Below are 129,138 nucleotides of genomic sequence, written 5' to 3'. Positions count from 1 at the left end.
TCTGTGTGTGTTACCTGTGCTGTACCTGTTCTATGGCAAGGCTGGGTGAGTTACCTGTTCTGTGTGTGTTACCTGTGCTGTACCTGTTGTATGGTGAGGCTGTGTGTGTTACCTGTGCTGTACCTGTTCTATTGTGAGGCTGTGTGTGTGTGTGTAATACCTGTGCTGTATTTGTTCTGTGTGTGTTACCTGTGCTGTACCTGTTCTATGGCAAGGCTGGGTGAGTTACCTGTTCTGTGTGTGTTACCTGTGCTGTACCTGTTGTATGGTGAGGCTGTGTGTGTTACCTGTGCTGTACCTGTTCTATTGTGAGGCTGTGTGTGTGTGTGTAATACCTGTGCTGTATTTGTTCTGTGTGTGTTACCTGTGCTGTACCTGTTCTATTGTGAGGCTGTGTGTGTGTAATACCTGTGCTGTATTTGTTCTGTGTGTGTTACCTGTGCTGTACCTGTTCTATTGTGAGTCTGTGTTATCTGTGCTGTACCTGTTCTATTGTGAGGCTGTGTGTGTGTGTGTAATACCTGTGCTGTATTTGTTCTGTGTGTGTTACCTGTGCTGTACCTGTTGTATGGTGAGGCTGTGTGTGTTACCTGTGCTGTACCTGTTCTATTGTGAGGCTGTGTGTGTGTGTGTAATACCTGTGCTGTATTTGTTCTGTGTGTGTTACCTGTGCTGTACCTGTTCTATTGTGAGTCTGTGTTATCTGTGCTGTACCTGTTCTATTGTGAGGCTGTCTGTGTGTGTGTGTGTGTAATACCTGTGCTGTATTTGTTCTGTGTGTGTTACCTGTGCTGTACCTGTTCTGTTGTGTGGCTGTGTGTGTGTGTGTAATACCTGTGCTGTATTTGTTCTGTGTGTGTTACCTGTGCTGTACCTGTTCTATGGCAAGGCTGGGTGAGTTACCTGTTCTGTGTGTGTTACCTGTGCTGTACCTGTTGTATGGTGAGGCTGTGTGTGTTACCTGTGCTGTACCTGTTCTATTGTGAGGCTGTGTGTGTGTGTAATACCTGTGCTGTATTTGTTCTGTGTGTGTTACCTGTGCTGTACCTGTTCTATGGCAAGGCTGGGTGAGTTACCTGTTCTGTGTGTGTTACCTGTGCTGTACCTGTTCTATTGTGAGTCTGTGTTATCTGTGCTGTACCTGTTCTATTGTGAGGCTGTGTGTGTGTAATACCTGTGCTGTATTTGTTCTGTGTGTGTTACCTGTGCTGTACCTGTTCTATTGTGAGGCTGTGTGTTTGTGTAATACCCTGTGCTGTATTTGTTCTGTGTGTGTTACCTGTGCCGTACCTGTTCTGCAGTGAGGCTGTGTATGTTATCTGCGCTGTACGTGTGTGTGTGTGTATGTGTGTGTGTGTGTGTGTGTGTGTGTGAAGCTCCACGTCTTCTCTCTGTACTAAGCCTGTCAGGCTTTTGGCAGCTTGCTGTTCCGCTGTAAGGGACGATCACTGTATGCTGCAATTTTATCTTAATTCATTTCTGCTTTTATTGTAAGACACTCTCTGAATTGCTTGGGTGAGATGGGCAGGAAATGAAACTGATGATGGCTGTGCCAGCAAGCAGCCTCCCAGCCTCAGAGGGACACCCTGCTCTCCTCTCTCCTCCCCTCCCTCAGAGGAGGGGGGAAGGGGAGGGGCTAAGGCAGAAAATACTAGAAAAAAGGATTACACCACAGGCCACTTCTCTGTCTCCTTCCACTGCAAAGAGTTCCTGCATCTGCCTGAGTCACTGTGGCCTGCCCTGAGCTGAGCATGCTCCAAGAGAGAGGCGGGGGAGCGCCCGCCAGCTTGAGGGGCACTGCGTGTTGAAACTGTCAGTGCAATTCTGTCACTCATGCTGCCCCTTCCTCAGTCTGTGACACTGTGAGGGACACAAATACACTGTCTCACCACAAACCATACACAGCACAGACAGGAATATTGCAAATAGCTTCACACACACGGCCCCATCACAAAATAGGTAACAGCACAAACAGTATTTGTGCAAGATTCACAAACACACAGACACTGCCCCACCACAGAATAGAAAACAGCAGGGACAGGAGTGGTGCATGCATTACACACACACACACACACACACACACACACATACAGCATGGACTGGAGTGGTGCATGCTTCACACATACACATACACACACACATACACACACACACACTGCCCCCATCACAAAATAGGTAACAGCACAAACAGGATTTGTGCAAGATTCACAAACACACAGACACTGCCCCACCACAGAATAGAAAACAGCATGGATACAGCAGGGACAGGAGTGGTGCATGCATTACACACACTTACACACACACACACACACACACACACACACACTGCCCCCATCACAGAATAGATACAGCATGGACTAGAGTGGTGCATGCTTTACACACACACACACAGACACCACACACACACACATACACACACACACCTCCATCACAGAATAGATACAGCATGGGCAGGAGTGGTGCAAGCTTCACAAACACACACACACACACACACACCTCCATCACAGAATAGATAAGGCATGGGCAGGAGTGGTGCAAGCTTCACACACACACACACACACCCCTCCATCACAGAATAGATAAGGCATGGACAGGAGTGGTGCAAGCTTCACACACACACACACACACACACACACAACACACACTGCCCCCATCACAGAATAGATACAGCATGGGCAGGAGTGGTGCAAGCTTCACACACACACACACACACACACACACACACACACACTGCACCATCACAGAATAGATACAGCATGGGCAGGAGTGGTGCAAGCTTCACACACACACACACACACACACACACACACACACACACACACACACACACACACTGCCCCATCACAGAATAGATACAGCATGGGCAGGAGTGGTGCATGCTTCACACATACACATGCACACACACACACTGCCCCCATCACAGAATAGATACAGCATGGGCAGGAGTGGTGCAAGCTTCACACACACACACACACACACACACTGCACCATCACAGAATAGATACAGCATGGGCAGGAGTTGTGCAAGCTTCACACACACACACACACACACACACACTGCCCCATCACAGAATAGATACAGCATGGGCAGGAGTGGTGCATGCTTCACACATACACATGCACACACACACACTGCCCCCATCACAGAATAGATACAGCATGTGCAGGAGTGGTGCATGCTTCACACATACACACACACACACACACTGCCCCCATCACAGAATAGATACAGCATGGGCAGGAGTGGTGCATGCTTCACACATACACACACACACCTCCATCACAGAATAGATAAGGCATGGGCAGGAGTGGTGCAAGCTTCACACACACACACACACACACACACTGCCCCCATCACAGATGAGATACAGCATGGGCAGGAGTGGTGCAAGCTTCACACACACACACACACACACACACACACACACTGCCCCCATCACAGAATAGATACAGCATGGGCAGGAGTGGTGCAAGCTTCACACACACACACACACACACACACACACACACACACACTGCACCATCACAGAATAGATACAGCATGGGCAGTAGTGGTGCATGCTTCACACACACACACACACACACACACACACACACACACACTCCTCCATCACAGAATAGATACAGCATGGGCAGTAGTGGTGCATGCTTCACACACACACACACACACACACTCCTCCATCACAAAATAGATACAGCATGGGCAGTAGTGGTGCAAGCTTCACACACACACACACACACACACACACACTGCCCCATCACAGAATAGACGGACCCAGAAAGCAAAGAGGAAGACGGTCTAAGAAAGCCATGAGGAATCAAAACAAAGAATAGCCGAAAAGTCCTTCAAAAATATGTTTATTGATTGCCCGACTCTAGGCCTGAGTTTTCGCCCAACAAGGGGCTGCTTCAGGGGCTATAAAATAAATAAATAATGAAAATTAATAATTTACATTAAAAATTATTTAAAAATATAATTAAAAACACAGACGCAACCACAACTTGACCTAAGCAATTAAGCTTACAAAGAAACAATAATCATAAAGTGCAATTTAAAAAATGGATATATATACACATTATGAATGAAAAACAAAGGAGGAAAACAAAAAAAGAAAGAACACACAAAAAAAATGATCATATCAATTAGAGAAACAAATTGTGTCTTACAAACTCCTCATACATTAAAAAAATTAATTGTAAGGAAGAACAAGATATAAATATCAAAGAAGCATACCTTATTTTGGACTAAATTGGCATATTCATAGATGTGCTCTGTCCACGGAGGTTCATAAGCGGACTTCAACATAAAAATTAAGTGATATTAATATAAAACCTAATATTAATACTAATAAAAAATTAATATAATGAGAAGGTGCCAAAAAATGATAATAAATACCTTACGAACAATTAATGAGTCTTCATATCCACAACCTCCGAGTGACTGCCCAAGTAGTCTATATTTGTCCACCATTAAAATTTCTCAATTTTAATTAGAGTAACTCTAGACTTCAACAGGAGAAGATGTTCATGCAAGATACATCTGGTTTACTGATTAAATGACCCCATAAAGAAATAATAAAAAATCACATTAAATATGAAACTAAACACATTTTTTTATCTGAACGTGAGCTGTCTTTCTTTAAAACGAATCGTAATTATGCAAATTATATTAAAAATTATATGATAAAGGCTTAATATAAAAAACTTTAAACTTAACCTATTCAAATGGAGTAACTGGGACACACCGTCAATCTAACAAACATGATTCGAAGTGAATGTAAATAAACAATACGCTGCCAACACTCATAAAATAATATACTACCTCTTGTGCTATGTGTGAATACTTTATGTGCATATGAATGTGTACTATGATTTATTACATATTACGCCAACATAAAGTAAATATAAGATCCAATTTAATTCCGATACTGCCCAAAGATATTTCTAACATTATAAATATTATATTATTGTATAAATCATAAATATAAGTTTCTTTTCATATCGTGCACTGTAAAAGGAACTTATATAATTTAAAGTAAAGATTATTAATTTTAAACCGCGAAGTCAAAGGCACAATTCATCTTTAGCCACACGCTGTTAAGGTAATCTTTACTCATGTTAACTAGAATAAAGTTAATAAGTTAAACCTGCGATATCAAAAAATTGTGTTGTTAATAATAACAAAAAAATTTTTAACAGCAATATCAATCTTAATACCGTGTCGGTAAATAGATTTGATTATTCATTGCGCTATTGGCGCTGTCATTAAGATCTTAAAAAATGGTAAACTTGTTATTAAAAAACAAAACAATTTTTCAAAAAACGTATATATTAGCAACTTTACTAGTCTGAGTGCCGTACCGAAAAGTAATCATATTTAGCCAGTCCATGGTCTGTGCCTTCATTAAAATGCTTTAAAAGTGAACTTATAACCGGAGGGACTACGCTTCACCGCTGTCAGTGCTGTGCCGAAACCACAATACAATAAGTGGGTGCACTGTCAGTGCCGTTATTAAAATACTGCAAAAATAAGCTTACCAGAGTTTGCCAAACTATGTTAATCAATGGTACTCTCCATGTGATTAAGGTACACGAATGTGTGCAAACTAATGGAATGAAAAAATAGTAAAACTGGGCAAACTCTTTTAAGCTTTTGTTTGGCGCCAAAATGGGATGTCATTCAACTTCGAGTAGGCGGGGCAAAAGTACGATAGGGTCAAAAATAATTATTAATTTGAATGATATTCAAAAGGTGGAATCAAATAGCACACGCATGCAGGCATGCGATAAAAAAAAAAAAAAAAAAAAGATGTCTTTTTATATGAAATTGACGATCACATAATAATGGGCGGGGTTTAACTTCCATGTTTGTAAACCAGACCTGTCAATCTATTCTCCGTTAGGGAGCAACACAGCACATCAAAAAATAAAGAGTATAAAAATGATATGAAAATAAATAATGAAAGATTACATATATAAAAACATCTTATCAAGTAAAACATAGTATTAGCTATAATCTCTCATTATATTAAACTTTTGATTTTTAGTATTGTATGTAAAAAGATATGAATTAATAATAATAATAATAATAATAAAATCCAATAAAATTGCAAATAAAGTATACATTCTATTATGACCTCCATGGTGAGAGCAGTTAGAAACCATGAAAAATGATGAAAAAAAAATATTAAAAAACCAGAAAAATCAATATCTAAATTTAATCCACACGATGTCATAGTTTTAAAGTCATAAATAAATTTCTGTTCTTGTTGTAATAGCACTTTGTCAAAATCACCTCCTCTCCAATGCATTGAGGGTTGAGACAGAATACAAAATTTATAATCGTTAAATTTGTGATTTTCTTTAATTGAGTGGTCAACCAGGGGTTTCGATTCGATTCTTCTATTAATATTACTTCTGTGCTCTATGATTCTTTTCCTAAATTCCCTTATTGTCTTTCCGATATACATCTTATTGCAAGGACATAAAGCTGCATAGATTACCCCTTTGCTCTTACAATTCGTGAATTGTCTTAAGTGATATTTTCTGTTAATACCGGGAATATCAAGACTATTTGTTTTCATATTAACGTTGCACACAGAACACTTATCGCAAGGTCTATGCCCTGGGGGTCTGATATCGACTGCTGATTTCTGGGGTAAAGCTGAGGGTGATACGTAATCTTTAATATTTTTGGACCTTTTATTAGCTATTAATAGTTCTTTATCTTTAAAACCATCCATTAGTTGTATCATAGGCCAATGACGTTTTAAAATTTTAATTATTTTATGTGACATATATGTATATGTATATGTATATATGTATATGTCAACGGGCAAGTGATCTTTTCAATCTGTTTTTTAGCCTTTGGTTGAAGGAGGTCGTGTCTTTTTTGTTTAAATGCTCTATTGCAGGGGTCGGGAACCCATGGCTCGCGAGCCAGATATGGCTCTTTTGAGGGCTGTATCTGGCTCGCAGACAAGTGTCGCCACACTTTCCCGCTGACCCAGCTGCTCCCCGGTCCTCCTCCGCCCGGGCTTAAAATGCTGTCAGCCCGGGCGGAACGCGGCAGGACAGCTGGAGTCAGCGGGCACCGGCGTGCTCTCTTCGCCCCCCCCCCCCTCGCGGCCCGGAAGAGGAAGTGAAGAGTATCGGGTGCCTGCGCGGCAAGAAGAGGCCACGCTAGTGCGCTCGGCATCGGCTCAAAGAAAAGAAGACTGCAGCGCGGCTCGGAGGAAAATGAAGAGGTTCAGCCGCGGCCGATGGGACTCCGCCTCCGCGAGGGCTGAAAATGAAGAGGTTAGCGTTGGGAGGAGGCTGCTGCTGCCGCGAGTTCCCGGGGTGGGGGGGGAGAGAGAGTGAATGAGCGAGCATGTTTGCTCGCTCATTCACTCTCCCCCCCACCCCCGCTCGCTCATTCACTCTCTCTCCCCCCCACCCCGGGAACTCGCGGCAGCAGCAGCCTCCTCCCAACGCTAACCTCTTCATTTTCAGCCCTCGCGGAGGCGGAGTCCCATCGGCCGCGGCTGAACCTCTTCATTTTCCTCCGAGCCGCGCTGCAGTCTTCTTTTCTTCGGGCCGATGCCGAGCGCACTAGCGTGGCCTCTTCTTGCCGCGCACGCACCCGATACTCTTCACTTCCTCTTCCGGGCCGGGGGGGTGGGGGGGCTGTGTGTGTGTGTGTGTGAGTGAGTGAGAGATTGCATGTATGTGAATGATTGAGAGCCTGTACATGTGAAAGAGAGTATGTCTGTGATTGAGAGCCTGCCTGTGAGAGAGAGAGCATGAATGTAAGTTTACCATTGGGAACCTGTATGTGTAAGTTTGTGATTGAAAACCTGTTTGTGTGAAAGAGTATGTGTGTATGATTGAGATCCTTTGTGTGTGAGAGAAATCATGTGTATGTATGATTAAGAGCCTGTGTGTATAAGTAAAAGAGATATCATGTGTGTCTGTGTGTGATTGAGAGCTGGTTTAGGTGATGGAGCATGTGAGTATGTGATTGAGAGCCTGTGTGTAAATGAGAGAAAGAGAGGACATGTTTGTAAGCATGTGAATGAGAGTCTGTGTGTGAGAGAAAAAGACAGCATGTATTTATGTGATTGAAAGCCTGTGTGTGTGTGTAAGTGTGAAAAGATAGACAGCATGTGTGTAAATGTGTAATTAAGAGCCTATATAAGTGAGAGAGAAAAAACATGTGTATATGTGAGTACTGAGAGCATGTGTGTATAGGTGTGTCATTGAGAGCCAGTGTGAGAGAGAGCGCTGGTATGTGACAGAGAGGAGAAAGTTCCAAGCAAACCACCCCGCCTCCTGCTAATTCAGAACAATCTCAGGACACCTGGATATCAAACGTTCCCAGGTATGCAGAGCAAAAAAATTTTTGTATCCTTATTATATTTCATTACTGGGTCTTTGTGTCTGCTATTTTGAAATATTTTGTTGGTGTCTGGAAATGTTTTATATGAGTTTTTAATTATTGGATATTCCACTCATCAGCTGTTTCGAAATATGTTCTTTTTGTTAGTACAGTTTTACTGCTGATGATTTTATATTTCTTGATTTGTTTTATAAGGATGGGTGATGTTTCTTTTTTCCTTTGTTACACTGCATACAGAGACTCTGGCTTGTTGCAGTTTCCAATTCAGTTTTTTCTGCATGCTTCTTGTTATGCGTTTTGGTCTCTTTATTCTATGTTAGGTGAGGGACAGCACGTGATTCAGGTGAGGTTTTCTGCTGGCGGGTAGTTTCTGTGTAGGACTCTATAGCAGCCTGACTTGGTCCGTTTTCCTAATAGGAGATGTATTGGTGTCTTAAGGCCTGGTGTAATATTTTCAGAGACTTATTGTACTTTAAAAGTGTGATCTTACATAAAATGCACACATTTACTTGTATTTAGTTTTAAACATATTGTATGGCTCTCATGGAATTACATTTTAAAATATGTGGCGTTTATGGCTCTCTCAGCCAAAAAGGTTCCTGACCCCTGCTCTATTGAGTCCACTTATTGTTGTTGTTGCCCAGGTAGAGTGTCCATCAAGCTAGGTTGAGAGAACGTTGCCCAAATCTCTTCTTGGAGTGAGTGTCCTCACTCCGACGGCCAGCAAATCTGCACTAGAGACCACTGTTCTTTCCGTAGGTCTCATGTTGAATGTGAAAGTGGCCCCCAACCCCCTACGCTCATACCTAATCCCCACCTCGAGTTACTAGGTGGCCCATAGGGATACAAATACCTGTCTAGGCATAGGCATTATAGGAAGTCTCTCTCTCTCTCTCTCTCTCTCTCTCTCTCTCTCTCTCTCCCCTCTCCCCTCCCCCTCCCTCCCTCCCTCCCTCCCTCCCTCTCTCCCTCTCTCTCCCTCCCCCCCCCCCCCCCCCCATGCTGGAGCCTGAAATAGAAATCACCACACACGATAACAGTTTCTCACTTTACATATGCTCTGCCCCAACTCCGCCCCCCTGAATCATTTGCAAATCGCGTTAACGGCTGTTAGTGCGAATTTATCGCACGCGGTAACTCCCTTTGAAAATGAGGCCCTTAGTTTTCTCAGGGAACTTTGCTAAACGCCATTTGAAACTCCACATCCACCAGCTAACTGCTTTGAGATTATGGAAAATGATGATTTTAATGTATACATTACTTAGCATGTGGTAGAGCTTGGACGTTTGATGTTATTCCCAAGAAGTTGCTGCTGTGTTTTCCATGTACACATGGTGACATCTAGTGGCCATATGTGGTACTGGTTGTATTGTACAGCAGGAAGCACATCGACATATGACGGTAGAATAAGATCATATCCGGTCTGTTTATACTCTCCAATTACTCACCTTTAAAGTCCTAACCAATCACTCAGAGATCCCCTGTGCTTGTACCAAGCTTTCTTGAATTCAGATACTGTCCTCGTCTCCATCATCTCTCGGGGCGGAGGTTCCATGCATCCTCTACTCTCTCTGTAAAGAAATATTTCTAACTCAGCCAGTCACTCTAGGATCCATACTAAGGTCACACAGTTTATTTATATGTCTTCTGTGTGGAACCGTATCAAAGGCCTCGCTGAAATTCAAGCGCACTACATCTACCGCTCTCCCTTGATCCAACTCTCTGGTCACCCAATCAAAGAAATTGATCAGATTCGCCTGACAAGATTTACCTCTGGTAAGACCTTGCTGCCTCGGATCTTGCAATGCAGAATCTGCACCGTCCTCTTTCAGCAGCGATTCCATTAATTTGCTCACCACGGAGGTCAGACTAAGTGGCCTGCAGTTCCCAGCCTCCTCCTTACTTCCACGTTTATGAGCAGGAACCACATCCGCCCCTCTCCAGTCCTCTGGGACTACTCCCGACTCTAAGGAAGCACTGAAAAGGTCCCCAGCGGAGCTGCCAGGACATCTCTAAGCTCCCTCAGCACCCTCGCATGTATCCCCTCCAGCCCCATCGCCTTATCTACTTTAAGTTTAGTTACTGCTCACTAATGCACTGTTCTGAGAACTGACTGAGGTTTACCTCACCTCCAGTCTTATTTGTGTTAGCTTTATGTGGTCCTGCTCCAGGCCCTTCCACAGTGAACACCAAACAGAAATATTTGTTAAGCAATCCTGCTTTTTCCTCCTCAGCCTCTGCATATTCCTCCCCTCACCTCTGAGTCTCACAATGCCACTCTCGCTCTTCCTTCTATTGCTAACATGTCTGAAAACGTCTTGTCTCCCAGTTTTACCACATTTGCTATTTGTTCTATCATTTGCACCTTTTGACGACTCCTTTCCCATCTTCTCTTAGCTTTTCCAGATATTGTCGCCTGTCTTCCTCGTTCTGTGATCTCTTGCAGTTTATGAACGCGAACCTCTTCTCCCTTAACCTTTTCAGCTACTTCTTTAGAAAACCATAGCGGCCTCTTTTTCTTCTTCCTTTTATTTACTTTCCTAACAAACAGTTTAGTTTCCCTTATGAAATCTCCTTTTAGCTTTGCCCACTTCCCTTCTACTTCCCCTAGATTGATTTTCCCATCCAGTTTGCACCTTCAAGCATTGGGATAAAGTCCACGGGTCTGCAAGAGCTTTCCCCCTTCAAACTGCTAGGACTCTCGGCCCATGAGCCGCGGCACTTACCCCCCAACGCCAGCAAGTCTCAGCGCGGCAGGAGGACGCCTAATTCCACCCCCTGCTCCGCCACGCTGCCTGATATCAGCACGGCTCGAACGCCGCTGGCTCCTGCCTCCACCGCCCACCGTCACGCCTTGGCCCAGCTCCCTCGTAGGCACGCGCGCACTCATCACAGACCTCGCGGCACCCCCTGACATCATTCAGCCCCCTCCTATATAAGGGCTCGTCTTTCCCTCAGCAATGGGTCTCCTGCCTAGCAGTTGCGTGTTCCCAGTGTCCCAGCATTGCCTCTTCCAGTCTCCCTCGTCCAGCCTCATCGTCCTTCCTCATCTTGCCCACATCTTCTTCACTGTGTCTTCATCCACCCTTGGCTTGCCTCTTTGGATCTTGACTCTTTGTGCCTGGACCCAACCACGATTGCCGGCTGCCTCTGACTCTGTTAAGTCTGCCGCCAGCCCTGACCCTGGTGAGCTCTTGCACTCTAGCATCAACCCCCACCCCAGGGACCCACCTATGTCCTGCCGGCCGCCAGCACCCAAGGGCTCAGCCTGCAGCGGAGGCAGCTGGTAAAGGTGACGCTCCAGGTTCTCCCAGCGCAGCGCACGTTCGCCAGCTGCCGGAGTAGGGCCTCGTGGGTTCGCCCTCACGGCTGCGTCAACTGTGCCGCAGCGGAAGGGGCTCTCACGCACCCGCTACTCGTCACACAATCACCGAGACCAAGCCAAGAGGCCCGTGTGAGGTTTCACTCTGAAATACTGGAGCAATGCCCACGGGCCCGTGTGGGCTTTCGCCTTCAAACACTGGGACAAAATTCATGGTCCATGTGGGCCTTCACCTCGGAAATGATTCGGTCGAATGCGCTGCTGTAATGCGCTTCTTTCTGAAAAATAAAACCTGAAGGCCGAAATAAAGTGATCGTGCACGGGAAAGGGATTCCCCGAGTCTCTGTGCCCTGACCATACGACTAGCACCGGGGCTCATGCACATCTCTTACCGCTGAGCTCACAGGTCCCAGCACCAGCGAGGAGACCAGCGAGGAGCCTCTGAAAGGGAATCGCCATGCCTGGGACCAGCACCTGCAGAAATGCAGCCGAGGACTCGGTAAAGGTATGAGGACACCAATGAACGCCTCTCAGAAATACGCCTGATACGATTTACGAACGTTGTGTGTGGGGGAGGGAGGGACCGATGGAGAAAAACCCCCCAAAATACAACGGTGTTCATCCAGTTGTTGAATTCTTTCCTTTGCATGTATGTTTATGTATAACAGCAATAAAACTGTTTATGCAAAAAAAAGAAAAGCAGCGCACTGAAGAGGTGACAGCAGAGAAGAAGAAGACTACCTGCCCCGGTCTGGCCACCCGAGGCCCCCGTCCCTGCATTAGGCCACCCATGCCCCTCAGTGCCCCCCGCCTGGAGGCTCTGGACCGGATGCCTCGGTGCTATTTGGCCCGGCCATTTTATTACTCGCTGGCTTCAGTTTGAGGCAGCAGTCAGAGGCTCAGGGTGCCCTCACCCTACGGAGGTTTCTGTCAGAGGGGACACCTCCCAGCGCCCGCCTTCTCACTATAGGTTTCGGAGAGGTAGATTGTTTCAGCCTGGTACCCTTTAGGGGTTAAAGAGCTCTCAGCAGGTGATGGAAGACCCGTGAGTCCACTCTAAACCCCAGCCAGGCAAGCCCCGGTGATGGAGCCCGCTCTAACCCCCAGGCAGGCAAGCCCCGGTGATGGAGCCCGCTCTAACCCCCAGGCAGGCAAGCCCCGGTGATGGAGCCCGCTCTAACCCCCAGGCAGGCAAGCCCCGGTGATGGAGCCCGCTCTAACCCCCAGGCAGGCAAGCCCCGGTGATGGAGCCCGCTCTAAACCCCAGCCAGGCAAGCCCCGGTGATGGAGCCCGCTCTAACCCCCAGGCAGGCAAGCCCCGGTGATGGAGCCCACTCTAACCCCCAGGCAGGCAAGCCCCGGTGATGGAGCCCACTCTAAACCCCAGCCAGGCAAGCCCCGGTGATGGAGCCCGCTCTAACCCCCAGGCAGGCAAGCCCCGGTGATGAAGCCCGCTCTAAACCCCAGCCAGGCAAGCCCTGGTGATGGAGCCCACTCTAACCCCCAGGCAGGCAAGCCCCGGTGATGAAGCCCGCTCTAAACCCCAGCCAGGCAAGCCCCGGTGATGGAGCCTGCTCTAAACCCCAGGCAGGCAAGCCCTGGTGATGGAGCCCACTCTAAACCCCAGCCAGGCAAGCCCCGGTGATGGAGCCCACTCTAAACCCCAGTCAGGCAAGCCCCGGTGATGAAGCCTGCTCTAAACCCCAGCCAGGCAAGCCCCGGTGATGGAGCCTGCTCTAAACCCCAGGCAGGCAAGCCCTGGTGATGGAGCCCACTCTAAACCCCAGCCAGGCAAGCCCCGGTGATGGAGCCTGCTCTAAACCCCAGGCAGGCAAGCCCTGGTGATGGAGCCCACTCTAAACCCCAGCCAGGCAAGCCCCGGTGATGGAGCCCGCTCTAACCCCCAGGCAGGCAAGCCCCGGTGATGAAGCTCGCTCTAAACCCCAGCCAGGCAAGCCCCGGTGATGGAGCCTGCTCTAAACCCCAGGCAGGCAAGCCCTGGTGATGGAGCCCACTCTAAACCCCAGCCAGGCAAGCCCCGGTGATGGAGCCTGCTCTAAACCCCAGGCAGGCAAGCCCCGGTGATGGAGCCTGCTCTAAACCCCACACAGGCAAGCCCCGGTGATGGAGCCCGCTCTAAACCCCAGCCATCTAGCACTATCTATCCACAAAAAGTGGGGGTAACCTATATATCAAATTCATCAAACAACCCGCACATAGAAATTATTTTTTATTTTTTATTTTAAATGTATATATGTTTTTGCTTCTGTTTATTTCACCTCAGTGTCCCACTTTTACCCAATTTTGTATAAAAGCTCTTCAAAAAATATATATTAAAAATATTTAATGAGTGTATAGTGATGCTTCATAAAGTTCAAGAACACCAGACCCTGGTGTCTCGCTCAATTTCTATTGTGTAATCATGAGCACTACCATCCACCACATAACCCTTTAATCAATTTTTGAAAAACATTTTTGTTTTATGTTTTCATTGTTTTCTTAAAATTTGTTTTTTTTATTTTTTAATATATCTTATATATCTTTATATTTTAGAAGACCTAAATTTAAAACTTTGATGTGAAACACTGTATATAGAACAAGGGATTCAGGTCGCCAATCATTCGGGTTCGGAGCATTACTTATCTTGCGTTTATGTTGCACTCAGAGTCCTCAAAAAAGATCCTTTCAGTGGCACCTGCCCCAACAAGGCCCAGTTTCGACTGATCTTCTTCAGGAGAAGCCACTCGAGCTATGTCCAAAACGATTTAGTCATATTTCATTTTCCAAAATCAGTGAAGAGCTCACCTAAGCGCTACTCACTCCGTTCTTTCTTAGATGGTAGTGCTCATGATTACACAATAGAAATTGAGCGAGACACCAGGGTCTGGTGTTCTTGAACTTTATGAAGCATCACTATACACTCATTAAATATTTTTAATATATATTTTTTGAAGAGCTTTTATACAAAATTGGGTAAAAGTGGGACACTGAGGTGAAATAAACAGAAGCAAAAACATATATACATTTAAAATAAAAAATAAAAAATTATTTCTAAACCCCAGGCAGGCAAGCCCCGGTGATGGAGCCCGCTCTAAACCCCAGCCAGGCAAGCCCCGGTGATGGAGCCTGTTCTAAACCCCAGGCAGGCAAGCCCCGGTGATGGAGCCCGCTCTAAACCCCAGCCAGGCAAGCCCCGGTGATGGTGCCCGCTCTAAACCCCAGCCAGGCAAGTCCCGGTGATGGAGCCTGCTCTAAACCCCAGGCAGGCAAGCCCCGGTGATGGAGCCCGCTCTAAACCCCAGCCAGGCAAGCCCCGGTGATGGAGCCCGTTCTAAACCTCAGGCAGGCAAGCCCCGGTGATGGAGCCCGCTCTAAACCCCAGGCAGGCAAGCCCCGGTGATGGAGCCCGCTCTAAACCCCAGGCAGGCAAGCCCCGGTGATGGAGCCCGCTCTAAACCCCAGGCAGGCAAGCCCCGGTGATGGAGCCTGCTGCGGGAGGCAGTGAGGGCAGAAGATGGATCCGCTGTAGACCTTAGCAGGGTGGCGAGGTTTCTGGATCCCCCTCCCCACCGGGAGTTTAGCGCAGGGGACAAGAACCCCAGAAACATCAGAAATTAAAGGATGAGCAGGCGGCTAAACGACAGGAAGGGAGAACAAGGATCCAGACTTCCTCTCAAGGGAGCAGCAGTCCAGGGCGGTAAATCTGAGGACACCTGTGCTAGGATTCCCGCACGGCCGCTGGGAGAGTTTGCACAGTTAAAATCACCATGGCCTCTCCCCAGAGCTCTGAAATAAGGACACCTGCCTACAGAGGACAACCCCCGTGCACCAGCAGATATTAAACTTGCATTTCTGGAGAATGCACTCTGGCTTGCTATTACCCATCACACACTTGTATTTACCACCCAGACCTGGCCTTCCACCTCATGGGAAGCACCAGAATGACTCAGCGCCCTTTTTTCATTGACTGGGCCATAAGCGAGAGCTTCCCCCCATAAAAAGGGTCCCCCTCAGGGACCGGGAATCTGCGGAGGATGCAGCAGCCCCAGAAGATGTAACGTACTGAAGGGAGTTTCCATTCCTAAAAAGGGGATAACATCTGCCTTCCAAAAGACGTAGAAACTGAGCAGGGCTGACACAGCCTTCCTCACCACTGTCACAGCTTTGTGCGTGGCCCCTGACAGAGCCCAGGGCCAGTCCCCGATGCGTGCATTCATCTGATAGCCCAGCGGGTGTTACTCTCCTTCTCATTTATACCCAGTGCTACATCACATTTCTCGCTCTCTGATTGTGATGGGTCGTAGTGTCTGGTGCTTCTACAGATGTAATAAATTCACCTTTTCGACTTTCTTTCTTCTCTGTGCTCAGTGCTTCTGTCAGCAGCAGATGACTAGCGGGCCCCTTGCGAATGACTCCCTAACACCACGGACAACTGAAGAGCAGATCTTCATCACAGCCCCATACACATAAAGCATGAATATAGCACGGACAACTGAAGAGCAGATCTTCATCACAGCCCCATACACATTAAACATAAATACAGCACGGACAACTAAGAGCAGATCTTCATCACAGCCCTATGCAGTCATCACACGGATACACATAAAGCATGAATACAGCACAAACAGCTGAAGAGCAGATCTTCATCACAGCCCCATGCAGATGTCACACTGATACATATAAAGCATGAATACAGCACAGACAGATGAAGAGTGGATTTTCATCAGAGCCTATGTAGGGGTCACACTGACACACGTAAAGCATGAATACAGCACAGACAGATGAGTGGATTTTCATCAGAGCCTATGTAGGGGTCACACTGATACACATAAAGCATGAATACAGCACAGACAGATGAAGAGTGGATTTTCATCAGAGCCTATGTAGGGGTCACACTGATACACGTAAAGCATGAATACAGCAAAGACAGATGAAGAGTGGATTTTCATCAGAGCCTATGTAGGGGTCACACTGATACACGTAAAGCATGAATACAGCACAGACAGATGAAGAGTGGATTTTCATCAGAGCCTATGTAGGGGTCACACTGATACACGTAAAGCATGAATACAGCACAGACAGATGAAGAGTGGATTTTCATCAGAGCCTATGTAGGGGTCACACTGATACACATAAAGCATGAATACAGCACAGATGAAGAGTGGATTTTCATCAGAGCCTATGTAGGGGTCACACTGATACACATAAAGCATGAATACAGCACAGACATATGAAGAGTGGATTTTCATCAGAGCCTATGTAGGGGTCACACTGATACACGTAAAGCATGAATACAGCACAGACAGATGAAGAGTGGATTTTCATCAGAGCCTATGTAGGGGTCACACTGACACACGTAAAGCATGAATACAGCACAGACAGATGAAGAGTGGATTTTCATCAGAGCCTATGTAGGGGTCACACTGATACACGTAAAGCATGAATACAGCACAGACAGATGAAGAGTGGATTTTCATCAGAGCCTATGTAGGGGTCACCCTGATACACGTAAAGCATGAATACAGCACAGACAGATGAAGAGTGGATTTTCATCAGAGCCTATGTAGGGGTCACACTGATACACGTAAAGCATGAATACAGCACAGACAGATGAAGAGTGGATTTTCATCAGAGCCTATGTAGGGGTCACACTGACACACGTAAAGCATGAATACAGGACAGACAGATGAAGAGTGGATTTTCATCAGAGCCTATGTAGGGGTCACACTGACACACGTAAAGCATGAATACAGCACAGACAGATGAAGAGTGGATTTTCATCAGAGCCTATGTAGGGGTCACACTGATACACGTAAAGCATGAATACAGCACAGACAGATGAAGAGTGGATTTTCATCAGAGCCTATGTAGGGGTCACCCTGATACACGTAAAGCATGAATACAGCACAGACAGATGAAGAGTGGATTTTCATCAGAGCCTATGTAGGGGTCACCCTGATACACGTAAAGCATGAATACAGCACAGACATATGAAGAGTGGATTTTCATCAGAGCCTATGTAGGGGTCACACTGATACACGTAAAGCATGAATACAGCAGAGACAGATGAAGAGTGGATTTTCATCAGAGCCTATGTAGGGGTCACACTGATACACGTAAAGCATGAATACAGCAGAGACAGATGAAGAGTGGATTTTCATCAGAGCCTATGTAGGGGTCACACTGACACACGTAAAGCATGAATACAGCACAGACAGATGAAGAGTGGATTTTCATCAGAGCCTATGTAGGGGTCACACTGACACACGTAAAGCATGAATACAGCACAGACAGATGAAGAGTGGATTTTCATCAGAGCCTATGTAGGGGTCACCCTGATACACGTAAAGCATGAATACAGCACAGACAGATGAAGAGTGGATTTTCATCAGAGCCTATGTAGGGGTCACACTGATACACGTAAAGCATGAATACAGCACAGACAGATGAAGAGTGGATTTTCATCAGAGCCTATGTAGGGGTCACACTGATACACGTAAAGCATGAATACAGCACAGACAGATGAAGAGTGGATTTTCATCAGAGCCTATGTAGGGGTCACACTGATACACGTAAAGCATGAATACAGCACAGACAGATGAAGAGTGGATTTTCATCAGAGCCTATGTAGGGGTCACACTGATACACATAAAGCATGAATACAGCACAGACAGATGAAGAGTGGATTTTCATTAGAGCCTATGTAGGGGTCACACTGATACACGTAAAGCATGCAGGGTTTTTTTCCAGATCTTATGTACCATCGCTGAATACCGGCACTTTTTATGCTGCCTGCCTGAATTGCTTCACAGTCCCCTGCAAAATATAATCTAGAGCCACCTCCACGCCCCCTCCCCATGTCCTCTCTTCTGCGCAGGCCTGCAGGTGATTGCCGGCATTACCCGCCATCCCCGTGAGCCTGCATGAGAATGGTGGAAGCCCTCACTGCAGCAGCCGTTCGCCCAGCCCCTGCGGCATGCATGAGGTGCAGGGGCTCTCCCTGCCACCATGAGCTGAAAGGCCTCTATAGCCGCCCCTGAGAATGAATGACAAGCCTGCGCCAGAGAACTGCCGGAGAAAAAGGGCCTGGAGGGAGAGAGGCTGGTGCCCAGGCAGAGGAGAGGGCTGATGCTGGGAGGAGGAGAGCACACCTTGCAGAGGGGGGAGTGACATGCTAGGGTCCAAAACGTCCAACTAAGAAAGGAAGAATGATTTGAATAGATCAGCTTTGGGACTGTGAATGTGCAGCATCTCTGATCTCTTCGAATATTGCTCAGGACAGGAGGAAAATGCCTTTTTATTTATTGAAAAGTTCTTGTATTTCGCTACTTCCAATTGCTTTTTCAGAGCCGATCACAATTAGTACAAAGATAAAATACATAAAATAAACACACACAATCATTAAAGAAAACCTGTATAGCATCTCTTTCTTCAGGGCTGCAGGCAGAGTCTGACTTTTGGGGGGTTCCAGTTCAGATTTTGCCTGCATCTTTCTGTTTCTAGTCTGTGGTCACTTATTCTGTATTTGGTGAGGGTCTGCCCGTGTTATGCCTGTGTGACCGAGGTGAGGGATTCTGCTAGTTTGTAGTTTCTGTGTAGGATCTATAGCACTCTGGCTTGTCTTATGTTCCCAATTAGAGGTGTGTTGGTGTTCTAGGGTCAAGTGTAATAAGTGCAGTGCTGTCATTTTATAGTCTCTGTGGCCAGTTGTATGGGGCAGGATTACCTTAGGGGTGGAGGTCTGGGTGGTTAACCCTTGTTCCCCATCCAAGGAGGGCTCTGAATGTAAGTATCCAACATCTTTTCTTTTTTCCAGAAAGCATGAGTAAAAAATGAACCTTTTAATCAGCCAAAAACTGAGTGTTATGGGATGTAGCCATGATAAAAGAAGTGGGCTTTTATCCCACAAAGGTACGTCACATTTTGGAGCTATGGTTTTTAAAATAATTGTTGCGGGTACAGTACTCCGTGTTGTTGGCAGATATGAAGCATTACTGGAAGTGACCTGCAGAGGGAGACAGAGATCAGGCCGTGCAAGACATCTGCAGCTGGCTGGCTGCATTTCCCTCACGCCTTTCCTTAACCCCCCCACCTCTGGGAATTCACATGAATAGACAGATGTCTGCCTGGCACATGCACCCCAGAGATGTTTGTCTGGCCTGGGTGTTCCTGCTTAGCTTTGATTTATTGTCATTCACTCTTTCTGTGTCTTAGTTTAAACTGTAACTCGACTGGCCGCCTTTTCTGATTGAGAGCCTGGTGAGAATTAGTTGAGGGTTATATTATTGTTTTTGTAAATTAATTATCTTTTAAGTATTTGTATATTGTAATTATGAACTGTACCTGATTCACTATAAGCCCTTTGGATAGCCCTTTAGGACCAAGAAAGCAGGATATAAATGAAAGGAGAAGGTAAGGTAAGAGGTGGCTGGGGCTGAGGGCCTTGCAGTGCTGAGTGGATGAAATTTACAGTACAGTCGGGTGCTGGCCTTCTTATCAAGGGGAGGGAGCCAGCAGTCAGGTTCTCTTCTGGAGGACAAATCTGGAGGTGCTCATCCATCGTAGACCCACTGTTCCATCCCATAGCAATCAGCAAAACTCCAAACTGATTTTTCCTGCCAAGACATTTACAAAAAAGGTGGCAATGCAAATACTGCAACCTGCCCTAGAGCACCAATACACTTCCTATTAGGAAAAACAGAACAAGCTGGACTGCTACAGATCCCTTTACGGAAAGTATATTCTATTTTATAATTTGCTCCTCTCTTTTCTTCCCCTGCCTGTAAGGTGATCTGAACCTGAATATAAATAGAGGGGGGTGGGGGTGGGGCTGCCATCCAAGGCTTCCCCGTGCCAGCTCCCGGCCCCAGTTCTGACTGAGCTGGAAGTACAAAGCCTGCCTGCTCTGGCCAGTCCCCCTTGCAATGTTTGTGCTTGTGCCTGGGTGTGAGTTTTATCTTTGGCGAGAGCACTGGTGCTGCCTGCAGAACCTGAAATTCCGGCTGGCGCTCTCCCTGCACGGCCTGTTCCTAGCACGCCGTGTCCTACGGATGCAACCATCGCGCCGCCTTACAACTTCGCTTTGTTAGTTTGCTGCTTATTGCGGAGAAAGTCTGATGCCCTCGGCGGTGCGCGCGGCTCTGTGCACAGTTTTCTGCATAAACCTAAGTACAGATGTGCACACGGGTTAGCAGGTATTCCATTCATTTACAAACGTTCGATATTCTGTCTTTTCCAAGTTAAGTCTCAAGACAGATCACAATCAAAGGGGTCATTTACTAAGCAGAGAACGTGTGAAAAACAGTGATACTGAGTGTTTCCCCCCAAAAAATATCAGTGTGTAAAGACATTATTAACCTAGATAAAGCCTTATTTTCAGCCATGTGCAAGATATTAAAATGCTGTCTGGTGTTATTTGTGGACAAACTAACTACCTTTAAAAAAACTGGTCTGATCCTGATACAGCTGCAGTATTTTGGCCAAAATCTTAAGATCCAAATTCAGTAGGGATATGGGTCTATAAGAACCACAGTCTGTCTCATTCAGCCCTGTCTTATATATTTGAGAGACCGTCGCATCAGCTATATGACCTAAGGATACATCTTGAACCCCTGCGGCATTGAAGAAACTCAAGAGGATGGGCACCAAATCCGGTAAAAGTATTTTGTGGAGGAAGTGACGTCATCCCTAGTGAATGGCCGCTTGACTCTTCAGCTCCGGGTAGCTGGAGACTAAAAGTGGAATAAAAATTAGCCATCTCCCCTCCAAAATGCTTACATTGTGAAGAAATTTACTTGTAAAGTATATGGCGACCCGACGAAGAACAGTCGACCTGGCTGAGTTCTCATATAGCGGGAACTCGGCGACTCCGAAAATGCTGGCCTCCGGGGATGAAGGTACAATGGCTCCGGGATATGCGCAGCCGGACGAGGCCCCGAAAGAGACGGGCATGGACTCTAGCCCTACGCGTCAGGAGCTCAGAGCATGGCTCCAAGATATCAAAAAAGAAATCATATAGGCCTTCAAGGTTGAAATGCAAGATACTATGGGAGCCTTACTTACAGAGGTAGAGGAGATAGGCGAGCGGGTACATGCATTGGAGCAGACCACGGACGAGCATGCAGCGGCGATGATGCAGCAAGCTAAGGAGATGTCAGCGATAAAACAAACGAGTGAGGACCTGGCTAACAAAATGGAGGACCTAGAAAACAGGCACAGACGCAACAACATTAGAATCCGAGGAGTCCCGGAGGAAGAAGGGACAAGTAACTAAGTTGCTTTGGTCCAGGCCATATGCAAGGCCATACTAAGTTCCAAGGCCCCGCAGCCATATGAACAAAGAATAGCAACAGACCGGGCACATCGATCCCTGGGGAAATCCACTAATAATCAACCTCGGGACATCATGGCCTGCCTACACAGCTTCCCGGTTAAAGAACAGGTTATGAATAAAGCTCGATCCATGGGAAATATACTGTGGCAAGGATCAGCGATTCAAATCTTTAATGAACTCTCGGTGGCCACGCTGCAAAGGCGCAAAGCCATGAAAAGTATTACAGACACTCTGAGAGCGGAGAACGTGAGGTACAAATGGTTGTACCCGTTTGGCTTACTGTTCAATATTAGTGGACACTCCTGTATGGCGAGAACTCTGGAGGTAGCTGAAAAACTTTTTACGGCAACAAGGAATTGAGGTAAAAACACAACCACTGGGAGGACAACCAACAGGGAGCATAGTGGCTCCCCGATGGCAGAGAATTGGCAAGGGTGGGAAACGCCTGAGAAGAGAAGAGGGTAATAGCGCCCCAGCTGAGAATACAGCTACGTGAACCTGCGATCAAGCTTGGCGACTGTCGGGATCAGTACAAGATCCATGGATTCACCTTCTACTCGCTATCTTATTCCTCTTTCACCAATATGCAATGTGGGGCCACTGCTGGTGAGGCCTCCCCTATTGCGAGTATGAAGACTGTTATTCCACTAGGATGTTTGTTTTATGTGAAGGGGGAGAAGTTTCAAGGTTAAAGGATTAGAAATATTTCTTATAAAGCATAAGCTGAGCAGGCTACATGGGATGAAGCCATTCCTCCGCTGTAGTTAGGGTGAGGATGGGTTCCTCACTGGTGAATGTAGGGGAAGGAGGGAGGGGAAGGGGATTTATTTGCTGGGGGCATTGGGGCAAAGGAATGTGGTATGTACATATCCATGGGTGCATAAGGCCAAAGAACGCTGGGATGGAATAGTCATTGGCTGCTTACTTAATATCCCCAATGGCGGATTTGAATATTGTATCCCTTAATGTTAAGGGTCTTAAACGTCAGTTGCTCTTTAATGACGCTAGGGCACACAAGGCATTGGTCTATTTTATACAGGAAACACATTTACTAAGAAAGGATGAACGCCTTCTACGGGATTGGGACTATCCGCAGATCGATTTGGCATTTAATTGTGAGGAGAAAAAGAAAAGCGGAGTTTGCCAAAGATCTGAGAGTGGAAGTCCTAGGTAGTAGATAGGATAGGAGGGGATGATACATAGCCCCGGTGATTAAAATAGATAACGTCCTTGCGACTCTCCTTAACATTTACGCACCTAATCATAACCAGGGCGAATATTTCACCCAGTTGGATCAATCTTTAAGTGACTTTATTCAAGGGCCTCTTTTAATGGGGGGTGATTTTAATACTATTTTGAATCCTCAGCTAGATCATAGTACTCAGTCCAGAGGGTAGCAAAAAGGACATTGAGAACGTTTAAAAATTCTTATGGATCACTGGGGCCTCTATGATATCTGGCGATTACAACATCCCAGGGACAGGGACTTCACTTTTTATTCCCAGGTTCATGGATCCTACATACGCATAGATAAGTGGTTAGGTAGCAAACTCTGGTATGTGGGATGTAAGGATACGCGGATCGGACCCATAACATGGTCAAATCACTCTCCCCTACTAGGTTCCTTCTGTATACAGGTAGACGAACCTGGTGTTAAGTACTGGAGACTGAATAACACCTTGCTTTCTGACTCTCGGGTCTGTGACTCCATCCGGGATGAAATTACAGAATATTTTCTAATTAATGACAACAGAGAGTTACTCCTGGCATACTTTGGGATTGCTTTAAAGCAGTCATTAGAGGGAAGTTGATCACAAAAGTGGCGGCACTCAAAAAAACAGCCCATCAGACCCGTCTAGATTTGATTAGGGAGATCAGCAATTTGGAGAAGCAACATAAGACCAAAGGGGGTGGGTGGATACTACGGGAATTGGACAAAAAGAGGAATGAGCTTTGAACGATTTTAGATGGTGAAATCCTTGATAAGTTGGATAAATCTAGGAGTTCCTACTTTGTTGAAGGCAATAAGCCAGGTAAGTTGTTGGCGAGACAATTAAAACAGCAGATCTCTCAGAGTACCATCTTAAAAGTTAAGGACAAATCGGGCCAATATATTCTGGATAATAAGAATATTAGAACCCGATTTGTGCAATTTTATAAGGAATTATATACCAACGAACATCCAATCTCAGATAGTGCCATTGAAACATATTTAACTGGGGTACAATTGCCGTCCCTAACTGAAGAACAATCGACAGCACTTGATGGGTCCATAACTCAAGGGGAGATTTTTTATGGCTTTTCCGGACTTTTCTATAAAAAGTTTCGGAATCTCCTTATACCTTATCTACAGTTAGTATATAATGATCTTTTACGTAGTCCCACACTGCTGCCTTCCATGGATTTAGCAGGTATCACTATCTTACCTAAACCGGGAAAGGATAAATCGCTCTGTGGATCGTACAGACCAATATCCCTTCTCAATTTAGATTTAAAAATACTGGCGAAAATTTTAGCTAGTAGACTAAATAAAGTGCTGCCGCTACTAATACATCCTGATCAATCGGGGTTTATACCAGGCAGGCAAGCAGGGGACAATCTGCGTAAATCTGATGTGAAAGGCCCGGGCGCAACAGATCCCCTCTGTTCTAATGGAGGTGGACGCAGAGAAAGTGTTCGATAGGGTTCATTGGGGGTTTCTGTTTCGTGTCTTACAAAAGGTAGGATTAGGGGATAATTTCAGGACTTGGCTATCGCCTATGTATTCCTCCCCTAAGAATGGCTCTTATTCTCCTACGTTTGATTTGGGCAGAGGAACCAGACAAGGCTGCCCCCTTTCCCCACTCTTGTTCGCTCTTTTTCTGGAGCCTCTGGCAGCGACCATTAGACAAAATGAGGACATTAAAGGGATTATTATAGGAGACGCCCAATATAAAATCTCGTTATTCGCAGACGATATTCTCTTTTCTATTGCGTATCCCCAACTTACGTTACCCATCCTGGTCCGGAAAATGGATAGATTTAGTTTGATATCGGGCTTTAAAGTTAATATGAGGAAAACCGAAATTTTGAATGTCTTGCTAACAAAGGACCAGGCTTTAAACATTCAGTTTAAATGGACTTTTAAATGGACTTCTCATAGAATAAAGTATTTGGGAATCCTGGTTGGGGAGAGGGGCAGTTATAAAAATGAATGTGCCACCAAGGTGGCTATATTTGTTTCAGATGCTCCCAATAGAAATCCAGACCAAGTTCCTGAAGGCCCTACATACTAAGGTTTTTCATTTTATATGGTGGAGGAGGCCCCCTCGCATTGCACGAGAGGTCCTTTATCACTCCAAAGATAAAGGTGGGCTGGCAGTCCCAAATTTTTTAAAGTACTATCAGGCAGCCCAACTCTGAGTGGAACCAGACTGGTCTGCAGGAAGGAACCGAAAACAGTGGGTGTATATTGAACAAATGGCAGAAAGGGAGACCTCCTTATACCAAAGTCTATGGGGGCTACCAATGAAAGACAGGGAGAGGGTGGTCAGTAACCCATTCACAATGGTAACTTAAAAAATATGGAATAAATGCAGGTTTGTCTTGACGGGTCATGGGCTAATTTCACCATTATTACCTATACGTATTTATAAGGATGGACACTCACTTGCTAATATGGGCGGCTTTTCTCATACATGGCTTAAATGGGGGATATCGTGCTGTGGGTATTTGATAGCTGACTCGAAAATAACTCCATTTGCGGACTTACAACAACAATATGGGTTGCCCAATAGTGAATATTATCACTATCTTCAGATGCATCATTGTTTTCAGGACCCCTCTATCAAGGAAAATGTTTTCCGGGCACGGACAGACTTTGAGGATCTATGCTTTAAATTCACGGAATCTAAAGGGGTCATTTAAAAAATGTATGCCTGGTTGGGACAGCAATTCATCACCCTTGACCGTCTTCAATCTGCATGGGCACAGGATTTGGGCCTTCAATGGACCAATAAACACTGGTCGCGATGCTTCACTAATCTCACCAAAAGTTCTATTTCAGCTAACATTGTTGAAACAAATTACAGACTGTTGTGTCGCTGGTACCTTACACCTCTAAAATTAAATAAAATATACCCAAATCAGGATCCTAAATGTTGGAGGAGCTGCACCCAGGAAGGGTCTTTCTTCCACATTTGGTGGGATTGCCCCAAAGTAGTGCCCTATTGGAGATGGATTACAACTCGCTCCTTCAAATGGTGGATTTAACAATCTCTTTTATACCTGAGGTCTACTTGCTATCTGCATATCCGGCGTCGTGGCCCTCATCTGCATGAATCTTGATTCACCAAGTGGTATGTGTTGCACGTCAGGAATTGGCAGCTCATTGGCGCAAGGACCTACCACCTACAGCATAATCGGTCATCAAAAGACAGTGGACAGTGCATTATTGGTATTATTTGAGGGCTGTACAGACTGACACAGTTTCCCATCATATGAAGATATGGGAACCGTTCTTACGGTGGTATAATGCCTTTTGAGGACTAGTCATTGAATTACGGGCTAACGCCCAAAGAGAGGATGCCCGAGTATCCGCTGACAGGGGAGGTCACAGGACCTTTTGGAGAAGGAACGTCCCAGGATTCACTCCTTGATCATTGGACTTAGTATACTAGACTAGACCATGTACTGATGCCCCAGAGGGAGGGGGGGGGGGGGGGGGGGGGGGAGGGAGGATGGGGGGATCCAAAGGGGGAAAAAATACACACAGGCAATCTATGTATATTATGACAGATTTATTGTTGGTTGGCATTGTAAGCAACTGTTATGGTTTACTATGTTTTGGCTTCTAATGTTATTGCCAATAATAAAAAAAAAAGTTTGTAAAGGTCTATATGGAGCTCATCTGGGCCAGGGCATTTACTGCATATTGAATCTCCATAAACTCTAATGGGGCAATTAGTCTTTCATATTGAATCTCCATAAACTCTAATGGGGCAATTAGTCTTTCAGTTTGTATAGCCTGAAGCTTAGGAAGATTTAGAGAAATCAGGAACTGCTTGATGTCCAAGGTGGATACTAGGGATGTGCATTCATTGGTCAATTTGTTTGATTAATTTTGGCAGTGAGGGCATTTCTCATGAATGGAGAGTACATGTGCACAACGGATAGTGCACATGTATGTAGTTCGGCAACAGATGTACGCGCATACAATTGGTTGTGTGTGTGTACTCCATTCGTGAGATATGTGCGTACCACCGAAACGAATCGACCAACGAATGTACATCCCTAGTAGACACCGCATCTTGTTTAGAGTACAAATCTGTGAAGTATTAAACAAATTATTTCTCTACATCAGCGGGCTCATAAATGATGGCATCCGATTTACCTTTGATTTTCAGGATGTTGGACCTCATGGCCTAGTACCTGACTGCTTTCGCCAAGAGCGTCCCCTATTTATCCCTGCGCTCATAAAATTTGAGCCTTGTGTATCTTAACGACTTTGCTATGGCAGTGATTTTCTTTAATTCCTGTCAGCATTTCTCCAGGAGGGCAAGGGTACGAACTGAACAATCCTTTTTGTGTTGACACTGACATTTTCTTATTTCCCTCAGCAGATAGTAAATCTTTGACTTGCACTCCTTATGCTTAAAATTAGCGACTTAGGAATGCTATAAATGCCTCCCTGTGTAAAACAGCAGCATAATCCTCTTCTGGGCTAAACGGTTCATTAATGTGGGAAAATGTCTGTGTAGAGGCTTTGACTGTTCTCTGATTTTCTTTTCTAGACTGTTTCTTGCAGAAACAGCACCTAACCAAGTCTCTTTCTAGAGTCGCACTCGCCTCACTCCACTGCCTTCTTTTCTTCTACAGTCTGGAAGGAATCCTCATTTCTTGCGCCTTTACGCAGTTAAAGTAATCCCTTGCTCAATTAATCCCACTTATAACCCACCTAGCTTACGTCTTCCCAGGCATGGTCTCCATGTTCTAACTCAGTATCTTACACTTTTGTTTTGTCTGTCTTGACTAGATGGTAAGCTCCAAGGGGCAGGAATTGTCCATTATTGTGGGTCTGTACAGTGCTCCATACAATTAGTATGCATTATGCAAATGATGAATAATAGTAATAATAATGAGAGTGTGCATGAATAGGTGTGCATATATGAGGGGATACATAGTGTGAGAGTGTCTGTAAGGGGGGTGAAGTAGTGGTATCAGCAGGGTAGTGGTGAAGGAGGAGTGGTATCAGGGTGACAGAAGTGGATTTATTAATTTATTTAAATGTTTTTAATATACCGGTATTCGTTGAAACATCATATCGGTTTACATGCAACAGAACATGGAAAGTACATAAAACAGGGGTGAATGGAACTGGGAGGGTAACTTGAAACGCATTAATAGGTAAACACTATATACAAGAAGTTCATATATACAAGGGTCTAGTCATGTTATGTACAAATGAGAAGAGAAGTTCGAGGAAATACAAGGGTACCAAGGAGTTCAGGTTATTTGCTGAGGGACAGAGGCAGGGGGGGGGGGGGGGGCGGTACTATTCCGGGAAGGCTTGTTTGAAAAGCCAGGTCTTGAGTTCTTTTTTTGAATGTTTGTGTGCTAGGCTTAAACCGCAGATCAGTTGGCATTGAGTTCCAGAGTGTGGATCCGGCCAGGGAGAAGGCGCGGTCTTTTGTGGTGCATAGGTCTGAGGATTTGAGGGTCGGGGCTTGGAGAGTTCCCTTGTAGGAGTATCTGGTAGGGCGGCTGGATGTGTGAAGGCGGAAGGAGTTGTTGAACCAGTGAAAGTCGTTGTTGTGGATGGTTTTATGAATAATGGAGAGGCATTTGTAGGTGATACGATAGGGGATAGGGAGCCAGTGAAGCTCTTGAGGACAGGAGTGATGTGGTCAGTTTTGTGGGTGCTTGCGAGGATTCTTGCAGTTGCATTCTGTAGCAACTGTAGGGGTTTAAGGGTAGAGGCAGGGAGACCCAGTAGCAGGGCGTTACAGTAATCAATTTTTGAGAAAATGGAGGATTGGAGGACGGTGCAGAAGTCGTTGAGGTGGAGGAGGGGTTTGAGCTTTTTAAGCACATGGAGCTTGTAATAGCATTCCTTGATGGTAGTATTGAGTTGGTTGTCGAACATGATACCAAGGTTTCGTACGTTTTGCTGGAAGGGGGTTGGGCACGGGTGGGGGTTGTGGCTGGGATGAGATGTGGGGTCATTGCGGGGGGAAATGATGATGAGTTCAGTTTTCACCGTGTTAAGGGCGAGATGTAGATTGGTGAGGAAGGAGTTTATGGAAAGGAGGCAATTTTGCCAGAATTCGAGGGATTTGTACAGGGATTCTTTGATGGGGATGAGTATTTGAACATCATCTGCATAGAGATAATGGATGAGGCCAAGGTCAGAGAGGAGTTGGCAGAGGGGGAGGAGGAATATGTTAAAGAGGGTGGATGAGAGGGACGAGCCCTGGGGGACTCCTTGGGGGAGATCAATGGGTTTAGATTCAGTGTTGGCGAGTTGGACTATGTACTGTCTGTTTTCCAGATAGGAAATGAACCAGAGTAGGGCTGAACCAGAGATCCCAATTTCTGTAAGGCGTTTAATGAGGATACTGTGGTTAATGGTATCAAAGGCGACGGAGATATCTAATAGGGCGAGAATGTATGAGTGACCTTGGTCCAGGCCTTTAAGGAGGGTGTCTGCGAGGGAAATGAGGAGGGTTTCAGTACTAAAGAATTTGCAGAAGCCGAATTGGGCAGGAGATAGGATGTGGTGAGTCTCCAAGTATTCGGTGAGCTGTGTGTTGACAATTTTTTCCATTACTTTCGCCAGAAAGGGGAGGTTGGAGATCGGTCTGTAGTTGGCTGGGTCAGCAGGGTCGAGGTTATGCTTTTTAAGGATAGGTTTCACTATAGCATGTTTCAGGGAATTGGAACTGTGCCATGGGAGAGGGAGCAGTTAATTATCTCAGCCAAGGGTTTGGCAATTGTGCTTGCAATGGGTAGGAGAGCTTTGCTGGGGATCATGTCAGCTGGATGTGAAGAGGAGTGTAATCTCTTTAGTATGGTTTCAATTTTTGAGGGTGTGGTAATGTCAAGTTGGAGTGAGGATAGTGGTGTGTGACAGTAAAAGTGTTGGTTTAACAGTAGTGGTGAAGGAGGAGTGGAGGCTACAGGTAGGTGCAACAGTAGTGGAGATGTGCTGTTGCAGTTGTGATAGTGGTGGAGGAGTACTGGAGAAGTAGATGTGACACTAGTGATGATAGAGTATTGTGGTGATGATAGAGGGGGTGTGTTGGTGATGTGACAATAGTGATGATGGAGTATTGAAGTGGTGGTGATGGAGAGGGTGTGTTGGTGATGTAGATGTGACAGTAGTGATGGTGGAGTATTGTGGTGATGGAGAGGTTGTGTTGGTGATGTAGATGTGACAGTAGTAATGGTGGAGTATTGAAGTGGTGGTGATGGAGAGGGTGTGTTGGTGATGTAGATGTGACAGTAGTGATGGTGGAGTATTGTGGTGATGGAGAGGTTGTGTTGGTGATGTAGGTGTGACAGTAGTAATGGTGGAGTATTGAAGTGGTGGTGATGGAGAGGTTGTGTTGGTGATATAGGTGTGACAGTAGTGATGGTGGAGTATTGTGGTGATGGAGAGGGTGTGTTGGTGATGTAGATGTGACAGTAGTGATGGTGGAGTATTGTAGCGATGGAGAGGGTGTGTTGGTGATGTAGATGTGACAGTAGTAATGGTGGAGTATTGAAGTGGTGGTGATGGAGAGGGTGTGGTGGTGATGTAGGTGTGACAGTAGTGATGGTGGAGTATTGTAGTGATGGAAAGGGTGTGTTGGTGATGTAGGTGTGACATTAGTAATGGTGGAGTATTGAAGTGGTGGTGATGGAGAGGGTGTGGTGGTGATGTAGGTGTGACAGTAGTGATGGTGGAGTATTGAAGTGGTGGTGATGGAGAGGGTGTGGTGGTGATGTAGGTGTGACAGTAGTGATGGTGGAGTATTGTAGTGATGGAGAGGGTGTGTTGGTGATGTAGATGTGACAGTAGTAATGGTGGAGTATTGAAGTGGTGGTGATGGAGAGGGTGTGGTGGTGATGTAGGTGTGACAGTAGTGATGGTGGAGTATTGTAGTGATGGAGAGGGTGTGTTGGTGATGTAGGTGTGACAGTAGTGATGGTGGAGTATTGAAGTGGTAGTGATGGAGAGGGTGTGGTGGTGATGTAAGTGTGACAGTAGTGATGGTGGAGTATTGTAGTGATGGAGAGGGAGTGGTGGTGATGTAGGTGTGACAGTAGTGATGGTGGAGTATTGTAGTGATGGAGAGGATGTGGTGGTGATGTAGATGTGACAATAGTGATGATGGAGTATTGAAGTGGTGGTGATGGAGAGGGTGTGGTGGTGATGTAGATGTGACAGTAGTGATGGTGGAGTATTGTAGTGATGGAGAGGGTGTAGTGGTGATGTAGGTGTGACAGTAGTGATGGTGGAGTATTGTAGTGATGGAGAGGGTGTGTTGGTGATGTAGGTGTGACAGTAGTGATGGTGGAGTATTGAAGTGGTAGTGATGGAGAGGGTGTGGTGGTGATGTAGGTGTGACAGTAGTGATGGTGGAGTATTGTAGTGGTGGTGATGGAGAGGGTGTGGTGGTGATGTAGATGTGACAGTAGTGATGGTGGAGTATTGCAGTGATGGAGAGGGTGTGGTGGTGATGTAGGTGAGACAGTAGTGATGGTGGAGTATTGAAGTGGTGGTGATGGAGAGGTTGTGTTGGTGATGTAGGTGTGACAGTAGTGATGGTGGAGTATTGTAGTGATGGAGAGGGTGTGGTGGTGATGTAGATGTGACAGTAGTGATGGTGGAGTATTGCAGTGATGGAGAGGGTGTGGTGGTGATGTAGGTGAGACAGTAGTGATGGTGGAGTATTGAAGTGGTGGTGATGGAGAGGTTGTGTTGGTGATGTAGGTGTGACAGTAGTGATGGTGGAGTATTGTAGTGATGGAGAGGGTGTGGTGGTGATGTAGATGTGACAGTAGTGATGATGGAGTATTGAAGTGGTGGTGATGGAGAGGTTGTGTTGGTGATGTAGGTGAGACAGTAGTGATGGTGGAGTATTGTAGTGATGGAGAGGGTGTGGTGGTGATGTAGATGTGACAGTAGTGATGATGGAGTATTGTAGTGATGGAGAGGGTGTGTTGGTGATGTAGGTGTGACAGTAGTGATGATGGAGTATTGTAGTGATGGAGAGGGTGTGTTGGTGATGTAGGTGTGACAGTAGTGATGGTGGAGTATTGTAGTGATGGAGAGGGTGTGGTGGTGATGTAGGTGTGACAGTAGTGATGATGGAGTATTGTAGTGATGGAGAGGGTGTGTTGGTGATGTAGGTGTGACAGTAGTGATGGTGGAGTATTGTAGTGATGGAGAGGGTGTGGTGGTGATGTAGATGTGACAGTAGTGATGGTGGAGTATTGCAGTGATGGAGAGGGTGTGGTGGTGATGTAGGTGTGACAGTAGTGATGATGGAGTATTGTAGTGATGGAGAGGGTGTGTTGGTGATGTAGGTGTGACAGTAGTGATGGTGGAGTATTGTAGTGATGGAGAGGGTGTGTTGGTGATGTAGGTGTGACAGTAGTGATGGTGGAGTATTGTAGTGATGGAGAGGGTGTGGTGGTGATGTAGGTGTGACAGTAGTGATGATGGAGTATTGTAGTGATGGAGAGGGTGTGTTGGTGATGTAGGTGTGACAGTAGTGATGGTGGAGTATTGCAGTGATGGAGAGGGTGTGGTGGTGATGTAGGTGTGACAGTAGTGATGATGGAGTATTGCAGTGATGGAGAGGGTGTGGTGGTGATGTAGGTGTGACAGTAGTGATGGTGGAGTATTGTAGTGATGGAGAGGGTGTGGTGGTGATGTAGATGTGACAGTAGTGATGGTGGAGTATTGCAGTGATGGAGAGGGTGTGGTGGTGATGTAGGTGTGACAGTAGTGATGATGGAGTATTGTAGTGATGGAGAGGGTGTGTTGGTGATGTAGGTGTGACAGTAGTGATGGTGGAGTATTGCAGTGATGGAGAGGGTGTGGTGGTGATGTAGGTGTGACAGTAGTGATGATGGAGTATTGTAGTGATGGAGAGGGTGTGTTGGTGATGTAGGTGTGACAGTAGTGATGGTGGAGTATTGCAGTGATGGAGAGGGTGTGGTGGTGATGTAGGTGTGACAGTAGTGATGATGGAGTATTGTAGTGATGGAGAGGGTGTGTTGGTGATGTAGGTGTGACAGTAGTGATGATGGAGTATTGAAGTGGTGGTGATGGAGAGGTTGTGTTGGTGATGTAGGTGTGACAGTAGTGATTCTGGTGGTGTAGTTGTGGTGGAGGAGTAGTGATGGTGATGTAGGTGTGACAGTAGTGAAGGAGTGGTGATGGCAGTGAATGTGATAGGGTTTTGTGGAGTTAAACAAAGCCCTGTCTTTTTTACCTAGACCAGGGCCTCCCAAACCTTTAGCCAATGTGACCCCATTTTAGCATTTGAAAATTCACATGTAGTTCATCTCCAGCAATCCCTCCTCACCATTCCCCTCTCTCAACCTCCGTCCCCCCTCCAGCTGATCCCCTCTTACATCCCCCAGTCCTCTCCCCTTCCCAGCCTCTCGCTCACCCACTCCAGCTTTTTACATCCTCCCCACCTCCAAGCCATTTTGTAACCCCCAATTGATCATCTGTCATCCCCTCCCTCTCTCGTTTCTCACATCCCCCCCCCCCCCAGCTGATTCTCTCACCCCTGGCTCCTCTCTTGCATCCCCCCCCCCCTCACGTTCCACAGCCAATCCCTCTCCCACTGATCCAACCCTCAAACCCTTCCTGTATCTGACCCCTCCCTGCAAACAGCCCCCATCCACCCTTCCCCTTGTCTAGGATCAGCAGCAGCATTTTCCTTGGGGCCTCCTGCCTAAAACAGACTACGTATTACTTGACCGATCCTAGTCGCTAGAAATTAGATTTCAATATGTTAGATTTCAGTAAGTTAAAAATGATGTTTTTCATAATGTTCTATGCAATCTAATGTAATTTAATTAATTTTCAGTAATTTAAATTGTTGTTTATCATGTTCTATGCTATTTAATTTAATTTATTTATTTAATTTTCTCCCAGTTCTCACTGCCTTGTTCTATGTAAGACATTCGTGTTATGTCATCCCAAAGTTAAATGTAAACCAAAGTGATTGATAACATTGTTACCAGAACCTCGGTATATAAAAAAAATGTTAAATAAATAAATAAATAAGTGGGTGACAGCCAGAGGGAAGAGAGGGCAGGCTGATGACAGGGGCATCATTTTTCTCTTAGGTAAGTTCAGTGATGGGAGAGGATAGAGAAGGAGTCACAACCTGCACAGCTCTGTCCTCGCTCTGCCCACTCTTCCCCAGTGGCTGCTCCAGTGCCTGATGTTGATCTGCAACTGGCAGCGGCGTCAGTAATGAAAGTCAGCACAGGATCTGTGAGCCTGCAGTGGCCCCAGTCCCTGCTCACACGTGGCTTCCTGTTAATGTGGAAACTCAAGCGAGGGCAGGACCTGAGCGTGCACGCTAGCGCAAAGATCCCCTGCTGATTTCCACTACTTCTGCTGCTGGTGATGTCTGGAGAGGACTCCCTTTGAGGCATTTATGACCCCGGCTGGAGGTCCCAACCCACAGTTTGGGAAGCTCTGACCTAGACTGTTATCAATCCTAAGTGTCCTGAGTGCAGTTGCCTATGGCTGGATGTGCCAGCACCACCATTTTAGGAAGCTCTGTCTTACTAATGGTGTCCTTGGAGTTCGGGCTCACAGGCAGGGGCATGTGGAGAATTCTGCTCTAAGTGGAGCTTTCTGTCTTCCCTGGAGCCCTCCTGTACCACTCAGAGCAGACACAAGAAGCCTCCTTGAACTCACCCTAGGAAATCCGAAACCTAGCACGAGCCTGCCTGGAAAAACAGGACGACCAAATCCCACAATGCTTTGCACTGTCCAAGGGGCAAAGGCTGTGTGTTCAGAAGCCTTTGGCTATCAGCATATAACGAGTCACAACTCAAAGAGAAAGGCTTCCACGCCCCCTGCCCTCCCAATAAGCACAAGGGCCGAAGGTCTGAGGTCAGTTTATTTCCATTTTAAATACATCATTTTCACAGAGCAACTGGTACCAAACGATCTATGTACAGAGGGAAAGGCACAGTGATTAAGGCACAGTCCTGGACGAGTGCGCATGGCTAAGGGCTGCCACCTCACTCCAGTTTCACCAAACAGGCTGATCTACTCCACGGCATGCACGGATTAATAGCTCTGATTGTCTGGAAAATCACTACTACAAAGCCATGCATGCACCGGGTCAAAACCAGGACTGGATCTGCTTGTTTGATTAAGATGGAAACTCTCTCCTGCGTGCCCTAGCTCCTATACCAGGGGTGGCCTACCCCAGTCCTCGGAGGCCAAAAAACAGAACAGGTTTTCAGGATATCCACAATGAATATGCATGAGATAGGTTTGCATACAATGGAGGCAGTGCATGCAAATCTCTCTCGTGCATATTCATTGAGTATCCTGAAAACCTGGCCTGTTTGTAGCATTCAAGGACTGGAGTTGGCCATCCCTGTCCAATTTAATTCCCTACAGCGCCTCCTGCAGAAAAAGCTTGGGACTACAGGACCAGTGAGTTCTCCCACTCCCAGTGCACCTGTATCATTCCCTAAAGCACCTCCTGCTGGGAGACACTGGGACTGCAGGACTTGCAAGCTTTCTGACATCCAACACTCCTGCACCATTCCCTACTGCACCTCCTACAGAGAGAGGCTGGTACTGCAGGACCTGTGAGCTCTTCCACAGCCAGTTCTCCTGCACCATTCCTCACGGTGCCTCCTGCTGGGAGAGGCTGGGCCCCCTAAAGCTAAGGTATTGCTGGGTGTCTGCTCTCGCCTCAGAGGCCCGGGGATAGATCTCACTCCCTTGGGGCTTCCTGAGATCTGGAATTGTCATTGCCCCGGGATACGTCCCCTCTCAGAGGCCTGGGGTTAGGTGTCACTCCCCAGGGCACTGCTGGGTGTTTGGCTGACTAAATGTTGCCTCCTTCCAAGCAGCCAGAACAGGGAACAAGTACAAAGCCCGGAGTCCTATCATCTCGCTACCACCATCACATTCACTCCCCCTCTCCCCCCCCACCTTATGATATATGAGTCCTGGGATGCCGCCTCCTTTAAATTATGAATGGTACACAGGAAAGTCCAAAGAAAACTGCTTAGGAGAAGGCTGCAGTGATGCCGCAGCACATCTTGTGGATAAGCAACCATCCTAATTCAGTTATTACTTAAAAACTCTAAGCTGCTCCACCCACGCCCTGGGAATTACCATCTTGACATTGCACACAGACACTGGCTATCTGGATTGGTCCACAGAAGCCATGATGTCAGTAGTCCGTATCATCACAAAGAGGGCCGGAGGCACTTAAGCATCTTCCCCACAGACTTAGAATGGAAGGCGCCCAGAGCCTGCAGGAGCCAATCAGATCCCTGAAAATGGCTGCTGCCAAGAAGCTGCTTAACAACTTTACAGACACTGTGGAAGTGTAACGTTGAATTGGTGCAGGGATGGGCAATGCTTTCTTATAATTACTTCAGGACTTTGGATGTGTGCAGGGTGTGGTATACTGACACACTGTGTATGCTGCTCACTGCAAGGTTGCAGCATGCATGCATACAGCGCACACCAAAGGCTGGCTGCATGTGTGCATACAGGGTACACAATGCTGGTGGGGTGCATGCGTACAGTGTACACCAAAGGCTGGCTGCATGTGTGCATACAGGGTACACAACGCTGGTGGGGTGCATGCGTACAGTGCACACCGAAGGCTGGCTGTGTGCATGCATATAGTGTAAATGAAACTGGTGGGAAGCATGCATACAGTGCACACCGAAGGCTGGCTGCGTGTGTGCATACAGGGTACACAATGCTGGTGGGATGTATCTATAGTGCATACTGAATGCTGGCTGCGTGCGTGCATACAGGGTACACAAAGCTGGTGGGATGCATGCGTACAGTGGACACTGAATGCTGGCTGCGTGCGTGCATACAGGGTACACAAAGCTGGTGGGATGCATGCGTACAGTGCACACCGAAGACTGGCTGCGGGTGTGCATACAGGGTATACAAAGCTGGTGGGATGCATGCGTACAGTGCACACCGAAGGCTGGCTGCGTGCGTGTATACAGGGTACACAAAGCTGGTGGGATGCATGCGTACAGTGCACACTGAATGCTGGCTGCGGGTGTGCATACAGGGTACACAAAGCTGGTGGGATGCATGCGTACAGTGCACACTGAATGCTGGCTGCGGGTGTGCATACAGGGTACACAAAGCTGGTGGGATGCATGCGTACAGTGCACACTGAATGCTGGCTGCGGGTGTGCATACAGGGTACACAAAGCTGGTGGGATGCATGCGTACAGTGCACACCGAAGGCTGGCTGCGTGCGTGTATACAGGGTACACAAAGCTGGTGGGATGCATGCGTACAGTGCACACTGAATGCTGGCTGCGGGTGTGCATACAGGGTACACAAAGCTGGTGGGATGCATGCGTACAGTGCACACTGAATGCTGGCTGCGGGTGTGCATACAGGGTACACAAAGCTGGTGGGATGCATGCGTACAGTACACACTGAATGCTGGCTGCGGGTGTGCATACAGGGTACACAAAGCTGGTGGGATGCATGCGTACAGTGCACACTGAATGCTGGCTGCGGGTGTGCATACAGGGTACACAAAGCTGGTGGGATGCATGCGTACAGTGCACACCGAAGGCTGGCTGCGTGCGTGTATACAGGGTACACAAAGCTGGTGGGATGCATGCGTACAGTGCACACTGAAGACTGGCTGCGGGTGTGCATACAGGGTATACAAAGCTGGTGGGATGCATGCGTACAGTGCACACCGAAGGCTGGCTGCGTGCGTGTATACAGGGTACACAAAGCTGGTGGGATGCATGCGTACACTGCACACTGAATGCTGGCTGCGGGTGTGCATACAGGGTACACATAGCTGGTGGGATGCATGCGTACAGTGCACACTGAAGACTGGCTGCTGGTGTGCATACAGGGTATACAAAGCTGGTGGGATGCATGCGTACAGTGCACACCGAAGGCTGGCTGCGTGCGTGTATACAGGGTATACAAAGCTGGTGGGATGTATGCGTACAGTGCACACCGAAGGCTGGCTGCGTGTGTGCATACAGGGTACACAACGCTGGTGGGATGCATGTGTACAGTGCACACCAAAGGCTGGCTGCGCAAGTGCTTACAGGGTACACCATGCTGGTGGGATGCATGCGTACAGTGCACACTGAAGGCTGGCTACGGGTATGTATACAGGGTATACACAAAGCTGGTGGGATGTATCTATATTACATTCTGTATGCTGGCTGCGTGCGTGTATACAGGGTACACAAAGCTGGTGGGATGCATGCGTACAGCGTGCAGAAAGCTAGCAGTATGGATGTGTATAATGTATGCAAAGCGAGCAATGTGCATATGTACAGAGTATGATGAAAGCTGGTAACGTGCTTGCAGACAGCGCATACTGAAAGCTTGCAGTACGTGTGCAGGAGGCATGGACTGTAGTAGAAGACGGACTGCCTCGTGTGCACTGCAGGTTTGCAGCGATCCTGAGGACTCCATGAGTGAGACAGCGAGCGAAAACATCTGGCTCCGGTGAAACCAGTCCTATTAAAGTATAAAGTCATAAGCTCCTTGCAATACTACCACAGCAAGAGAGCGAATGTGCAGCAGTGAGATACGGCATGTGTGCTCCCCTGTGACAGAGGACATGTGCAGCACAGTGACAAGATGCACCTTCGCCCAATACTGTAAATGTCCCTGCGGGAAAAGGAACACTTTGCACACAGAGACAGAGAAGAAGGGGGCGAGAGACAGCACCGGGCAGAGAGTCAGGGGAGGAGCGCTCCACGGCAGGAGCTGCTGTGCGCATGCTTTGCAGCTCCCTCGCTGAAGACGTCCTGCCGAGGGTGACACTCAGCGCTCAGAGGTTCGGGTCACATTCTCGGTCCATTACACCACTTCTCGGAAGAGGAACGAGAAAGCAGCTCCAAGGGCCAGGCCCAGCGAGAGGAAGAAGGCCATTATAGCCCCGGCGGTTTCAGCCTCGTGGGCCAGCACCTTCCTGCAGGGAGGACACAGACACAGAAGCACTCAGTCACAGTACAAAAAGACAAGAAGAAAAGCAAACCATTTCTCTTCACTCCGGCCGTCCGTCCAGGGCACTTTTACTCGGGTTTGCAGGACCGCCACAACGAATATGCATGAGACCGGGTCTCCAGGGTGAGCCAATCCATCTCATGCATATTCATGATGGATATCCTGAAAACCGGACCGGTTAGGGGATGCCTCCAGGGGAAGGTTGGGGACCACTGCCAGGGTCAGCTGTGGTAAGAGGGTAGCACTGGCCTCAGGGCAGCCTGCAGCTGGTCCGCCAGGCACCACCTATCTCTACTCTCCTTTCACACAACCCAACACAGAGTGGTCACGTCTCAAAACCCAGAAAACGGATGCTAAACGGCCCGCTGAATATCCCCCAGCAAAGTTATCCGGATAACTTGAAGCCTAACTGGCTGTCTTTGGAATATCACCAGTTAGGTTTAAAGTTATTTGGTAAGTAGGCAGATAAATGTTAACTTAACTGACTGTATTCAGAAGAATTCACCTGTTTAAACAGCCACAGTGTCTGAACCAAATAAGGGCTGTGTAGGCCCCAGCCTGGCAGCCCAATTCCCACCCCTCCAGACTCCTCTAAGCAACCTTTACAAATAAAAATGGCCTGCGTCCACTCACCGACTTCCCCCCTTCCCCCAGATATAAGTGCTGGCAATATTGAAAAGTCGGCATTTGGCTATTGGCCTCAGTGTGTAGTTGTTGCTGGAGAGGAGGCCATGCAGAGACGACCCTGGTAAAGCAAGAGCCGCTTCCCTGTGACAGGAGGCCTCCCTGAGGGCAGCAGGATGATAGTGCACGCAGCCGGGCGACGCCACGGGTGGCGGGTCTGACGCTGTGCAAAGCCTGGGAGTACCCTCTCCCTTGCTGACCACGTCGCATGGGGCGCCTTCACATTTATATAATCCCCTAACCTCTTCTACAATCCAGCTCCCAGTGGGGGCAGCCGAGTTCGTGTGACTCGCCACACTACTGCCCTCAAGCTGGATGAGTGGCCCCTACAATTGGGAGGCCCTAGCTATGGGCTGCTTCCTAACAAAACTCGGGTGGGTGGGGGGAGAGTGGGCAGGGAAATGAGGACATAAATAGTAATGGGCCCTCGGTGGGAGTGGAGCTGGGCTCTGCCCCTCAAAATGACCTTGGAGGACAGACTGTCCAAATTTACTGTGGAGTCAACGTCCAAACCATAGTGAGATGTGAATCCATGCTGCGGCTCTGCAGGTCTCTCCCATGGAGACCATCAGGCAGGCCACCAAAGCTTTTATGAGCAGAGCCGGTGCCTTCGTTAGGGGAACTAGACGGTCATCTGGACCACCCAAAATTTGGGGGCAGCCAAATCCCGCCAACTCAGAGCCTGTAACTGCTGCTGAAGATCACGAAGAGGCCCAGGGCCACTGGAGGAGCCCATCCCACCAGCAGCTGAAGAGGAGAGAAGAGGCCCGGGGCCACTGGCAGAGCCCATCCCACCAGCAGCTGAAGAGGAGAGAAAAGGCCCGAGGCCACTGGCAGAGCCCATCCCACCAGCAGCTGAAGAGGAGAGAAGAGGCCCGAGGCCACTGGCAGAGCCCATCCCACCAGCAGCTGAAGAGGAGAGAAAAGGCCCGAGGCCACTGGCAGAGCCCATCCCACCAGCAGCTGAAGAGGAGAGAAAAGGCCCGAGGCCACTGGAGGAGCCCATCCCACCAGCAGCTGAAGAGGAGAGAAAAGGCCCAGGGCCACTGGCAGAGCCCATCCCACCAGCAGCTGAAGAGGAGAGAAGAGGCCCGAGGCCACTGGCGGAGCCCATCCCACCAGCAGCTGAAGAGGAGAGAAGAGGCCCGAGGCCACTGGCGGAGCCCATCCCACCAGCAGCTGAAGAGGAGAGAAGAGGCCCGAGGCCACTGGCGGAGCCCATCCCACCAGCAGCTGAAGAGGAGAGAAGAGGCCCGAGGCCACTGGCGGAGCCCATCCCACCAGCAGCTGAAGAGGAGAGAAGAGGGCCCGAGGCCACTGGCGGAGCCCATCCCACCAGCAGCTGAAGAGGAGAGAAGAGGCCCGAGGCCACTGGCGGAGCCCATCCCACCAGCAGCTGAAGAGGAGAGGCCCAAGGCCACTGGCAGAGCCCATCCCACCAGCAGCTGAAGAATGCAGAAAGAGGCCTGGAGCTTCTGCATTAGGGGGAGAGAGGGAGGGCAATGAATGCTGGGTAAAAGAGAAGGGATGGCGACAGACAGAAAGGATACTGGGCAGGTAGGGGTAGAGAAAAAGGGAGAAAGGGCTGCAGGAGTGAGGGCTAGAGGGAGTGTGTTGTGGAAGTGACAGGGCAGAGAAAGCGAGAAGAGTGTGGGTTGGAGGGAGAGAGAAAGGATCCGTCACTGTGAAACTGAGCAAAGAGGGTGATGCTGATGTACTAGGCATGGAGGGGAGGGAAGAGAAAGGAGAATGCTGTGGAGAGGGGGGAGATGGGCAGGGAGAGAGGGAGAGGTGATGTTGGGCACAATGGACAGAGAGTAAAGAGGGGAGGGGGTGCTGTGCCAGGGCTACAGAAGGGAGCGCTAAGCTGGAGCTGCCACCAGTAGGGGTGAGGAGGTAGGGTGCAAGACCAAAGGTCTGCCTAGGGTGCCTAATGCCCTTGAAGCGACCCCACTTACGATCTCTGACATGCCCCTCTAGAGTAAAGCTTGCCAGGGTATAGCAAAAGGAGATGCAATCTGCTGTCCAATTCGATAGCATGCTCTTTGGTTGTAGCAATCCCAGGTCTTTTATGATCGAAAGGAACAAACAGCTGCTGAACATTCTGTGGGCTTCAGCCCAGTGCAGAAAGAAGACTACGGCTCTTTTGCAGTCGAGTCACTGGAAGGCTTGTTCACCGTTGTTGACGTGTGGCCTGAGCAAGAATCTTGGCAAGAGGACTGACTGGTTAAGGTGAACTCTGACACCACCTACTCTCACCCTATTATAATGACATTTTGTACAGCTGGATAAATCACTGGGGTCTAGAGCTCACTGCCTGTGGTCTGGAGAGGCCACTTCCAAACATAGACTAGTTTGGTTGGCCTACTGATCTCTGAAAGCCCTTAAAGAGTACCATACTGCCCAAAGCTCCAGAAAATTGATATGATGAGATTTCTGAGACCCAGGGGCAAAGCTCCAAGACATGAGTACCTCAGCCCCGGATGGAAGCATTGTCAGGGTAATTTGCGGAGGTGGAGTTTGGAAAGATGCATCCCCTCTCAGATGGGAATAAATCATCCATCAAGCCTCTGAGCTGTTGTGTGATTGTATGGCACTCTTGTAGATTCTGTGTGGCCTGTTTCCCACTGGAATCTTAAACGTTCATTGGGCTTGCCTTGAATGGAGATGTGCCATGGGGGTGACACGAACTATTGACGCCAACCTTCTCAACATGCTCCATTCTGATGTCTGCTCACTCTCCTGACTCCTCATGCTGTGGACATTAAGGTGATGATTCTGTTCTCAGGGAGAACAGCTTTTGCCCAAGTTGTACCTGGCAGAGCTCTTATAAATTCTAATAGAGGTGGGATTTGAGAAAACTTAAAATGAATCCTAACATCTTCAGCACTTGGATGGTTTGACGCCTGGATTACTTTGCATCTTCTGGAGATACGCTCTTGACCAGTCAATCATCCAGATAAGAGAAATACATGCAACTCCATCCTTTGCAGATTTGCTGCTGCCACAGTGCTCTCCTCTGGTAAATCTGAGATACCGCCTCTGATCCCTATGTGGACGTAAGAATCCCTGAGATCTACGGAGCACAGTCAGTCTCCCTTGGTTAGAAGAGGAATGAAGGTGACCAGGGAAACCACTTTGAACTTCTCTGCTCAAGGCTATTGGGTCTAGGATGGGACAGAATCCCTGAGTTTCCTTGGATATCAGGAAATGCATGGAGTAAAATCCCCTCCAACTGTTTTGGCCTGTAAAAGCGAGGAGAGCTCTTGATGAAGCATGCTCCATTGTTCAGTGGTGCAGGGGGTGATTTGGAGGAATTCATTATAACCACTTCTTACAGTCCAAAGGATGCAGCTGTCTAAGGTTACTCTGGGCCAAAGATTTATGAAAAATTGTAGCCTGTGTCCAACAGGGAGGTCCTTTAGAATAAAAACAGGAACCCTGGCCATGAAATCTGGATCCAGTGAAAACCCTGCTTGGGGTTTTAGGGCTCTTTAGTTTCTAGGACAAGGTCAAAGGACTGTTGGTGACAGAACAAGAGGACAGAAGATAATGGCTCTTCAGAGGATAGAAACGTCTCCTCAGAGGTCCACACATATACCTTAGAGAGAAGTGGAGGGTGGGTCAGAAATGGCGGCACTGAATGACTGAAGTGTGGAACGGTGGCCTCTTATCTGAGCCACTGACTTTTATCTCCAAAGAGATTTTCTTCCCTATGGGGCAAATCAGAGAGTCTATCCTGCCGGTTAGCTCTTCAATCTAAGCTCGTAGTCATCAGACTTTGCAAGCTACAACTGCCATGGTCATCATAGGTCGACCTGACCAGATGCTTTTTGCACTTCTCGCCTGAATCCAATAGGTCAACAATTTCAACCTGCTTTTCTTTTTGGGAGGAACTTAGAGAATTCCCTTGACTTTTCCAGAAAGGAATGAAGATACTGGATCATAAAGATCTGACAAGAAGCTATACAGGAGCTCAGCAGAATGTTCCAAAAAATTGTTTCTGAAAAGCTCCAGGGTGTGGGTCTCCTTCCCCAGGGACACTGAGGAAAGAGCCCTAGACCTCTTGGCTTTTCTAAGGGTGGATTTAACCACTACTGACTGCTGCAGAAGTTGGATTTTCTCAAATCCCAGAGCCTTCTGGACATGATACTTCCTGTCTACCTTCTTATCCTTCTGGAGGTCTTTTCATGTTCTCATCTGTGCATCATCTCATTGAGGGCACCAGGGTACTTGACTTCTCTGCACTGGGCTCACCCTATTAATTCAAATGGAATGGTTTTAGACATTTCTGCACAAAATCAGAAGAGCTCCTATGGAGTAGGGGCTCCGAGTGGAGACCTGTGGACGAATCCTGATCAGAAAACTCAGCAGAAACTTCTCTGAGATGATCAGTATAGCTAGAGACTGAGGTGGCAATGACCTTACTGCTGTACCCTAAAGGGGACCTTCTAATGCAGAGGTCCTTAAACTCTGTCCTCAAAGGCACCAATCCTATTAGGTTTTTTGGACTTCCACAACGAACTACCTCCATTGTATGCAACCAAATCTCATACACATTCATTGTGGAAATCCTGAAAGCCTGACTGAATTGCAGCCTCAAGGACCGAGGGGACTCCTGCTCTAATGAATGGTGGGGCTTAGGTCTGAAGTACTTTGAGGCATTGGGGATATTTTGCTCTTCAGTATTTCCCAAGATGTACTTGGTGCAACCTTCCTTGATGTTGATATCATGTAATGAACAGTCACAATTGGTTCCATGCTGCTCGATGCCTGTAACACCTCGAGGACAATCCTGTCAAGATCCTCATCAGAGATCCCTGACACCAAAGAGGACAGATCTTCTCGAGTCACTTGAGGCTTTGAGATAGGCCCCCCTCCACTTGGAGATTGTTATGGATTTTCACGGAGGATGGGCTTTCCTCCAAACAAGGGTGCTTGGGAGCATGCATGGCAGATGTCAATATTTCCCTGATCTTGGGAGCATGCACCAATGGGGCACCATGACGATGCTTCAAAGCCTTTGCTTGATGCTCTACATCAATGACCCTTGATGCCAGTGTTGATGCACGCATCAAGTGGAAGGAGCAGGAAGATTCTCTGCTCTGATACCTATGGTGGAGTCTAGCTTCAAAGGTGTACGAGGCTTCCTTAATGTTAAGGCACTGCCCGTGCTCAGTGCAGCTCTTTTGTTCTTTGACACCTCAGCTTTTGATGCCAATGCAGATAGGATGGAGTTCAATACCAATCTGAAAAACTGATCTAAATGATCTTTTTGTTGTTTTGGGAGATATCCTTTGACTGGTGTCACAACTAGGTCATTGGGATTCATGCTGATCAATATGGAGGTCTGTGATGGACATCTTCTGATCGCATCAAGGACACTTCTTGAAGCTTTTGTGCCGTACTCAGGAAAATTAAACCACACAATTGACAAACCCCCAGAAGACGTCTGGAATAGGCTTCACTGAGACAAGAAAAAACTTGGAGCAGCACGGCCCACCAAAAAAGGAAAGAAACTTCCAATTGTTGGAAAATATCTCAAAAAATGCCGCTACTATTTATTTATTTTTTATTTAATTTTTTTTTTTTACTGAGGAAGGAGTCCGATTTTCTGCTGATTCTGAAGGCACACTAGAAAGCTAACATGATAAGATATTAGAAGGTCTCCCACAAGAGCTGCAGATGAAGAAACGCGAGAAGTAAGTGTGGGACGTCCCGTGCATGCTCAGAAAGAGCTTTGATTTTCTTAATTTAAGAAAGGCGATTAATGAAAATCAATAAACTAAACTAATCTAAAGCTTTACACAGCATCTCCATTACAGGCTGCCATCGAGGATGTCACTTAATTGTTGGTCCTTCGAGAAGTCTTCTCATACACCGTGCACTTACTATGGAGAGAGGCCGGGTAATCCTTCTCATACACAGTGTATTTTCTATGGAAAGACACAAACACACACACACACACACACACACACAACCCCATGGTCCTCTTAACTCCTAGCTCAGACATCATATATTTACCATGAAGAGAAGCATATACAGAGACAGGCTGGGTATCTCCCCTCACACACTGTGTACTACAGAGGAGCACAGGCAGAGACAGGCCGGGTATCTCCCCTCACACACTGTGTACTATAGAGGAGCACAGACAGAGACAGGCTGGGTATCTCCCCTCGCACACTGTGTACTATAGAGGAGTACAGACAGAGACAGGCTGGGTATCTCCCCTCGCACACTGTGTACTATAGAGGAGCACAGACAGAGACAGGCTGGGTATCTCCCCTCACACACTGTGTACTATAGAGGAGCACAGGCAGAGACAGGCTGGGTATCTCCCCTCGCACACTGTGTACTACAGAGGAGCACAGGCAGAGACAGGCCGGGTATCTCCCCTCGCACACTGTGTACTATAGAGGAGCACAGACAGAGACAGGCTGGGTATCTCCCCTCGCACACTGTGTACTATAGAGGAGCACAGACAGAGACAGGCCGGGTATTCTCCCCTCACACACTGTGTACTACAGAGGAGCATACGTAGAGACAGGCCAGGTATCTCCCCTCACACACTGTGTACTATAGAGGAGCACAGGCAGAGACAGGCCGGGTATCTCCCCTCGCACACTGTGTACTATAGAGGAGTACAGACAGAGACAGGCCAGGTATCTCCCCTCACACACTGTGTACTATAGAGGAGCACAGGCAGAGACAGGCCGGGTATCTCCCGTCACACACTGCTGTTCTAAAGAGGAGCACAGGCAGAGACAGGCCGGGTATCTCCCCTCACATACTGTGTACTACAGAGGAGCATACGTAGAGACAGGCCAGGTATCTCCCCTCACACACTGTGTACTATAGAGGAGCACAGGCAGAGACAGGCCGGGTATCTCCCCTCACACACTGTGTACTATAGAGGAGCACAGACAGAGACAGGCCGGGTATTCTCCCCTTACACACTGTGTACTACAGAGGAGCATACGTAGAGACAGGCCGGGTATCTCCCCTCACACACTGTGTACTATAGAGGAGCACAGGCAGAGACAGGCTGGGTATCTCCCCTCGCACACTGTGTACTATAGAGGAGCACAGACAGAGACAGGCTGGGTATCTCCCCTCACACACTGTGTACTATAGAGGAGCACAGGCAGAGACAGGCCGGGTATCTCCCCTCGCACACTGTGTACTATAGAGGAGCACAGACAGAGACAGGCTGGGTATCTCCCCTCGCACACTGTGTACTATAGAGGAGCAAAGACAGAGACAGGCCGGGTATCTCCCCTCACACACTGTGTACTATAGAGGAGCACAGGCAGAGACAGGCTGGGTATCTCTCCTCACACACTGTGTACTACAGAGGAGCACAGGCAGAGACAGGCCGGGTATCTCTCCTCACACACTGTGTACTACAGAGGAGCACAGGCAGAGACAGGCCGGGTATCTCCCCTCACACACTGAGTACTATAGAGGAGCACAGGCAGAGACAGGCCGGGTATCTCCCCTCACACACTGTGTACTATAGAGGAGCACAGACAGAGACAGGCCGGGTATCTCCCCTCACACACTGTGTACTATAGAGGAGCACAGACAGAGACAGGCTGGGTATCTCCCCTCGCACACTGTGTACTATAGAGGAGTACAGACAGAGACAGGCTGGGTATCTCCCCTCGCACACTGTGTACTACAGAGGAGCACAGGCAGAGACAGGCCGGGTATCTCCCCTCACACACTGTGTACTATAGAGGAGCACAGGCAGAGACAGGCCGGGTATCTCCCCTCACACACTGTGTACTATAGAGGAGCACAGACAGAGACAGGCCGGGTATTCTCCCCTCACACACTGTGTACTACAGAGGAGCACAGGCAGAGACAGGCCGGGTATCTCCCCTCACACACTGTGTACTACAGAGGAGCACAGGCAGAGACAGGCCGGGTATCTCCCCTCACACACTGTGTACTATAGAGGAGCACAGGCAGAGACAGGCTGGGTATCTCCCCTCGCACACTGTGTACTATAGAGGAGCACAGACAGAGACAGGCTGGGTATCTCCCCTCACACACTGTGTACTATAGAGGAGCACAGACAGAGACAGGCCGGGTATCTCCCCTCACACACTGTGTACTATAGAGGAGCACAGACAGAGACAGGCCGGGTATTCTCCCCTCACACACTGTGTACTACAGAGGAGCACAGGCAGAGACAGGCCGGGTATCTCCCCTCACACACTGTGTACTATAGAGGAGCACAGGCAGAGACAGGCCGGGTATCTCCCCTCACACACTGTGTACTACAGAGGAGCATAAGCAGAGACAGGCTGGGTATCTCCCCTCACACACTGTGTACTATAGAGGAGCACAGACAGAGACAGGCCGGGTATTCTCCCCTCACACACTGTGTACTACAGAGGAGCACAGGCAGAGACAGGCCGGGTATCTCCCCTCACACACTGTGTACTATAGAGGAGCACAGACAGAGACAGGCCGGGTATTCTCCCCTCACACACTGTGTACTACAGAGGAGCACAGGCAGAGACAGGCCGGGTATCTCCCCTCACACACTGTGTACTATAGAGGAGCACAGGCAGAGACAGGCCGGGTATCTCCCCTCACACACTGTGTACTACAGAGGAGCATAAGCAGAGACAGGCTGGGTATCTCCCCTCACACACCACGCACTTACTTGGGTCCGAAGCACATGCAAAGGCTAGCAAGGTATCCATTGGAGAAGGCGAAGATGATCATGATAAGGATATACCAGGCGTCGTGGCTGAAGAACACGGGCGTATATTGGCGTGGTTGGATGTTACACAAGATGAAGAGGGGAATGAAGATCAGCCGAGCTATCACCATGATGTGCAGCAGTTTGCTGTCCATTCCGGGCTAAAAGGAGGGGAGAGAGAAAAGCCAGAGTGGACATTAGCAGAAGACACCAGAGAGCCCTTCTGATGATTAACATTGCTTTCTAGCCCTAAGACCATAAGAAATGCCCAGCATCCTGTCTCTGACTGTGGCCAAACAGGTACCTGGCAGGATCCCAAAGAATTGATCCAGTCCTTCTTCTTATATCCAGGGATAAGCAGTGGCTCTCCCAAGTCTACGTGGATGAGTGTGGTTTATGGATGTTTCCTCCAGGAATGTGGCCAAACCTTTTTTAATTCCAGCTATGCTAATTGCCTTTACCACATCCTCTGGCAACAAATTCCACAGTTCAGATGTGCACAGAGTGAAAAAATACTTTCTATGATTTGTTTTACATGTGCTACCTATTATCTTCATGGAGTGTCCCCTAGTGCTAGTACTACGGGAAAGGGTAAATAACTGTTCCCTATATACATCATATATTACTCATTATTTTATAGACCTCTATCATACCCCCCACCCCCCTCAGCCATCTCTTCTCCAAGCTGAAGATCCCTAACCTCTTCAGCCTTTCCTCATAGGGGAATTGTTCCATCCCCTTTAATCATCTTGGTCGCCCTTCTCAGTACCTTTTCTAATTCTGCTGTATCTTTCTTGAGATTTGGTGACCAGAACTGCACACAGTGCTCAGGATGAGGTCACACCATGGAGTGATACAGAGGCATTATGATATTCTCTGTTTTATTCTCCATTCCTGTCCTAATAATCCCCAGCATTCTGTTTGTGTATGATATATGAACACAAGATGAGGATGCACCATGGAGTGATACAGAGACATTAAGATATTCTCTGTTTTATTCTCCATTCCTTTCCTAATAATCCCCAGCATTCTGTTTGTGTATGATATATGAACACAAGATGAGGATGCACCATGGAGTGATACAGAGACATTATGATATTCTCTGTTTTATTCTCCATTCCTTTCCTAATAATCCCCGGCATTCTGTTTGTGTATGATATATGAACACAAGATGAGGTTGCAGCATGGAGTGATACAGAGGCATTATGATATTCTCTGTTTTATTCTCCATTCCTTTCCTAATAATCCCCAGCATTCTGTTTGTGTATGATATATGAACACAAGATGAGGATGCACCATGGAGTGATACAGAGACATTATGATATTCTCTGTTTTATTCTCCATTCCTTCCCTAATAATCCCCAGCATTCTGTTTGTGTATGATACATGAACACAAGATGAGGTCGCACCATGGAGTGATACAGAGACATTATGATATTCTCTGTTTTATTCTCCATTCCTGTCCTAATAATCCCCAGCATTCTGTTTGTGTATGATACATGAACACAAGATGAGGATGCACCATGGAGTGATACAGAGACATTATGATATTCTCTGTTTTATTCTCCATTCCTGTCCTAATAATCCCCAGCATTCTGTTTGTGTATGATATATGAACACAAGATGAGGTCGCACCATGGAGTGATACAGAGACATTATGATATTCTCTGTTTTATTCTCCATTCCTTTTCCTTTAAGACATAACATTTTGTTTGTTTTTTGACTGCCACCACTCACTTAAAAAACGATTTCAAAGTATTGTCCACAATGACTCCAAGATTCTGTTTCTGGGTGGCTACTCCTGAGATGGAGCCTAACATCGTGTAACTACAGTGAGGGTTATTTTTCCCTATATGCATCACCTTGCACTTGTCCACATTAAATTTCATCTGCCATTTGGATGCCCAAACTTCCAGTCTCACAAGGTCCTCCTGCAATTTATCACAACCCGCTTGTGATTTAACTACTCTGAATAATTTTGGGTCATCAGCACCTCACTCTTCACGCCCTTGTCCAGATCATGCACAGCCAGGGAGAAGGAACTCCAGAAGTCTCCCCAGATATATGCAGTCACGCTGAGCAGCACAGGGTACCTGGAGGAACTGCGCACGTGTGTAGGGGGGAGAAACAGAGAGAGCCAAGGAGCTGAAAAGGAGACCAGCAGGAAAAGGAGTGAGAAAGCTCAGAAACACAAGAGACGTGGATCGCTGTGCATGAGGAAGAGGTTGAAGCAGGGACTGCCAGTGACGTGGTTGGGGGTGTGGGAGGCCTTGGCACCACCCTCTGTCCAGCTGTGCTCGCAGCCTATTTCCTTGGCCCCTGATCAGTTGATACCTGAGGATCTTCTGCCTCTCCTTACGATGCACAGAATAGTCGCTGGGTACTGAACACCTCTAGCGGCAGCGCTGTCATCGTGCTTTTTTATTTTGCTAATTTCTATTATTAATATTAGGTATGCTTTACTGTACCCTGCCATGCACGTTATACATTTTTAAATTAAAATAAACTTGCTGCGCAGATTGGATGGGCCGTAAGGTCCTTTTCTGCCGTCACTTCTATGTTTCTTATGTTCTTATGTTCTTATGTTCTTATGTTCTTATGTTCTTATGTTTCTGTGTTTAAATTTCCACGATATTTATTTTTCTAGCATTGAAATTTCTTTTATCTGTTGGCAAGGAGATGTCCCAAGTAATCGCGGCTTCTTCATTCTCTACAATTCTCCAGGAGTCGTGATCCCAGAGCGTTTCTGGAACAGCGATGTTTTAGAGGGAGAGATTCAGCCGCTAGCTGAATAAACACATCTGGCTCACTCAGCTGGGACAGTCAGCAGTGCGGCCGCACCACTGAACATACTCGGCCATCTAAAAGTTAGGCAGATAACTTTTTCTTGCTCAATAGCAGTTGTAACTCATCCAGATACGTAGTCCTGTGCCGCCTCCTCACTTACAGGGTCATTCATCAAAATGCAAATTTTGGGAAGGGGTGGGATGAGAGAGAGAGAACCTCTGGGGAGGCCCGCACAGTGTGCAACTATTTATATCTAATAGGAGAGACAGCTAATAGCTCGAGGTGAGGTTTCGGTAGTGGTTTAGGGTTTAAGGGTCAGTTTCTCATGCAGAATGAGACATACAAACAGCACAGTACACAACGGTGAAGATTTGACATCATTTGCAGTGAGGAAAGTCTCACAAAAATGGGATTTCTACTATGCTCTCTCACCCTAGCTTGATTGACCGTATAACAGGGCACCATCAAGCTAGGGTGAGAGAACATAGTACAAAATGTCATCTTTGGGAGACTTTCCTCACTCCAAATGATGTCAAATCTTCACCGTTGTGTACTGTGCTGATTGTACGTCTCACTCTGCATGAAAAACTGACCCCTAAACCCTAAACCACCACCAAAACCTCACCTCGAGCTATTAGATGTCCCTCCTACAGTCATATAAATAGTTGACTAATAGGAAGGCCTTGTAGGTAGTCTCTCTCTCTCCACATGCCCCTTTTTATTATTGCGGGTGTTATCAATGCGATCCTAACGCATTTTGATGAATCTAGAGGTCAGTCAGATAAATGTTCAGCCAGAAAAATTACTATCTGCCTAAGTGGCAGCCACAAAATGTGGTTGCATGTTCAAATGGCGCCAGACAGCCGGCTAAGCACCATGTATCCGGTTACATGGCGCTGAATATCCGTGTACCCTGATAACGAGTACGCGGCTTCCAGTGGAGGAGTTGTGCCACCTCATTACGCTTTCTGTGCTCAGGCCTTAGACCTCCGGCGACGAGACGCGTAACTGTATCCAGTTCTGTTTCACAGAGTCTGCGTGTGTCTGGTTCCCCGACCCTCTCATCCGTAGCCTCCCATCCTGAGCCCTGAGCTCACCTCTCCTTAGCCATTCCTGAGTCAGGTTTCCATCCCTGTGGGGTTTCTGAAGCAAACTCTCTGTATTTCCTGCCATATTTGTGATTTTCCTGGTTTGCCGGTCAGATGCTCTCTTGCTTTGCAAATTCCGTTGCTATTCTCACTCGTTCCTTCCACTTGCTGAAACTATGGTCCGAGCTTAAGGTTGGAGACTGCTTCTGGCCGTTTACTTTTGCAGGTCAGCATTTTTAGAGTATTGGGGTCTGTGGATGCTGTTCGGTATGCTTGATGGCCTGTAATAGTGCTTGTACATGTATAATCTGTTTCTGTAAGACCCGTACCACCTTCAGCTCCTGGAATACAGAATTTATTTATATACCAACATGGCTATTCTGCTTTTTGCCAGGTTTGGTCTCAAAGTGGATTTACAGAAATAAGACTTGGGCAGGTTTGGATAAGATCCTGGAGGAGAAGTCCATTAACTGCTATTAATCAGGTTGACTTAGGGAATAGCCACTGCTTGTTGCCGGCATCAGTAGCCTGGGATCTGTTTCTTGTGACTTGTTTTGTCCACTGTTGGAGACAGGATACTGGACTTGTCGGAGCCTTGGTCTGACCCAGCCCAGCATTTCTTAGGTTCTTAAGTTATGTAGGACATAACACTGAGGGCCACTGTATGGCATAAGGACCAGTGTGGGAAAACTGTAATACTCCTCCAGAGCCGGCTGGGGGAAGGCCTGGTTGAGTAGCCATGCCTTGGTAGTTTGGTTCCTGGCGGATGGGTACAGGAACCTCATTCCAGATGTTGGGAGCAGAGCAGCTGAAGGCTCTTAGTCTTGGGCGGTTCAGTTTGGCAGAAGTCAGGGGTTGGGAGAAAGCAGCTCCAAGGAGATGGGCAAGATACTCCAGCACATACACTGATTTCTGGAGACTACTTTTCTTGTTCTTACATTCAACCCTTTCAGATCTTTATTGTGCGGGAATTGCCCACAGACAGGCAGGCTCCCTCACACACATACACAAACACAGGCAGGCAGGTTTCCTCTCTCATACAGACAGGCAGGCAGTGTTCCTTTCTCTCACACACACACAGATAGGCAGGCTCCCTCACACACATACACAAACACAGGCAGGCAGGTTTCCTCTCTCATACAGACAGGCAGGCAGTGTTCCTTTCTCTCACACACACACAGATAGGCAGGCTCCCTCACACACATACACAAACACAGGCAGGCAGGTTTCCTCTCTCATACAGACAGGCAGGCAGTGTTCCTTTCTCTCATACACACAGGCAGGATAGCGCCCTCATACACACATTCATACACACAAAGGCAGACAGTGCTCCCTCTCACAGATACACAAACACAGGCAGGCAGGTTTCCTCTCTCATACAGACAGGCAGGCAGTGTTCCTTTCTCTCACACACACAGGCAGGATAGCGCCCTCATACACACATTCATACACACAAAGGCAGACAGTGCTCCCTCTCACAGATACACAAACACAGGCAGGCAGGTTTCCTCTCTCATACAGACAGGCAGGCAGTGTTCCTTTCTCTCATACACACAGGCAGGATAGCACCCTCATACACACATTCATACACACAAAGGCAGACAGTGCTCCCTCTCACAGATACACAAACACAGGCAGGCAGGTTTCCTCTCTCATACAGACAGGCAGGCAGTGTTCCTTTCTCTCACACACACACAGATAGGCAGGCTCCCTCACACACATACACAAACACAGGCAGGCAGGTTTCCTCTCTCATACAGACAGGCAGGCAGTGTTCCTTTCTCTCACACACACAGGCAGGATAGCGCCCTCATACACACATTCATACACACAAAGGCAGACAGTGCTCCCTCTCACAGATACACAAACACAGGCAGGCAGGTTTCCTCTCTCATACAGACAGGCAGGCAGTGTTCCTTTCTCTCACACACACAGGCAAGATAGCGCCCTCATACACACATTCATACACACAAAGGCAGACACTGCTCCCTCTCACAGATACACAAACACAGGCAGGCAGGTTTCCTCTCTCATACAGACAGGCAGGCAGTGTTCCTTTCTCTCACACACACACACAGATAGGCAGGCTCCCTCACACACATACACAAACACAGGCAGGCAGGTTTCCTCTCTCATACAGACAGGCAGGCAGTGTTCCTTTCTCTCACACACACACAGATAGGCAGGCTCCCTCACACACATACACAAACACAGGCAGGCAGGTTTCCTCTCTCATACGGACAGGCAGGCAGTGTTCCTTTCTCTCACACACACAGATAGGCAGGCTCCCTCACACACATACACAGAGCAGGCTCTGTGTCTCTAATATCTCTAGGAGAACACAGGAACATGTGACAGCGATGTTAGCATTGTACCTTACCAGCATTACATCCTCCGTAGCTCTAATAGCAAAGTTAGTAGTGTACAGGAAGTTGTTATAGCAACGTTGGCATCCTACATTACTAGCATTACACTCAGTGGGAGACTTGTTCCGCTGAATATCTGTGGCAAGTTCTGCAGCTAAAAACTTGTCTGCTCCCCAGCTTACTGAGTAAGGACTTCTGTGTTTACTTCCCGTCCTGGGGCTGAGGATCTCTCCAGTACTGTGGGGGGCGGGATGACAGATGTAGATATTGGAGAGGTTGGGGCTCAGGCTACAGCTCGGTCTCACACCTCCCTCCTATCTGAAGCTCTCTATCTGCAGGATGTTAGCTGATAGATGAATAGATGGATTTAATTAGATTATGGGGGTTCTCCGTAGTTTGAGGTTGAGAGCAGGGTTCCGGATAGAATTGATAAAGCCTGCATCCATTCTTCCTGAAGTTTTTTTTTTTTACATGCCTGTTACTCACTGTCTGCAAAATAAAGACGTGGTCAGTGGTTTTGGGGCTCGGGGAGGATTTTTGCTGTTGGTTAGGGAGTGTGGTATTCGTTTTACTGAGGCCACTGCGGAATGGTTTGCTGGTCTTCCCGTCTCTCTGCTGGGTGGGAACGCAGCCAGCGTGCCTGCTCCAGAAGGGACAGTCCCTCTCGCTGGGCAGAGCACAGCCTGTCCCTCACCACACCGATTGCAAAATGTGCCTCAGAATAGCAGCTGGATGTGGGCCGCCCGAGCAAAAGGCTAATTTCCCTAGCAACCGGCGGGTGAAAAACCTCCACAGAAACCGTTTGTTTTTTGTTTTTTTTTGTGGGGCCGCATAAAGCCAGAGCCAGCAGCGGAGCAGAGCACGGAAACTCCAGGCGGCGAGCAACAATCAGGCAACCAGAATCAGCACCTCGGTGGTCAATAATTGGAAGGAATGAAAGGGAGGCCCAGGCAGCTGCTCCACAAATGATAAAGCAGTGACGCGCCACACTGCAATCTGCAGGCCGCTCGCTGGAATACGTGATCGCAATACCGATGCAATACCGTGCGCTAGCCGCCACGCGCTCCAATCCAAAACGGGGATCAGCGCGTCCAAACCTCCTTATGCCATGGAAATCCATGCAGACGAGGCTATTAGCGAACCCCCCGCAATCCAATACATTTCTCGCCCTTGCAACGCGGCAAATTTTACGTCTGCCCGGGTCTGGCGTAAAGGTCCTGCCGCGCTGAAGGGCGCATCGATAAAAAAAAAAAAAAAGGAAAATCCTGCTTCCGGAGATTCCTCCTAATAACGTCCAGGCGGTACTAAGTAGGAGGAACCAAATAAAGCAGTATTTATTCAGAAATACAAACGTGGACGTCCAGCAGAGACGCCAGGTACACGGTCCAGGCCGTGCGCCGGCAGCGGGAGAGAACGGACGCTGGTAGATTGGGCGCACGTTTTCCCAGCCCGCGATGATGGGGCGCCAGGGATGCACAATTGTCCCCAGCGCCTGCGTTTTAGCACGACCCCCCCCTCGTTTTAATAGTGGATCGGGAGCCCAGGAGAGGGGGCTGGGCGCCCGTTTCCTGGGCGCAAACATTGCATCGGCCCCGTGGATTTTAATAACGCCATGGCCACAGAACATAAAGGAGCTGTGGCTGAATAAAGCCACCATGAGCCTCGGCGTGGCACGGATAGACCGTACAAAAGCCTTGAAATGTAATTGAAGATATTACGCTTTTACAATGAAATTGTGGCAGACTACGCTCCCTCTGACTTATGAAACTGGACGGTGTCCGGCTAACCTTAGCCATATAATTCAGCCGGCTAATTCTGAATATTGGAGTGAGCTGGATAACTTATCCGGCTCCCAGAAACACCCCAAAATGCCCCTAAGTTATCTGGCTAGATTTTAGTCTGATAATGACATATCCCGCTAATTAGCATTCATTTAGCAAGATAACGTCTGAGTTAACGGGCTAAATGCCTCTGAATAGGGACTGCTCTGTTTTTTCCAGTGATTCCCTGTCACCTGGCACTGAATCCTGGGAGTACTCTTAGTAACTCTTTGCGCTATAGATGCTGCCTTAATTCCAGAGACGCTAATGATCTGCAGACACCTCGCCTACTGTTTGCAGATGACTTGAAGCTTTGCAGCTGGTGTGGTCAGCATTTAGCAGAGTAGTGAAGAGTTTCTCAGATGACCGGATGACCATCGGCCTGGATAAATGTGCTAAGGCGACTTTCTGTAAGGGAAAATTAAGCAAAAGTGGAAACCTCTCTCCGGCTCGGGGCTGTCACATCCGTCTAGGAGTGGATGCAGGTGCACTGGTTACTGACGGGAAAGACCAGCAACCAATTCTAGGGGAGACTGAAAGTGATTTTGAAAACTGCTTTAACAAAGCAGCACAGAAGTGCAATTCCCGCACAGTAAAGATCTGAGAGGGCGACAAGGAGCTCCTAGCCATTAAGCTCTCGGCTGCTATGCTGGTTTTCGTTCAGTTTAGAAGTACATGCATTCCTTTAAGTCCCTTAACCCTCTCCCCGTATCTTTCAGTTCATACACCTGTACATATAACCTGCTTACATTTTGCTTACATTATAAAGTTTATTCAATGTCTGTACCCTCTATGGTAACGCTTTCACGTGATCTTCACGCGATCTCCTGCTCCCTCAGAATGTAGTTTGTAAAACTGTTATTATTGTACACATATCATGGTTACTCTGTAAAGTTTACACTTTGCAAATTATTATTATTGTACTTATATCACGGTCTTACTTTGTTTACATAATAAGGTCAATCACCTCCTGTACCTCCCCATGGTACTGTTCCTTTTTTCTTCCTCTTACTGATTTCTCTCCTTACTTCAGCTCCTTCTCCTCTCTTCTTGCCTGCTCCTCCTGCCCCCCCCGTCCCTGTTCATTGTATTTTCCATCCTGTCTCAGTTATATGTAAACCGGCGTGATGTTCCCACGAATGTTGGTATAAAAAAAAGTTCATAAATAAATAAATAATAAATAAGCTTGCACTAGAAGAATGGCGTCAATGGCTTGAGGGAGCACAACATCGTATAACTATTTTTACTGACCATAATGTCAGGAAGTATTTCTTCATGGAGAGGGTGGTGGATGCCTGGAATGCCCTTCCGGAGGAAGTGGTGAAGACCAAAACTGTGAAGGATTTCAAAGGGGCGTGGGATAAACACTGTGGATCCATAAAGTCTAGAGGATGTGAATGAAGAGAAGAGGCAAGGGGTGGCTTGCTTGTGGGAATGACAGCTACTACCTGGAGATTAATATCCTTATTCAATAAACATAGTTAATGCGACTCCAACATTGCTCTAAGCTTCAACGGCAAGAGGAAATGTGGAAAAAAGGATTTGCATCCACAAAAAACAGGGGAGTAGCTTGCTTGTTACGGTGGTTACTACCCCAAACCAAATAAGCCTGATACTTCACTTTCAATGCACATTCAGCATAGCTCTCTGCTTCAATGGCAGAGAGAATGAAGAAAAGATGATTTATATTCAGCATCAACCAACAAGGAATGAATTACATAGTCTGGGTAAACAAAGAAGCATGGGTGTAACTTGCTTGTTACGGCGGTTACTACCCCGAATCAATTAAGCATGATACTTCACTTGGAATATATATCCAGCGCAGCTTACTGCTTCAACAACAGGGGGGAATGAAGTAAAGAGGATTTATATTCAGACAACCAACAAGGACTGAATTGCACAGGCAGGGTAAACAAACAGGAGTAGCTTGCTTATTACGGCGGTTACTACCCCAAACCAATTAGCTAGATAGTTCACTTAGATGCAGCTCCAGCACTGCTGTCTGCATCGATGGTGGGGGTGGAAGGGAATTGGAACCAAAAAGTTACCAATAAGGGCCCTGACCTCAGCAGTCAGAGTAACAGATAAGTATGAAAACAAATAGGTGTGAAAGCTTGCTGGGCAGACTGGATGGGCCGTTTGGTCTTCTTCTGCCGTCACTTCTATGTTTCTATAAGAACTTGATATATCTTCAAGAGGCCCAACGTCTTAACCCACGCCAAGCTCAATGGGCGCTCTTCTTCTCACGTTTTAATTTTGAACTCTGCTATCGACCCGCTAGTAAGAACATTAAGGCAGATGCCCTGTCCCGCTCTTTCTCTGCAGAAGACTCGGATGAACCCATTCAGCATATCATCGACCCGGCTTGTATCATCATCTCTGGTCCCGGGGAAAACAGTGGTACCAAAGAGGCTCCAAAGCAAGGTGCTAGCCAGGGCACATGACATCCCGGACGTGACCGGACTCTGAATCTTCTTCGGCAATTTTATTGATGACCTGAGATGCGCAAGGATATTCGAGCGTACGTCGATTCTTGCCCAAGCTGTGCCCAACATAAAATTCTAACAGGAAAAACTTGGGGTCTCTTACAACTGCTTCCTATGCCCACAAAGCCATGGACTCACATTTCCACAGACTTCATCGTGGATCTTCCACCCTCTGAGGGCAATACAGTAATATGGGTAGTAGTGGAGCGATTCTCCAAAATGGCCCATTTCACCCCACTTCCCTCCCTCCCATCTGCTCCTCGCCTGGCCCAACTATTCATGTCTCATATTTTCCGCCTCCATGGACTGCCACAGCACATCGCATCTGATCGCGGACCTTAATTCATGGCCCGATATTGGTCCAATCTCTGCAAGAAGTTTCGTATTTCTTTGGACATTACCATGGCGTTCCATCCACAAGCCAACGGTCAGGCAGAATGGACTAATCGTACCTTGAAACAATTTCTCCGCTTATATGTTAACACCCGTCAGGACGATTGGGCAGCACTTCTTCCTTGGGCCGAGTTCTCCCACAACTCTCATGCCTGTACTTTGACTGGGGCTTCTCCATTTCAAATTGTTTTTGGTCGACAGCCCAGGCCACCGTTACCCCTGCCTTTGCCTGTGCTCTCACCGGCAGCACAGCTAATGGCAACACAATTGAAAAGACTCTGGGTGCATACCTAGCAAATGCTACTACAGGCGGCCCACACTGCGAAAAAATTTGCAGACAAACACCGAAGACCAGCTTCTCGTTTCTGTCCGGGAGAAAAGGTGTGGCTTAGCACCAGGCATATTCGTCTACGGGTTCCATCCATGCGACTTCCTCCTTGCTACATAGGTCCCTTCCCGGTGCTGCGGCAGCTGGGTCCCGTGATCTATCAACTTCGTCTGCCTGCCACATTAAGAATCCACAATTCTTTCCACGTGTCTCTCTTGAAGCCCTTGGTTCTTACTTGGCCTACTCGGAAGGTTCCTACAGCTCCGCAACCTACAGCGGAGGCAGACCCTATATACCAGGTTTGTGAGGTTCTCGATGTCCGCAGACAAGGTAGGAAGTGGGAGTATCTCCTAGCTTGGGAAAGATTCGGGCCTGAGGAGAATTCCTGGGAGTCTGCTAAGAACATTCTGGATAAGAACCTCATACACAACTTTCACATAGATCACCCAGGAAAGCCCGAGCCTTCTAGGGGGAGGCCTAAAGGAGGGGTACTGTTACGGCTGCCAGCTGCAGCGGTCCGCGACCGGGGCCGGCCACATACCCGCAGCATCGGGCTTCCCTTGGGATGCCCATGAGAGCCGGCAGCCGCCGCTGAAGTTTCTTCGCGGCTGTGCTGCTTCCAAGATGGCCGCCTCTTCTGCTGACTCCGCCCTCGCTGGGACTCCTAGAGCTGCACGCTTGGCTGCTGGGGTAATTTAAAGGGACCATGACAGGAAATGGTCATAGCTCCTCTATAGGACTCCTTCCTGGGTTCCTGTATTTAAGGCAAGGTCTGCTCCTCAGACCTTGCCTTGGTATCTTGGCTCTTGGTCCTGTGAGTTCCTGTGCCTCACGTTCTTGATTCGCTACCTGCTCGTCTGGTTCCTGTTCTTCTTGGTCCTTGTTCCTGATTCTCCTCTCGTTGGACGGATTCTTCTGGCTTCGACCCCGGGACCGGCTTCTGACCATTCTTCTGGCTTTGACCCCTGGACCGGCTTCTGACCATTCTTCTGGCTTCGACCCTCGGACCGGCTTCTGACCATTCTTCTGGCTACGACCCTCAGACCGGCTTCGGATCACTCTCCGGATATTTACACTTGAATTGACTTCGACCTGCAGGAGGCGCCTGCATCCAGATCTTCTTCGATCTTCAGGGAGCCTCCTAAGTCCCAGCGGCCGGGTTCCTACGGGCTCCACCTGGGGGAATTGCGAGCTTACAGGGTGAAGTCTTCTTTCCACGTCTACATCAGCAGGCCTCGCCTTCCGACGGTAGGGACCTAAGAGGGTTTTACCCTCCTAGGTAGCTTTAACTCTACTTCGGACCAAGGGTCCACTGCCAGAACAGTAACAGTTACTTGCCTGCGTGTGTGATTCAGCCTACGTGCGTGCCTGCGTATCTATGCAGGAGAGAGCCTGCCTGCATGTGTGCGTGTTTGTAAATGTGTGTGAGATGGAGCCTGCCTGTATGTAAAAGGGAGTCTGCATGTTTGTATGTGTATGTGAAATGACTCCTATCAGATCGTCAGCTTGGAAGAGAGACGGCTGAGAGAAGACCTGATAGATTATACAATCATGAGTGGGGTGGAACTAGAAGAGGTGCAGAGGAGGGTGACCAGAATGATAAGGGGAAGGAAGATCTCTCCTGTGATGAGAGGCTACGCAGGCGAGGGATCGTCAGCTTGGAAGAGAGAGGGCTGAGAGGGGACCTGATAGATTATACAATCATGAGTGGGGTGGAACTAGAAGAGGTGAGGAGGGCGACCAGAATGATAAAGGGGAAGGAAGATCTCTCCTGTGATGAGAGGCTACGCAGGCGAGGGATCGTCAGCTTGGAAGAGAGAGGGCTGAGAGGGGACCTGATAGATTATACAATCATGAGTGGGGTGGAACTAGAAGAGGTGCAGAGGAGGGCGACCAGAATGATAAAGGGGAAGGAAGATCTCTCCTATGATGAGAGGCTACGCAGGCGAGGGATCGTCAGCTTGAAAGAGAGAGGGCTGAGAGGAGACCTGATAGATTACACAATCATGAGTGGGGTGGAACTAGAAGAGGTGCAGAGGAGGGCGACCAGAATGATAAAGGGGAAGGAAGATCTCTCCTGTGATGAGAGGCTACGCTGGCGAGGGATCGTCAGCTTGGAAGAGAGAGGGCTGAGAGGGGATCTGATAGATTATACAATCATGAGTGGGGTCGAACTAGAAGAGGTGCAGAGGAGGGCGACCAGAATGATAAAGGGGATGGAAGATCTCTCCTGTGATGAGAGGCTACGCAGGCGAGGGTTCGTCAGCTTGGAAGAGAGAGGGCTGAGAGGAGACCTGATAGATTATACAATCATGAGTGGGGTGGAACTAGAAGAGGTGCAGAGGAGGGTGACCTGAATGATAAAGGGGATGGAAGATCTCTCCTGTGATGAGAGGCTACGCAGGTGAGGGATCGTCAGCTTGGAAGAGAGAGGGCTGAGAGGGGACTTGATAGATTATACAATCATGAGTGGGGTGGAACTAGAAGAGGTGCAGAAGAGGGAGACCAGAATGATAAAGGGGAAGGAAGATCTCTCCTGTGATGAGAGGCTACGTAGGCGAGGGATCGTCAGCTTGGAAGAGAGAGGGCTGAGAGGAGACCTGATAGATTATACAATCATGAGTGGGGTGGAACTAGAAGAGGTGCAGAGGAGGGCGACCAGAATGATAAAGGGGAAGGAAGATCTCTCCTGTGATGAGAGGCAACGCAGGCGAGGGATCGTCAGCTTGGAAGAGAGACGGCTGAGAGGAGACCTGATAGATTATACAATCATGAGTGGGGTGGAACTAGAAGAGGTGCAGAGGAGGGCGACCAGAATGATAAAGGGGAAGGAAGATCTCTCCTGTGATGAGAGGCTACGCAGGCGAGGGATTGTCAGCTTGGAAGAGAGAGGGCTGAGAGGAGACCTGATAGATTATTCAATCATGAGTGGGGTGGAACGGGTAAATAAAGGGAAGTTATTTATCCTGTCAATTAATACTAAAACAAGGGGACGCTCCATGAAACTAACGACCAGCAGATTTACAGGAAATCGTAGGAAGTGCTTTGTCACTCAGCACTATGAAGCTGTGGGATCTGCTGCCAGAGGACGGGATCAAGGCAACGAGCACAGCAGGGTTTAAAAGGGGTTTGGAGAAAGTCCCGGAAGAAAATTCCATCACACTATCAGCTCGATCCAGTAAAGTCCGTGGGAGAGCGGACTAACGCCCGCTCTCCCGGCGCGCGCACCGGCCCCTCGCCGGTGCGCGCGATCCAGTATTTAAATTAGGCGACGCGGTGCAAACGAGGAAAAAGAGGCGCTAGGGACACTAGCGCGTCCCTAGCGCCTCCTTTTGGCCTGGAGCGGCGCCTGTCAGCGGGTTTGACAGCCGACGCTCAATTTTGCCGGCGTCGGTTCTCGAGCCCGCTGACAGCCACGGGCTCGGAAACCGGACGCCGGCAAAATTGAGCGTCCGGTTTTCGGCCCGACAGCCGCGGGCCGAATTCAAAATTTTTTTATTTTTTTTTTTACTTTTTTTTACTTTTGGTGACCTCCAACTTAATATCGCTATGATATTAAGTCGGAGGGTGCACAGAAAAGCAGTTTTTACTGCTTTTCTGTGCACTTCCCTGGCGCCGGAAGAAATTAGGGCGGTGCTAATTTCTTAGAGTAAAATGTGCGGCTTGGCTGCACATTTTACTTACTGGATCGCTCAGGAATACCTAATAGGGCCATCAACATGCATTTGCATGTTGAGGGCGCTATTAGGTGCCGCGGGTGGGCCGCGTGTTTTCCTCCCCTTACTGAATAAGGGGTAAGGGAAAACACGCGTCCAGAGCAGGGTGACAGTGCGCTCCGACGGAGCACACTTTACTGGATCGACCTGATTGTTAGCCAGGAAGACCAAAGAAAACTATTGCTGTCCCTGAGAGTGAGTTACAGGAATTTCATCTGGGATCCTGTTGGGTACTTGTGACCTGGACTGGCCACTGTGGGAGACAGGATATGGGCTGGAAGGACCTTGATCTGACGCAGCATGACACGTCTTGTGTGAAACTGAACTGGAAATCCCCAAGAAGGCAGACCCTGCATGCAGCGTAACACCAGACAGAGAGAAAGAGAAACGCAGGTCCTCCTGTGCTCTGCAGAATACAAAGATCAGAGACGCAGAGAAAATGCAAGACTTCCCCCAAAAGAAGGAGCAGGAAAGAGTCTGCCTGATCCCTGGGGGGGAGAGAGAAGCAACAGCAAAGTCTGTGGGATCCTGGCCCCCGGGCCAGAACCGGAGCCTGAGCAGGGAGCAGAACCGGGAATGGTCCCTTCTGTACCCTGTAACGTTTTGTTGTTTTTCTTGGTAAGCATCGTCAGACTTGCGCTTCCAAGCTCACACAACGACCAGAAAACCGCCTAAACTGTGTTTGAATGTTGGCTTGTTTTGTGGTTAAATGCAGGTTACGTGCGCCGTCAGCACGTTGGCGGGGTGCACGCCTCTCACCTGGCCCCATCACAAGGGCGGTTTAAGGATGCTGACAGTCCCCTTACCACCTGCGGCGAGGGACTCTGCGATACCAAGGGACCTTCAGTTTCAGGTTTCATTTTAATTTTCCCGGGAATTTCAATGTTAGAACAAAAAAGCAAAACCTAACAGTGGAAAAAGGACTTTTCTCCCGTGCGTTATAACAAAGTCGTATTTTATTTATTTAACATTTTTTTTAGCCCGTGCCCTGCAAAGTTCGGGTTGGGTTAGAATAATACATGCATAGAAGCGAGTACTGGTAATGCACGTACAAAATCAGTAACAACCAGCCACAAAATAAGACGCAAGACAAGGAGCGCACGATGATGCAAATGAAATATCCTTTCATAGCTTGCAGGGCGAGAGTTCAAGAGACTGGGGACCCCCTCTCGTAAATCGGTGCTGCATCATTGGAAGGGAAAATACGATGGAGTCGAGGGAAAGGCAGTAATGAAAAAGGGGGGTTTTAAAAGCTTTTAAAAAATCTTTTTGGTTTTCGAGAGGTCATAAGTTCCGCGGGAGCGTATCCTAGAGCGCGGGCCCGGCCAATGGAAATGCGTTTTCCCCTGCGTAGACGCCCATCGCAGTGTCCGGACAGAGGGGGCTTCTCACGGTGCTGGTGAAGCCCACCAGAGCGCGCTGGATGGTGCGGAGCACCTAAGGGAGCTCGTGACCCACGGGGAGGGAAGGCCAGCTTGGACTGGGTCCTGAACTCAACGTGAGCTCTGCAACGCTGCGGGGATGAGTTCGTGTTTCTGGCTCTTAGTGAGTGGTCTCGCTGCCACGTTTTGCATCAACTGGAGGGTTTTGTAGAATTGTAAGGAAGACCTCTATCAAGTACACTGCAATAGTCGAGGGAGGTTAGGATTAGCGATTGTAAATACTGTTCTAAAGTAGTTTGTGTCCAGTAATGGCTTTAAGGGACGAAGTCAGCGTAATTTATCTAATACAGAATTTGTGACAGTTTTTCTATGAGATTGCACCGATAATGTTGAATCTAACTCTACACCGAGGTGGCGAACATTATTGGAGATGGCAACAGACTGTGAGTCAAAATGAACAGAAACTGGAATTGGGTATGGAATTGAACGACCCAATACTAAGATTTCGGCCTTATTAAGATTCAGTGATAATCCATAATATACCGGGCTTGGTAGTGTGTCCGTCAGTGCTCGCGCATGTTCCCCAGCCCGCCGATAGATGGCGCTATAATATATCGGGCTTGGTAGTGTATCCGGCAGTGCTCGCGCATGTTCCCCAGCCCGCCGATAGATGGCGCTATAATATATCAGGCTTGGTAGTGTATCCGGCAGTGCTCGCGCATGTTCCCCAGCCCGCCGATAGATGGCGCTATAATATATCAGGCTTGGTAGTGTGTCCGTCAGTGCTCGCGCATGTTCCCCAGCCCGCCGATAGATGGCGCTATAATATATCAGGCTTGGTAGTGTGTCCGTCAGTGCTCGCGCATGTTCCCCAGCCCGCCGATAGATGGCGCTATAATATATCAGGCTTGGTAGTGTGTCCGTCAGTGCTCGCGCATGTTCCCCAGCCCGCCGATAGATGGCGCTATAATATATCAGGCTTGGTAGTGTATCCGGCAGTGCTCGCGCATGTTCCCCAGCCCGCCGATAGATGGCGCTATAATATATCAGGCTTGGTAGTGTGTCCGGCAGTGCTCGCGCATGTTCCCCAGCCTGCCGATAGATGGCGCTATAATATATCAGGCTTGGTAGTGTGTCCGGCAGTGCTCGCGCATGTTCCCCAGCCTGCCGATAGATGGCGCTATAATATATTGGGCTTGGTAGTGTGTACGTCAGTGCTCGCGCATGTTCCCCAGCCCGCCGATAGATGGCGCTATAATATATCGGGCTTGGTAGTGTATCCGGCAGTGCTCGCGCATGTTCCCCAGCCCGCCGATAGATGGCGCTATAATATATCAGGCTTGGTAGTGTGTCCGTCAGTGCTCGCGCATGTTCCCCAGCCCGCCGATAGATGGCGCTATAATATATCAGGCTTGGTAGTGTGTCCGTCAGTGCTCGCGCATGTTCCCCAGCCCGCCGATAGATGGCGCTATAATATATCAGGCTTGGTAGTGTGTCCGGCAGTGCTCGCGCATGTTCCCCAGCCCGCCGATAGATGGCGCTATAATATATCAGGCTTGGTAGTGTGTCCGGCAGTGCTCGCGCATGTTCCCCAGCCTGCCGATAGATGGCGCTATAATATATCAGGCTTGGTAGTGTGTCCGTCAGTGCTCGCGCATGTTCCCCAGCCCGCCGATAGATGGCGCTATAATATATCAGGCTTGGTAGTGTATCCGGCAGTGCTCGCGCATGTTCCCCAGCCCGCCGATAGATGGCGCTATAATATATCAGGCTTGGTAGTGTGTCCGTCAGTGCTCGCGCATGTTCCCCAGCCCTCCGATAGATGGCGCTATAATATATCGGGCTTGGTAGTGTGTCCGTCAGTGCTCGCGCATGTTCCCCAGCCCGCCGATAGATGGCGCTATAATATATCAGGCTTGGTAGTGTGTCCATCAGTGATCTCGCATGTTCCCCAGCCCGCCGATAGATGGCGCTATAATATATTGGGCTTGGTAGTGTGTACGTCAGTGCTCGCGCATGTTCCCCAGCCCGCCGATAGATGGCGCTATAATATATCAGGCTTGGTAGTGTGTCCGGCAGTGCTCGCGCATGTTCCCCAGCCTGCCGATAGATGGCGCTATAATATATCGGGCTTGGTAGTGTATCCGGCAGTGCTCGCGCATGTTCCCCAGCCCGCCGATAGATGGCGCTATAATATATCAGGCTTGGTAGTGTATCCGGCAGTGCTCGCGCATGTTCCCCAGCCCGCCGATAGATGGCGCTATAATATATCAGGCTTGGTAGTGTATCCGGCAGTGCTCGCGCATGTTCTCCAGCCCTCCGATAGATGGCGCTATAATATATCAGGCTTGGTAGTGTATCCGGCAGTGCTCGCGCATGTTCCCCAGCCCGCCGATAGATGGCGCTATAATATATCAGGCTTGGTAGTGTATCCGGCAGTGCTCGCGCATGTTCTCCAGCCCTCCGATAGATGGCGCAGGCGGCTCCCTGGCCGCCTTGGAGGCTCAAACACTCCGTATAGCGGCTATGTCACAACACCAGCTACAAGAGGCACTCCTGGGGGAATTCAGCGCTACTGCGGAATGTAGGTTTTGCGCAGAATTCCTCCTTCCCTCAGATTTCCTCCCTCACCTCGCCGATTTCCTCCCTCGCCAGAAGACTATTCAAAACCGGAAGGACAGCGGCCATCGCGGGACAGGCAGAAAATAGCAGAGGAGACCCTGGCATGCTACGAACGGAGCATGTCCCGCGGCACATGCTCCATTCGCGGCGAAGATGAAGGCCCGGCGCACCGTTCACGGCGAAAAGTGAAGGCCCCCATGTGTCGTGATCTGCGCGCCTGGGCCTTCATCTTCGCCGCAAACAGCACGGGTCCCGCGGCATGCCAGTGAGAGAGAATGTGTGTCGGGGAGGGGAGGGTGAGAGAGAGAGCATGGTGGGGGGATGCCGGTGAGAGAGAATGTGTGTCGGGGAGGGGAGGGTGAGAGAGAGAGCATGGTGGGGGGATGCCGGTGAGAGAGAATGTGTGTGTGAGAGAGGGGAGGGTGACAGAGAGCATGGTTGGTAAGAGGGGGGTGGGGAGGGTGTGAGAGAGAGCACGGGAGGTAAGAGAGGGTGGGTGGGGGGATGCTTGAGTGTGGGTTTCAGAGAGAGGGAAGCCTATATGAGGGGAGGGGGATGTCGGTGAGAGAGAGAATGTGTGTGTGACAGAGGAGAGGGGGTGTGGGGGAGTGCGAGAGACAGCTTGGTAAATAAACTTTGCCAGCCCTGGCTTTAGCAAATCTGCCTCCACGTCCCTTGCCCTGGGTGAAAACAATTTAGTTTTTCCTTTTCAGCTAACGCTTCCATACAAGAGCATATGTGCCAATAAAAAGGCTCGCTGCCCATGGGCAGCTCCATCAGGGACAGAGAAGAACATAAGAAAATGCCATACTGGGTCAGACCAAGGGTCCATCAAGCCCAGCATCCTGTTTCCAACAGAGGCCAATCCAGGCCATAAGAACCTGGCAAGTACCCAAAAACTAAGTCTATTCCATGTAACCATTGCTAATGGCAGTGGCTATTCTCTAAGTGAACTTAATAGCAGGTAATGGACTTCTCCTCCAAGAACTTATCCAATCCTTTTTTAAACACAGCTACACTAACTGCACTAACCACATTCTCTGGCAACAAATTCCAGAGTTTAATTGTGCGTTGAGTAAAAAAGAACTTTCTCCGATTAGTTTTAAATGTGCCCCATGCTAACTTCATGGAGTGCCCCCTAGTCTTTCTACTATCTGAAAGAGTAAATAACCGATTCACATCTACCCGTTCTAGACCTCTCATGATTTTAAATACCTCTATCATATCCCCCCTCAGCCGTCTCTTCCCCAAGCTGAAAAGTCCTAACCTCTTTAGTCTTTCCTCATAGGGGAGCTGTTCCATTCCCCTTATCATTTTGGTAGCCCTTCTCTGTACCTTCTCCATCGCAATTATATCTTTTTTGAGGAAGTCTGCAACACATTCCCCGTGGCAGTTTCCGAAGAGAGAGATAGTGCACTCTGAAAACATTGCCCGTGGAAGTTCCTGCAGGGACAAATTGTGCGCTCTACATCTCACTGCCTATGGCAGCTGCAGCAGGGATAGCTCACCCCTTGCATCTCAATCTCCATGGAAGATCTTGCAGGAACAGAGAAATTGCCTGCATCTCAGACCCCCACCGCAGCTCCTGCTGGAGAAAGCAGGGCTGCCTCAATCCCCAGCCCACGCTCACTCACGCTCGATCTTGCTGCCTCTGGCTGACTCACGACCAGTCTTTGGATACAGTGCACGTTCAGACAGGAGACACTGCTACTGTTCTCTTGAGCTACCGAGTGGAGGGCGGGAGGGAGTGAAATGGATCTCTCCTCTCCTCAGATTCCTCACTATCTCCCCCTGCTCTTCAGGTTCCTTTCGGTTGCTTGGGCCATGAGCAGAGTAGCAGCAGGGCAGGCACACAATGAGCATGTGCTCACTCTCCCCTCTTTCCCCTGGTGCATGTGCCCACTGTAATCAGGACACAGAAGGGGGAGGAGGGGCAGCCAGAGAAAGGAAAATTAGTTCTTTCCTGTTAATTTTCGTTCCTGTAGCACCACGGATCAGTCCAGACCGTGGGTTGAGCCTCCTTTCCAGCAGGTGGCGACAGACCAAAACTGAAAGGGTATCCTATATGAGGACAGAGCCTACCCTGCAGCCCTTCAGTATAACCATTGTCAAAGCAGAAAACAACAAAACAAGAATAGGATCAAGCAAGTAACCAAAAAGCTCAATTGAGCAACTCCATAACAATGTAAGAAACACGGTCTTGCATATACTTGGTGCTCGAACAACCAAGGCTTCTGATGTAATCGCCCAGTGTTCAGTAAAAAATGAAGTATCAAGTTCTGTGAATCTGCAATAACAAGCTTCGAGTGGACAGTAAGAAAAAGACAAACAGGGAAGGGCGTCTGGACTGATCCGTGGTACTACAGGAACGAAAATTAACAGGTAAGAACTAATTTTCCTTTCCCTGTACGTACCCGGATCAGTCCAGACCGTGGGATGTACCAAAGCTTCCCTATCCTGGGTGGGACCGAGACAGTCCCGCTCGAAGCACTTGCCGCCCAAAGGAACCAAAAACTGGTGTTTGCACATCCAGACGGTAGTGGCGAGCAAAAGTATGCAGGGACGTCCATGTGGCGGCCCTGCAAATCTCTTGCGGAGAAACCGATTGGCTCTCCGCCCAAGAAGTAGCTTGAGAATGCAACGAATGAGCCTTTAGGCCCTTCGGAACCGCCTGACCTTGGCAAAGAAAGGCCGAGGAAATCGCCTCCTTCAACCACCTCGCAATAGTAGTCTTAGTAGCCGGTTTGCCCTGATCGGGACCACTGCAGAGGACAAAAAGATGGTCTGAGACCCAAAAGTCATTGGTGACCTGGAGATACCGGAGTAGAACTCGTATGACATCAAGTCTATGAAGATCACCTCCAGCGGTACATGCAATCTCCTCTGGGGAGAATGCTGGAAGCTCCACCGAATGATTGACATGGAAGGTGGAGACAACCTTTTGCAAGAAAGAAGGCACCGTCTTGAGAGAAACAGCTGAATCGGAGAAACGCAAAAAAGGTTCCCAACAGGACAATGCTTAGATCTCGGAAACCCGCCGAGCAGAGGAGATAAAAACAAGAAAAACTGTCTTGAGCGTGAGGTCTTTTACCGTAGCCCGACGGAGAGGTTCGAATGGGGTAGCACAGAAGGCCCAGAGGACAAGATTAAGACTCCACGACGGGCAAGTAGTGCGAGCGGGCGGACGCAGGTGCTTGACTCCCTTCAGGAACCGAACCACGTCCGGGTGGCTCGCTATGGGATGACCCTCGACCCATCCAAGGAGAGAGCCGAGAGTGGAAACTTGCATGTGCAAGGAACTGAAGGAAAGGCCCTTGGAGAGACCCTTCTGTAGAAAAGAAAGAACCAACGAGACTGGGGCGGAGCGTGCTGAGACACCCGACTCCGCACAAACAGTCTCAAAGACCTTCCAAACGCGCACGTAAGCTAAAGAAGTCGACTGCTTCCGAAATCGCAACAAAGTGGAGATAACCTCCTCCTTATAGCCCTTACGCCTCAGGCGTCTCCGTTCAAATGCCAGGCCGCTAGACAAAAGCGTTCGGCCTGGTCGAAAAATACGGGCCCCTGCCGAAGTAGACGAGAAAGATGGCCTAGCCGGAGAGGTCCGTCCGTCACCAGGTTGACGAGATCCGCGAACCAGGGTCTGCGAGGCCATTCGGGTGCAACCAGAACCCCAGGCCCTCAGTGTAGTTCTATTCTCCTGAGAACTTTTCCCACCAGAGGCCACGGAGGGAACACATACAGAAGGACGTCCGTGGGCCAAGGGAGAGCCAGAGCATCCATGCCCTCCGAGCCATGCTCTCTCCAGCAGCTGAAGAACCGATTGGCCTTGGCATTGTGTAAGGTCGCCATGAGGTCCAGGTTAGGGGGACCCCACCTGTCGACGATTAGATCCATGGCTGCTTCTGAGAGTTCCCACTCTCCCGGATCGAGAGATTGACGACTGAGGAAATCGGCCTGAACATTCTCCTTGCCCGCGATGTGGGAGGCCGCCAGGCAATCCAGATGTCGTTCTGTCCAGTCGAAGAGACAGCTGGCTTCTAGGGCCACCAGGCGACTGTGAGTGCCCCCCTGACGGTTGATATAAGCCACGGTGGTGGAGTTGTCGGAAAGAACCCTCACTGCTTTGCCGCGTATCAGGGGAAGAAATTCCTTCAGAGCCAAACGCACCGCCCGGGCCTCCAACCGATTGATGTGCCAATGAGTCTGAACTGGAGACCAGATCCCCTGAGAGGACTGGGACAGGCAGACTGCACCCCAGCCCGAGAGACTGGCGTCCGTGGTTACCATCGTCCACTGTGGAGATTGGAGAGGCATTCCCCGGAGAAGATGAGGAAGCAAAACCACCACTGCAAGGCGGACGGTAGAGTCCGAAAGAGGGAGGACTATGTGAAACTGTTCCGACACCGGCTGCCAACGGGATAGCAAAGCTTTCTGTAACGGTCGCATATGAGCAAAAGCCCAGGGGACGAGTTCGATGGTAGAAGCCATGGAACCCAAGACCTGAAGATAGTCCCAGGCCGTCGGAACAGGTAGCGAGAGCAGATTCCGAACCTGGTCAATCAATTTGAGGGCCCGTGCACGAGGTAAGAACACCTTGCCTATCCGAGTGTCGAAGTGGGCTCCCAGGAACTCTAACACCTGGGAGGGCTGAAGCTTGCTTTTGGAAAAATTCACTATCCAACCGAGAGATGCAAGAAGAGTTAAGATCCGATCCACCGCCTGTCTGCAAAGAGCCTCCGACTTGGCCCTTACGAGCCAGTCGTCCAGATAGGGGTGGACTAAGACTCCTTCCTGGCAGAGGGCCGCCGACGCCACCACCATGACCTTGGTGAAGGTGCGTGGTGCGGTAGCAAGGCCAAAAGGCAGCACCCGAAACTGAAAATCCCGGTTGAGGATGTGGAAGCGAAGATACTTCTGGTAATCTCTGTGAATCGGAATATGGAAGTATGCCTCTGTCAAATCGAGAGAGGCGAGGAACTCTCCGGGGTGTACTGCTGCGATGACCGCTCTCAAGGTTTCCATTCAAAAATATGGGATCTTGAGGGCCCGATTGACCCTACTGAGGTCTAAAATCGGCTGAAAAGCCCTGTCCTTCTTGGGAACCACGAAGTAAATAGAATACTGGCCTACGCCGAGCTCCTCTTTCGGAACCGGGACAACCGCGCCCAAACTCAGTAGCCTGGTGAGGGTTTGCTCCACCGCCTCCCGCTTGAGACGACCACATGGGGAGAATACAAAAAGGTCCAGTATGTCGCGAACAAATTCTAAGGCGTAACCATCTCGGACAATGTCAAGGACCCACTGATCCGACGTAACTTTGACCCATTCCTCAAAGAACAGGAGAGACGACCGCCCAGAAAGGGGACCGAGGAATGGGTCAACCGTACTTCATTGTGTGGTGGGCTTTGGGGTGGCGCGCTGAGCCTGCCCCTCGCGGAAGGGGCGACACCCACGAAAGGACCGAGACCAAGCTTGAGACCGGGAAGAATAACCCCTAGAGGAGCCACCGCGTCCGTGGGGCGTATACCTCCTCTGTCCCCGGAAGCGAGGACGGGAGGGCGTAAAGGATCGAGATTGTTTCGGACGGTCCTCCGGTAGCTTATGAACCTTGTTTTCCCCCAAGGAATTAATAAACTGCTCAAGGTCCTCTCCAAAAAGCAACTTACCTTTAAAGGGCAAAGTGCCCAGCCTTGCCTTGGAGGATGGGTTGGCTGACCAATTGCATAGCCAGAGGAGCCGTCGAGCGGAGACCGCCGAGACCATCGCCTTCGCCTGGATGCGGAGGAGGTCGTAGAGCGCATCAGCCCCATATGCTAGGACGGCTTCCAGACGTTCAGCCTGCTCCGCCTCTGCAGACGGGAGGTCCTGGGTGCCGAGTAATTGTTGAACCCACCTGAGACCTGCCATAGTCCGCCCCACCCAGAGTCCCCCTTCAGGAGCCTCCCATTCCCACAAAAGCAGCAACTTGTGCATAGGGTGAAAAGGAAAGCCGCTTGCCGAAGGCCTGAGTCCCGCCAGGACCAGGTCCATATCCTTGGGCAAGGAGGCCGTAAGGGTATCCGCAGGGGGCCCCTCCAGCCCCAGTTCCTGGAAGACAAAGGGAATGAGGGGCTCCAACTCCTCCCTCTAAAACATGCGGAGAACCCTAGGATCATCCCCCTCCAGGGGTGGGAGTGTGCTCGCTAAATCCGACGTGGGATCCGGATCCGGGATAACTGAGGCCACCAGGGGGTCAGGGATAGAGGCCACCCCCGGGACCACCTGCACCCTAACAGATCCTGAAGGTTCAGTGACAGGAAAAACAGGTAAGGGCGCGGGGTGCAGAATTTTCACCGGGGGGGGGGGGGGGGGGGAGGGTGGCCTGGGGAAGGGTCCTCCTCCTCCTCCTGCAAGCTAGCCAAATAGGATTTATGCAGGAGGAGAACAAAATCTGAAGAAAAACAAGCCTTGGATTTCCTGTGGGGGGGGGGGGGGGGGGAGGGGACCACATCCTGGGGGACTTCGGGGCTCAAATCGGAGGGAAAATCTTGAAAATCTGGCTCCCCAGCCCCAGGCAGCTCCGAATCGGGAGCTGCCGAAATCCCCAAGATGGCCGGGCCGTTCCTGGGGTTTGCCGACCCGGGAACGGCCCGGCCATGCGCTGGGGATTCCGTCCCCGGGCTAAGTTTGCCTGTCCTGCCGAGGAGGGACCTTCCTCACCCGGCAGGCAGGCTGAGCAGAGCCCCTCGCGCGATAGGCGCAACGAGGGCTCCCCACACGCTAGGCAGGCTGCTGGCCGCGGCATCCTCAGCGAAGAGGAGCCGCGCGCTGAAGAAAAAAGTTAAAAATAGAAATGATTGGCAGCCCTGCCGGCAGGAGCGGAGGCAGGGGAGTGAAGCCTGCACGCTCCTGTCTGTCTGGCTGCCGTTTCGAACACCAGGAAAAAAAGAGAGGTTTAAGAATTTTTTTTTTTTTTTAAAAGTCAAAGGGAGCAAAACGATGGAGCACTAAGCTCCCTAGGCAGCCAGAGGGAGGGGGAGACGAACACTGGACCATCAGCCTCGGTCCCCACACCTGGAAGCACTCACGCACTCAGGCTATGCCCAGCACAAGGGGCGAAGCCCCCCTGAGTCCGGCAAGAGCCAGGAGACAGGACCGTCTCCTGCACAGCTGAAACAAGTAACTGGAAACTAATAAATAATCTTTTTTTTTTTTATTTTGAAAAAAAAAAATCCTACCAGGATCCCTAAGGAAGAAGTACTTGCTTGATCCAGTAAGAAGAGAAGAAAAAAGAAGGCTGTCTAGCCCATATCAGGAGACTGCAGGGTGAGCTGATTCACCTGCTGGAGACAGACAAATACTGAAGGGCTGCAGGATAGGCTCTGTCCTCATATAGGACGCCCTTTCAGTTTTGGTCTGTCTCCACCTGCTGGAAGGGAGGCTCCACCCACGGTCTGGACTGATCCGGGTCTGTACAGGGAAAGGGAGAGTGTGTGCTTACTGTCTCCCTAAGCAGCCCATCTGCTGTCACTGCCACTGAACTCATGGCCAGGAAGGCCATTCTTATCTAGGGGGTGTCCTGTATTCTGGGGATGATTCAGTGGCCAGTACGAGAGTGTTTCCATTGTAACACAAGAACATAAGAAGTTGCCATACTGGGTCAGACCAAGGGTCCATCAAGCAGGGTATCCTGTCTCCTACAATGGGCAATCTAAGTCGCAAGTACCTGGCAAGCACCCAAAACTTAAATAGATCTTAAGTTATTATTCCTTACTTTAACCACATCCTCTGGCAATGAATTGCAGAGCTTGATTGTGCGTTGAGTGAAAAAGAATTTTCTACAGTTTGTATTAAATGTGCTACTTGCTAACTTCATGGAGTGTCCCCTTAGTCCTTCTACTATCCGAAAGAGTAAATAACCGAGTCACATCTACCCGTTCAAGACCTCTCATGATTTTAAACACCTCTATCATATCCCCCCTCAGTCGTCTCTTCTCCAAGCTGAAAAGTCCTAACCTCTTCAGCCTTTCCTCATAGGGGAGCTGGGTGAAATCAAGTCCTCCCGGATCACCCGTACCCCCTAAAGATATATTTCCGGCTCCTACTGAAGCCCCCGCTTTTCCAGGAACCCCAGCTATGTCTGTGATAGGAGACACCCTAGGAACCTTCGCGGGAGGGGGTTCATCCGGCTCCCAGCCCGCCTCTGCCTCTAAAAATGCCTGATGCATTAAAAGTACAAATTTAGATGAAAAGGGAACTCTCCTTTTAGTGGAGCCCGTAGGGGGAGGGGCTGGAGGACCATCTAGGTCAGTTCCAGTGCGCAGGCTTAAGGCAGGTGGCGAGAGAGGAGAGGGACCCTCATCCTCCGATTCCAACTCAGCAGGCTGCCGCGTGTCCAAAATGGCCGCCGGCTCCCTCTCACCGGGAAGCGGGGCTGACGACCGCGCGGCAGCCAGTCTCCCCTGCCGTGCCGAAGAAGACGCCAAAGTGCCGCTGCGGGCAGCGCTCGGCCCCCGGGAGGGTCCCTCGCCCCCGGGGATACAACGGGAGCAGAGGCCCTCCCTGGAGAGTCGCGCCCCCGCCCTGCCACAGGCCGTGCAGGCCGAAGACCGCGGCATTCGAGAGCTGGGAGAAAAAACCGCGCCAAAGGTAAGGGCTCCTGAGCAGCACTAAAAGCGCGCCAAGCAGAGAATCGCCAAATCGCCGGGTGAACAACAAGCCACCCCCTCCGGAGTCCCTGGTGTGCGCGGCAGGCTAGGGCTTTCAAATAGAGCACTGCCTGCCCCCAGCAGGACTTACGTGTCTGCGAAGGTACTTTATTTTATTTATTTATTTATTTTTTAAAAAGAGCCCTCTTCAGTTAGTATAACACTGGCATAAACACCCCGAAAGCGGGAGGGGGGGGGGGGGGTGACCGGCCCACCGGTAAACTCCCCCCCAAGACCAAGGGACCCTAATCCGGGCAAAAGAGGGAGAGCCAAGCTCTCCACGCCTGCCTTAATAACTTGCGATAGCCAAATAAAACTCCCACAGAAAATTTAGTCACTTAATTATATAAATTAGAATTATTATTTTTTTATTTTTTTTAAACTAGAGAGAACCAAGTGTCCCCTGCGTTGATCTAGACAGTGTAGACAATTTAGTCAGACAAAGAAAAGAATACACCTGATATTAAATTTAGTCAGGACAGGACCGCAGGTTATGCCTCTCGATCTGCTGGAGTCAGAGGAAATACTGAGGGCTGGCAGGTGGCACACCAGTACATCTAGGGGGTGCTTTTCAGCTTTTCTCTGACTCCATCTGCTGGAGGGGAGGCATAACCCAGCAGTCTGGACTGATCCTGGTACGTACAGGGAACATTCTCTTTGCTTTTTTGACTGCCGCAGCACACTGAGCTGACGATTTCAATGTGTTATCCACTATGACACCCAGATCTCTTCTTGGGTGTTGGAAGCTGTGGATGGAGAGAGCAGTGTGGCTGGCTCAGGAGAGAACTGCTGCTGCCCAGGTCACTGGGGTCACCGGCCTACCCCCTCTATCCGCTCCAGACGCTGGGCCCTCCTACTCCAAAAATAACCAAGAATAAAGCAAAGCTCTCAGTGAGCAGACGTAGCTCGTTCCCCCGGCAGCCTGCAAACAGCTTACTCACCAGACAGGAAAGGTTTACCACAGCTCTCCAGCCTCACGCCCTCTGCACGGTCTGTGAGCCTGGCACTGCACATCTCTCCCTGTCTGGAGGGAGGGAGGGACGGGGGCCCGATCCTCAGCTTTTCTAATCATACTGAGCCCTTGAGTGCCAGCATCGAGTGAGCCCCACAAAATGGCGCTGCCTACAGTTTGCTCCTTGAACCTTAGCTCCTCTCCCTGCTCTCTGTATTTCTCTTAGTTCAATGTAAAGCGATAAGATGTACCCACGAATGTGGGTGTAAAAAAAGCCTTTAAATAAATATTCAAGCAGGCGACTTTACCGAGGAGAGACAGCGCCAGGCATCTGATCTCTCATCGTCAGCAGATGTCAGTGCTGTCGCTGGGGTCAGCAGGCCACACCAGGGGAACGGCAGCCACACAGAGGCCCGGGCTGGCGTGGCTGCCCCCGACCTCTTACCCCTTGCACAATGTCGCCCTGCGCAGGGTAAAAACCTTGCAATGCTGAAGGCACTTCCCTTGGCACTGGGACGTAATCCAAGCCGTTCCCCGTGCCAGCGGGCTTCTGGTTACTGCCGCCACGGTCCTGCTGCCCCGGGGGCGCGCCTGCTGCGGGGTGCGAGCAGTTTTCAATTGCTTTCCTTAAAAAAAAAAAAAAAAAAAAATAGCGCAAGGGCCAATCTGTGCGGCTTTCCCCTCGCGGGGCATTCATCAGAGCCCACGCTGCTCACGGGAGGTCTCCTTCGGTTATTCCTGCATAACCAGCGAAAGCCGGGGGTGCCACGAACCTTTCAAGACCCCTTCAAACCAGCGAGAGGGCCAGGGGTCCTTGGAGGTTTGCAGGGGTGGGGGGCACGTCTGGAATGACTTGAAATGCTGGGAAAGGAAGGGGGTCAGAGATGGGCAGGCCCCATACGGAAAGATATCTGCGCATATAACAGAGCAGGACATGACTTATCCGGCTAAGTTACGAGGGATGCTCAGCGGGGTGGCCGTGCTGCAGAATATCCACGCCAGCTCTAACTCATCCCATTAACGTCCCCGGGTAAGAGTAAGATCACTACTTATGGGGCTAAGTTACGAGGGATGCTCAGCGGGGTGGCCGTGCTGCAGAATATCCACGCCAGGTCTAACTCATCCCATTAACGTCCCCGGGTAAGAGTAAGATCACTACTTATGGGGCTAAGTTATGAGGGATGCTCAGCGGGGTGGCCGTGCTGCAGAATATCCACGCCAGCTCTAACTCATCCCATTAACGTCCCCGGGTAAGAGTAAGATCACTACTTATGGGGCTAAGTTACGAGGGATGCTCAGCGGGGTGGCCGTGCTGCAGAATATCCACGCCAGGTCTAACTCATCCCATTAACCGGGTAAGAGTAAGATCACTACTTATGAGGTTAAGTTACGAGGGATGCTCAGCGGGGTGGCCATGCTGCAGAATATCCACGCCAGCTCTAACTCATCCCATTAACGTCCCCAGGTAAGAGTAAGATCACTACTTATGGGGCTAAGTTACGAGGGATGCTCAGCGGGGTGGCCATGCTGCAGAATATCCACGCCAGCTCTAACTCATCCCATTAACGTCCCTGGGTAAGAGTAAGATCACTACTTATGGGGCTAAGTTACGAGGGATGCTCAGCGGGGTGGCTGTGCTGCAGAATATCCACGCCAGCTCTAACTCATCCCATTAACGTCCCCGGGTAAGAGTAAGATCACTACTTATGGGGCTAAGTTACGAGGGATGCTCAGCGGGGTGGCCGTGCTGCAGAATATCCACGCCAGCTCTAACTCATCCCATTAACGTCCCCGGGTAAGAGTAAGATCACTACTTATGGGGTTAAGTTACGAGGGATGCTCAGCGAGGTGGCCGTGCTGCAGAATATCCACGCCAGCTCTAACTCATCCCATTAACGTCCCCGGGTAAGAGTAAGATCACTACTTATGGGGCTAAGTTACGAGGGATGCCCAGCGGGGTGGCCGTGCTGCAGAATATCCACGCCAGCTCTAACTCATCCCATTAACGTCCCCGGGTAAGAGTAAGATCACTACTTATGGGGCTAAGTTACGAGGGATGCTCAGCGGGGTGGCCGTGCTGCAGAATATCCACGCCAGCTCTAACTCATCCCATTAACGTCCCCGGTAAGAGTAAGATCACTACTTATGGGGCTAAGTTACGAGGGATGCTCAGCGGGGTGGCCGTGCTGCAGAATATCCACGCCAGCTCTAACTCATCCCATTAACCGGGTAAGAGTAAGATCACTACTTATGAGGTTAAGTTACGAGGGATGCTCAGCGGGGTGGCCGTGCTGCAGAATATCCACGCCAGCTCTAACTCATCCCATTAACGTCCCCGGGTAAGAGTAAGATCACTACTTATGGGGCTAAGTTACGAGGGATGCTCAGCGGGGTGGCCATGCTGCAGAATATCCACGCCAGCTCTAACTCATCCCATTAACGTCCCCGGGTAAGAGTAAGATCACTACTTATGGGGCTAAGTTACGAGGGATGCTCAGCGGGGTGGCCGTGCTGCAGAATATCCACGCCAGCTCTAACTCATCCCATTAACCGGGTAAGAGTAAGATCACTACTTATGGGGCTAAGTTACGAGGGATGCTCAGCGGGGTGGCCATGCTGCAGAATATCCACGCCAGCTCTAACTCATCCCATTAACGTCCCCGGGTAAGAGTAAGATCACTACTTATGGGGCTAAGTTACGAGGGATGCTCAGCGGGGTGGCCGTGCTGCAGAATATCCACGCCAGCTCTAACTCATCCCATTAACCGGGTAAGAGTAAGATCACTACTTATGGGGCTAAGTTACGAGGGATGCTCAGCGGGGTGGCCGTGCTGCAGAATATCCACGCCAGCTCTAACTCATCCCATTAACGTCCCCGGGTAAGAGTAAGATCACTACTTATGGGGCTAAGTTACGAGGGATGCTCAGCGGGGTGGCCATGCTGCAGAATATCCACGCCAGCTCTAACTCATCCCATTAACCGGGTAAGAGTAAGATCACTACTTATGGGGCTAAGTTACGAGGGATGCTCAGCGGGGTGGCCGTGCTGCAGAATATCCACGCCAGCTCTAACTCATCCCATTAACGTCCCCGGGTAAGAGTAAGATCACTACTTATGGGGCTAAGTTACGAGGGATGCTCAGCGGGGTGGCCATGCTGCAGAATATCCACGCCAGCTCTAACTCATCCCATTAACGTCCCCGGGTAAGAGTAAGATCACTACTTATGGGGTTAAGTTACGAGGGATGCTCAGCGAGGTGGCCGTGCTGCAGAATATCCACGCCAGCTCTAACTCATCCCATTAACGTCCCCGGGTAAGAGTAAGATCACTACTTATGGGGCTAAGTTACGAGGGATGCTCAGCGGGGTGGCCGTGCTGCAGAATATCCACGCCAGCTCTAACTCATCCCATTAACGTCCCCGGGTAAGAGTAAGATCACTACTTATGGGGCTAAGTTACGAGGGATGCTCAGCAGGGTGGCCGTGCTGCAGAATATCCACGCCAGCTCTAACTCATCCCATTAACGTCCCCGGGTAAGAGTAAGATCACTACTTATGGGGCTAAGTTACGAGGGATGCTCAGCGGGGTGGCCGTGCTGCAGAATATCCACGCCAGGTCTAACTCATCCCATTAACCGGGTAAGAGTAAGATCACTACTTATGGGGCTAAGTTACGAGGGATGCTCAGCGGGGTGGCTGTGCTGCAGAATATCCACGCCAGCTCTAACTCATCCCATTAACGTCCCCGGGTAAGAGTAAGATCACTACTTATGGGGCTAAGTTACGAGGGATGCTCAGCAGGGTGGCCGTGCTGCAGAATATCCACGCCAGCTCTAACTCATCCCATTAACATCACCGGGTAAGAGTAAGATCACTACTTATGGGGCTAAGTTACGAGGGATGCTCAGCGGGGTGGCCGTGCTGCAGAATATCCACGCCAGCTCTAACTCATCCCATTAACGTCCCCGGGTAAGAGTAAGATCACTACTTATGGGGCTAAGTTACGAGGGATGCTCAGCAGGGTGGCCGTGCTGCAGAATATCCACGCCAGCTCTAACTCATCCCATTAACGTCCCCGGGTAAGAGTAAGATCACTACTTATGGGGCTAAGTTACGAGGGATGCTCAGCAGGGTGGCCATGCTGCAGAATATCCACGCCAGCTCTAACTCATCCCATTAACCGGGTAAGAGTAAGATCACTACTTATGGGGCTAAGTTACGAGGGATGCTCAGCGGGGTGGCTGTGCTGCAGAATATCCACGCCAGGTCTAACTCATCCCATTAACGTCCCCGGGTAAGAGTAAGATCACTACTTATGGGGCTAAGTTACGAGGGATGCTCAGCGGGGGTGGCCGTGCTGCAGAATATCCACGCCAGCTCTAACTCATCGCATTAACGTCCCCGGGTAAGAGTAAGATCACTACTTATGGGGCTAAGTTACGAGGGATGCTCAGCGGGGTGGCCATGCTGCAGAATATCCACGCCAGCTCTAACTCATCCCATTAACGTCCCCGGGTAAGAGTAAGATCACTACTTATGGGGCTAAGTTACGAGGGATGCTCAGCGGGGTGGCCGTGCTGCAGAATATCCACGCCAGCTCTAACTCATCCCATTAACGTCCCCGGGTAAGAGTAAGATCACTACTTATGGGGCTAAGTTACGAGGGATGCTCAGCGGGGTGGCCGTGCTGCAGAATATCCACGCCAGCTCTAACTCATCCCATTAACGTCCCCGGGTAAGAGTAAGATCACTACTTATGGGGCTAAGTTACGAGGGATGCTCAGCAGGGTGGCCATGCTGCAGAATATCCACGCCAGCTCTAACTCATCCCATTAACCGGGTAAGAGTAAGATCACTACTTATGGGGCTAAGTTACGAGGGATGCTCAGCGGGGTGGCCGTGCTGCAGAATATCCACGCCAGCTCTAACTCATCCCATTAACGTCCCCGGGTAAGAGTAAGATCACTACTTATGGGGCTAAGTTACGAGGGATGCTCAGCGGGGTGGCCGTGCTGCAGAATATCCACGCCAGCTCTAACTCATCCCATTAACGTCCCCGGTTAAGAGTAAGATCACTACTTATGGGGCTAAGTTACGAGGGATGCTCAGCGGGGTGGCCGTGCTGCAGAATATCCACGCCAGCTCTAACTCATCCCATTAACGTCCCCGGGTAAGAGTAAGATCACTACTTATGGGGCTAAGTTACGAGGGATGCTCAGCGGGGTGGCCGTGCTGCAGAATATCCACGCCAGCTCTAACTCATCCCATTAACGTCCCCGGGTAAGAGTAAGATCACTACTTATGGGGCTAAGTTACGAGGGATGCTCAGCGGGGTGGCCATGCTGCAGAATATCCACGCCAGCTCTAACTCATCCCATTAACAACCCCAGGTAAGAGTAAGATCACTACTTATGGGGCTAAGTTACGAGGGATGCTCAGCGGGGTGGCCGTGCTGCAGAATATCCACGCCAGGTCTAACTCATCCCATTAACCGGGTAAGAGTAAGATCACTACTTATGGGGCTAAGTTACGAGGGATGCTCAGCGGGGTGGCCATGCTGCAGAATATCCACGCCAGCTCTAACTCATCCCATTAACCGGGTAAGAGTAAGATCACTACTTATGGGGCTAAGTTACGAGGGATGCTCAGCGGGGTGGCCGTGCTGCAGAATATCCACGCCAGCTCTAACTCATCCCATTAACGTCCCCGGGTAAGAGTAAGATCACTACTTATGGGGCTAAGTTACGAGGGATGCTCAGCGGGGTGGCCATGCTGCAGAATATCCACGCCAGCTCTAACTCATCCCATTAACGTCCCCGGGTAAGAGTAAGATCACTACTTATGGGGCTAAGTTACGAGGGATGCTCAGCGGGGTGGCCATGCTGCAGAATATCCACGCCAGCTCTAACTCATCCCATTAACGTCCCCGGGTAAGAGTAAGATCACTACTTATGGGGCTAAGTTACGAGGGATGCTCAGCGGGGTGGCCATGCTGCAGAATATCCACGCCAGGTCTAACTCATCCCATTAACGTCCCCGGGTAAGAGTAAGATCACTACTTATGGGGCTAAGTTACGAGGGATGCTCAGCGGGGTGGCCATGCTGCAGAATATCCACGCCAGCTCTAACTCATCCCATTAACGTCCCCGGGTAAGAGTAAGATCACTACTTATGGGGTTAAGTTAAGCGGATAAGGAGCTCCGTCCCGATCCGCCCACTGACTATCCAGCTATCAGCGTAGCCACAGAAGTGACTTACCCGGCCGCGCTCCGAATATCGGCCTCACCCTTTATATTAATTACTTTATATGTAACGCGTGCCCAATAAAGTCTCCCGAATCTGAGCTTTGTTTCTGCCAAAATGCCAGGGGCTTTCCCCAGGGACGGGGCTTAGGACTCGGGGCTGGGGCAGGGTCATCGCTCCCCGCTCGATTCTGCATTCACGGAGCCCCCCGTGTTGCTGCGGGGGAGGGGGGAGGAGGTTTCCCCGTCAGCTCGGTGGCTCGGGTAATTACAGCTGGAGCCCGCGGCAGCCGGGCTGGGCAGTCTGACACCGGGGCCCAGCTGCACGCTGAGTCACACAGGAAGATTTACTGCTGTCCCCTGAACCACCCCCCCCACCCCTCTCCCAGAGACAGCCGAAGCCCACAAGGATCCTGTTTACGTGTAAGAGTTGCCGTGGCAGGGGAGGGCAGAGGCTTCCTCACCACAAATCACAACAGAGCATTTCCGTGCAAAGCAGCAGGGGCAGGAAACCAGAAACCAGTGCGTCTGGGACGGGAAGGCTGCCTGGCAGGTGTCACCCTTTCCACATCCTCCCATTCGGTACAGAGTCTGCGCTGGCAGGCAGCGGGGGCAGCAGGCCTCCGGCCACCCGGATTGAGACTTACCCACATGCACACCGCCGTCAGGCTTCGGCCAGCCCAGTCACAGAGGTTAAAAAGCAGGAAGCAGGACACCGGGATGAAGTATCCACCTGGAGGGGAAGAGAGAGAGAGAAGGGGAGGGGAGGGGGAAACGATAGCCAAGAAGAGGGAACAAGGAACGAAAAACAGAAGGAAAAAGTAGCAAGGGTAAGGGGAGAGGGGACACTGTCAGCACAGATCTGACGACTTCTCGCAGGATTTCTAATGCTCTCCCTCCGCCCAGCCTCCACTCACCCACCTGTCACCTCCAGCAGATTCTCTCTGAGCTACCAGGGGGGTCAGGCTGGCACCGGTGCCAGGGACCTTTACACCGGCCACAAGGAAAAGTTCTGAGAGCCCTTATGTGCCACAAAGTAATCTCTGGCCCTGAGAGCATCATCCAACCAATCCTCTTATACAGGAGTGAGGTCGTAACCTCTGGCCCTGAGAGCATCATCCAACCAATCCTCTTATACAGGAGTGAGGTCATAACCTCTGGCCCTGAGAGCATCATCCAACCAATCCTCTTATACAGGAGTGAGGTCGTAACCTCTGGCCCTGAGAGCATCATCCAACCAATCCTCTTATACAGGGGTGAGGTCGTAACCTCTGGCCCTGAGAGCATCATCCAACCAATCCTCTTATACAGGAGTGAGGTCGTAACCTCTGGCCCTGAGAGCATCATCCAACCAATCCTCTTATACAGGGGTGAGGTCGTAACCTCTGGCCCTGAGAGCATCATCCAACCAATCCTCTTATACAGGGGTGAGGTCGTAACCTCTGGCCATGAGAGCATCATCCAACCAATCCTCTTATACAGGAGTGAGGTCGTAACCTCTGGCCCTGAGAGCATCATCCAACCAATCCTCTTATACAGGAGTGAGGTCGTAACCTCTGGCCCTGAGAGCATCATCCAACCAATCCTCTTATACAGGAGTGAGGTCATAACCTCTGGCCCTGAGAGCATCATCCAACCAATCCTCTTATACAGGAGTGAGGTCGTAACCTCTGGCCCTGAGAGCATCATCCAACCAATCCTCTTATACAGGAGTGAGGTCGTAACCTCTGGCCCTGAGAGCATCATCCAACCAATCCTCTTATACAGGGGTGAGGTCGTAACCTCTGGCCCTGAGAGCATCATCCAACCAATCCTCTTATACAGGAGTGAGGTCGTAACCTCTGGCCCTGAGAGCATCATCCAACCAATCCTCTTATACAGGAGTGAGGCCTGGGGTTCCACCATTAACCCCAAACCGTACCGAATGGGACGCATCTCCGACAGAAATCCTGCAAGGAAAAGTTCTGAGAGCCCTTATGTGCCACAAAGTAATCTCTGGCCCTGAGAGCATCATCCAACCAATCCTCTTATACAGGAGTGAGGTCGTAACCTCTGGCCCTGAGAGCATCATCCAACCAATCCTCTTATACAGGAGTGAGGTTGTAACCTCTGGCCCTGAGAGCATCATCCAACCAATCCTCTTATACAGGGGTGAGGTCGTAACCTCTGGCCCTGAGAGCATCATCCAACCAATCCTCTTATACAGGAGTGAGGTCGTAACCTCTGGCCCTGAGAGCATCATCCAACCAATCCTCTTATACAGGGGTGAGGTCGTAACCTCTGGCCCTGAGAGCATCATCCAACCAATCCTCTTATACAGGAGTGAGGTCATAACCTCTGGCCCTGAGAGCATCATCCAACCAATCCTCTTATACAGGAATGAGGTCGTAACCTCTGGCCCTGAGAGCATCATCCAACCAATCCTCTTATACAGGAGTGAGGTCGTAACCTCTGGCCCTGAGAGCATCATCCAACCATTCCTCTTATACAGGAGTGAGGTCGTAACCTCTGGCCCTGAGAGCATCATCCAACCATTCCTCTTATACAGGAGTGAGGTCGTAACCTCTGGCCCTGAGAGCATCATCCAACCAATCCTCTTATACAGGAATGAGGTCGTAACCTCTGGCCCTGAGAGCATCATCCAACCAATCCTCTTATACAGGAGTGAGGTCGTAACCTCTGGCCCTGAGAGCATCATCCAACCAATCCTCTTATACAGGAGTGAGGTCGTAACCTCTGGCCCTGAGAGCATCATCCAACCAATCCTCTTATACAGGAGTGAGGTCGTAACCTTTGGCCCTGAGAGCATCATCCAACCAATCCTCTTATACAGGAGTGAGGTCGTAACCTCTGGCCCTGACTCATCATCCAACCAATCCTCTTATACAGGAGTGAGGTCGTAACCTCTGGCCCTGAGAGCATCATCCAACCAATCCTCTTATACAGGAGTGAGGTCGTAACCTCTGGCCCTGAGAGCATCATCCAACCAATCCTCTTATACAGGAGTGAGGTCGTAACCTCTGGCCCTGAGACCATCATCCAACCAATCCTCTTATACAGGCGTGAGGTCGTAACCTCTGGCCCTGACAGCATCATCCAACCAACCCTCTTATACAGGAGTGAGGTCGTAACCTCTGGCCCTGAGAGCATCATCCAACCAATCCTCTTATACAGGAGTGAGGTCGTAACCTCTGGCCCTGAGAGCATCATTCAACCAATCCTCTTATACAGGAGTGAGGTCGTAACCTCTGGCCCTGAGAGCATCATCCAACCAATCCTCTTATACAGGAGTGAGGTCGTAACCTCTGGCCCTGAGAGCATCATCCAACCAATCCTCTTATACAGGAGTGAGGCCTGGGGTTCCACCATTAACCCCAAACCGTACCGAATGGGACGCATCTCCGACAGAAATCCTGCACATTCGTTCTGCACACGGACGCTCTGTGTCCACAGATACAGAGCAGAATTAGGACACCTCCCCTTATCATTCAGCATCATCCAACCAATCCTCTTATACAGGGGTGAGGTCGTAACCTCTGGCCCTGAGAGCATCATCCAAGCAATCCTCTTATACAGGAGTGAGGTCGTAACCTCTGGCCCTGAGAGCATCCTCCAACCAATCCTCTTATACAGGAGTGAGGTCGTAACCTCTGGCCCTGAGAGCATCATCCAACCAATCCTCTTATACAGGAGTGAGGTCGTAACCTCTGGCCCTGAGAGCATCATCCAACCAATCCTCTTATACAGGAGTGAGGTCGTAACCTCTGGCCCTGAGAGCATCATCCAACCAATCCTCTTATACAGGAGTGAGGCCTGGGGTTCCACCATTAACCCCAAACCGTACCGAATGGGACGCATCTCCGACAGAAATCCTGCACATTCGTTCTGCACACGGACGCTCTGTGTCCACAGATACAGAGCAGAATGAGGACACCTCCCCTTATCATTCAACACGCAGAAAAGAATAGTCACATTCTGCTGTCACCTCACTAACTCCTTCCCCCACCAGGCTCTCTGTGAAAGAAGAGAAAACCCTGGAAACAAAAACAGCCAACCTGTTATACCAAAGCAGCACTAACAGCCTGGCGTACTGCAACGTGCCCTAGAGTACCAATACACTTCCTATTGAGAGAAACCAATTGGAAAACAGAACGAGCTGAACTGCGACAGATCCCTACACAGAAGCAACAAGCGAGCACATGCAAAAAAAAAAAAAAAAGACAGAACCTCACCAAATACACAATAACGGGTGAATTTTCAAAGGAGTTACTCGCCGAAATGTAACATACAAAAGCCATTTATGCATGTAAAGTGCACTTCCACAGGTAAATCCTATGATTCACTGACAGACAGAGCAGCAATTTTAAAGAGCTCACTTACAGGGGTAAGGTGCATTTATTGACAGTGCAGAAGCCAGTTTTCAGGGGGTAAATGCTTTTGGAAAGCAGGCCCCGAGTGATGACAGAAGGGCCAGTGCTTCCGCTGGGTGACAAAAGCCCAGGGTCGCCAGCAAAGCCCATCCTGGCAGCTGCCGCAAGTAGATAAACCCTTAGGGGAGGGGGTGGAGGTGCGGGATCATGCGCCTAATACCCTGGGCCCTGGCCCTGGATCACGGACTAGAAATGGATATAAATGCAGACAGGAAGTACACTGGAAACCTCCACACGACAGGCTCCGCAGGCAGTGCAACACTGGAGAAAGAGAGGCAAGAGGCCGAGATTCAGGGGCGGCGGCTGAGCAGCCAGGTCCGTTCAGGGGTCGCCACTTGGCCGGACAGGTGCTGGGCGGGATGCGGGCGTAACTCGGAGGAGGTACTCGTCCGGCTAACTAGCAACTTATTCAGATCTATTCAGCGGCTTATCCGTGCCACCCAACGCTTCGTGTGACTTAAGCTGAATACGTTTCATTCGGCAAACATACCTAGCCGGACTTTCTTCACTCTCTACCCTGAGAAGAGAGAGACGCACGTTTCCCAGGGCAGAGAGAGAAAATCCAAGGCTTCCCCCAAAAGAGGGAGCAGGAAAAACTCGGCCTAATCCTGGGGGGGGGGGAGAGGAGAAGCAGCAGGAAAGTCTGTGAGTTCCTGTCCCCGGACCCAGGACAATACGGGCCAGCACCAGAACCCTGCATCTTTTCTTGACTTGTTACCACTTTGTACATTTCTCCTTTCTCCTCTACCTGGTTTATTTGAAGCATTTTGGCACCGTGTACGCCTGTCACGCCAGCGATGTTACCTGCACCCCTGTCCCTCACCTCCTCAAGCTCTGTGCTTCACAGGCTCCTCTTCTAAAGGGGGGGGGTCAAGCGTAGGTTCAGGAGTGAAACCACAGGAAAAGCACCGAGCGCACGATGCCTGTGGACAACTGAGCCATAAAGCAGACCAAGAATATGAGGCGAGGAGGAGGAGGCCGGGCCTCATTACAGAAGGCCTGACCCAAGATATTCTGGAGACGGTGGTTAATGCTCGGCCAGGAGCGGGGAACCGTTGTGCAGAGCCCCAGCACAGGACGCGGTGCGCTGACGCCGCCCGGCCCGGGGGCTCGGCTGGAAGCACACCTCTCCGCTTTCCTCACCAGCTCAGGGCTCCTGCGGAGGCGGCACTCACAGCCCCAGGGAGGGGCTCATGGTCATCAGTGGCCGGATTCAAGGCCCGTGAGGGCAGGGGTTCTGGAAGGAGCAGCGGTGCATGCCCTGTGGCCTAGGACTGACCCTGCACTGACCGGATGTAAGCGGGGAAGGTGACATAAAGCAGGGGAAACGAAGGCTCAGGGAGCTGGGCTCCAGCCCTGGAAGTGCAGAGGAGCAGGAGGAAAGTGCCGGGGTACTGTGCCCACCTCGCACATCCTCGCCCTGCTCTGGGGCTCATTTTCAGACTGGCCGCATACGTACGGAAGGGGCGTCATACAGGGGAAGGCCCTGTCAGACAAATCTGATTGATTTTTTTGATTGGGTGACTAGAGAATTGGATCGAGGAAGAGCGCTTGATGTGATCTTCTTGCACTTCAACAAAGCTTTTGATAACAGTCCCGCATTGGAGACTTGTGAATAAAATGAGAAGCCTGGGAGTGAGCGCCAAGGTGGTGGCGAGGATTAGAAACTGGTTAATCGATAGGAGTCAGCATGAGAAAGTAAATAATGAAAGAATGGTGTTAAGTGCAGTGCCACAGGGGTCGGTTTTATGATTGGTTCTGTTCAATATCTTTGTGCATGACTTTGCAGAAAGGATAGAACATAAAGTTTGTTTATTTAAGGATGATATTAAGACCCTCAACAGAGTGGATACGCCGGAAGGAGTGGAGAGAATGAGACAGGATTTAAGGAACCTGGAAGAGTGGTTGAAGATTTAGCAGTTGGGATTCAATGCCAAGAAGTGCAGAGTCAAGGGGTGTGGAAATCCAAAAGAGCTGAATGTGATGGGGGGTGAAAGACTGATGCGCATGGACCAAGACAGGGACCTTGGGGTGATAGTGTCTGATGATCTAAAGACGGTGAAGCAATGTGACAAGTCAGTAGTTAAAGCCAGAAGAATGCTGGGCTGCATAGAGAGAGGAATATCGAGTAAGAAAAGGGAAGTGATGATCCCCTTGTACAGGTCCTTGGTGAGGCCTCACCTGGAGTATTGTGTTCAGTTCTGGAGACCGAATCTTAAAAGGGACAGAGACAGGATGGACGCAATTCAGAGAAGGGCGACCAAATGGTAGGGGGTTTTCATAAAATGACTTATGAGGAGAGGCTGAAGGACCTAAATCTATGTACACCCTGGAGGAGAGGAAGAGCAGGGGGAGATAGGATACAGAGCTTCAGATAACTGAAAGGTTTTAATGATGCACAAACTTTGAACCTTTTTCATTGGAAAGAAAATCAGTAGATCTAGGAGTCATGTCATTAAACTCCAGGGAGGAAGACTCAGAACCAACGTCAGGAAATATTTCTTCACAGAGAGGGTGGTGGATGCCTGGAATGCTCTTCTGGAGGAAGTGGTGAAGAAGAAAACAGTAAACAAATGCAAAAGGGCCTGGGATAAACACTGTGGACCCTAAAGGCTGGAGGAGGGAAACAAAGAAAAGGGTGCATGAGTATAACTTGCTGGTTACTACCTTTAAAAGAAAGCATAGGTATTACTACCCGTAACCAATCAGCTTTCACGATTTTGATGCAAATGTTACATTGCTCTCCGTTTTGACCACAGAGGGAGAAAAAAGAATTGGATTCAGATGACCACCAGCACTGGGCCCCGATTTTTACAGTCCGGGGTCAGGATACATATTCATTCAGAAAAAAGCACAGGACAGCTTCTACGGCCCAGTCCAAAAGCAGAGCACGTTGAATCATCAGGAAGGCTCCTGACCCTGTAAAAATGTTCCTAGCAGTAATGTGTTTTGGGTTTGACCGTTGCTTGGTTTTGATTGTAAATATTATTACCCTTAACATAAGGCTTGGGGAGTGGCCTGCACAGAGCAGCAGTTACTACCATAAGAAACTTGCTGGACAATTTGCTCTTTCTCTGCCATCATTACTGTGCCACTATATATAAAAAAATATTAAAGCAACAGCGCTGCTGGGCTTACAAGGAGGTCAGTCCGGAAAGAGGAAAGAGAGCATCTGTTTAGACTGGTGTGATAGACAGACCGCAGGCAGAAGAAATGGATGGAGATTTATTTGAAGACATTCATATAATCACTATGAAAGGGGAGGTGCTATTTCTAGGGGACTTCAGTCTGTCAGATGTTGATTGGTACATCTCAGTATCGTCTAAAACAGAGTTGTCCAATTCCGGTCCTCGAGGGCCGCACAGCTACCAGGTTTTCGTGCTAATCCTAATGAGCATGCATGAGAACATTTAACAACATAACAACATAAGAAATTGCCATGCTACGTCAGACCAAGGATCCATCAAGCCCAGCATCCTATTTCCAAAATAGGCCAAACCAGGACATAAGAACCTGGCAAGTACCCAAACATCAAGAAGATCCCATGCTACTGATGCAATTAATAGCAGTGGCTATTCCCTAAGTAAACTTGATTAATAGCCATTAATGGACTTCTCCTCCAAGAACTTATCCAAACCTTTTTTGAACCCAGATACACTAACTGCACTAACCACATCCTCTGGCAACAAATTCCAGAGCTTTATTGTGCGTTGAGTGAAAAAGAATTTTCTCCGATTAATCTTAAATGTGCTACTTCCTAACTTCATGGAATGCCCCCTACTTTATTCGAAAGTGTAAATAACTGAGTCACATCTACTCGTTCAAGACCTCTCATGATCTTAAAGACCTCTATCATATCCCCCCTCAGCCATCTCTTCTCCATGCTGAACACCCATAACCTCTTCAGCCTTTCCTCATAGGGGAGCTGTTCCATCCCCTTTATCATTTTGGTTGCCCTTCTCTGTACCTTCTCCATCGCAACTATATCTTTTTTGAGATGTGGCGACCAGAATTGTACACAGTATTCAAGGTGCGGTCTCACCATGGAGCGATACAGAGGCATTATGACATTTTCCGTTCTATTAACCATTCCCTTCCTAATAATTCCTAACATTCTGTTTGCTTTTTTGGCTGCTGCAGCACACTGAGCCGACGATTTTAAAGTATTATCCACTATGATGCCTAGATCTCTTTCCTGGGTGGTAGCTCCTAATATGGAACCTAACATCGTGTAACTACAGTGAGGGTTATTTTTCCCTATGTGCATCACCTTGCACTTGTCCACATTAAATTTCATCTGCCATTTGGATGCCCAATCTTCCAGTCTTGTAATGTCCTCCTGCAATGTATCACAGTCTGCTTGTGATTTAACTACTCTGAATAATTTTGTATCATCTGCAAATTTGATAACCTCACTCGTCGTATTCCTTTCCAGATCATTTATATATATATTGAAAAGCACCGGTCCAAGTACAGATCCCTGAGGCACTCCACTGTTTACCCTTTTCCACTGAGAAAATTAACCATTTAATCCTACTCTCTGTTTCCTGTCTTTTAACCAGTTTGTAATCCACGAAAGGACATCGCATCCTATCCTATGACTTTTTAGTTTCTTAGAAGCCTCTCATGAGGGACTTTGTCAAATGCCTTCTGAAAATCCAAATACACTACATCTACCGGTTCACCTTTATCCACATGTTTATTAACCCCTTCAAAAAAATGAAGCAGATTTGTTAGGCAAGACTTCCCTTGGGTAAATCCATGCTGACTGTGTTCCATTAAACCATGTCTTTCTATATGCTCTATGATTTTGATCTTGAGAATAGTTTCCACTATTTTTCCCGGCACTGAAGTCAGGCTCACTGGTCTATAGTTACCCGGATCGCCCCTGGAGCCTTTTTTAAATATTGGGGTTACATTGGCCACCCTCCAGTCTTCAGGTACAATGGATGATTTTAATGATAGTTTACAAATTTGAACTAATAGATCAGAAATTTCATTTTTGAGTTCCTTCAGTACCCTAGGATGCATACCATCCGGTCCAGGTGATTTGCTACTCTTTAGTTTGTCAATCTGGCCTACTACATCTTTCAGGTTCACAGTGATTTCGTTCAGTTCGTCTGACTCATCACCCCTGAAAACCAACTCCGGAACTGGTATCTCCCCAACATCCTCATTAGTAAACACTGAGGCAAAGAATTCATTTAGTCTTTCTGCAATGGCCTTATCTTCCCTAAGAGCCCCTTTAACCCCTTGGTCATCTAATGGTCCAACCGACTCCCTCACAGGTTTCTTGCTTTGGATATATTTTAAAAAGTTTTTATTATGAGTTTTTGCCTCTATGGCCAACTTCTTTTCAAATTCTCTCTTCGCCTGTCTTATCAATGTTTTACATTTAACTTGACAATGCTTATGTTTTATCCTATTTTCTTCGGATGGATCCTTCTTCCAATTTTTGAAGGATGTTTTTTTGGCTAAAATAGCCTCTTTCACCTCACCTTTTAACCATGATGGTAATCGTTTTGCCTTCCTTCCACCTTTCTTAATGCGTGGAATACATATGGACTGCACGTCTAGGATTGTATTTTTAAACAATGTCCAAGCCTGTTGAACACTTTTAACCTTTGCAGCTGCACCTTTCAGTTTTTTTCTATTTTCCTCATTTTACCAAAGTTCCCCTTTTGAAAATTTAGTGTTAGAGCTGCAGATTTACTTATTGTCCCCCTTCCAGTTATTAGTTTAAATCTGATCATGTTATGATCACTGTTGCCAAGTGGCCCCACCACCGTTACCTCTCTCACCAAATCCTGCGTTCCATTAAGAATTAAATCTAAAATAGCTCCCTCTCTTGTTGGTTCCTGAACCAATTGCTCCATGAAGCAATCATTTATTACATCCAGGAACTTTATGTCTCTAGCAAGTCCTGATGTTACATTTACCCAATCAATATTGGGGTAATTGAAATCTCCCATTATTATTGCACTGCCAAATTGGTTTGCTTCCCTGATTTCTCTTAGCATTTCATCATGTGTCTGACCATTTTGTCCAGGTGGATGGTAGTATACTCCTATCACTATACTCTTACCCAACACACATGGGATTTCTACCCATATAGATTCCACTGAGCATTTACTCTCTTGTATGATCTTTATCCTGTTGGACTCTATACACTCCTGGACATAAAGTGCCACACCCCCACCAAGTTGATCCTCCCTATCATTGCGATATAATTTGTACCCTGATATAGCACTGTCCCATTGGTTATCCTCCTTCCACCAAGTCTCTGTGATGCCAATTATGTCAATCTCATCATTTGCTGCTATACACTCTAACTCTCCCATCTTACTTCTTAGACTTCTGGCATTGGCATACAGACATTTCAAAGTGTGGTTTTTGTTTGTATTAACAACCTGCTTTTCAGTTGTTTGGGATAATTTGGAAATCATTAGCTTTGGTGATTTTTAACATATAGGCATATGGACTATGTTTGCTTTTAATGGAACCTCACTGTCGGGATGCCCTAACTCTCCTGTTTCATTAGTATCCTTTGAAGATACCTCCCTCCGAACTATGCGCTGCTGAGCGACTGTTGGTTTTCCCCTTTGTTCTAGTTTAAAAGCTGCTCTATCTCCTTTTTAAAGGTTAGCGCCAGCAGTCTGGTCCCACCCTGGTTAAGGTGGAGCCCATCCCTTCGGAAGAGACTCCCCCTTCCCCAAAAGGTTCCCCAGTTCCTAACAAAACTGAATCCCTCTTCCTTGCACCATCGTCTCATCCGCGCATTGAGACTCCGGAGCTCTGCCTGCCTCTGGTGACCTGCGCGTGGAACAGGGAGCATTTCAGAGAATGCCACCCTGGAGGTTCTGGATTTAAGCTTTCTACCTAAGAGCCTAAATTTGGCTTCCAGAACCTCCCTCCCACATTTTCCTATGTCGTTGGTGCCCATATGTACCCCGACAGCCGGCTCCTCCCCAGCACTGTCTATAATCCTATCTAGGTGACACAGGTTGAAGCCTTGTTTGGGAAGAGTAGACCGTACATTTTTGGTGAATGCATTTATTTTATCCTCTCTGGACTATTGCAATGGAAAATATGCAGAAACATCTGTCACCTCTTTAATAACACAGCCATCAAAAAGATTTTAGATACGTCAAAACAGGACCACATAACCCCTTCAGCGAGGGAGTCACATTGGACACAATTAAGATTTCAAATCTAGGCCCAGTGGTCAGCCCCAATATTTGTCCAATGCGCTGGTAGAGTCCTCGGCCCTCCCAGCAGGATTCAGTAAAGATTTCATCAATCGTGCGAATGGGACTGGGACAAACTAGCAGGGGCCATTTGGATCCAAACAGGAGCATCGTTAGCCCTGGGGCGCACAAGGAGCCTGCCCGAGGCTCAGCAGCCGACCCCGGTTCTTTTTCACTCCCATCTCTGCGACGCTCTGGCACTGGGGGGCAGTCAGAGGGGAATCAAGGCTGCTTATGCTCCGCTGGGTCCCTTATCCCCGGGCGGCTGCATCGGCCCGACCTGCAGTGCAACTTAAAGGAGAGGCTGCCGCATTGGCCTGGCTCTCAGGGTCAAAGCCAGGAAGCCTGCTGCGTGGGCCGGGACGCGTGGCCAAAGCCAGGAGGCCTGCTTCACATTCCGGGGAGACAGAGAGTATAAATATGTGTACGAGAGCAATAGCGCGTGAGAGCTTGGGTGAGAATGTACGCGCTTGGGTCTGTGTGTGAGCATGCTGAGAGCACTTGTGTGTGGGAGAGAGCATATGGGGCAAAGAGAGCACATGTGTACATGTATGTGAGAGAGAGGGGGGGGGACATTGGGTGAGTAAGTGAGGGTGTTTGTGTTGGAAAAAGATTCTCACCCCTCCCCCCCCCTAATTAATCCACAACAATCTCAGGGTAACTGGAAATCAAAAATTCCCAAGAATGGAGAGGAGTTTTTTTTTATCCTTATTAGTGTTACTTGATGTGTCTGCTGTTTTCAAATGTTTTATTGGCATTTGGGACATTTGAAAACTTTTTTATATGTGTTTTAAATTATTGGATATTCGTTTTGTCAGCTGTTTTGAAATATTTATTATTTTTATGAGTATGGATTTACTATTAGGATGTTTTATATTTCTTGATTTTATAGTTTTATGAGGGATGGTGATGTTTCTGGTTTTCCATTGCTGCACTGCATACAGAGACTGGCTTGTTGCGGTTTCCAGTTCAGTTTTTGTCTGCACATTTCTATTTATATTGTATGGTGTCTTTATTCTATATCTGGTGAGGGTCTGCATATGTGACTGAGGTAAGGTATTCTGCTAGCGTGTAGTTTCTGTGTAGGGATCTATAGCAGCTCGGCCTGTTATATTTTTCCAGAAATCACTGTACATAAGAACATAAGATATCGCATGCTGGGTCAGACCAAGGGTCCATCAAGCCTGGCATCCTGTTTCCAACAGAGGCCAATCCAGGTCACAATTTCCTGGCAGGATCCCAAGGGTAGACAGTTTTCAGGAGACGGGAAATATACTAAGGGGCAATCCTTAATGAGGTCCATACTCAGCCCAGGTGCAGCTCAGCTACTTAGCTGGATAAACTTACCCAGTTAACTTACCTATATATTCAATGGTGTGGCCATGCCACTGAATATATCTGGCTAACTCAGCTCCCTGCAGTTACACCCCTTGGAGCACCTCTGATTTACCTGGCTAGGAGCCAAAATATTTATTTACCTCGATAACTTCTATGGCCCTGGATATGTCCACACTAGGATAAGGTTCATGGGAACTGTTTAGCTCAGTCAGGGGCCACACACCAGAGCTCCTTCTGGAACCCTCCAATCAAGGGTCCTGCATCCAGCCACTAGGTGTCATCAGTGAGCAGTGAGTGACTCCCTACCAACAGAGGCTGTGAGTGCTGACTCTGCAGCAGGCCCAGGCTCAGCCAACACAGGGGGTGGAAACCGGAGCCAGAAACTGAAACCCAAGTCCCTCCACGGGTTAAAGCCATCCTTCTCCCCTGCACTCCTGCTCAGTGATCCTCAGGGTGGGGTCTCTCCCCATGACCCTTGTTGCATGCTTTGTACTTACTCCAGGCGCTGCTGCCTTCGATGCTAGACTTGGCGTCAGCCGTGACTGCAGGAAAAACTCCAATGGTGACTGTAAATACAAGGCAGACGGACAACGCCATGGGCCAGAGCTGAGAAGAGAGAACAATCAGGGATAGTGATCACGTTATACAGGTACAGAGAGTGCCATGGGAAGAGGTGAGAGAGAGAGAAGAGACAGGGACAGTGATCACATGATACAGGTACAGAGAGCGCCATGGGAAGAGGTGAGAGAGAGAGAAGAGACAGGGACAGTGATCACATGATACAGGTACAGAGAGCGCCATGGGGAGAAGTGAGAGAGAGAGAAGAGACAAGGACAGTGATCACATGATACAGGTACAGAGAGCGCCATGGGGAGAGGGGAGAGAGACAGAGAAGAGACAGGGACAGTGATCACATGATACAGGTACAGAGAGCGCCATGGGGAGAGGTGACACAGAGAGAGAAGAGACAGGGACAGTGATCACATGATACAGGTACAGAGAGCACCATGGGGAGAGGTGAGAGAGAGAGAGAAGAGACAGGGACAGTGATCACATGATACAGGTACAGAGAGCGCCATGGAGAGAGGTGAGAGAGAGAAGAGACAGGGACAGTGATCACATGATACAGGTACAGAAAGCGCCATGGGGAGAGGTGAGAGAGAGAGAAGAGACAGGGACAGTGATCACATGATACAGGTACAGAAAGCGCCATGGGGAGAGGTGACACAGAGAGAGAAGAGACAGGGACAGTGATCACATGATACAGGTACAGAGAGCGCCATGGGGAGAGGTGAGAGAGAGAGAGACGAGACAGGGACAGTGATCACATGATACAGGTACAGAGAGCGCCATGGGAAGAGGTGAGAGAGAGAGAGAAGACACAGGGACAGTGATCACATGATACAGGTACAGACAGCGCCATGGGAAGAGGTGAGAGAGAGAGAGAGAGAAGAGACAGGGACAGTGATCACATGATACAGGTACAGAGAGCGCCATGGGAAGAGGTGAGAGAGAGAGAGAGAGAGAGAAGAGACAGGGACAGTGATCACATGATACAGGTACAGAGAGCGCCATGGGAAGAGGTGAGAGAGAGAGAGAGAAGAGACAGGGACAGTGATCACATGGTACAGGTACAGAGAGCGCCATGGGGAGAGGTTAGAGAGAGAGAGAAGAGACAGGGACAATGAGCATCCAGTAGAGAGATCGCCATGGGGAGAGGTGAGAGAGAGAGAGAAGAGTCAGGGACAGTGATCACATGATACAGGTACAGAGAGCGCCATGGGGAGAGGTGAGAGAGAGAGAGAAGAGACAGGGACAGTGATCACATGATACAGGTACAGAGAGCGCCATGGGGAGAGGTGAGAGAGAGAGAGAAGAGTCAGGGACAGTGATCACATGATACAGGTACAGAGAGCGCCATGGGGAGAGGTGAGAGAGAGAGAGAAGAGACAGGGACAGTGATCACATGATACAGGTACAGAGAGCGCCATGGGGAGAGGTGAGAGAGAGAGAGAAGAGACAGGGACAGTGATCACATGATACAGGTACAGAGAGCGCCATGGGGAGAGGTGAGAGAGAGAGAGAAGAGTCAAGGACAGTGATCACATGATACAGGTACAGAGAGCGCCATGGGGAGAGGTGAGAGAGAGAGAGAAGAGACAGGGACAGTGATCACATGATACAGGTACAGAGAGCGCCATGGGGAGAGGTGAGAGAGAGAGAGAAGGGTCAGGGACAGTGATCACATGATACAGGTACAGAGAGCGCCATGGGGAGAGGTGAGAGAGAGAGAGAAGAGTCAGGGACAGTGATCACATGATACAGGTACAGAGAGCGCCATGGGGAGAGGTGAGAGAGAGAGAGAAGAGACAGGGACAGTGATCACATGATACAGGTACAGAGAGCGCCATGGGGAGAGGTGAGAGAGAGAGAGAGAAGAGTCAGGGACAGTGATCACATGATACAGGTACAGAGAGCGCCATGGGGAGAGGTGAGAGAGAGAGAGAGAGAAGAGTCAGGGACAGTGATCACATGATACAGGTACAGAGAGCGCCATGGGGAGAGGTAAGAGAGAGAGAGAGAAGAGTCAGGGACAGTGATCACATGATACAGGTACAGAGAGCGCCATGGGGAGAGGTAAGAGAGAGAGAGAGAAGAGTCAGGGACAGTGATCACATGATACAGGTACAGAGAGCGCCATGGGAAGAGGTGAGAGAGAGAGAGAGAGAAGAGTCAGGGACAGTGATCACATGATACAGGTACAGACAGCGCCATGGGAAGAGGTGAGAGAGAGAGAGAAGAGACAGGGACAGTGATCACATGATACAGGTACAGAGAGCGCCATGGGGAGAGGTGAGAGAGAGAGAGAGAAGAGTCAGGGACAGTGATCACATGATACAGGTACAGAGAGCGCCATGGGGAGAGGTGAGAGAGAGAGAGAGAAGAGTCAGGGACAGTGATCACATGATACAGGTACAGAGAGCGCCATGGGGAGAGGTAAGAGAGAGACAGAGAAGAGTCAGGGACAGTGATCACATGATACAGGTACAGAGAGCGCCATGGGGAGAGGTAAGAGAGAGAGAGAGAAGAGTCAGGGACAGTGATCACATGATACAGGTACAGAGAGCGCCATGGGAAGAGGTGAGAGAGAGAGAGAGAAGAGTCAGGGACAGTGATCACATGATACAGGTACAGACAGCGCCATGGGAAGAGGTGAGAGAGAGAGAGAAGAGACAGGGACAGTGATCACATGATACAGGTACAGAGAGCGCCATGGGGAGAGGTGAGAGAGAGAGAGAGAAGAGTCAGGGACAGTGATCACATGATACAGGTACAGAGAGCGCCATGGGGAGAGGTGAGAGAAGAGTCAGGGACAGTGATCACATGATACAGGTACAGACAGCGCCATGGGAAGAGGTGAGAGAGAGAGAGAGAGAGAGAGACAGGGACAGTGATCACATGATACAGGTACAGAGAGCGCCATGGGGAGAGGTGAGAGAGAGAGAGAAGAGTCAGGGACAGTGATCACATGATACAGGTACAGACAGCGCCATGGGAAGAGGTGAGAGAGAGAGAGAGAGAGAAGAGACAGGGACAGTGATTACATGATACAGGTACAGAGAGCGCCATGGGGAGAGGTGAGAGAGAGAAGAGTCAGGGACAGTGATCACATGATACAGGTACAGAGAGCGCCATGGGGAGAGGTGAGAGAGAGAGAGAAGAGACAGGGACAGTGATCACATGATACAGGTACAGAGAGCGCCATGGGGAGAGGTGAGAGAGAGAGAGAGAGAGAAGAGTCAGGGACAGTGATCACATGATACAGGTACAGAGAGCGCCATGGGGAGAGGTGAGAGAGAGAGAGAGAAGAGTCAGGGACAGTGATCACATGATACAGGTACAGACAGCGCCATGGGAAGAGGTGAGAGAGAGAGAGAGAGAGAAGAGACAGGGACAGTGATCACATGATACAGGTACAGAGAGCGCCATGGGGAGAGGTGAGAGAGAGAAGAGTCAGGGACAGTGATCACATGATACAGGTACAGAGAGCGCCATGGGAAGAGGTGAGAGAGAGAGAGAGAGAGAGAGAAGAGACAGGGACAGTGATCACATGATACAGGTACAGAGAGCGCCATGGGGAGAGGTGAGAGAGAGAAGAGTCAGGGACAGTGATCACATGATACAGGTACAGAGAGCGCCATGGGAAGAGGTGAGAGAGAGAGAGAGAGAAGAGACAGGGACAGTGATCACATGATACAGGTACAGAGAGCGCCATGGGGAGAGGTGAGAGAGAGAGAGAAGAGACAGGGACAGTGATCACATGATACAGGTACAGAGAGCGCCATGGGAAGAGGTGAGAGAGAGAGAGAGAGAAGAGACAGGGACAGTGATCACATGATACAGGTACAGAGAGCGCCATGGGGAGAGGTGAGAGAGAGAAGAGTCAGGGACAGTGATCACATGATACAGGTACAGAGAGCGCCATGGGAAGAGGTGAGAGAGAGAGAGAGAGAGAAGAGACAGGGACAGTGATCACATGATACAGGTACAGAGAGCGCCATGGGGAGAGGTGAGAGAGAGAGAAGAGTCAGGGACAGTGATCACATGATACAGGTACAGAGAGCGCCATGGGGAGAGGTGAGGGAGAGAGAGAAGAGACAGGGACGGTGATCACATGATACAGGTACAGAGAGCGCCATGGGGAGAGGTGTGAGAGAGAGAGAAGAGTCAGGGACAGTGATCACATGATACAGGTACAGAGAGCGCCATGGGGAGAGGTGAGAGAGAGAAGAGTGAGGGACAGTGATCACATGATACAGGTACAGAGAGCGCCATGGGGAGAGGTGAGAGAGAGAGAAGAGTCAGGGACAGTGATCACATGATACAGGTACAGAGAGCGCCATGGGGAGAGGTGAGGGAGAGAGAGAGAAGAGACAGGGACGGTGATCACATGATACAGGTACAGAGAGCGCCATGGGGAGAGGTGAGAGAGAGAAGAGTCAGGGACAGTGATCACATGATACAGGTACAGAGAGCGCCATGGGGAGAGGTGAGAGAGAGAAGAGTGAGGGACAGTGATCACATGATACAGGTACAGAGAGCGCCATGGGGAGAGGTGAGAGAGAGAAGAGTCAGGGACAGTGATCACATGATACAGGTACAGAGAGCGCCATGGGAAGAGGTGAGAGAGAGAGAGAGAGAGAAGAGACAGGGACAGTGATCACATGATACAGGTACAGAGAGCGCCATGGGGAGAGGTGAGAGAGAGAGAAGAGTCAGGGACAGTGATCACATGATACAGGTACAGAGAGCGCCATGGGAAGAGGTGAGAGAGAGAGAGAGAGAGAAGAGACAGGGACAATGAGCATCCGGTAGAGAGAGCGCCATGGGACAGAGGAGAGGAGAGAACGTGGTGGGGAAGTAAACAGCAGAGACAGACAGACAGACAGACAGTGTGTCATAGGCCAGAGCTGAGGACAGGGAAGAGATTGGGGCGAGATGTCTGGGTGTCCTTGTTCTGTCTCTGCCGGGACCTCTCTGGCTCTAGGCCGCTGTCTCTCATCCTTCCCAAAGGTGCCCCGGCTGTTTACAGGGGGATAAGCCCATGTGCAGCGCAGAAGATGAGTGAGGGTGGAGGGAGGTGCCCTGTTCCCTGGGATAGGGTTAGATCGGGGGGAGGAGAGTTGTCACAGGCATTTCATCTTGAATCCCTGCGTTTCCAGTCTCCTGCAAGGAACCTGCATTCCCCCAGTGCACCCACATTTCCAAGGGGAGCTCCACAAAAGCTTTCCCTTTAAAACTGGCTTCCTATTCTGGAATTTGGGCTGTAAAGGCGCAGACGGAGAAAGCAGCTGTGGCAGGCCGGGGTGTGACCTCCAGCTCACAGCTGACACCCTCGCGGCTTAAAATCCCGCCCCAGGGAACCCGGAATGTGGGACTGGGGATTGGGTCTCTCTGATCAGTGTCAGCAGGCGCTCCCTGAGACGAGGAGAATGCATCCTGAGCTTCCTGCGCCAGCGTTTCTCTGCAGGGACTGAGCGCAGCAGATAAAGGGAACCGATGTGAGCAGTGAGGAGAGGAGGTCACAGGCGGGCGGGGCCGCATGCACTGAAGGGACCTGGTCACCCTGTCACACAGGCAGCACCCAGAGCCATCCAGCACCCAAGGGGTTAAGTGCATTGTAGCTTCCTCCTGGCCTGCAGCAGGCGCCCCCCCCCCCCCCCCAGTGCTCTCTCCCCGCAGCAGGAGGCTTGCCCCCCACCTGACAGGCACATCCTGGAGGGCCATTATACACAGACGGTGTTATACTGGGGCAGGGTGCCTGCAGGCAGACAAGGCACCGGCACCTGGGCTCTGCCCCCAGCACCTCCCAGCAAGGATCCTCCCGTGCTTTCCCAGGGCCTGTGCGATCGGCCGCGCAGGCCTCCTCTGTCCCGGAGTCCTTCCAGCCTGTGCCTTATCCCCAGGCTGAGGGAGACGGGGAGAGCGGGCAGTGAGCACTGGATGTGCAGTGCTTCACTGCCCGCACCGCCCTTACGTCTCCCGTCTCCTGCATTTATAGAGAGAGAGGGAACCCGCCTGTTCCATGAGTTCATCTCTGTCTCTACTTTCAAATCTGGAAGGGAAGGTGGCATTTTTGGCCGGTGAGAGCTGCGCATTGTTAAGAGGGGCGGGCCTAGCCCTGCACTAGCGCTAGCCCCGGCTCAGTCACTCGCCCTTTCTCCCACAGACGCAGACTGAGGAGGAGACCCTCAGTGCACAAACAGAGCACCCGCTTAAACTGTGAAAAATCAAATCGGCGGTGGTTTGTGTGGCTGAGGCGCCAGCGCGCTGGGCTCCTAAGGCCTCTTCAGCAGCCTGCGCCAGTGCGGACCTGGGGGGCACCGCTGCCGCCGCTCCCCGTCATCGTGGGCCTGTAGGGGGGGGGGGCTCCGAGGGACAATCCCGCCGCTCCTCTCACTGGCCAGGGGCCCCAGGCGGGCAGTCCCGCTGCTCCCCGAGGCCTACGGAGCACAAAACTTCCTGTAAAACTCTGGCTGCCTCCGAGGGCCAGGGGCCTGCGAGAGGATGAGCTCCGGGGGGCGCCGCCGCCACTCACTTTAGCTAGGGGGCGGGGGGGACATCGCTGCTGCTGCTGCCGCCGATGGCTGTGGCCCCTCGAGGGGACGAGCTGCGTGTAACACAGAGGCTGCTGCTCCTTGGCCTCCGCAGGCCGGGGGTCCTGTATCCATCTCTTATTCCAAGGATTTGCTACTCGCTCTTCTCCTGGAGGACTCAGGGCGAGGGAGAGGATTAGCAGGTAATGTTCCGTGCATAATACACGCTCTAACCCCGTCCATAAACCGCAGGCAAAAATCAACCCTGAGCTCCATATTCAAAAGCCATTTAGATGGGTAACTGGAAAGTTATCCGTCTAATCGGCTAACCGGTGATATTAAATTGAAGCGCATGATGAGTTACGCCGCTAAGTCGGGGGTGTTCCAGCCCGGCGGGGGGCGTCCTGGGGAGGAGTGGAGTTCGTGACATAATTTCTGCAGATAATGCCAGTATTGCATTAATTTATGCAGCTAAGTCTGCTGGCGCCACAGGGCCGTTCCAAAGTTAGCCAAATACGCTTCTCCGGCTAACTTCAAGGTAGCCGGGGATATTCCCCAGCACAGCTCTGAATATCGGCCCCAATACGCAAACAAGGAATGCGCACCTAGAAGCCGATTCTGAAAGCGGTTTATCCGCATAACTTCTGAGCTGTCCAGATAAACCCTGAGGTTTATCCTGATGATTTCAGGGCGTCCTGGGGGGGCTTCGAGCAGAGCTGAGTTATCCAAATAACCGAAATTCAGAGTTAGCCGAACGTGGCCAAGGGCAGCGTTAAAGTTATGTGGGGACACGTCTGCGGGTAACTTCCACGCAGCTGGTTAGGTAGCGGTCCAAACTTAAAAACGAGACACCTAGCAGGCCTGCGGATCCCATTTCCCACTCCCGAATCACAGTCACTTTGGCCGGTCACCCCCCCCCCCACTGAATTGTAAGTTTTCAGGAAGGCGCGGGCTCCCTCCCCCCTCTCTAACCCGTTAATGCCGGCACAGCAACGCTGCAGGCAGTGCTCAGGGGGCTTGGGAGGGTGCAGGGGGGCTGGCAGGCTGCTTTACCCGGATATAGAAACCTGGTAACGTCTTCCTGGATAACTCGCAGATTCAAACCCAGCCCGCTCTCCAGCTATCTGCACCCGCACAGCTTTATTCCTGGATATTCAGCCGGGCCTTCATCCCTACGGATTTAGCGGGTCAGTTTCAGCTGCTAAGTTATCCATTTTCTTTTTACATTGTGGTGTTGGGGGCTGGAACACATGGGCTGAGGGAGGTCAGGGGTGTGAGGTACCGGATTGAGGCACAGGCACTGCTGCTGCTGTCGTTTCTCCGTCCTCCTGGGGCACCGGCCCCCTCTCCCGCGCTGACGGACCCTGCGGCGCCGTGCGCCCCTCGCACGGGTTTCCCCTGTGAGGGAGGAGGGGAGCAGGGCGCCCCGGGGTCTGTCAGTGCCAGAGGGGCTGCCGGAGGCCCTGAGGTGAGTTTGTTCCTCATCATCTGTTGCTGCTGTAGCCCGAGCTGTGACCTTAAGGTGGGATGGGGATGAAGCCCTGACAGGAGGATTTGGGCAGGAGGGACCAGGCCCCTTAGACAGGGGCGTTCTGATCTATAAAGATGGGCTTGGTGGAGGAGACGGCGCTTTCTGGTCCGGAGTCTGTCAGGAGAGAGTTCCGGAGCCTGGGGATGAGTGAGGAGAAGGCTCACGTACAGTTCTGGACCAGGGAGCCGTAGAATTGTCTTTTTCAGATTGGAGGACTGCGGGAGGGTTAATATAAGGAGGCAGGCCTCCTTATTAACTCAGGCCTTGGTCATTTAGTGACTTTAAAGCAATGCAGACGGCTTGCAACTGGGTCTGGAAGGGCAGGGGTGGCCAACTCCAGTCCTCAAGGGTAATAAACAGACCGGGTTTTCACAATATCCCAAGTAAATATGCATGAGACAGGTTTGCTATTTATTTATTTATTTAGTTAGTTTTATATACCGACAACCGTTTGCACATCGTGCCGGTTTACAGATAACTTACAACCAAAATATATATAGGCAAAGCCTTTACAAGGAACAGTGTGTAACATAAATGTAGTAACGGATTAATAACTAAATAACTAGGGGAGGGAGGGGTGGGGTGCATATGAACTGTGGATACCTGAAAACCAGGCCTGCATTAGGGGACTGGCAGCGCAGTGTGGATCCTGGAGGACTGAGCTAAGGGCACTGCTGTAGCTGCAGCCAGGTAACATCTGTGCTCCTGCAGATGTTTCAGCCGTTCTCCGGGGAAATCTCCATATTGTTGCAGTAATCTAGGATGACTGCATCTGTCAGGGTGGCCAGGTTGCCTCTAGCCTCGTGCGGCTTTAACCCGCTTTAATCGCTGAAGGTGATAAAAAGCGTTCTTTGCAGCCGTGGAGATTTGTGTTTCCACGTTCAGTTTGTAGGGGGGGAGTGTAGGGTCGAGCTCTCAGTGCTGCTCCCTACAGGGGATGGGTTTTTAGGTGCAGAGCTGCTCTCGCTGGCAGTTACCAGAGGGGTGGGGGCAGGAAGCAGGGCTCTCCCCTATCTCACTGAAGCGCTTTGTGTCAGAGCTGTCCCGGCACAGGGCGACGCAGGGCTAATTTCAGGCTCATTTTATAATCCCCTGCACAGCAGAATTTTCAACGATTAATGAGCTGCTGCGCGCCCGGACTCACCTCTTCGCAGGGCGTAACTTACGTGTGGACGTCCTAAAATCAAAAGGTGGCTGCCGAGGTTTCCCCTACGCTCCCAGAAAGCCTCGGCACTTTGGGTAAAGGTTTGTGCGTCACAGGGCTCTGCGATCTGAGCCCTGCACTGTTTTAGCACTGAGTTTCTGTGCCAGTTACCACCTTTGAAAAGCCACCCCTCAGAGCAGAAAGCATGGCTGCTATAATGTGGCCGGGGCTCAGGGCGCGGAGCTGGGGTGCCCACGACAGGAGCTGCGGGATGGGGGTGCAGCCAACCTGCACACGTTAGGCCTCGCAAAGGGCGGATGTAACCTCGTGCCTGGAGCAGTGCACTCACCCAAGCAGGGACATTCACATTCACAATGTGTCTAAAAGGGATAGCCAGACTCTACCCCTATCCACCCAGCTATGAAATTACCCTCCCTAATCTACAGACCAGAAAAACTCAGGCAGTCGGCAACCCTAGGGAGGAGGAGGAGGAGGAGAGGAAGGAGGACTGTGATACAGGAGGAGGAAGAGGGGAAGGAGAACTGTGAGAGAGGAGTAGGAGGAGGGGATGGAGGACTGTCAAGACAGGAGGAGGAGGAGAGGAAGGAGGACTGTGACACAGGTGGAGGAGGAGGAGAGGAGGAAAGGAAGGACTGTGAGAGGAGGAGAGGAAGGGGGACTGAGAGAGAAGAGGAGGAGAGGAAGGAGGACTGAGAGACAGAAGGAGGAGGAGAAGAAGGAGGACTGAGGAGGAGGAGGAGGGGAAGGAGAGGAAGGAGGACTGTGAAACAGGAGGAGGAGGGGAAGGAGGACTGTAAGAGAGGAGGAGGAGGAGGGGAAGGAGGACTGTGAGACAGAAGGAGGACTGAGAGAGGAGGAGGAGGAGGGGGAAGGAGGATTGTGAGAGAGGAGGAGGAGGGGAAGGAGGATTGTGAGAGAGGAGGAGGAGGAGGAGGAGACGAAGTAGGACTGTGAGAGGAGGAGGAGGAGAGGGAGGAGGACTGTGAGAGAGGAGGAGGAGGACAGAGTCTGTGTGGTCTTTCTCTTTGACAATGGCTGGTGGATACAGACTGTGCAGGGTACGTCTGCCTCTCCTTGGCCACACTTGCTGTTGGTGGCATTCCAGGCCCCTCAGATGGCTTCCAGCGCTCCCTTCCTACTCCCAGTCCTCCTCCTGCCCCGGTGGACTGTCCCCTCACATCTAGCAGGGGAATCGTCCATTTCAGACCCACCTTTCTGAAGATGAGGATCACAGATGGCTTCAATCCATCGCTGCTGGCTCTGGTGCCCAGGACTCCCTCCTTGTCCTTCCCCTCCTGCTCCTCCTCTGCAGAGAGAGAGAGAGAGAGAGCGTGACTCAGGACCGCTTTTCCAGGGGTGACTCTAGCTGGTAGGACACAGCCTGCACGGGATTACCCGGGGTCCATGCAAGGACACAGCAGCAACTTTAAGCTGCAAAGGTCGAGAGTCAGTGAATGGGCAGTTATTCTGCTAAACTTTATGGGATTTATCCGCATAAGTCTGATAAATCTGGGACGGCGTTTCTCCATGACCGAATTACCCACATTATATTAGCCAGACAGCAGTGAATATCTGCACTGAATTGCTAAATTTTTATCGCACCCTGGGAATGCCCCACTGCCATCTCTTTTCCAGGCTGGCAAGTCGGACAAAGCGATTTGCCAGGCCAACACTTCCCAGCTCAGCAGGAGGGCGTAATTTAAAGCCCCAAGACTTGTCTGCTGGACACATCTTTTGAATATGGGAGCTCGTTGTTAAAAGGGGGGGGGGGGGGAGGCACCGGCAGGGTGGGGGGAATCTAGGGGATGCAGGACCTCAGGGAACGCCATTAAAATAAAATAAAATAAGCCTCTCCAGAGGTCACACAAAGGTTCATATCATGCCAGAACACAAAAGCAAGCAAGGGAAAGGAGGCTAGAAAAAGAGACGAGTGAAAAGGCAAGGACACAGACCTCAGCACTCAACACACACACAAGGCATCTTCAAAAGGAAAAGATCTGGAAGAGCGGAGGAAAGCAGGGAAGGAAGCCAGGATGGCAAAGGCAAGAGAGGGCGGAAAGCAAGGTGCAAAGTCAGAGAAAGGAGGAAGCTATAGACGTGGGACTGTAAGACTGACCCATGAAAAGCAGGGACGCCTTTGCTCGATGGGAGAAGCATCACTGATTGTTGGCAGAGGTACAGACGGAAGTAGGGTGGATGGCACTTCATTTACAGACGAGAGAGATCATCTACAGCTAGCAGGACAGAGAGTGCACGAGGCAAGGGGACCAGAGGGGAATCGTCCCAGGATATTAAGAGAGCTCAGAGAGGTTCTGGCACTGTTCAGTCACTCTTTGGAGAAAGGAGGGGAACCAGATGACCGGAGATGGGCAAATGTCTCTCTCTTCATGAAAGTGGCAATAGGGAGAGGGTCGGTAACAGCAGAACTTCAGTACAACCTTGATGGTGGATGAATTAATGGCGTCACTGCTAATGAAAACTAGGGATGTGCATTCGTTTCATCTGTTTCATACGTTTCATATTACATGTCAATTAGATGTGCATTCGTTTCATCTGTTTCATACGTTTCATATTACATGCTTGTATAGGAAACAGATGAAACGAATGCAAATCCCTAATGAAAACTAGGGTGCAACATCTTGGATACAGAGAACTCCATGATGCAAGGTTTCACCAGAGGGACGGCATGCCAGACAGATGGGATTGCTTTCTTTGGCTAGGTTTTCAGGAAACTGGTTCAGGACAGCACACTGAATGTAGAGTTCTTACATTACAGAAAGGTTTTGACAGTGTGTGAATGGGGAGGACTGAGCTGTACCTGTATAGTATGAATCTGTAAGCTATATGCATGTAGGGAACCCTGGGCTGTATCCATGAGTTGTACCTGTGCTTACCAGGAGCCATACAAGTGAAGAACCCTATGTTGCACCTGTGTGGGTGAGAAGACCTGAACTGTACCTATCAGGATGGAGAGCCCTGAGCTGTAGCTGTGCTGATTAAGAACCTTGAGCTCTAACTGTGTGGGTGAGAAGTCTTGAGCTGTACCAGTGTGAGTGAGAAGTCTTGAGCTGTACTTGTGTGACTGAGAAGTCCTGAGCTGTACCAGTGTGAGTGAGAAGTCTTGAGCTGTAACTATGTTAGTGAAGAATCCTATGCTGCACCTGTGTGGATGAGGAGCCCTGACTTGTACCATTGTGAGTGAGAAGCCCTGACCTGTACCTGTGTGAGTGAGAAGTCCTGAGCTGTACCTATGTGAGTGAAGAATCCTATGCTGCACCCGTGTGAGTGAGGAGCCCTGACCTGTACCAGTGTGAGTGAGAAGTCCTGAGCTGTACCTGTGCGGGTGAGACGTCTTGAGGTGTACCTGTGTGAGTGAGAGGTCCTGAGCTGCACCCGTGTGAGTGAGGAGCCCTGATCTATACCAGTGTGAGTAAGAAGTCCTGAGCTGTACCTATGTGAGTGAAGAATCCTATGCTGCACCTGTGTGAGTGAGAAGTCCTGAGCTGTACCAGTGTGAGTGAGAAGTCTTGAGGTGTACCTGTGTGAGTGAGAGGTCCTGAGCTGTACCAGTGTGAGTGAGAAGTCCTGATCTGTACCTATGTGAGTGAAGAATCCTATGCTGCACCTGTGTGAGTGAGGAGCCCTGACCTGTACCAGTGTGAGTGAGAAGTCTTGAGCTGTACCTGTGTGGCTGAGAAGCCCTGAGCTGTACCTGTGCGGGTGAGAAGTCTTGAGGTGTACCTGTGTGAGTGAGAGGTCCTGAGCTGCACCCATGTGAGTGAGAAGTCCTGAGCTGTACCTATGTGAGTGAAGAATCCTATGCTGCACCTGTGTGAGTGAGGAGCCCTGAGCTGTACCTGTGCGGGTAAGGAGCCCTGAGCTGTACCTGTGCGGGTGAGAGGCCCTGAGCTGTACCTGAGCAGGTGAGAGGCCCTGAGCTGTACCTGTGCGGGTGAGAGGCCCTGAGCTGTACCTGTGTGGCTGAGAGGCCCTGAGCTGTACCTGTGCGGGTGAGAGACCCTGAGCTGTACCTGTGTGGCTGAGAGGCCCTGAGCTGTACCTGTGCGGGTGAGGAGCCCTGAGCTTTACCTGTGCAGGTAGGTAACCTATTCGTGCTGAGTTAAGCAGTCAGAGACTGCTGCTACAGTAAAGAAGACTTCCCCTCCCCCCTGCTCTGGCTCTCACCTTTGTTCATCAGGACTATCTTTGTCTCAGATTCAGCGTTGACCTCATTGACCTGGTAAGTCTTCTTCTCCTTTGCAAAGTAGTGACGGAAGAATTCCTGCAACAGAATGAGCTTTGTAATGGGAGGTGTAGTTATGAGGGGGAGTGAGGACAGCGAGGGTGGGGGGAAAGGGCAGGAAAGAAGGATCATAGGAGAAGATATGGAGGAGGTGGGGAAGAAAAGTACCAGGAGAGGTCCGGGAAGAGAAGAAGGAGGTCATGGTAAAGGGCAGGGGAAAAGCAAGGACTGGTGAGAAGGGGTTAATAGGAGAGCATGCGGAGAAAGAGGTGATAATGGGAGATGCCCATGGTGGGACACTGGTAGAGAAGGAAGTAATGGGAGATAGTGAAGGCAAGGGGAGTAGGGCTAATGGGAGAGGCGGTGGTGAGTGGAGACTGCAGGGAGGAGCGAGGGCAAGGGGACAAAGTCATGGGTGGGGAGAGCAGGAGGTAATGGGAAGGGTGGAGAGAATGTGCAAAGCAGGTGTTTGGCAAAAAAGTAATGAGGAGGAGGTAATGTTGGGGGAGGGGTGGCAAGAGGGAAGATGGGAAGGGGGGTGTAACAGAGGGCAGTTGAAGGGGGAAAGGCAATGGACTGAAGGTGAGGGAGGGAATGAATAGAAAGTTGGAGAGGGGAGGTTATTTATTTATACAATTCATAGCCTGCTGATGCAGCAGTCTCAGTGGGTAACAGTAATCAAGACATAACTACATCTGTAGAATACAGAATAAACACAAAATAAATCAGCTGAACACAAAGTCAGGCTCACAGATGAGCTATGGCATTGCATCCTTGGGCAAAGAATGAGCTTAAAGGAGCTTTCTGAACCGGAGTGAGTCATGCTACGATCTAGGCTCCTCCAGTAGAGTGGGACCAACTATGCCAATTATCTGTTCTCTACATTCAGAGAAATGGGCTCTTTCTGAACTGGAGTGAGTCATGCAATGATCTAGGCTCCTCCAGTAGCGTGGGATTAGCTATGCCAAATAGCCGTTCTCTACGTTCAGAGAAATGGGCTCTTTCTGAACCTGAGTGAGTCATGCTCCGATGTAGGCTCCTCCAGTAGCGTGGGATTAGCTATGCCGAATAGCCGTTCTCTACGTTCAGAGAAATGGGCTCTTTCTGAACCGGAGTGAGTCATGCTCCGATGTAGGCTCCTCCAGTAGCGTGGGATTAGCTATGCCGAATAGCCGTTCTCTACATTCAGAGAAATGGGTTCTTTCTGAACCGGAGTGAGTCATGCTCCGATGTAGGCTCCTCCAGTAGCGTGGGATTAGCTATGCCGAATAGCCGTTCTCTACGTTCAGAGAAATGGGCTCTTTCTGAACCGGAGTGAGTCATGCTCTGATGTTGGCTCCTCCAGTAGCGTGGGATTAGCTATGCCGAATAGCCGTTCTCTACATTCAGAGAAATGGGCTCTTTCTGAACTGGAGTGAGTCATGCTTCGATGTAGGCTCCTCCAGTAGCGTGGGATTAGCTATGCCGAATAGCCGTTCTCTACGTTCAGAGAAATGGGCTCTTTCTGAACCGGAGTGAGTCATGCTCCGATGTTGGCTCCTCCAGTAGCGTGGGATTAGTTATGCCGAATAGCCTTCTCTACATTCAGAGAAATGGGCTCTTTCTGAACCGGAGTGAGTATTGCTCCGATCTAGGTTCCTCCAGTAGCATGGGATCAGCTATGCCAAATAGCCATTCTTTATGTTCGGAGAAATGGGCTCTTTTAAGGGAAGGGATTTTTAGCATCAGAGATGCAGCGAGGGAGTGCATCAGTGAACCCGTGATTGAATGCCCAGTGGCGTGAGGTTGTGAAGATTAGCGTGAGAATTTAAATCTCACTCTCCACCCTGCCAGAAGCCAGTGCAATCTTATCTAGTAAAATGAAAGAAAATTAGGGCAGGTTCAGAGGGAATGGAGGTGAGCAGAGAGAATGGAGGGAAGCTATTGACGAGGATGAAATGAATAGATTTTGGGGAGAAGAAGTAATGGAGACAGAGGGGAGGAAATAAGGGAAGGTTTGTTAGTGATAATGGAAGGAAGGAAGGAAAGCAAATTGGATAAAAATATGGGATGGGTATGGAGGAAAAGTTTGTTAGAGGATAGGTTAGAAGAGATGAGAGGGAACGGCTAGGAAGAGGAGATGAGAGAATGTAGGAAAGATTGGTTAGAGGAGAGGATAGGAGGAGGAAAGGTAGGTTAGAGGTGAGGGGAGGAGAAGCAGGAAGGAAATGGAGGGAAATTTGGGCATGGGAGGCAATACAGAGAGAGGTGTTACTTTCATATGCATTTTAAACCCGATTTGCTTGAAACCCCCTTAATTTAAAAATGTAGCATTACAAAAGATGTCTAACGCCTGGGAAAGAGAAACGCTTGGCTCTGAAACGTCAAACCTGTGTCAGATACAGGGCCCCACTTGAATGCCAGTGAAGGAGTGGTGAGGTCAGGGGATGCACCCCCGCTGGAGGCTGCACGATGGTTTATTCCGGGGATCTCCAGCCTCTATGTGGAGTTTTAGTTTGCAGTTGAGAGGTTAGGAGCTGGGTTTTTTTCAGTTTCCGTAAGTCTGTGTAGTGAGGGATTAGAGCCTGCTCTCATATTTTCCGAGTGGTCATGGTGGGTCTTTGGAGATAGGTTTTTCCATATCCTGCACCTCCCCTGCTTTTGATGATGGGTCTCTTGCTATAAACTGACATTGAGCATGTGCGGAAGCCAGAGGGAAGGCCGGACTGCAGACGAGCAGAGGGTTAGGAGGTCCTCCCTGGATCTCACAGTTGGGAGAGTGGTTTTTGATAGAAAACTTGGGAAGGTCCTCAAGGCCTAATCAAGGCAAGAGGCTTTTGAGTTGAAGAGTTTCTGATGTTCTGAGCGAGGACCTTTTGGATCAGCTCCTGATTGACAGGGAGGACTTCCTGGAGTTAATGACTGGATCCCTTTTGTTTGCATCTTGTGTCCAGCTAACAGCAAGATGGAAGACAGTTTGGAGCTTTTGATTGCAGTTTTCTGGAGTCTTTTGAGAGCTGTTTGAAAATGCAACGTTTTTTGAGACTGAGGAAAGTTTTCCTAGCATCCCTGGTACATGCTGGAGTTGGAGGAGAATTTATCTACCCTTACTGGGGAAGGAACTTTGGACTAGGACACAACTAAGACCAGGGCGTGAACAAAAGAGGCAACATGGTCAGAGAGAGTTCTTTTTTCTTGATTTGAGATTTTCTGTTTTGATTTTTGGAATCATTGCCGGGATTTCTTTTTTCAAGCTTGGGTAAATCTTTTTATCGTTTGAACACCACCTTTGGACTCTGAGCCTTTTTATTCAAGCGTGTGCTGAGCTACACTGTGAGAGTGACTGCGCAGCCCGGTTACCCCACCACAGCACCCAGGGCCCCGGAGGCTGAAGGACTCCCCCCCCCCCCCCACCGGAAAACCCTGCTCTCCAGGGCTAAAGTTTGATGGCTGAGTGTTTTTGTGGATCCGGGAGAGTGAAGACAGCCCTGGGACTTTGCTGTGAGGTGGCCCGAATCCAAGCGAGGGTTACCCTTGTATGGTGCAAGCCCAAGAGCCTTGGCTGAGGACTCTTACCCACATGAGAGCCTGGTGTCCAACTCGCATCCGGCGCTTGGTAAATTCTCTCCCTGCATTTGACTTGTGCATTCAGCGTCAGATTTGTGTTGGAAGGGAAGCTTTGATCCACCCTTTCCAATCCCGACAGAGGAGTGAAGAAAAGAAGCTTTTTTTCACAGTCGTCATCTTGGTGACCCTTTGTCCAGGACATTCTAACGCCAAGCCATCAATTGGTGTATGGAAGACTGGATACTCAGCTGGCTCCATAACCGGGAGGAGAGGGGAGAAAACGAGCTGCCACACAGATGTTCACAAACAGATAATGAGGTGCCCACCAGGTACATGAGAGGAGAGGATCTCCAGTATTGTGGAAGGGAAACCAAACTGGCCGGAGAGGACCCCCAGTCTTACAGTTTACCTTTGGCAGCTTCACATTCTCAAGAAGGAAGCCCGAGGTGAAGGTCCGGGGACCACAGATGCACAGGATTATGGATTCACTGCTTGTAAGTTGCTTCATGGACATTATCAGAGAGACCTGTTATCAGGAAAGTTTGTCCAGCTTCTTTACTGGCTCTCGGAAGAAGAGACTACAAGTGACACGCAGGGCCTTGGAGGTTTAGCTTTCCTCCCCTACGAAGAATCCACCTTCTGGGCTGTAAGAGATTGAACGGTATTGATAGGGACTCAGCCCTGCTAATGAGTATGGCCCTCTGACTCCTTGAAGTTCACCCGAGTCAGGAATACCCAGAGAAAATCTAAAGCAATTCACCAGGTTAATATTTTCTCCTCTTTCAAAAACAGAGTACTGGTTTTCAGATTTTGCTCAAGTTTGACAGGCCATGGTGAGGTCTTCGACTGGGACCCTGTCTGCCAGATCTCAGAGAAAATGGATCTTGGTGAAAAGCTGCGAGCGAAAGTTAGGATCTGAAACAGGCTTATAGTCGGGGACATGGCTGTGCGGAGGTCCCAGCAGAGTGACATCAAGGCTGAATGCATGCAAATTACCTCTGACCTGTTTTACTGCTAATATGGTAATCCATGGAAAGGTCAGCTCAGGAGACAGAAGGGAAAACAACTCCCCCCCCCCTCTGCCCTCCATATACCTACCCCCTGTAGATTCCTCTTCCTGTGATCCCCAATGTTTCCCAACCTCCAATCTGAGATTGCTATGCTGCCCCTGGTGCAGGCAGCCCCACAGGGGATTGTGGGCTGGGGTCCAATCTGGGATAAAGAGGTAGGGGACGAGCAACTGCTTGCACGTCTACCTCCTTCCTGCCTGTTTTGAACCGTGGTGTTTGTCTCTGGGCCATGGCCTCTCCTCTTCCTCCCGGTGAGCCTCCAAATGGCTGGACCCAAAGTGGCAAGGATTTGGGTCCAGTGGCCAAAGCCATTACTATTCCCACCACGAAGGTAAGACTAGCCGGAGCCAGGGGCCAGCTGGCCCATAACGTCACAGTATGAGATGATAAGCCGTATATGTGAGGATTCACGGATGCAAGGTGGACCAAAGCAAGAGAGGAAGACGCCAAGACTGGGAGCAGTCAGAAACCTGGCTCCATGCCTACCCAGCAGTGCCGAGGAGCACCTCACCTGCCACCGCAATGGGGTAAGCACTGGCCGGTGCACCACAATCTGCTCCCACGCGCTGGATACCAGCACAGCACAACAGTCAGCATGGCAGAGTGGGGTTTACCAACCAACTCCATTGGGAGGATTGGTCCAGGTGGGGCAGACAGGGGGAGGAATATTGATAGCCATTTCGCTCTCGTGAATGTTCTAGCAGTGGCGAATCAGATAAGGACAGTATGGCCATGCAGACGTTCATTAGTCAGAAGTAGGCTGCCGAGAGATGTTTAGGGTGCGACCTCAGCCCAGTGGTGAAAGGAGTCTGGGTTGCATGGATGTGCAAATGTAGGGCAAGCAGATACACAAGTGCAGTCAATGGATTGATTGTGCACCTCGGCATCAATGATTTGGGTTATGTCTCCTCTATCCAGCTGACCAGATGAATCCAGGATCTGACAGCTTGTTGCAGGTGGTGATGGAAGCCATGCTGGAGCTTGTTTAGGGCCTATGACTGTGGAATCTTTGGGGGAATCAGGGAGCAAGTGCTGGAGTTGGCATGCCCAAGCCAATTGTGTGGTAAGTGGTGCTGGAAGGCAGTGAACCTTGTTCTGCAGGACCGCCACACTCAGAGAGGCGATGGGGGCTGTGAGTGTGGGGCAAAAAGGGTCCTGCAGCCTGTGACTAGCTGGCCTGACAACATGAAGGCCACAAGGTTCAGTCAAGGGGGCCATGGCCAAGGAAGATAGCCCAGTTGTCCCCATGGTAGGCTGGTAGAAGTTACCAAAAATTTGATTGGCTCAGGAACAAATGATGGTTCCCCACTGTAACAAAGCTGTAGCCAGGCTTTGTGTCACCAGTGGTTGTCTGTGATATTTGTGTGATGGATGGTTGCTTGGGGGTGGCCAGGTAGGGTGGGAATAGATATAACTGCTAAACACCCAGCAGTACAAAGCAGGCATTGCATGCCGTTTCCATGTATAATTTTTGCACCTAAACCATGTCATGCATTTTTATATGGCCACATTTGTGTGTATTATGAATTTATGTGCATATTTTGATAGATTAAAGAGTCATAGTAAGAGACTCCAAGGAGGCAGAAGCAATGTCAGGATATATTTGTTCAGAGAAAGGGGAGTGCACGGAATGGACTCCTGAAGCAGGTGAGATCGCACTCCTTCTCGAATCTTACAGAATGCAATTTAAGAACCTTAGGCTTAGCACTGAGAAGCCCTAAAGGCCTGACATTCATAATCTTAATTTCTATAATCTGCTTAGATGTCAAACCTGGCAAAAAGCAAATTTCAAATGTTCGTAAATAAATGATTTGGCAGGCTGGAAACAACCTGCGCCAGCTCTTCAGCACGGTCAACTATCTTACAAGAAGTCCCAACACGTACCCTGAACAAGGCAGGATGGCTTCCCCTAGTTGTGATGAATTTACAATGTTATTTTACCGAGCATGTGGCAAAAATTTGAAATCAACCAACCCTAATGCACTGTAGCTGGTTGGTCACTAAATAATTCCAGACTCAGATGGAACAACTTTGATGTTATGGACGAAGATAGACATTTCTCAGATTATTACAACCATGACTACCGCCTACTGACATTTGAACCCTTGGGTGCCTGTTCTGTTAAAAACATTGCATAATGAGCTCAGAGTGTTTCTTACAAGGACCTCAATAATTTTTAATATTTTACTTCAAGAAACAAACTTAAGAGTATGAACAAGAAAGAAAAAGCAAACAGCACTCAAGAAATGAGAGGCCTGTTAATATATCCTGCCAAGTCCACAAGAAATAAAAAATCGTAATCTCAACTGAAAGAAATTATACCAAATTGATGAAAAGACAAGAAAAAAAGAGGAGAAGCCATGAATTCATTCTAAGAGGATTTAAGGTAGAGAGGAATCCTGGAAAATCTGGATACAAGGCAGACCTGGCCTTTAGAGGCAATGAGGTCCATATTCAATAGGCCAGGTAGTGGACAAGTTAACCGGATAATTTCTCCCATATATTCAGCAGGATAAATGTCCCGCTCAATGTACTTATTTAAAGTTATCCAGTTACATATAGCCAGATAACAAAAAACCTACCAGGCTATGTTTGAATATAGCTGGATAGAGTTTTTAGCTATCCGGCCTTGTGTGGTTGGATAAAGCGCTACTTAACTGGATATCTTTAAAAGAATAAAATTGCAAAGACGCCACTCTCAGAGGATTCTCCTCTCTCTTGAGCTAAAGCGAGCTTTGGCTATCGCTTCTCGGCCTTTTGGCTAAGATCAAGTGTAGTGTAAAACCACTTCACTTTCCATTGCCTCCGGAACAAACTAAGGACCTGATTTACTAAGGTTTTTCTCCCATGCCGCGTCTATGGGAAATGTCTACAGCAACTGAACGTAGTCTGCTTTGAAGAGGCTGAAAGGCAGAATATAAATCAAATAAATAAGCCCCTTTGCTTGATCCCTTTGATTTAGCAAATTACGGCCCAATTTCATCACTTCCTTTCTTAGCAAAGGTCCTGGAAGGGGCAGCTTTGTGCCAGCTAAGCCCACACTTGGCTGGGAATTCCATGCTTGACCAATATCAATGCAACGTCTGGAAGTTCTTCAGCACAGAAACCGTGCTGCGGTCCAGCCTCGATAAGCCGAGGTGGGATTTTGACCATGGTAAGAATTATGTATAAGTTTGATTAGTTAATTGTTCCATTCTGCTGTCAAGGCTGGAGGGGTTTGGAATTTCTGGCATATTATGAAAATCGTTTTCTTCTTATCTCACCGCTCGGACCAAAACAGGTCAGAATCGAGTCCTACAACTTCATCGTGGCACAATATTATGGCAGGAGTGCCGCAGGGCTCTGCCATATCGGCAGCATTGTTTCACATTTCTATGACCTCCCTCCCCATCTGCAGATTGCTCTCAGGCTTGGGAGGAGGCTATCAAATGTACCAATGTCATCCTCTTGGGCTGCAACACAAACAGTGAAACAATGGCTGTTTCATAACAAGCTAGCGCTTAATGTGGGAAAACCAGAGATGTTAATCCCCTGTTGCTTCCCTGTAACGATATTCCACCTACTTTTCAGTTCAGTGATCATAATATAGCCATCGTCACACAAGCCAAGAATGGAGGAGTTTGGTTAGAACATGATCTATCCATGAGAAGGCGAGTGACGGCTGTAGCAGTAGTAAGAGCAGCCTTTTCAAATTAAATATGCTAAGGGAATTGAAGGAAATACCAATGATCTTCGAATAGTGTTACCAGAACTTATACTATCTACAGTGGATTACATTGGTTTACCAGGAAATGGCATGCAACCTCTTCAAATAGATGAGAACTCTGTGGGTAGAGTCCTGACGAAAATGATACTGACGGAGCGCATTACTCCCGTCCTCCATCCTCTGCACTGGCTGCCAATATACTGGAGAATCAAACTCAAGAAGGCAATGCTTATCCATGCAGTGTTAGGGAATAACACATCACCATAGATTTGCGCCATGTTGTACACCAGCGTTATTATGGGCTCTGCATCGTTTCTATGTATATTGTTTGATCTTTTCTAGATGTTTTATTTATACACCGTGTAGAACTGTGGCTACATAAGTAAATAACTCTGCCACGAGCCCTGAGATCAGCCCAGCACAGGCTTCTCAAGGTTCCCTCGCCTTGCTTGGCACATCTTCATGAAATCAGAGACTGAGCCTATCTACTGGAATACTTTACCCAAGAGCCTATATCCTGTAACTTGTATAACTACCTTTACATAGCAGCTATAGACATCCTTCTTCATGCTGAGGCCTAGGTCAGGCAAAATCGTAAGAACAGCTCGAGGTCTGTAGGCCTTCCTTTGGCCCTAGGTCACAGTTTTTGTAGTTTTAGGTCAAGTCTGTCCTTGTCGGTGCCGACATTACTTTCATGATTGTTATATGTTGTATCCAGGGCTTAATTTCTGGTGGAACGCAGTTCCAGCACTTCTTGTCAGGCTTAGGAAGCAGTGCAGCAGGGATATTCGCTCCAGCCCTTGCCCTCCAGGAAGCCTGCATGAAAGAGAAGGAGAGGGCCTGAGCCTGAATCACACAGAGACGAGAGCGGCCACCCTGCTCCCTAATCCAGTCCCCTCCTCTCCTCCTGCATTGCAGGGAACACAAGGGGAAGGGCTGATACTGAAGCAGAGCAAAGAACAGACCCCCAAAAAGAGGTGAATTAGCACAAGTCTGAAACCTGTGAGCAGTGACGCTAATTGTTAAGGCTTCAACCCTGGCCTTGATGAATTATGCTAATTCAGTTCCTTTGTGTGTCCATGACTGAGGACTTAATTTCTGGCAGAACAATTGAGAATGACGTTCTGCCACCTTTTGTCTGGGATTGGAGAAAGCGGAGCAGAGCCAGCAGTGTATATTAGTTGTGGCTCCCCTGAGGAAACAGAACAGACCCAGCAGGTGCATGGATCATTTATGGACCCCGGCCCTTGGAGGAAGCAGAGAAGAACAGAGAGTGTTGGAGCTGCTTAACCTGAGAGGAGGGCGGCCACATGGCTTAGATTCGGGGATGTATGCATGTATGTATGTGTGTTGTGTCCGTGTGTGTGAGAAAGAGTCACACCTGGCTCTGGTCCCGCCCCTTTGCACAGGTCACACCTGGTACTGGCTCCACCCATCTCACCCCTTCCAAAGTTCCACTTCCTTTTTGTCTACAAATTAAGCCCTGGTTGTGCCCCACCTTGAACTGCAAAGTGCAGAAAACAAATAGTTTTCAATAAATAGAGGGAAAAACAGTAACAGATTTCAAACCCATGGCAGTAACTGGGATTTTAACTGGTGACCCAGAGGTAGAGGAGAAGGGAGAGAGTGTGGCAATACAATGAAGGTGGAGCTCCCGCTAAATACATGTCTTCTAATGAAGGGATTAAGATATGCCTGGGAGGACAGGGATTAGATCAGTGAAGGGTGGAGCACTCATATAGAGCACTATATATGGCCAGCCGTTCCAAGGAATGATTACTGGGACGATGACCTGCAACTCGCTGCTGGACCTTCTTGCTTGGTCTCCTCAATGATAGACCTCCTTGCCTTGGTTCCTGACTCCTCTCAGCTGGATCTCCTTGCCTAGGCCTCACTACAGGACCACATAGCCCATTATTGGACCAGGGCCCCAGGCCTCAGCATGAAACAGGTACATAAGCCAGGTTGCAGCAGCAGTCTACAACTTGACAGTAAGAATAAAAACAAATAGGATGGTAGCCAGGTTAGTCTAGCAGACTACAAAGTAAGGGTTTGACCCAGTCTATCTGGCAGGTTGCCTGCAGCTGGCTCTGTCAAACAAGCTACATAGATTTTTCAATAATTTACAAATTAGGGGGTTAGCTGGGTCCATCTGACTGATCTACCAAAGGTGGATCTGTCTGGAGGTTGCACAGAGCTATTAGTAACCAACCGGACCTAGACGTGTGGAATCAACCACAAATCGTAACAGTAGGGACCCGATTGCTACATATAGAAATGTAATTATAATATGTGATATGATTACTACTCCTGATTGTTAAATTTGCAATTATGTAAATAAAGCTCAACTCTTCCAAAGACTGGCAGGGAGGTGCAGTAGGGTGGTGGTGGTAGGGTACCATTCAGAAAGGCCAGGAGGACCTAGGAGGCCAGATGTTCAGACAATAGCCATGCTAATATTGGTAGCTATTTAGATTATTATAAAGCTTTCTGGTTAGACGCAGAAAAGGAGGTGAGCTGGCAGAGCCGATGTTTGGGATGGGCGAGCTGGGCCATCGTGTGAGGTGCTGTGAGCTGAGGGAAGCCCTAAGCATTACCATCATCACCCGGAGGAGAGGTCTAGCAGCACCTCCAGGCTCATAGCAGAGCCCATCCCACTGCGACTCAAAGAGAGGGGAGGCCCTGAGAATGTGTGGGTGTGAGAGTGAGAGGGAGCCTGGTTGTGAGCCTGTGTGCATGTGTGTATGTTAGAGCCTTTATATAAGATGGAGGGTGTGTATGAGAGAAGGAAAGTGTGAGAGAATAAATGTGTGTGTGTGTGAGAGAGAATGAACGTGTGTGTGTGTGTGTGTGTGTACACGAGACAGAGAGAGCGCCCCTTGTGTGACAAACTTTGCATCGTTATGGCTCGGGAACAGGAGAATGCTTGGGTGAGTGCTAGGGGTGTGTGAATACAGACTGTGTGTGACAGAGTGTATACGTGTTGGGGTGGGGGGGGGGGCAGAAGTAGAAAAGAGAAAGTTGATGCATACTCCTACTCCCACAATGCACACTGAATCTCAGAGCGAGCACATCTAAAACGTTCCCAGGTCTGGCGTTTGCAGAGAGGTGAGCGGGTGGGGAAAGAGGCTGGCGAGAGATCTTCTGTTCCAAAGTACACACAACGCCCGTGCACTGAAAATGTAAGTGGGCCTGGCAGTGTCATCAGGAGAGGGGTTAAGGTGATCCCGTTCATAAAGAGAAAGAATGAAACAGAACTGGATTAATAAATGGGAATGGTTCCTAGATTCTTTTATGACCCAGGATAGCTTTACTAATAAGACTGAGGTCCATATTCAAAAGCCATTTACATGGATAACTCACAAGTTCTGTGCCTAAATGGCAAATGTGGCTTATTCAGCCAGATATCCGTCTAAATTACAGCCGGATAAGAAGGGGCGTTTGAGGGAGGGGTTGAATTATCTGGCTGAGAGCCGGCTAGGCTGGACCTGCTTCCGAGCATGGGGAGTGCTGGGGGACGCTGAACCAGTGGCAGCTTTTGAAGAGTGAAGAAAGGCTTTTATAAGATATCTTTGGGGGAAAGGAGGGGATTGCCCCCAGCTCATTTCTTTCTTTGCATTTTTATTCATTTAAGGATATCCGGTTAAGTAGCGCGTTATCCGGCCACACAAGGCCAGGTGGCTGACTGGATAACTTTAAATAAGTACACTGAGCGGGACATTTATCCCACTGAATATATGGGAGAGGTTATCCGGCTGTATGTAACTGAATAACTAAATAAGTACACTGAGCGGGACATATATCCCGCTGAATATATGGGAGAAGTTATCCGGCTGTATGTAACTGGATAACTAAATAAGTACGCTGAGCGGGACATTTATCCACTGAATATATGGGAGAGGTTATCCGGCTGTATGTAACTGGATAACTAAATAAGTACACTGAGCGGGACATTTATCCCGCTGAATATATGGGAGAAGTTATCCGGCTGTATGTAACTGGATAACTAAATAAGTACACTGAGCGGGACATTTATCCCGCTGAATATATGGGAGAAGTTATCCGGGTGTATGTAACTGGATAACTAAATAAGTACACTGAGCGGGATATTTATCCCGCTGAATATATGGGAGAGGTTATCCGGCTGTATGTAACTGGATAACTAAATAAGTACACTGAGCGGGACATTTATCCCGCTGAATATATGGGAGAAGTTATCCGGCTGTATGTAACTGGATAACTAAATAAGTACACTGAGCGGGACATTTATCCCGCTGAATATATGGGAGAAGTTATCCGGCTGTATGTAACTGGATAACTTTAAATAAGTACACTGAGCAGGACATTTATCCCACTGAATATATGGGAGAGGTTATCCGGCTGTATGTAACTGGATAACTAAATAAGTACACTGAGCGGGACATTTATCCCGCTGAATATATGGGGGAAGTTATCCGGCTGTATGTAACTGGATAACTAAATAAGTACACTGAGCTGGACATTTATCCCACTGAATATATGGGAGAAGTTATCCGGCTGTATGTAACTGGATAACTAAATAAGTACACTGAGCGGGACATTTATCCCGCTGAATATATGGGGGAAGTTATCCGGCTGTATGTAACTGGATAACTAAATAAGTACACTGAGCTGGACATTTATCCCACTGAATATATGGGAGAAGTTATCCGGCTGTATGTAACTGGATAACTAAATAAGTACACTGAGCTGGACATTTATCCCACTGAATATATGGGAGAAGTTATCCGGCTGTATGTAACTGGATAACTAAATAAGTACCCTGAGCGGGACATTTATCCCACTGAATATATGGGGGAAGTTATCCGGCTGTATGTAACTGGATAACTAAATAAGTACACTGAGCGGGACATTTATCCACTGAATATATGGGAGAAGTTATCCGGCTGTATGTAACTGGATAACTAAATAAGTACCCTGAGCGGGACATTTATCCCGCTGAATATATGGGAGAGGTTATCCGGCAGTATGTAACTGGATAACTAAATAAGTACACTGAGCGGGACATTTATCCACTGAATATATGGGAGAAGTTATCCGGCTGTATGTAACTGGATAACTAAATAAGTACCCTGAGCGGGACATTTATCCCACTGAATATATGGGAGAAGTTATCCGGCAGTATGTAACTGGATAACTAAATAAGTACACTGAGCGGGACATTTATCCACTGAATATATGGGAGAGGTTATCCGGCTGTATGTAACTGGATAACTAAATAAGTACACTGAGCGGGACATTTATCCCACTGAATATATGGGGGAAGTTATCCGGCTGTATGTAACTGGATAACTAAATAAGTACACTGAGCGGGACATTTATCCACTGAATATATGGGAGAAGTTATCCGGCTGTATGTAACTGGATAACTAAATAAGTACCCTGAGCGGGACATTTATCCCACTGAATATATGGGGGAAGTTATCCGGCTGTATGTAACTGGATAACTAAATAAGTACACTGAGCGGGACATTTATCCACTGAATATATTGGGAGAAGTTATCCGGCTGTATGTAACTGGATAACTAAATAAGTACACTGAGCGGGACATTTATCCACTGAATATATGGGAGAAGTTATCCGGGTGTATGTAACTGGATAACTAAATAAGTACCCTGAGCGGGACATTTATCCCACTGAATATATGGGAGAAGTTATCCGGCTGTATGTAACTGGATAACTAAATAAGTACACTGAGCGGGACATTTATCCACTGAATATATGGGAGAAGTTATCAGGGTGTATGTAACTGGATAACTAAATAAGTACCCTGAGCGGGACATTTATCCCACTGAATATATGGGGGAAGTTATCCGGCTGTATGTAACTGGATAACTAAATAAGTACACTGAGCGGGACATTTATCCACTGAATATATGGGAGAAGTTATCAGGGTGTATGTAACTGGATAACTAAATAAGTACACATGAGCGGGACATTTATCCCGCTGAATATATGGGAGAAGTTATCCGGCTGTATGTAACTGGATAACTAAATAAGTACACTGAGCAGGACATTTATCCCACTGAATATATGGGGGAAGTTATCCGGCTGTATGTAACTGGATAACTAAATAAGTACACTGAGCGGGACATTTATCCCGCTGAATATATGGGAGAAGTTATCCGGCTGTATGTAACTGGATAACTAAATAAGTACACTGAGCGGGACATTTATCCCACTGAATATATGGGGGAAGTTATCCGGCAGTATGTAACTGGATAACTAAATAAGTACCCTGAGCGGGACATTTATCCCACTGAATATATGGGGGAAGTTATCCGGCTGTATGTAACTGGATAACTAAATAAGTACACTGAGCGGGACATTTATCCCGCTGAATATATGGGAGAAGTTATCCGGCTGTATGTAACTGGATAACTAAATAAGTACCCTGAGCGGGACATTTATCCCACTGAATATATGGGGGAAGTTATCCGGCAGTATGTAACTGGATAACTAAATAAGTAAACTGAGCGGGACATTTATCCCACTGAATATATGGGAGAAGTTATCCGGCTGTATGTAACTGGATAACTAAATAAGTACACTGAGCGGGACATTTATCCCACTGAATATATGGGGGAAGTTATCCAGCAGTATGTAACTGGATAACTAAATAAGTACACTGAGCGGGACATTTATCCCCCTGAATATATGGGAGAAGTTATCCGGCTGTATGTAACTGGATAACTAAATAAGTACACTGAGCGGGACATTTATCCCACTGAATATATGGGGGAAGTTATCCGGCTGTATGTAACTGGATAACTAAATAAGTACACTGAGCGGGACATTTATCCCACTGAATATATGGGAGAAGTTATCCGGCAGTATGTAACTGGATAACTAAATAAGTACCCTGAGCGGGACATTTATCCCACTGAATATGTGGGGGAAGTTATCCGGCTGTATGTAACTGGATAACTAAATAAGTACCCTGAGCGGGACATTTATCCCACTGAATATATGGGGGAAGTTATCCGGCAGTATGTAACTGGATAACTAAATAAGTACACTGAGCGGGACATTTATCCACTGAATATATGGGAGAAGTTATCCGGCTGTATGTAACTGGATAACTAAATAAGTACACTGAGCGGGACATTTATCCCGCTGAATATATGGGAGAGGTTATCCGGCTGTATGTAACTGGATAACTAAATAAGTACACTGAGCGGGACATTTATCCACTGAATATATGGGGGAAGTTATCCGGGTGTATGTAACTAGATAACTAAATAAGTACACTGAGCGGGACATTTATCCCACTGAATATATGGGAGAGGTTATCCGGCTGTATGTAACTGGATAACTAAATAAGTACACTGAGCGGGACATTTATCCCGCTGAATATATGGGAGAGGTTATCCGGCTGTAAGTAACTGGATAACTAAATAAGTACACTGAGCGGGACATTTATCCCGCTGAATATATGGGGGAAGTTATCCGGCTGGATGTAACTGGATAACTAAATAAGTACACTGAGCGGGACATTTATCCCGCTGAATATATGGGGAAGTTATCCGGCTGTATGTAACTGGATAACTAAATAAGTACACTGAGCTGGACATTTATCCCGCTGAATATATGGGAGAGGTTATCCGGCTGTATGTAATTGGATAACTAAATAAGTACACTGAGCGGCACATTTATCCACTGAATATATGGGAGAAGTTATCCGGTTGTATGTAACTGGATAACTAAATAAGTACACTGAGCGGGACATTTATCCCGCTGAATATATGGGAGAAGTTATCCGGCTGTATGTAACTGGATAACTAAATAAGTACCCTGAGCGGGACATTTATCCCGCTGAATATATGGGAGAGGTTATCCGGCTGTATGTAACTGGATAACTAAATAAGTACACTGAGCGGGACATTTATCCACTGAATATATGGGGGAAGTTATCCGGGTGTATGTAACTGGATAACTAAATAAGTACACTGAGCGGGACATTTATCCACTGAATATATGGGAGAAGTTATCCGGCTGTATGTAACTGGATAACTAAATAAGTACACTGAGCGGGACATTTATCCCGCTGAATATATGGGAGAAGTTATCCGGCTGTATGTAACTGGATAACTAAATAAGTACACTGAGCGGGACATTTATCCCGCTGAATATATGGGAGAAGTTATCCGGCAGTATGTAACTGGATAACTAAATAAGTACGCTGAGCGGGACATTTATCCCGCTGAATATATGGGAGAGGTTATCCGGGTGTATGTAACTGGATAACTAAATAAGTACGCTGAGCGGGACATTTATCCCACTGAATATATGGGAGAGGTTATCCGGCTATATGTAACTGGATAACTAAATAAGTACACTGAGCGGGACATTTATCCCACTGAATATATGGGGGAAGTTATCCGGCTGTATGTAACTGGATAACTAAATAAGTGCACTGAGCGGGACATTTATCCCGCTGAATATATGGGAGAAGTTATCCGGCAGTATGTAACTGGATAACTAAATAAGTACGCTGAGCGGGACATTTATCCCGCTGAATATATGGGAGAGGTTATCCGGGTGTATGTAACTGGATAACTAAATAAGTACGCTGACCGGGACATTTATCCTGCTGAATAAATGGGAGAAGTTATCCGGCTGTATGTAACTGGATAACTAAATAAGTACCCTGAGCGGGACATTTATCCCACTGAATATATGGGAGAGGTTATCCGGCTGTATGTAACTGGATAACTAAATAAGTACACTGAGCTGGACATTTATCCCACTGAATATATGGGAGAAGTTATCCGGCTGTATGTAACTGGATAACTAAATAAGTACACTGAGCGGGACATTTATCCACTGAATATATGGGAGGTTATCCGGCTGTATGTAACTGGATAACTAAATAAGTACACTGAGCGGGACATTTATCCACTGAATATATGGGAGAAGTTATCCGGCTGTATGTAACTGGATAACTAAATAAGTACACTGAGCGGGACATTTATCCCGCTGAATATATGGGGGAAGTTATCCGGCTGTATGTAACTGGATAACTAAATAAGTACACTGAGCGGGACATTTATCCACTGAATATATGGGGGAAGTTATCCGGCTGTATGTAACTGGATAACTAAATAAGTACACTGAGCGGAACATTTATCCCGCTGGATATATGGGAGAAGTTATCCGGGTGTATGTAACTGGATAACTAAATAAGTACGCTGAGCGGGACATTTATCCACTGAATATATGGGAGAAGTTATCCGGCTGTATGTAACTGGATAACTAAATAAGTGCACTGAGCGGGACATTTATCCCACTGAATATATGGGAGAAGTTATCCAGCTGTATGTAACTGGATAACTAAATAAGTACACTGAGCGGGACATTTATCCACTGAATATATGGGAGAAGTTATCCGGCTGTATGTAACTGGATAACTAAATAAGTACACTGAGCGGAACATTTATCCCGCTGGATATATGGGAGAAGTTATCCGGCAGTATGTAACTGGATAACTAAATAAGTAAACTGAGCGGGACATTTATCCCACTGAATATATGGGAGAAGTTATCCGGCTGTATGTAACTGGATAACTAAATAAGTACACTGAGCGGGACATTTATCCCACTGAATATATGGGGGAAGTTATCCGGCTGTATGTAACTGGATAACTAAATAAGTACACTGAGCGGGACATTTATCCCGCTGAATATATGGGGGAAGTTATCCGGGTGTATGTAACTGGATAACTAAATAAGTACACTGAGCGGGACATTTATCCCGCTGAATATATGGGGGAAGTTATCCGGCTGTATGTAACTGGATAACTAAATAAGTACACTGAGCGGAACATTTATCCCACTGAATATATGGGAGAAGTTATCCGGGTGTATGTAACTGGATAACTAAATAAGTACACTGAGCGGGACATTTATCCCGCTGAATATATGGGGGAAGTTATCCGGCTGTATGTAACTGGATAACTAAATAAGTACACTGAGCGGGACATTTATCCACTGAATATATGGGAGAAGTTATCCGGCTGTATGTAACTGGATAACTAAATAAGTACACTGAGCGGGACATTTATCCACTGAATATATGGGAGAAGTTATCCGGCTGTATGTAACTGGATAACTAAATAAGTACACTGAGCGGGACATTTATCCACTGAATATATGGGAGAAGTTATCCGGCTGTATGTAACTGGATAACTAAATAAGTA

General features: G+C 48.9%; 1 protein-coding gene across 1 annotated transcript; it reads right to left on the bottom strand.

The window, feature by feature from the left end:
* Positions 1-37,271: 37,271 nt before the first annotated feature.
* Positions 37,272-110,726, bottom strand: SLC29A1 (solute carrier family 29 member 1 (Augustine blood group)). Its single transcript, XM_029592878.1, has 6 exons — positions 110,522-110,726; positions 107,548-107,642; positions 97,041-97,149; positions 84,176-84,261; positions 48,618-48,817; positions 37,272-39,221 (listed from the first exon to the last, which is right to left on the bottom strand). The coding sequence occupies exons 1-6, from the start codon at positions 110,709-110,711 to the stop codon at positions 39,110-39,112; spliced, it is 792 nt and encodes a 263-aa protein (XP_029448738.1). The 5' UTR covers positions 110,712-110,726; the 3' UTR covers positions 37,272-39,109.
* Positions 110,727-129,138: the final 18,412 nt, after the last annotated feature.

The sequence above is a fragment of the Rhinatrema bivittatum genome, chromosome 3 (assembly GCF_901001135.1).
Source record: "Rhinatrema bivittatum chromosome 3, aRhiBiv1.1, whole genome shotgun sequence".
NCBI lineage: Eukaryota > Metazoa > Chordata > Amphibia > Gymnophiona > Rhinatrematidae > Rhinatrema > Rhinatrema bivittatum.
Note: the sequence above shows the minus strand (reverse complement) of the source record. Positions and strands in the feature narration are given on the sequence as shown.

What these genes read in the sequence shown, in the direction of transcription:
- SLC29A1 (XM_029592878.1), bottom strand. Translation starts at nt 110,711, where the DNA reads ATGATCCTTCTTTCCTGCCCTTTCCCCCCACCCTCGCTGTCCTCACTC. An exon ending in TGATCCTCATCTTCAGAAAG is followed by an intron (nt 97,150 to 107,547) that starts GTGGGTCTGAAA and finishes CTCTCTTCTCAG; the next exon opens with CTCTGGCCCATGGCGTTGTC. An exon ending in TGACGGCGGTGTGCATGTGG is followed by an intron (nt 48,818 to 84,175) that starts GTAAGTCTCAAT and finishes CCCTCCTTTTAG; the next exon opens with CCCGGAATGGACAGCAAACT.